Below are 108,878 nucleotides of genomic sequence, written 5' to 3'. Positions count from 1 at the left end.
ACAAAGAAGGACTGCCATTTTGTCAAAATAATGTGTTGGGAACCGGCCAGAGACTATTCCATATCTATAAAGGGTGCTGCATACGTGCCTCATCCAGGACCCCGGATGTCTCACCCCCACAGATGTCCACAGGCCGAGAAAATATAAACAAACACAACACTCCTCTGCCATGCTTTGTGTGTCTAATGATACGGATACCACAGACACTGTTAATAACCAACACATAACAATAAACATTGCATCCTGGATCCATTTCCTGTTTCCCATGCTCTTGTGTTAATAAAGTTTTATTATCACATTAATATCAACTAGTTTATTTCTTATGACAGCAATAGTGCACATTCTTTGAGTATTACATGGTCTGTACTACTATGTAAAGACTGGGGTGTAATATATCCTAATCTACAGTTTGCTATACATGGCACATCCTATTCTAGATGTTATGAATGTTCTGGGTTTAAATGCATGGCCATTTTACCATATAACCGAAGACCTTTCCAGCCTAAACATTTGTCAAAATGATTTGTAAACCTTGTCCCTTTTTTTCTCCAAAGTCAGAAAACTATCACTTGAAAGTGACAAGGTGAAAAATACATTGCCAATACTTGTTTACATTGGTGTGTATGTGTGTGAGTTGTGTGCAAGCTCCTCTGTGTGTGTGTGTGTGTGTGTGTGTGTGTGTGTGTGTGTGTGTGTGTGTGTGTGTGTGTGCGCGCGTGCCTGAAGTGCCTGTGCCAAAGTGCTCACCTCCACAGACGTACAGACAGACGTGCAGGCAGACGTTGTGTTTACACAGACACAGGCCCAGGGTATGATAATGGAGAGAGCGAACGCTCCTGCACGCCCAAACATTGCCTTTTAAGGTCCCCTCTCATTTCTCCCCATCTCCTTAAATCATCTAGACAGGAAGCGTGAGGAGGGTGGGGGAGGCCTCCCTCTCTCTCTCTCATTCCTTCTTTTCCTTCTTTTCTCTCTCTCTCTCTCTCTCTCTCTCTCTCTCTCTCTCTATCGCATGCTCTCTCTGTATACCACGGTAGATGAATCAGATGTGTAGTTGATGAAGCCCAGGCCTTTCTAGTACCTACAACACTGACTCAGCCTCTCTCTCTCTCACACTGATGTGGCGAGGCTGAAATTTCAGAAGCAAAGACCAGAGGAGACAAAGTAAGAAACTAATGTCATAGCAGAGGTTAATGAGTCGTTGTGGCAAACCTTCACGTGGGTCTTACTTTGTTAAACATACAGTGAGACATTATGGTCAGAGTAGTATTTGACAGTTCTGCGGAGGAGCAGAAATTTATGGGAGAAACTTTGCAACTTGCATCCCTGAATAACTAAGAGGCCATCCTTTCGTGCCAAAACCATCCAGAGGCTTATTAATGTATTACTGTGTAAGGAATGCACTAATGACTAAGCTACAGTCAAATAAGCTGTGAAATCAAAGGCTGTCAGTTTGTCGCTTACGTAATTGAACTTTCTACTAAAAGCTCATTTCTACCTTTGGGGCCTGGACTTGTTTGGACAGTACATGCCCCATCTTCACCAGGGTACGCCTAGATCAAAGCGTCTGTGTGCTGTGGCTCTAATCCTATCACAGATCCGGGACAGCAGAGGTCCTTGGAACCCCCTCAGGGCACCCCACGCCTGATCCCACAACGCTCCCTCCGAGATGCCTTCCATAAACATAGGATTCCCAGCACTTTTGGAATTTGGGCTGGATGTATTTCTCAAGATCAAGAGAGCGTTTCTGAGAAAGAATGCGTCTCTTATCCCAACGGGCCAAGGACGGTTGTGTGAGTTTGAGTGTGTGTGTGTGTGTTGGCATGTGTGTAGGCTAGATAGTGAACTGTACATTCTTTTTGGAATAGCCAGAAAATAAAACTAAGAGGGCCAAGAACTATAATGAATGAACCCTTAAAAAAACACTTCTAACAAATAATACATTTACTGATGTCACTGAGGGTGAATTTGCTGCTGATACTCTTTAGTCATATCATCGATGAACAAATTCAGTAATAATTGAGCAATTTCTTCTACCAGGAGTCAAAGGTTTGGATAAAAGACACACAAGGAAATAACAGAACGAAGTAACGAACAGTGAGCATGAAATTGTCAGTCTTTTTCTAAAATGAATGTTGCAGTCACAGCGGACAAGATGGATCAGAGATTTCTAAAAGACACAAATTAACATCTCTTTTTATGAGTCATATGAGACCAGCTGGAGCTTTTTCTTTACAACCCGGAGAGGAAGTGACAAAACGGCTGAAGCATTCCCAGAACGCCGAGAGAGAGAGAGATGGAATCTGGAATGTGAGGCTGTAGCTACGGAAACTTAGCTTGCACCACTATAGCAGCCAAAGGATCATGAGACAAAGTGTGGGGATAAATTCACCCATCTATAAGGACGTATAATAGATTAGAGAGCCAAACAACCTCTATGTGGTATTGTGTGTGTATCTTCGAGAGAGAGAGAGTATATGTAAGTATGTATCTATGATCAGGACCCTCAGCGGGCTGTCTGTCCTCCTTCGGCCATGTGAACAGAGGACTCTGTCAGTCTCTGAGGAGTTAACTCCCTCCCTGGCGTTCATGTGGAAGTGACCCTGGGAACGGGGGTCCCTTGGGCCCTGGGGAGGAGGAGAGTGACGCAAAGGACAGGCCAGAGAGCCAGGGCCACCAAAGGGTCATGTGAAAAGGCTTCGCGGTTTGATGGCTTCCAAACCTTTTACTCCTTTCAAAATAAATCCAGCATTTCCTCTCCCTACATCTCTGTCTCCATCCCCATAACTCTCCCTTCCATCCCTCCTCATTTAAACTATCCATACCATCCATCCAATCATCCATCCATCCACTGATATGATGTACTGCATTATTAATCCACTCGAAGGACACTGACAAGACATGGGTTTAGACATGGTCCAAAATACCAAGAGAAACATACAAGAAATTATTAACCACACACCTACAACTAAAACGAGTAGATGCCCAAATCTGAATGTGAAATGAAATTGTATCTTCAAGTTAAGATGTGAAGGAAGGTCTTGACAGCTGATGCCCTGATGATTCATGATGTATGATGACGTACATTTGTCAACTCATATGGACTGCAGGCCTTGCTGGTTTCCTCTGAATGGACACTGCCCTTGTACTAGGTACATTTATGATCTCCGGACTCATAGCGGATCATTTCCAATCAACTCTCATAAGAAAAGCACCATTTTGCAAGAGAGAGAGAGTTTCATATTAAAGGTTGGTGTGTGTGCGTGGTTGGGCACGTGCATTCCCGTGCATGAGGTAGCCAACACTGACCCTGAGGCACCCAGCAGCTGGCTACATCTGCTGCCTCTTTGTTTGTTAGAAGGCTCTGCTGTTAGTGTCAGGAAGAGGAGAGGAGAAGAAGAGGCAGGGAAGGAACACGAGACAAAGACGGAAAGTGGGTGGGGGGGGGGGGGGGGGGGGGTGGGTGTGTGTTCACATTTCCCATGTCATACCCTGATGAAATATAACTTGAAGCAGCTAGAGCATTGTATTTATTTGTGCAAACATTGTGTAGAATGTCACAATGTTAATGGCTATCATCCTTGTTTATTGAACTGCTTGGCTGCTTATGACACCTAAGTGCTGTGTGAATCTGTCGTTCTGCTGTCTATTTGCGTAATGTCTGAAAACCTAAACAACATGTTCAAATGCTACGTTTAATCAGGATCTTTCACACAATGTATCAAAGTAGAAGGAGCAACAGAGGAAAACAACAGATAAATCTTGAACCACATTTGGAATTTCTAAGCAAGCTGAGGTAATATGAAGCAGAAAACACATTATTTCTCGTTTCCATGGTGAGTTAGATTTAGGCTGTATAGCGAGCCACTTTGATGTAAAGCAATTGAGTTAAGCAACTGTCACAGCAGCAGAGAGGGACTGCCATTTGCTCACTCTCAGGTAATGGTACTTTATGACATCAGCCCTCAGCCTTGACCTCTCTCTCTCTCTCTCTCTCAAGCTGACACATATTGAAATAGCAGAGGTGAAAAGTGATTACATGTTTCCATGACCCAAGCGAAAGGAAAACCGATTCGGTAAATAATGCTTGTTAAGCCTGAAATGATTACAACAAAGAATTGCGGGACAAATCTGATCAACCACCAAAATAGCGCTGTCGCAGTAATCAGATGCAATCTATACGTATGTACACTGGCAGAATTTACACAAGATCAACCAAGAACAATATGTACAGAATATAGAAATGTCATGAATCATCGTTAGCAGTGCTTGTCTGTCTCCATTACATTCAGATGAGTTGCTGTGTCACTATATGCAAATGTGGGTGGGATGAGCTTAGAAAAGGTGGAAGAAGGTGAAGAAGCCTAACGCAATCCTGCCCCACACTAACTCAACAAACCATTGTCTTGCTGGCAGTGGCAGCAGCACCAAGGTTCAAACCACTACTAGGAGTAACACTGGAGTGACACTGCTCGGTGTCCCAGTGAGAGCCGTCATCTCACCTCCAGCCCGCCCATCAGCTCAGTGTCACCCTGGCCCGCTGTCTGTCTCTCTACCGTCAATGACACACTGACACACCAGACATATCTCCGCCGCCCCAGACGTGCTTGGCAGACAAAGACACCCTGACCCCAGGTCAGCCAGACCTCAGCCTCCAGCACAGACAGGAGAAGATGACGGATGACAATGCATTCTTTATTAGTCACCATAAACCTTGTACTCTGTCGACCGACTGCCTGCCCACCACAACAAGTCTACCTACGAGCAAATATTAGGGTTTAAAGTGACCATACTGTATGTTACATTACAGTTCACAGATGCCTGGTATAATTTCCACTTTGGGTGAGTGAACCCTGTCAATTGACAAGTGTGAAATCTCTAGCGATGTATGTAAGGGTGTGTAGCTGAGGCATACATACCTGTGTGCTGCTATCTCTGTGGCCTTGGTCCTCGGTGACTCCTGTGTTGCTGTCTGTGCTGGCCTCGGCCCCGCGGCTGGCTGCCGGCTGGCTGGGATGATGCTGACAGCGCTGAGTGGTGAGGTCTGGGTAGGGGGTGGGCAGTGGTCATGTGGGGTGGGGTGGGGTGGGGTGAGGTGGGGGGCTCCTCAACACTGCTACCATGACCGCTCTCTGTATGAGCCCTAATGTCTGAAGGGGGTTCCCGGTGCAAAGCTCCCTTTTGAAGCACAGCTGGCTTAGGAAGCAAAGTATTTTCTTTTACCTTATATGAGCCGAGGGGCCGGCCCAACGCGAGAGCGGCATGTGAGGGAAAGCCCCCCCCCCGAGCTCTGTGATTGGCTAGCATGAGGGCCCCCGTGACCTCAGCCTGTGACCTGCAGCGTCTGAGGAGGAGAATCTCTGGGGGAGGGAGGGGTCAGGGTGGAGGGGGGGCTGGGCCTGTCTCCCTTGCAAAGGAAGCCGCATTATACCATTTTCATATTTCTTCTAAATTTGGAGTTTTCTGCCCGTGCTGGAGGCTTGGCCGCCCACTCCAGAGTTCCATGTGGAAACCATTAAGTAGGAGAGAGGGCTCCTTGCCATTCCTGCCTGCTCTAACCGGGCTGGGCCTGGGAACATGGGGCCTCAGACACAGTTATTTGGAATAATTATCTTCCTCTCAAAAAGGGCTCACTGCCCCATATGGGAAAGCATTCACTGGGAATCTTATACTGAAAGGTCACGAAAAAAAGAGGAGGGAATACGAAAGAACAGAGGGGAAATACGTTTTGTTTGCTTTTATAAGAGGGAAGTGGGAGAAGAGTGGGGATGGAGATAGTGAATTTCTCAGAGATCAGACTACACTCTTACCTAGTGACTAATTCTCTCTCACACACTATCTAACCCCCCCCCACACACACACACACACACACATACACACACACAGAATAAAGCTAAGCATCAGGGTAAGATTATTGTAAAGAGAGTTAGATGAAGACAATTTATAAAACCGACCTCATGTACTGAAAAATGCAGGCAGGTTTGGCTCATGTCAAATGATGGTGGTGAGGTAAGGAGGACGTTACAGTTTATTTTTTTTATTTTTTATCTCTTTGGTACTATTTTTAAAGCTCTTAGTACACAACTCAAAATTCTTAATACAAAAATCCAAACTCCAAATTGGTAACACTTCAAAACGTTTCAGTGTGCATTCATTTTGTTTGGTCGACATCGTTCACCACACACAACCAATTGATCCAAAATATAAGTTTACTGTGAAACATAATGAGTACATTGGTTTAATTACCAAAACACAACATAATGATATCTTCTCAGTTTTAGTCATTTTAACAACCAGTTAATCCAATAAAACAACATGTAAGATACATGTTTTAACATTTCCATTTCAATGTAGTATATGCTGTAGTACTGTAAATTACAGTACACTGTTTTCACATTAGGCAATGCACTTGCACTACCAGTTTTTTAAATTGATTTGACCTTTATTTCAACAGGGGGTCCCCGTTGAGACCAAGGTCTCTTTTACAAGGGAGCTCTGCATTTTATAATTTACACATTTGATAGAACACAAGCAACAGTTCAAATACACACACAAAAAAAAATCTCAAATACAATCATAAATAACATCAACATCTCTCAGCTACTAGGTCTTCAATCGATACCCCTTTAAACTGTCAGAGCGGCACCAGAACGTCCCATTTCAATGAGATCTGCCGATTGTCCCAGAGGCGGGGCGCATCCCAAACTTAAAGCGGATGGATCGGCCCAATGTGGTGGAGATCCGAGGAACCTCGACGAGGCGTTCCGTAAACTCATGTCTTTATGCTTCAACCGCGAAGGGAGGTATGTTGGAGGCCTGTGCAGTCGAGCTTCTAATTGGCTGAACGTGACACTTCCATCCTTTCTATCCCGCGTGATGATTAGTTATGGTCATTGAAGAGATCTTTCAAGGTGTAATCAAATTAAAGAAATGAAAGTAACAATGTTTAGCGAGCACTAGATTGCATCAAGCCTGACTTGGCCATAGGTTCCCATCGAAATTGCAGTACATGTCCTCGTTGATCATGCAAAAACATTTTGGTATGGCAAATCCAAGCCTGACAGGTCTGGATTGAAATCATTGCATGCCTCATCCATGGCCTGAAGGTGGGTGGCACGCTCATGGGGATGGCAATCATACATTTCCCACCTGTATTGTAATTGTGTATTGTATTTTACAGTATTGTATTTTACAGTATTGTATTTTACAGTATTGTATTTTACGTATGTATTGTAGTGGTCCTGTATGTGGCTAAGTTCATAAGAGCATGGCAGTAGCAACACCAGAGTTGTGGGTTCAATTCCCACTGGGGTCACACAACTACATTTGTCTGCTATGTAAATGGCATGTAGTACAATATTGCTGTCCAATGGCAACAAGTTGTTTACGCTATAGGGGATGCATTTCTTTCTTGTTTTTGACTTTTTGGGTGATTTGCATATTGGTATTGTATTGTATACAAGCATTTGCACCTGGTGTAAAATCTGTGTACATGACCAACAAACATTGATTTGATTTTTTTTTAAACATACTGCAAAGTAAAATCATCATCATAGTAGTACGTAAATTCATGTACATGTACATGTCATACTTTTTATACTTTTTCAGAATCTGTAGCAGACAAACCTGTTGACATGTAAAATCTATAGGTTTACCAAACATTTAAGTGATCATCTAAAAAAAAAAGAAGGAAGAAAATCATATCAAAAGTATTTTGAGCATTGCATTTTGAAATTATTTTCTATGAAAATGTATTGCAATATGAAAAATGTATTTCTAGATGAAACACTAAGTTTGGTGAAAAATACTGGTGAAAATGGCACCAAAGCGATAAAAATAAAACGGTAAATGACAGAACGCTATGGGAGCTGCATGGGAGAGAGAGCAACAGGAAGTGTGACTGGCCAAGAGATCAGCTCATCAAGGTAATTGACTACAGAGAGTACAGCGCATATCCTGTGGCTGCTGAGAGAGAGAGACAGAGAGACAGAGAGAGACAGAGAGAGAGAGAGAGAGAGAGAGAGAGAGAGAGAGAGAGAGAGAGAGAGAGAGAGAGAGAGAGAGAGAGAGAGAGAGAGAGAGGGAGAGGGAGAGAGAGACAGACAGAGAGAGAGACAGAGAGAGAGAGCAAGAGAGAGAGACAGAGAGAGAGGAAGAGAGAGAGGGAGAGATGCCAAAGCAGCTGGTGTTACTCCGATATGAGAAGACAGAGTGAGTGGTGAGTGAGACTAGCAATCATCTTCTAACTTATGTCACTGTTTGTAGGGGAGGCCATGGTGAGGAGTTGTGGGTGCAAGTTAGGGACCTGCGGGTTACGCAAGCCCTCACCTCAGACTCCATCAGAATCCCCTTTATTAGCCAAGTTAATTTACACGTACTCAGAATTGTACTTGGTGATATGGTTCCGCTAGTGATACACAACATTTAGAGACAGAATACAGACAGCTGAGTTTAAACAAAGTTGACACGTTATACACAACTAGGTCTAGTGAACATAGGAGAATAAGCAAATATACAGTGGGTATACGGTTGATGTACAGTGGATGTACAAATTTACTGTATCAGTATGTATATCTAAATATATCAATATATCTAAATGAAGGGAGATGAACAGAGTGCAAATGCAGTATAGTGCAGTTATTTTGTGTAGAATTCAGAGAAAGTGAGTGCATAGTCCTTTATTCAGTAGTGGTAGTGGAAAAAGTACCCATTTTCATACTTGAGTAAAAGTAAGAATACCGTAATAGAAAATGACTCAAGTAAAAGTCACCCAGTAAAATCCTACTTGAGTAAAAGTCTAAAAAGTATTTGGTTTTAAATATAGTTAAGTATCAAAAGTAAATGTAATTGCTAAAATATACTTAAGTATCAAAAGTAAATATAAAAGTATGCATTATTTCAAATTCCTTATATCAAGCAAACCAGTTTTCTTGTTTTTTAAATTTATGGATAGCCAGGGGCACACTCAAACACTCAGAAATAATTGACAAACTAAGCATTTGTGTTTAGTGAGTCCGCCAGATCAATGCAGTAAGGATGACCAGGGATTTTCTCTTTAAGTGTGTGAATTAGACCATTTTCCTGTCCTGCTAAGCATTCAAAATGTAAGTACTTTTGGGTGTCAGGGAAATGTATGGAGTAGAAAGTACATTATTTTATTTAGGAATGTGGAGTAAAAGTTGTCAAAAAAATAAATAATAAATAAATAGTAAAGTACAGACCCCAAAAAACTACTTATGTAGTACTTTCAAGTATTTTTACATATAGTTGAAGTCGGAAGTTTACATACACCTTAGCCAAATACATTTAAAGTCAGTTTCTCACAATTCCTGACATTTAATCCTAGTAAAAATTCCCTGTCTTAGGTCAGTTAGGATCACCACTTTATTTTAAGAATGTGAAATGTCAGAATAATAGTAGAGAGAATTATTTATTTCAGCTTTTATTTCTTTCAGCTTTAATTTCTTTCATCACATCACATTCCCAGTGGGTCAGAAGTTTGCATACATTCAATTAGTATTTGGTAGCATTGCCTTTAGATTGTTTAACTTGGGTCGAATGTTTTGGGTAGCCTTCCACAAGCTTCCCACAATAAGTTGGTTGAATTCCTCCTGGCAGAGCTGGTGTAAATGAGTCAGGTTTGTAGGCCTCCTTGTTCGCACACACTTTTTCAGTTCTGCCCACACACTTTCTATGGGATTGAGGTCAGGGTTTTGTGATGGCCACTCCAATACCTTGACTTTGTTGTCCTTAAGCCATTTTGCCACAACTTTGGAAGTGTGCTTGGGGTCATTGTCCATTTGGAAGACCCATTTGCGACCAAGCTTTAACTTCCTGACTGATGTCTTGAGATGTTGCTTCAATATATCCACATAATTTTCCTACCTCATGATGCCATCTATTTTGTGAAGTGCACCAGTCCCTCCTGCAGCAAAGCATCCCCACAACATGATGCTGCCACCCCCGTGCTTCACGGTTGGGATGGTGTTCTTTGGCTTGCAAGCCTTCCCCTTTTTCCTCCAGTTGCAAACCGTTGTCTGGCTTTTTTTATGGCGGTTTTGGAGCAGTGGCTTCTTCCTCGTTGAGCGGCTTTTCAGGTTATGTCGATATAGGACTCGTTTTACTGTGGATAGATACTTTTGTGCCTGTTTCCTCCAGCATCTTCATAAGGTCCTTTGCTGTTGTTCTGGGATTAGTTTGCACTTTTCGCACCAAAGTACGTTCATCTCTAGGAGACCTCCTTCCTGAGTGGTATGACGGCTCCATGGTGTTTATACTTGCGTACCATTGTTTGTACAGATGAACGTGGTACCGTCAGGCGTTTGGAAATTGCCCCCAAGGATGAACCAAACTTGTGGAGGTCTTGGCTGATTAATTTTGATTTTCCCATGATGTCAAGCAAAGAGGCACTGAGTTTGAAGGTAGGCCTTGAAATACATCCACAGGTACACCTCCAATTGACTCAAATGATGTCAATTAGCCTATCAAAAGCTTCTAAAGCCATGACATCATTTAATGGAATTTTCCAAGCTGTTTAAAGGCACAGTCAACTTAGTGTATGTAGACTTCTGACCCACTGGAATTGTGATACAGTGAATTACAAGTTAAATAATCTCTGTAAACAGTTGTTGGAAAAATGAATTGTGTCATGCACAAAGTAGATGTCCTAACCGACTTGCCAAAACTATAGTTTGTTAACAAGACATTTGTGGAGTGGTTGAAAAATGAGTTTTAATGACTCCAACCTAAGTGTATGTAAACTTCTGACTTCAACTGTAAGTACTTTACACCACTGCCTTTAGTCTCTATGGACCAGATGGTTGCTGTGTTCAAAGCCACTCCCTTAGCAGCACTTCATGACAACTTCTTCAACTGATGTGTATACAAAATTGCATCCATACAGTAAATGTACACTAAATCCTACTTTCAGGAACATTTAGCTATACCTTCAACACTATATATTATATATATATATTGTGGTGACCGGACATTCTGCTCAACAAGCCGAGTCAGCCGACATCTAAGTAGACTGATCAGTGTATAGAAGAACTGGGGCACAAAGCCATGACCTTGTTGCTCACACCCTGCCAGATAAATGTTCCTCCTGGGCGCCTACAGCTTGTGGGGGTCAAATTAACAGAATAGACAGCGGTCTCGTGGGGGTGGGGGGAGTGCCCCGCCATGTCTGTGAAATGTCACTCATTCTGGGTAAACCACTACGCACCCACCCCTCGACTTCTCCAGGCCCTCCAGAACCTGGGTGCTGCTGTCGCCTCCTGAGGTACTGCCTGGCTGGAAAAGACTACATTTAGACAGAGGGGGGACTGCCCTGGAGGGGAACAAACGGAAAACAGTAAAACAAATGAGGGAATGTTGGTTGGCACCCTGGCTGGGCGGGGGCGGACCCTTCATTAGGGTAGTGAAGTGCAGAGAGCTAGGGTCACCCCCGTGCCTGCTCCCTTCCAGAGAGGCCTTAAAAAGGCAATGTTTGGAGAAGATCCTCTGTTTACATCTGGAGAAACGGGGGCCATTAAAGACGGCAGCCAACCAGTGCCTCAAGGCTTGGCAGCTCCAAACCCTAATAGCCCGGGCCGATATGGCCCTTTATTTCTTCTTGTAAATCGCATGCTTCATGTGTGTGCACTTTTTCCCTCATATGGAGAGGACCAATGACTTATGGGCTTCCCCCTAAAGAATTGTATATATGGTGTCTTGCCATATAGCGTAGTGATTTTACCCCAAGAATAGACATTACTTTTATGCTAAAATATTATATTTTTCTTATACACATCCATCTTTCTCCAGATGCCCAAATGTGTTTTTTTTATGTCCTTTTAATTTATTTATTTTTAACTGAGCTAAGTTCAAAGAATTGATGGATATGATTAAGAGAACTTTGAGGAAATTGAGACCCAAATGAATTGTGATAAACACCAAAAGGGGTGATACACAAGCTGCTTTACTCAGACCTTGACACATTCTACAGCTTGTTAAGATTTGCAGCATACATATACAGAGATATACACTTTTACAGTTTATTAGGTACACCTATCTAGTACTTGGTCTGACCCCACTTTGCCTCCAGAACAGCCTGAATTATTCGGGGAAATGACACTTTGCTCAACTGGTATCAAGGGACCTAACGTGTGCCAGGAAAACGTTCCCCACACCATTACACCACCGCGACCAGCAGGTACCATTGACACCAGGCAGGATGGGACGATGGACTGACTCATGACACAACAGGTACAGAGATACGTAGGACCAGACAATGTTTTTCCACTCCTCAATTGTCCAGTGTTGGTGATTGAGAACCCAATGAAGCCTCTTCTTCTTGTTTTTAGCTGATAGGAGTGGAACCCGGTGTGGACCTCTGATGCTATAGCCCATCCGTAACAAAGTAATGAGTTTTGCATTCTGAGATGCCATTCTGCACACCACTGTTGTACTCCACCGTTATTTGCCTGTTTGTGGCCCGCTTGTTAGCTTGCACGATTCTTGTCATTCTCTTTCGACCTCTCATCAACTAGCTGCTTTCGGCCACAGGACTGAGACTGTTGGCACCGACAATCAGACCATGCTAAAAGTCGCTTAGGTCACTCGTTTTGCCCATACTAACATTAAATCGAACAGTAACTAAATGCCTCAATGCCCGTCTGCCTGCTTTATATAGGAAGCCGAGGCCACGTGACTCCCTGTCTGTAGGAGCGAATAATTTTTGTGAATGGGGTGGTGTACCTAATAAACTGCCCACTAAGTGTATATGAGTAGCACTGTAGACAAACATTCACCTTTGTTCAAATAACCCACTGTGTGCCCAGTGGGAACCTGTGTCAAGAAACTTAGAAAATCTCTGACTTTTGATCCCATTGTCCATTCAGTACCTCTAAAACTCCGGTTTGTGGTATTTTACCTTTCTATCTCTCTCAAACTGTTATTTCACACCATTCAGGTATGTGTGTGAATTGGAGTCTGACAATTGGCATCCTGAATCCATCTTAATGGAATAGGGAGCAGAAGCACAGGATGAAACACAAGAAATACTATGTTTCTCAGTTCTCTCTATTTCATTTGAATCAAAACATTTGACCTTGAAGGGATATTTAGTAGCAGTGAGATGCTGGGTCATTAATAGGGCATTTTGTATAAGTCTAGGTCTAGGAGGCAGTGGCGGTTCTAGACCATTTCAACTGGGGGGGCCAAGCTGGGGCCAGTTATACTGTTAGAGGGGCCAGTTACATTAGACGTTATTGTTGTCATCGTCTTCTTCACTGCATTGCAGGCATTAGCAGGCAAAACACCATGTTCATAATCATCATTGTTGCCCCTGTCTAATAACGGATGTAAAAAAAATGAACGACAGCAAAAATTAGTTATGTAAAAATGATTTTAAACTCCACATTTAGGGGGGCCACAAGGGGGTCCAAAATTGTTGTCACAGGGGCACTGCCCCCCCCCCCCCCCCCCCCCGAACCGCCACTGCTAGGAGGGTGCTTGTGTTGTTAATGACAGTGGTGTAGCACAGTTTCGCAGTGCCCCCCCCACAAGGTAGAGCAACCCCTCAAAAAAAGTACTGTTTTGATTGATCTTATGTTAGAGTTAAACAACGTGGTACTGATACTCCCTGTATATACAGTAGCTCCTTTCTTGTGTATTTTATTTTATTCCTATTTTATTTGTAATAAGATGTTTTAACTCTGCATAATCAGCTTTTCACTGTAAAGTCTACACCGGTTGTATTCGGTGCATGTAACAAATACATTTTGATTTGAGATGATTTAAATATGTAATACAAATCTCCAAACTTGTTGTTTTGTTTTATAGCACTATTAATTGCTCCCGGGCTAATTTCTTTAGCATTTTGTAGTGTTTTTCTAGATTTAGAACATAAAACAACATTTATAAAGCAAACATTATTCCTTAGGTCTAGCACAGCAAATACTTCAATTGTTTAAGCATATGTTGCTGAACATAAATATTTTTTCAGAACATTGTAAAAATAAATTGGTCTTAAGGGGGTTAGCCATCAGCGACGGAGTTGACCAGCCACTGACAGAGTTGACAACAGATACTGAAAACAGACATATTTTTGACTAAAAATCTAAGTTCAGTACAAACATTTGTAAAATATGTCAAATGATTCATTTGAAAATCCCCAATAAAAACATATCCATTCTATCAGATCTTTCAGCCCTCTGGCGGAGTTGGCGTTGTATAAAAGTAATAGTTTTTGTTTTATGGAGATGACAAAAATCAAATTTTCTTCTTCATTCAAGTGCAATACACAGTAGCAATTATTTTTTCTTCTCAATTGCTTTATGAGTCTAAAATGTAATTAAATGTAACATATTGTATTTGTACCAAAATTCATATTCTATCAGGCAGATGAAGTTGACAGTTTATGGTTGTGATGGTGATTCCAACATTGTTTGTTTAAATCTATCAAAAGTAGATAACTTTACAGACCATGAATGGTCTTCTTACACTACATGTAATGAGGACATGAATAAGGGGTCCTTATGGTATAGCTGACCCTCCTCATTCCTGATTAATTTAGTATTTTAGACAAATGTGACAAAATTAACCAAATCTCCAGACATCTTTTAGGAATCACAGTTTTGAGATAAATATTCTTTAAAGTCACAGGGGGCTATTGCAAGAAATGACATAAGATAATATTTCAGTTAATATCCATTATTGCCATTAAAAAAAATAAAAATGAAACACTTTTTGGGAGAGTTTGAAATTGCAAACCTTTGCTCCGGACGAGGACATATCCAGGCACAGAGCCGACATGGAAATAATATTGAAAGTATTTTGAAAATTCCCCAAAAATATATATATTTTCTTTATAAAAATTACCCTAAAGTACATTTAAGCAAAAATATGCAAAAAGTATATTTTTGTCAAGTATAAAAAATAAGGTTTCCCTGCCGGACAAGGATTGTCCCGATGTTCAAGAATCCCTGAGCTAATTTCAGCTATTCTTTAGATTTTACCATAACGCTGAAAGAAAATGTAGCAGTTTCAAAGGTAATTTCCTGTAATTAGTCAAAATAAATTATGACGTGTTCATATGCTTTCTGGGGGGGGCCGACCCCAACCCTGCGGGGGTGTGTGCTACGGCAGTGGTAATACCGCTGGGCTTAAAGATTTCTTTTCCACATGCAACACAAATACATAAAACACACAAACCAATGGGAATTCCCACCAAGTCTGTCATTCACTCTATCAATGTATGTCACCAACCAACCCTCTCTAGACGCAATAACAGTATGCTGTTATTGGAAAGATTGAGTCATTTCAACAGAGAAGTGATCTTAAAAACACAAAGGGTTTGGGTAATGGGAGAAATACACTTGAATGACCTTGGTTACTATAGTATGGCTTGACAAGAGGCAGATTTGTGTCTCTACATTCAAAGAAATATAGCTATATATCCTAATCCTCTACCTTTATGTCCTGAGCAGGGAGGTGAGCCAATGTGCTAAAGATATAACTTTGGCCTGTCATGCCAGAATAAGTTTCTACCACAACAGGATCCACTCCGCGCACTGTCTGCCTGCCTGGGGGAGGGATGACAGAAACCATACAGCCCAGGCAGCAGGATATAGCAGCAACAGAAGATGGAGAGGAGAAAGGCACAGATCCTGTTTGGCTGACAGTCTGAACTCTGGATGTATGAGTGAGACAAGTAATGGGAAGGTGGGTGGGGGTATGGGTGGTTGTGAACTTAGTAACTATTCCTTACCCGTTGCATTTATGGAACCAAACGGGTCCTTCAATTTGGGAGTCTTGAGTCTTCACTGCTGCTGGAACAAAGAGATGGCAGGACTATATAAGGAAGTGGTTTTCAAAATCAACACTGACGGCCCTTGTTCATTTGCCTTTCTCTGAATTAGCTCTCTTACCAGCCTAGCGCTTCAGCTGTCTTGCACAACTACCAGTGTGTTCCAAAGATAAAAGAAATGGAGAAAGGAGAATTGCATCATTTCCTTCAACCAGTCAGACCAATTACAACTGAAGAATGTAGGGAGAGAAAAAGGGAGTAAAAACACAAACAGGGAGCAATAATAATGAACAGGACTGGGATTCAGCAGAAAGACAACAGGGTCTCAGCCAGGAAACGACAGTCATGGACCCTGGAATGGCCAGGGCACCTTCATCACTCTACTGGTTTGAGTCACCCCTCTTTCAACTATCTACACATCACACAGATAGTGAGCCTGTTAGCCATTCAAATTAAACATAGCCTTGCCTCCGACATAGCTTGCCTGTTTTGGTCATATTTCTTTGAAAAGCCCGAAAATATCTAGCGTCTACACTCTGCTGTGTCTACGTCTGAAAAGTATCAACAATAGGAAATTATGTTTATACATCATGAACAAAGTGAGGAGACATTTCACAACAGGGGTCAATTATAAAACAATCATTTGTTCGGGTGGATATGAATAATGGAGCTGAGCGCTAGCATAGATAACACGAATAGCCTAGGGTTGAGGAGGCAGATTCAGAAAGGGTCTTGCAAGATGTACACGTCCCAAATGGTGCCTTATTCCCTTCATAGTGGAGTACTTACAGGGAATCGGGTGCCATTTGGGATGCATACATGGTATACATGTGTGTGGATCGTCATTTTCCACAGACACAGGCAGCTTTGGACACATCAACAGGAAAGAGTCAGGATGTGAGGCTTGGTAATTAGGAAGGTGGGTGTGGGCACCAGATCCTGCTCAGGGACATACTTCACCTTGTTTTCTATATGCCAGGCCTACCCCCCCTAAAGTATTTAATATGCCATCTGGGCACAATTAAAGGAGTGTGTGTGAGGTGTTCTGTTTAAAATGTTGCTGTACCAGACTTAATACATCTTCTATTACACATCAATACTTTTTTTTTTTTACATTAGGTTGTTACTATTTCAGTGTACAACATTCTGAAACATTTTGCTAAATTGAAAGATGATTAACAAATCCTAGCTCTTTTTGGGAATGGTATATGGAGGTGATTTTCGCTGTCACACAGACATGCTGCAGGTCCAACATCCCCTCCACAGGAACCAGAGTAGATTATTACACATCTCCACAAATCTTCTCCGCTTCCTGCTTAGACAAGGGAAAAGGGGACAACTGGCCTAGAACATTACACACCTATTCTGTGTCAGAACATATAAATAGTGTGACAAAGACTTACTCCAGACCAGCCGCACAACCTTTCTTACAGTACTTGCCTTGGAGTCCACTTAAAAACTAGATGTCTTTTTACTGCAGCAAGGAAATGGATTATCCAGATGTAGGGCAGCATTTACACTTTCTAATTGAAAAGCTGGCAATCTAACTCCACTTGGATGACACCTGCTCATCTCTGCAAAACCAGGTGTTTTAGGCCTCTTAATGAAAAACACCGTAACCCCTATTTAGTGCACTACTTTTGAACAGGGCACTATATAGGGATCAGGGTGCCATTTGGGAGGCACACTCAGAATATATAGTCTCTTTTTAGATCTCACAACTTACAGTGAACTTGTCAGTTGAAATAAAATAAAGAGGCTTCAGTCCATTCTCTGTGCACCCCACACACACACACACACACACAAAAAGATGTTCACACCTGCATATGACATCACTGCCAGACAAAGCATGACACACACACTGACAGTGGTGCTCCACTTGATTCAGTTCTCCCTTTTTATTATGTGAAATAGTTTTTTTATATAAACATATAAAACAAACCTTGGAAGATCCATTAAATACAGCACATCTGTACATGGGTTTTTGTACACAGGTTTTCTGCAGAGCTTAGCGTGTTTCTAGATTAACTTCACAAGCATTAGTAGCCTGGCTTTGGAAGAGGGTGGAAGGAGTCACCCAGACAAGAGAAAAAAGGTAGAGCAGCAAGAAGGGGGTTATCACACTTTAAAAGGCTTTTTTAATTTTTTTTTTTTATCCGACTCTTAAAGTGCCCTTCAAAAATGTATTTCCTCGACTAACAGGAACACTGGGTTCTTTCACAGTTAACAGATTCAGCATTGCGTGCGTAGTTAAGACAAAATGCGTGTTTGTTTGCATACACCATCTGACTTCCTGCCGAAGAGCCTGTGTGAAACTCAAACATCCAAAGGGTAGGAGAGACTAGGGAACATCGAAGTGTCTTTTTCACTAATCCAGAGACCTAGAAAAGAAGCTTACAGAACATATGGTACATTCCTGTACTGTTCTTTCTTCTACTTCCTTCTGTGTTCCAGTGCTATGCACATACATGAACAAAACTTGGTTGTGCTTCCTAAAGAGAAGTATTATTATACCACATAAGACACACTGTGGTGCTCATGTGTAGAAGGTCATCTTGCTTGGATACGGTCTGCATGCTTGCAGTCATCTAGAGATGAATGAGACATGCTTTTACGACTCTCAAAAACAACCAGCCAGTGCCATTCTTGAAGTCTAGAAATGTGGGTTCAATTAGAGGCGGAGAGAATTCTTAAATTATTTGTATGCATGAAAGATGCTTAACAATGAATGCCATTTCTTTTTTTCCCCTTTTCTTTAGGAACAGCTTACAGGAGAATTGGCGGGGGGAATAAATTGGTAACAAAATTTATTTTGATACCGCCGCAGTTCTCTCGCTCTTGTTTTACCAAGTCGTGAGGTAAACAGAACTCCGCAAGACAGACCAGTCATAATGCACACCTAATGAACCTACCCACCCCCAACAACAGACCTCAGGAACAGAGGTGAAGGACTAAAACATAGAAAATACAAATGAAAACAAAGCATAAATAAATTAGCCAAAAAAGTATTGGGAAAACAAGTTTTTTTTTTTTTTTTATACAAACAAATCTAAGGGCACTTCTAGCATCTAGCTTGAGGGTGCTTCTCTAAAGCTTGTGTCTTTGTCAGCACCAGAGGTAGGTGAAAACACCAAACTCCCGAAAACTGATATTCGTCCATTCCAGTGGAAATCTTGCCAAAACACAAAAAGGGAATTCAAACCCTTAAGAAAAATAACATCTTGGTGAAAACAGAATACTAAGCACTGCCCTTTAAATTCTCCAAGCTCAGGTACGTGGTTCTCTCTCGGTGCAGATCTCAGATTTATACAATAACATAGGCATACACACTTCCCTGGGTGCTTTAACATATACGCCGGTCCCCACACATAGTTTCAACATCACCTATACGGCGAGGTAGTGCATGGAAAGATCAACATAGCGTATCTATGAGTACGAATGGCAGGCAAGAGCAGAGCTTTAACTCCTCTAAGGTCAAGGAGCTGTCATTCCCCCACTGAGAAAAACCCTAAACAATGGCTGTGAGAAGACAACCAACCCACTGAGCAGCCTCTCGCTCTCCCTTCATGTAAGGTCAGAAAATACAAAACAAGGCAACTTGAGACAGACACTCCAGTGCCCCCTCCCTGGAGCTCCATTGAAAAATCTGTCAAGCACTGGTTCTCAACATTGGGTGGGTGGGTGCAATGCTCACAGTAGGAGCCTGGCAGGTAGACACCAGGGGTGCTGGGTCTCCACTCAAGACCTCCTCCCCTCCCTCTCAGGTCTCTCCCCCAGTCCAGGACAAAACAGGAGGCACTAGATGTAGTCATCGTCCACAGGTTCGCCCCGTACGTCACAGTAGTGGATGAAGACCACCACCACACGCTGGAAGACCCCACGCCGCGTCTGGCGCCGCTCCGAGATCTCCTCACCGATGGTCTCCATGCAGATGTCTGCCGAGAGCTGGCCCTTCCTCCGCGGGGCGTAGATGGTGGCTGCAGGAGAGACACGGGAGAGGATGGTTGGTACCATAGCAAATGAGTAGAATGGGCTAGAAACCTTTCATCATGGCAATTTGACTGGTAAACTCATGGGTACACTCAAAACAGCTGCCAGTCCACCCATTATGGCATCATTGAATGTGGCTAGCACCTTATGATTGACAAGCAGACTCAAGAGTGCTACCGAGAAGGTATCCATTCTATTAATTTGAATGCCTCAAGAGACAGATCACAGTTCTCATATAACACAACTGACAATGATCCTAGAAATTTGGGAGCAGGTTTGCTAGTCACGGTCTCCAGGTTGAGCACATGTGTATAGCAGGTAGGTAAAGATGGTGACAACTGGACAGGGGAGACGGTCAACTCACTGCTCTCATCATCCTCAAAGTCATAGCGTGCGTAGCTGTTGGGATCAGCTGTCCGTAGGGTACGGAGCCAGGGGAAGTCTGTGATCATGGAGTAGGGCGCTTCATCTACCAGTCCTACAGACAGTAAACACACACACACACACACACGACAAGCTACATCAGACAGGGCAGAGTAGCTACCACCCCAAAATTGCAAGGGTAAAGTGAACACAATGTAGGTCTTGAATCATGAAAGCCAGAGGGGGCCAATGAATGAAGCATGGAAAACACTAGAGCCGGGTGTACACTACGCGATTTTGGCCCCGATTTAGCGGTCCCAGACAAGTTTGACATCGGAGACAAAAATCCCCATGTTGTTGTCTACTCGGGGCCGACGCACGTTTAATGCGAGTGGGCCGGAGACGCAATTTGAGGGCTACCGATCCGGTCTTCGAGCAGTCCCAGACGTCCCGGTATTTTCAAACATGTTTGATTTTATCGGCACAAAATCTGCAACGCTCTGGTAGTGGTAGATATGCAATGACAAGATTTGAAAACGGCGATCAGCAACAGCCAATAAAAGCTCTCCAGAGGAGCAGCCAGTGAGATGACGTATCGCATCACCCAGAATGTGTACTCTCGAGCAGGAGCGATGACTACTACTAGCATGCGTTTACTTGCAAGCGTGAACGTCTGACTGAAAACTTTTATGAGGCTGCTTTGAGCCATCAGCTCGTTCTAGCTATCTTATCACATCCTTGTTTTAGCGAGACAGGGTGGTATCGAGAATCCTCACGACCAAGTGAAGAATCATTTAGTGTATGACTCCACAGCTGGCCTTAATTGGACTGTAGAGATCCCAGTAGACCAGCACTATTCACATGGTTTATTAATAGAGATGATGTAGAATAGAGTGACGTAGAAGGATGTAGCTTTGCTGTGAAGATACCGAGACCCAGTCTCAAAGGGTTTTAGACAGCACTTCATCTCACCCTCCAAGGTGTATATGTCTCGGCCCCAGGGGTAGCTGGGATACTTCTTGATATCCTCTTCCGTCCGCGTAGCTTCGGGGAAGAACTCGTACTTGATGAGTTCCCTGTTGATTAAATGAAAGTGGTTATTCATGTTGTGTTTTTAGATGAAGGAAGGAAATTGGCATTGGTCCTTGATCACAAGCCCAACAGTCTAGTACAGGATGGCTGAATAGGGTCAGGAGAGAATCAACAGCGCCACCTGCTGGCCGTAGTGAGAATGACACCGGGCCATCTTATTGGAGAAAACAGACTGGCAGCAACCCACTAAATATTATACTATAATATTATTGGGGCGGCAGGGTAGCCTAGTGGTTGGACTAGTAACCGGAAGGTTGCAAGTTCAAACCCCCGAGCTGACAAGGTACAAATCTGTCGCTCTGCCCCTGAACAGGCAGTTAACCCACTGTTCCTAGGCTGTCATTGAAAATAAGAATTTGTTCTTAACTGACTTGCCTAGTTAAATAAATGTAAGAAAAACTATTGGAAATTGAAACATCTAACCAAATCCATAAACAGAAAAGAGGGATATTAAAAAAGGTATTATCAAGCAATATCTATGACTCACTGGCTGATGTTGGCGATGGTGTCCATCCAGCTGCGTACTCTGACCTTGTTCCTGACATTAGGAGGGTTGCTGAACTCGTGGATGATGGCGATGTGGTAGGGGTACGGCCCACGGAACAGCTTCCTCTCCAGGGCCAGAGAGTCAATCTAGGACAAGGTCAGGGTTTACAAACCATATCGGCCTAGTGGTTAGAGCGTTCAACTAGTAAAGGTTGCAAGATCGAATCCCCGAGCTGACAAGGCAGTCATTGAAAATAAGAATTTGTTCTTAAATAAAGGTAATGTTTTACAATTTAAACTGGGGATACTTCTGCTAGGATTTAGTCAGAAATCATGCACACATTTCCTGTGGAAGCCATATCATCTGTGGTTCTGACTGACCTGCTGCATGGGGCGCATGTAGATGATGCGGTTTCTCTCCGGGGGCATGCGGAGGATCTGATCCAGGACCTGCTCCATGTCCAGCTTCTTACACTGGGCGTAGTCAAAGCGGTTCACTATGGGGGCACTCTCCACCTTCAGGTGCTTCAGCACTCTGCAGCGCGTGGCTGGAGGGACACAGAGGGGACGGCAGAGAGCCATTTAAAATGGCCAAATGGGGCGATTTGGGATTTAGCCTTCGTATGACAGAACGGCCCACTAATTATGTTCATTATCAAGCCTTGATCATATATCGAGGGAGAATATAGAAGGGAAACCTACCATGAACAAACATCATCTTAGGGCAGTCCTTCAGCACCAGGTCAGTGATGCCACAGTTTGTAAGGGTGATTCCCACTAGGTTTTTGGACTTCAGCGTCAGCACCTGAACGGCAATAGGGATAAGCAAAGGAAGGACGCTGCATTTAATATAGATTCATTAATTTTACCATATATGGCTTCGTTCCAAAATGGCAACCTGGCCTATTTCCTATGTACTGGTAATAAGGTGTCCAATCTATTTCTGTGCCGCTTTGCTCAGGAACAGTGGGTCTCTTCCTAGTATGGGTAGTGGTCCTACCTGTACATGGTCATCCTCAGTGACCGGGTCGCTGGTGCTGGTGGACTTGTCTGCTGTGCGTTTCCTCTTTACAGTGACCCGAGGCTTGGAGTTGGACAACTCTGCATGACAAAACAATAGGAACTATGAGAAACTCATTTTTCACAGGCTTTCCTACACTATCAAAGCCTTGACAATATGGCCTACATTTCAAATGATCAGCCTCACAATACGTTTCATGCTATTACAGAGGGACTGCTTATCCCCTGTCTAACCTGACTCAGACACCAGAGGTACAGATGACAGTCTGCTGCGGGCGCGGGTGACAGGTCGCCTGGGGAAGCCATCTCTTAACCCTCTGGGCTGGGGCTCTACGCTGGCCTCCCTGGAGCTCTGACCCAACATCCTCTCACCACGGTGCCTCTCAGGCACGCCCCTCGCCAGGCTCTCTTCAGCTGGGTCCCTGGCCTCCAGCCCCTCTGCGCCTGCTCCCTCCCCCAGATCCTGCCTCCTCTCTGGGGTCCTGTCCCCTCCTCCTGCCCCTCCAGAGGCTGGGTGGTTGGGCAAACTTCGAGTCCTTCCCTCTGGGATGGGGCGAGCCCTACTGCAGGTGCAGCGAGTCCGGACTGTACCCTCGTCCCCTGCCCGGGCTCTGGACTGTTCCTCCTGGTTAGCGGAGTCTTCTCTCCAGTGGACAGAGCAGACACAGCCCCCCGTGGTACAGCCTGCCCCCCCAGCAGCCCCTGTCCCTGCAGGAGGCTCCTTGGAGTTCTTGTCTTTGTCAGGGACCTCAGTTGCAGCCTTCATGTCAGCTTTGATCTGCTCACTGGTGACCTGGCAACCCTTCTCACAGCTGGGCTCCTGCAGGGGTGGCCCTCGTCGACGCAGGGGCGTCTTCCCTTTATCTGCAACACACAAACACAGCACAGAACTCACAATAACAAAATGTAAATATAAGCCATTTTGAGTTTTATGGCAAGGATAGAAAGTTACTTTTCATCGTCAGCAACCAGGTTCTTATGATCTCTTACAATCTATCATAATTGAAAGAGCTTATTTTTGATGTGAGGAGTAGGGATGAGCATTTGAAATGATTTCACCATTCAAATAATATCCTGAAATTCTTTTGAATATCCAGATAATCCAAATAAAACAATTGCTTGATGAATCAGAATGGCGCAATTGCAGAGGAAAGAGATACCACAACAGCGGGCGGGCTGCTATTCTCCTGTATTTTTAGCTAAAAACAACAGTGAAAGAGAAGTCTGATGCTCGCCATGATAGAACAGATTCTGTTTCAAGACAGTTTTCTGGTAAGTGTTTTGCATTGATCTGTGCCATGTCTCGTGAAACCTCCCTTAGGTGCGCTTGTCATCGCTAATTGAAGAGGGGAAAATATAATATTTAACTGAGAACTTTTACATTATTATTTTTTAGGCCTATATTAACAAACCTAAAATCGAAAACTCACAAGTTAAAACAGTTCAGATATTTTGAATAACCGTGCCCATCTCTACATTTGAGAGACTCACTAATGTGTGTGGCTGCCTCCTCAGCAGTGGCAGTCTTGCCAGTGGGCTGCGGTGGTTCAGGAGGATAAGTGGTCAGTTGCTGCTGCTGCTGCTGGGGCTGGCCTGGAGCCTGGGTTCTGGCAGGGCCCTCCTCATCCTCACTGTCCGAGTCGAAAATCACCACTGGCGGTTTCTTCACCACACACTGAACACCACTGGGACCTAAGCGCGTGGGGGGGGAAATAGGGTGCGGTGGAGAAACACAGAAAAAAAAAAAGAGCGGGGAGTAAGATGGTCTGTTTATCTCTGACTGAGGAGATGAGAAATAGAGAAAATAGTGGAGAGAAAAACAAATAAAATGAGAAAAGTCCGTTCTCATGTAAACTCGCTGAAATATGTGCCACTGTAGTGGAGTTAGTTCTGTCCAGACCTGCTTGCTCCTCGTCTGCGTTGTCTGGCCGAGGGTTGGCAGCAGGCTGACTGGGACCAGGGGGTTCCATCTCATCTGCAGGCCAGGCCTGGACCACGGCCTCAGCCTCGATGTTCTCATCCTGCAGCATCCCGTTCACCTCAGGAAGCTCTGGAGGAGAGGAAAAGAAGTAAGGTCATGAGTTTGTACAATAGCGGTACATTACACAGCTAAGATCCCCCATGTCAGCAATACAAGCCATGTTGACGATGTCATTACAACTTTAACAAAAATGTAGCAATGTTATAACACTGTCAAGTAGTAATGTTGTAACAATGCGAGCAGCAGGGTACCCTCGGCCCTGTGTTGTGGTTGAGGCACGACAGCTGCACCCTCCTCGTTGTCATTGTTGTGCGGTGGGATGTTGGGTGCATCGTTGTTGTTGTTGTTCTGGTGGTTGTTGTTGTTGTTATTGTCATTGTCATTGTTAGAGTTCTGGTTGCTGACCAGGGCAGAGGAGACTCCTATCCCAGTGCCAGCACTCAGACCCACACGGGCACAGCCCTGAGGGAGAAACAGAGGGAACACACTAAATGTATTGGGTAAAGTGTTATGGAATGTCATGTAATATTTAGCATTTTATGTAACTGCCTTAATGTTGCTGGACCCCAGGAAGTGTAGTAATGGGGATACTTAATAAATACAAAAAAAGATCAAAGACCATCATGACCGATTATTTATTGAGCAGATGGTCAGGGGGCCAGAACATAATTACAAATCATTTGTAGACTGCAAATTGACCACAAGAAGCCCAAACAGATATTTCCTAAAACATAAGAATTTCAAACCTTGTTTACATTTGTATAAACTATCACATACATCGAGTATACCAAACATTACGAACACCATCCTAATATTGAGTTGCATCCCCTTTTGCCCTGAAAAAAAGCCTCAATTCTACAAGATGTCAAAAGCGTTTCACAGGGATGCTGGCCCATGTTGACTCCGATGCTTCCCACAGTTGTGTCAAGTTGGCTGGATTTTTTTTGGGGTGGTGGACCATTCTTGATACACACGGGAAACTGTTGAGCATGACAAACCCAGCAGCGATGCAGTTCTTGACACACTCAAACCGGTGTGCCTGGCACCTACTACCATACCTCGTTCAAAGGCACTTAAATATTTTGTCTTGCCCATTCACCCTCTGAATGGCACACAGACAATTGAGACATGGATTGTGTATAAAGGCCTCGTTAACCTGTCACCTCCCCTTCATCTACACCAATTGAAGTGGATTTACAAGTCACATTAATAAGGGATCATAGCTTTCACTTGGATAGTCAGTCATGGAAAGAGCAAGTGTTCCTAATATTTAGTACACTGTGTATATCGCTTTTATTATGCATGGGAATACAACATTTTCAAAATTAAATTCACATGGAGCTGATTTGCTGGTGTTCTTAATGTCTTTCATGACCAACAATACAATTAAAATAAATAATGTTTAGGGGAACCCTGACCTATGAGGTGTTAACATTTTTGTCCAGTCTGGACTAAGCATAGAACTTCATATTCAGTCACAATCCCTGTGTTGTTAGATCACTTCCAAGGTGGTTAATATTCTATATCTGGTCCTCTAGTCTATAGCTCTTTTGGTAGCGCATGGCTTGCAAAACCAGGATAGTGGGGTTTGATTTCAAACACCCGTATGAAAAAAAAGTTGCACCTTGTGTAGTAGATTTCGAAATGTTGTTTTGCATCAGCAGTTCTCTTGTTAGGTCAGTCACTTAGCCCATGTCAGCTAACATTTTTTAGATTATTAAATTAGTTTAGCGGCCAGCTATCTAAACTTGTTATCATGGTCGAATTACTGGCCTGGGGTCCCCATTGATTTTGTTAATCAGTCTCACATAGATATATTAAAAACTACAAACATTTATCTACACCCTATGGCAAAATGTATAGAATTCCAGTAAATTAGCTGTTAAACGGCTTATTTTCCTCTCCAACCCATTGCAAAATTGCACAAAACTCAAAAATGTCAACATTTTCTCTCCGCTGTCATGAGGGGGGCCCAGTGCAGTGGACTTACCTTGGGTGGCTCTCTGAACATCTGGTCCAGGGAGATGAACTCCAGGCTGGGAAGCAGTTCAATGAACTGGCTGAACGACTCCAGCTTGATGGCATGGCAACGCACCAGAGTCAGGTCCACCAAGCGACTCCACCGCGAGTGGTCTGATGACAACACAGACACAGTTCTCAGTGTCCTCTAAGCTTTCAATGTTCATGAGCCTGCCCTAGTCATTTAAGTAAAAACCCATAAAATGATCGGTTTCATCAAAGCTAAGAATGCATACTGCTTCAGGCAAGGTATTAAAAAATGTTTAAAAAATAAAAGACCCTAAAAACCACAAACAGATGATTTGGTCCATTACCTGTAATCCACTTGTGTGGGTTGTGGAGGTGGGGGCAGTTGTATATGACCAGATACTTGATGGAGGAGAACACCTCGTTGACAGCCTTCATCCCGATGTCTGTGATGATACCTGGGTTTTCAATGACGTCAGCCAGGCCATACTTCACTAGCTCAGAGTGGCTCATTTTACCTAACCAAGAAAATACATTACAATCAATACATTTTATATAATAGCATAACCATAACCTACAGTTAAAAGGCTAGACTTCTTATTTTTATGGAGCATCGTCCTACTTAGCTACATATTGTTTATTTAAATAGTTTCAGAAAGTAGATTATGGGGTAAAGGGGAGGAAAGTAGGTGTAAGGGGTGGTATTCATATCCTTTGCCCATAGACAATGTGTTTTGTAGGCAGGTTTCCGCAAGATGGGCAATCTCAAAGTCAAAATTTACTATACCTGAAAAGGTCGAGAAAAAAAAAAAAATAAGTTGCTTTTTGGTCTTAATTTAAGGTTAGGCATTAGGGTTAGCAATGTGGTTATGGTTAGGTTTAAAAAAAAATCTGATTAAGACTTTGCTGCCATACCAGCTAGTGACCACTCCGCAGAGCGTTTTGCACTTCCTAACGTTTAATCGAACAGTAACTGAATACCGATGCCTGCTTTATATCGCAAGCCATGGCCACATGACTCACTGTCTGTAGGAGCGAACCATTTTCGTGAACGGGGTGGTGTACCTAATACACTGGCCACAGTGTATAGAACTATAAAATATTCTAAGTTTTAGATAACAACTTAGGCCTTAACTGACTCACACTGCAATAGGAACTCATCGACGTATCCAAGGTGCAAAGTCTCAAACTGGGGAAATTCCAGCTCAGCCATCTTCAGTGCAGAGAACACCCCGTCTTTGGTTAGGGAAGGCTGGATTCGAACTTCATGTAATCTAGATACACAAATAAAAAAAATAAAGCTCACTATTCATCACATTTAGCCATTTGCTTAACTCAATTAGTGAGTTCTTTGCTTACCTGCGTGCAGCAGTGATGATGAGGTAGCCCAGGTCAACTTCAAGTGCATTCTTACAGGCACCAAATACAATAGTGTGCAAATTGCGAAATCCACCTGGGGCACAAAGGGTAGGTATAGCCATTTCATCTAGCATGTTCATGGAATGCAATTTGATGTGCAACATGTAAAAAAAGGATCCAGAATAATCCAATATATTTTTGGCTCTAGAGATTAATTTGCCTGCATGTTCATTTATATTTTTGCATATTGGCCTAAACTATGTTTGGGAAATCAAAACACAGTGCCTATTTTGAGGGGTGACCTAGCTAGTTAGCTACTGTTTGTACGTTAGCCGATGATGGCAGTTGCCTGAAGCACGATTCTATCATGACCAGGTTAGCTAAATAATGCTGTTTTATTGACAGTAACCTGGTAACGTTACTTGCTCATGTCTAATAGGTCCTTGGGACGTCCAACTGCCCTATTTTACTTTCAAATTTTAGTCTTTAAAAGTGTCAGAAAAACGCCACTTTCATGTACCACACGAGAAAGTGGGAACTCAAAACACATTAGCTAGATTGCTAACTCTAAATATGATTGTTGCTAGATAGCCATGGAATTGATCTAACAGTAAATGTATAATGTCCTACAAAAACTTCCATTGGTTGGCCTGCATAGGCTACTTGATATAATCGTCGCAAATGGCGCATCATCTCAATTACATACTCAGTTTGTAAAGTGGTGTTATTTCCTCTATTGACAGTTGAGAAATAATTGTTATGCTTGCAAAGCTGAGACTCCAATTTTTCTAAACAGTAGCGGTAGTTGTTTTAATTGTTTACTGCAATTAGCCTACATTTTCGAAATGTTGCTCAACTGTCAGTATGCTTGCGCTTATCAAAATGCATCTTTCCCTTCACTCCGTGTGCAAAAGGGAGGCGCAGGAGTGCGAGCCAGCAGCGAAACAGCAACAGGGCAAATACTTTCATTGCAGGAAGCAGGTTAATGCAGATTACTGTTGACGAAATAATGGTTTTAGAACACAAACATCTGCAGGGACGTTGTATAGCCTAATCACTGACAAAAGCAAAATTGCGTCGGTAAGAGGAGGGCAATGTCGGTGTCTGTAATTTTCGGTTTATTGTCCCAGGTCTAGTTAGTGCTGTTGTCTATCAAATTGTATAAGCTATCTACCTTGCTCTATCCTCTGGCAACCGCATGAATCGCACTGGCACACGCAGAGAGCCACACATGCGGTTGGATAACTAACATCTTGAAAGTGCACGTTGAGTATTATTTGATGTTTTTTTTTTTTTTTTTATTTAGCCGCAGTGGCAACAATTAGGCAGTGGCACAATAGAATGCAAAAACTGTAGTCATGGTCACATTTAAGACCTTTGAGAACTGAATTTAAGACATTTTAAGACTCGGGGCCTTTTTTCCCCCTTTTTTAAAAAAAAAACCTTTATTTAACTAGTCAGTTAAGAACAAATTCATATTTTCAATGACGCCTAGGAACAGTGGGTTAACTGCCTGTTCAGGGGCAGAAAGACAGATTTGTACCTTGTCAGCTCAGGGATTTGAACTTGCAACCTTTCAGTTACTTGGCAATGCTCTAACCACTAGGCTACCCTGCCGCCCCTTTAAAATCAGATACATTAATGTAAGACGTTAAGGAACCGTGGACACCCTGATACTTATTGGACTGGTTTCCCAGACACAGATGTAGCCTAGTGCTGGACTAAAAATACCTGCTATTAAGGTTCCCTGTTGACCATGTTTTTAGTCCTGACTAGTCTTAATCTGGGTCAGGGAAACTGGCCCATTATTGAGCATGACACACAACACACCTCCAGATGTACTGAATTAAATATAATTACGATGGTCCATCCTTCCTTACCTGACCTCCAGCTGTCCTCCACCACATGCTGGATGAGCCCCCCCAGGAAGGGCACTCTGACCAACTCCAGCTGCTCCAGGTTGCGGGCCGAGGCAAGGCCCGTCACCAGGGGCACGTACTTCAGAGAGTTGGTGGGGCCAGCGCAGTTCCTCATCACAAAGGTCCGCAGGCTGACACACAGGAAGTCTTTGAAGGGCTGGGGCTTGGTGAGGCGAACCCACTTCAGGTACAGGTGTCTTAGCATGGAGACGCACGGGATCTCTGGCACATTCACCCCTGGGATGTAAGAGAGGAGTACATTGAGTTAGTACACTGGTGAGTGTCGTTAGTCTGGTAATTATTCATTATGCCATTGAGCACAACAGAGTTGGCGAAAGCCCACACAGATCTGCTACCAGTCTAGGGTGCCATGACCTAAACAGATTAGGAGATATATGCCTAGTCCTTGATACACTCACCGACAAGATGCAGGGTTTGTATTTTGGCTGCGATTGGGATGGTGAGCTTGTTTTCAGGGGGAATGGGGAACGCCCCGTTGCGGTTGCGGAACTTCCCCAGGATGTGGACCTGAGGCATGTAGTTCCAGATTGCCTCCACCAACTCCAGATGAGACGTCTCCACTCCCTGCAGATAGACAAAGACATCTTAGTGTAGACAAACCTAGCAAAACATATTTAGGAGTAATACAGTATCATAGCAATGGTATAACTCAAAATGGATCACATCAATATAAAGATATTTATGTCAACCTAAAAAGGCTTTCAAGATCACCTCACCTATTTTCTGAATTGAAAAACATGACAGTCACAATTGTTCCAGGCCCGGTCTGTTAGACCCAGACTCACCAGCAGGTTGGGGCAGGCCTGAAGTGCCTCCAGTACTCCTGGGATACTGAAGGCCTCGTATCCCCGGACTCTGCGGCGCTCCAGGTAGCGGGGATGAAGCCCATACAGCTGCTCCAGGTCTGGCATCTTCTTCAGCAGCATGAGGAAACTGCAGTCTGTGAATCCTGCTCCATGGCACCAGGCCAAAACAGTTTCAGAGGGTTAACTGAAGAGTGCATTGACACTTTTTTTGTAAGCCCACAATCATTCAATATCACAGAGTATGTATATATTACCTACAATCTTAGCTGCTTTAGACTTTAAGGTAGATTTATGTTTGACAGTGCTTCAAAATCAATTATCAACTATTCTGTTACCCTAAAGGATGATATGCATCATCAATATACTCCTGCTACTTTCCAAACATGCCATGTACCTCTCTGCCTACCTGAGGGCATGTACTCCCACCAACGGCTAGCACACAGGTCCACCACCTTCACCACCCGCAGGTACAGTGTCACCGCTTCCCGAAGCTTCCGAGAAAGGCACTCCATACACATGATGTCCTGCATGGGCAGATACCTGCATGGAGGGGGATAAAGGCGGGAAATATTTACAGCTACCCTATCCTGGTCATTGTGGCAGAGTATCACCTTTGAGGGTCAAAAAAATAAAAAGTTAAATGGTAAAATAATCAGATTTTGTAAAAGCACATTAAGATTTTCAGTCCAAGCAAGGACCAATGATGACATCACATTGTCATGTCAGAGGGTGAACAGTATCAAATAACGCTTATGTTCCAAATCGCACTGTATTCCCTATATAGTGCTCTACTTTTGACCATAGGGGTCCTGGTCACGGTGAGTGCACTATATAGGGAATGGGGTGCCTTTTGGGGGACACCCCCATTGAATTCTGTTTTTTGACACTCACTGACCGGAATATGTGGCAGAGGACCTCATGGGAGAGTTCATTGATGTAGTCCTTGGGCTCCTCCAGTCTGTAAGGATTGGCAGCTCCCCCACTGGCGAGCTGTGTCTTGGTCGACTTCCGCCTCGGGCCCATCATGTCCAGGGCAGTGAGATATTCACCCAGAGAAGGTAACAAACTCACTCCCTCTCACGCGGGCCCTGTTATTCAGGCATGCACACAAGGACACGCAAACTCTCACTGATGACACTTCTGCAAGAGAACATTGTTTTCCCTCAGTCTGGGATAAAGATGCCGTACTTTGTGGACCAAAAGTGAAAGATACTTAAGCCACCAAGCATTACTTGAACAAAAAGATAGTAATAAGTAAATATGACCACGTTTGCAGACTCAACGATTTACGATGGAGTTGATCAGCGACTAGTGTGGGTTGACTGGAGCACTGACATCACATAAAAGTTTGTATAAACGCGGGCTATTCTTTGGATGCTGAAATACGGAGTTTAAGATAAAAAATAAATTTCACATCGGAACTACAGTCCACCCACACTAGTCACTGCCATCTTAAATCATGGAGTTAAGTTTAGGTGGCTATAGCAGCCTGGTTTCATAGACTAGACGTAAATCTGAGACACTCAAAATAGTATGATGTGTTACATTTGGTATGGTTGGTCGGGGTGGATGGATGGGCATATAATGTGAAGACTAGCAAGCCAAAGCTTTTGAGTTTAAATCATCACGGACAACTTTAGCAAATTTTCAACTACTTTCCACTTTTTAGCTATTTTGCATGTTAGTTAACCCTTCCCCTAACTCCTAAACTTAACCCTAAACCCTAGCCTAGCTAACGAAATGGGTGATGGACATCCATAAAATTAATACACACCATTAATACATATCATACTAAATGGAGTGTCTTGGATTTACGTGCCGAATAATACGAAATGCTCCGAGACCAGGTTGGCTATAGAGACCCATGACTGACAAGCTATCTGTCAGGAATTGGCTCATACTAACTTTTTCATGTCAAATGCTAGCTACATATAGCTCACATACAATAAGCTTTTCACTTAGCCACATGCCATCTATTGAAGAGTTATTGTAATTTCATAATGAGATCGTCACTACAGCAATACAACTAGCCAATCAGTGAACCAGAATCTGGCCTTACAGGAGATGTTGCATATGGCGATTCTCCTTTATTAAGCCCAGTAAGGTTGTTATTCAATCTGGCTAGTTGAATGGCTGCTTCATGGGCTTAAAGGAGAGTCGCCATATTCAACGTCTCATGTAAAGCCAGGTTCTGGTTCAGACAATCAGTAGCTTAACTATTGAGTTCATTCAACAGAGTACCACAGTATGAGTCACGTACCCATAAAAGCTAGAGGTCAAACAGGGAGATAGCGTCAATCATTTTTTCCACCATTCACTTACCCCCATAGGGGATTTTAGAAAAACTTTAAAATAAGTGCTGTTTCTCATGTACATTGCATGACGTTTTGATAACCCTGTAAATATCTCTAGGACAAAGTGACTTATCAATATATTTGCCTACAATTAGCTGCTAATGTGGCTATCACAAAGAACTACAAATGATATCAGGCTCTGGGCGAGACTGCAGAGGCAAAGGTGTTAAGAATCTCTGGATTAACAATCCAATGTTAGCAAAATGTAATAAACTGGCTACATTTATTTAAAATTGACAATTCTGTGAACTGTCTTGTGTAAGTTTTAAATTGACACAATACCTGGTAGCAAAGGTGTCCACTAGAGATGACATGCAGGAGCTTGCAGGGATTTGTAGTTTTGCATTTGTCTACTTTGATGCTTATTAGCATTTTAGAATCAGTAAATAGAGCAGGATATACTGACAAAAGTCACCTTGTCCTAGAGAGATTTACATGGTTATCAAAAAGTCATGCCAGGGTAAGCCTACACGAAACACAGCCCTTATTTTAAGTGTTTCTAAAAAAAAAAAAAAACTATGGGAAAAATGAATGATGGAAAAACGGCTGGAACCATTTCCCTGTTGGACAGGTTTTATGGGTATTATGACACCTCCACTGTGGTGCTCTATAGGCTGCTTAACACACCAATTAACACAATAGCCAGGTAGCTAATGCTAACTTAACTAGCTAGCAAGCTACTGTGTTCATTACAGTATTTCTGCATAAACTGAAAGCCATAAAAAGCCACCAAGGCTTCCTATTACATGACAGCATTTTAGAAGACTAAATACATCTCCAGCAAACGAACGAAACCCACTAAAAAGTGAGACAATGGACATAAATAACGCAAAGTAACAATTAACAAGCACGGGCCACCCCAAAACACAAACAGTTAGCAATGACTAGCTATTACCAGCTAGCTTTGTAGCATGTTTTGCTAAGCAACATTCACCTTTCAGGCTAGTGAGAATTCACGAAGAGAGGGCTGAGGAACATTTGATTCTTTCCAAGTTCTATACAGGTTCTCGTCAGTTGGCTTGCAAGCAAGTTGACTCTTCTTCGAAGCTTTCAATCGCTCAATACAGGTTGACTCAGACAGCTGGCTGGCTAGCTAGCTGGCTGGCTAACAACATCCCCACCCGACACCCGTGGAAGTAACTTAAAGCCTTTTGCGGCAGTGGCAAGCACTGAAAAACAGTTTTAGTTATCCGGTGGTTCTATCTGAACTAATCCTTGTCTGAGGACTTGGACCGGGCCTCTCTGTCTGTCTCCAGGAGGTCCGATAAACACAGCATATGAAAGATGAACTCGCACCTCGATATCTGCGCTCAGATCAGAGACGTACTTCCGCCATACACGCGTACCTCGATTTCTGCGCTCAGATCAGAGACGTGCTTCCGCCATACAAACGCTCCGCCCTACGGTGAATGTATATTAGATAGCGGTAAATGCCGCGTGCCGCTTAGGCCGCCCATTGTGACTCGCTTGTGGGCGTGCTGGCAGCATGTTCGATTGTGCGTCAAGAATTCAGCATAGCAAGTTTGTATGAAGGTCTAGTGATTAATTAGTACATAGTTCAATAGTAATATCCTCTAAAACGCTCTGGTGACAAACACACTTTGCTTCCCTGTTTCCAATTGTCCACATGGCTGGGATAACCTATTCAAGTAAGTAAATACATTTCGAAAATGTAAAAAAAACAACGATATATTATTAGCTAACTAACTACAGTGCAGGCTAACTCAAATGAGCTGCTAAATGAGCTAACTTCACATACTGTATAGATATCTAGCTAAGTGAATGAAATATCACCATCTACCTAACTTCATATTAGCTAGCTATCTTGATGCATTTATCACTGTAAAAAAACAAACTCCAAATTAATTTGTAGGTAGCCAGCTAACAGCCATGGAGGAGGGTGATAGGATAGCAGCCCCAACTGTGAGTAGGCTATTCTGGTTAGGGCAGGTACTTTTGCGTTCCTGTCTCTAGAAGTGAGGATGGAGATAATAGTAACATGATATTCAGTGCGGTGTAATTTGACTATAATGAAGTCTGTTTCTTGTGATGTTTTCTGTCCTCAGATAAAGAGGGCTATGAAAGCATGTCTACATATGAAGTGCAGTGGTTCTCAGTCCTGGTCCTGAGGACTCAAAGGGGTGCACATTGTTGTTTTTGCCTTAACACTGCGCAGCTGATTCAAACGATCAACTTATCATCAAGCTTCAAGTGGTATTTCTGTATTCATTTGTGATGCTATTCTTGATATGATCCTGTTATTGTCACATGCACATGTGCCCATGTATCTATCAATCCAATCTTATCATAATTTATTTGGGATATTATACTTTTGTAATCCACAATGACCTGGTGATGTAAAAGTCTAATAATTACATTGTCTTCCATATTCCTACAGATACCTTGTAACTGGAGATTCTTTCAAAATGAGTGCCTACAGTTAAGGTGTAGGGCACTGCAAGGTTGGGTGACCAGGAGGGCCATCTGGTACTGCCTCCTGGAGGAATTCAGGTGTGTGAAGACTACCTGTGTCCTGCATAACTTCATGAGGATGGACACGAGGACCAGGAGGGGATCTGCAGCTTGCTGCCATCTGCCAGAGGAGAAGTCTGCTGCTCTGCAGGATGTTTCAAGGATGGGGTCCAACAATGCAGCAAGAGGCAATCCTTGTGCGGGAGATCTTCACCTCCTACTTCTTCAAAGAGGGTGCTGTTCCCTGGCAATACCATAGACTACACGATGCACAAAGGCTCTTTTAAGAGTCATTCACATTGCAATAAGAATATTCTTCCATTTACTATTCTTCCATGTCAACTGCAGTTATTCAATTCCCAGTTTCTCTCCCTTTGATTTCTACTTCTCAGGTGAGGGTGCTGTTAAGGTAAGGGTGTGATGTCTGTACAAAAACAGGCTATTTTAAATCACCCATATTGAAAGACACCCTATAACCCACACACTCGTATCAATCTGATTAATGGATTGTGTTGTGCAGTAAGCAGGCTCAGGTGTATAACTGTGGCTCCTTGCACCTTCAAAAAATAGGCAAGAGGGCCAACCATGGAGAATAGTAAGACACTTCATTATTTCTATAACTACACTATATTGTTTGTTCATGTTTTTCAGCAAAAGTACTCTGCAGCCACTTAGTGTGGTGTGGACACCAGGTGAGGCCACACACACAGATTCCTGTTGAACACGGTCTTTAACTACCTTAATTTCTCAATAAGTCTCTCTCCTTCACTTCATCCCTCTCTCATCTTCTCCCTAAATCCTCTAGGTTATATCAGCTGTGTCGGTGAACCCCTCCCTTATCAGAACTGGCTACATGGAGGGCACAGCATGATCAGAGATGAGGTCACTTAGTCAGGTCAACAGGAAGTATTATTAAAGAGATGCTTAACGTTGAAATACAGATATAGATGCAGTAGTCCCAGAGTTAATGATCCAAGGTCAGTTTTGCATTTCACCTCCTGATTATTATGACTAACAAGGTTAGAATAAAAAATTAAAACACAAGGCTTAAACATGCTATCTGTCTCTAGTCTGCAGATATGTTTTGACGTGGGAGAGGATGCCAACCCCCAGTCCCATCATTGCCACCTCACCCGCTTTTAAGATAACCTTCGGACTGTCTAGTTTCACTACTATGTAATTGTGATGAACTGAGAGAATATTTGGGTTGCACTGTGATTCATTAATCATATGCTGCCTTCCCTGCCCCTCTTTCCCTTTCTGTCTTTTACACCTCTCTCACCACCTCTCTTCCTGTTTTTATAATGCACAACAGATGTGCATTGAAGTACAGATTGAACTTGTATTTATAATATGACAATTATATTTATAATGCATGTATTTATAACACTTGGATAATTAACTTCTTTCAATAAAGCGTTTCACATTCTCTGCTGGTTGAAATTAAGTCTCATTTAATTTCTATCCTGTATATCAGGTCAATGCAGATGAAGGGCATTAGATATTGAGATTAACCAGTTTTAGAGTATTTACATGATGCATAGGAAGTGTAGTGTACTGTTTTAAAAAATAAAATAATTACAAATCAATCTTTAACTAGTTAAATCCTGTTTCTAGTCTTAGTTACCAGTTGTGTAACCATTGATGTCCCAGGACCAAGATTAGTAAACACTGTTGAAGTGTATAATTGTAATACATGCATGCAGATACAGCATCTTTCAAAGACTGGAATTTGATACTCTTGGTATTGGATATGACTGGGATTGGGGTTACAAAGGCACTTTGCGGAGGTTGCATTGCTTTGCAGTAAAACTGTGTAATAGTGTAAAAACAACACAGCATATCACGTTATGACACTTTAGATTAGAACTCGTGCATTCATTACACTGCAATCATATCAGGGAATGTACATGTATTATCATGTACATTTGAAGTGTTGGATGTTTTTCTGTTCAATCTATGGCGCTAGTATTCCACTAGATGGCGGGAAAAAACAACACAATTTGAGGATTTTATGCATGGTGTGAAACAGCCAAACTCCCTGGCCTTTTCATTGTAGCTATATAGATAGATACGTTGATTTAATTGGTAATCCTAATATGTTAATTCATTAAAAGAATGTTTTGTGACCATTTCGTTATCTCAGAGAGAGAAAAAAATACAACCAACAAACTAATTGGGCAGGTAGCCTAGCGGTTAAGTGCATTGGACAGGTAACCAAATGGTTGCTAGTTTAAATCCCCAAAATGACTATTTAAAAAAATCATGTTCCTGTTCCCTTGAACACGGCACTTAACCCTAAATGTTCCTTTCAATCTCGCTGGATTAGAGTGTCTGCTAAATTATAAAAAAAATATAGTGGAAGGAAGTGACATCAGGTTACTAACTGGGTTTGACCAGTGGTGTAAAAATACTTTAAATGACTACTTAAGTTGTTTTTTGGGGTATCTGTACATTACATCACTATTTATATTTTTAACAACTTTTACTATTACTTCACTACATTCCTAAAAAAAATAATGTAATTTTTACTCCCTCGCACATATCAAGAGAACATCCCTGGTCATCCCTACTGTTTCTGATCTGGCTGACTAACTAAACACAAATGCTTCATTTGTAAATTATGTCTGAGTGTTGCTCCTGGCAGCTGTAATATATATATATATATATATATTTTTTTTTAAGAACATATTTGTGCAGTCTGGTTTGCTTTTAATAAGGAATTTGAAATGATTTATACTTTTACTTTTGATGCTTAAGTATATTTTAGCAATTACATTTTCTTTTGATACTTTCACTTTAACTTGAGTCATTTTCTATACTTTTACTCAAGTATGACAATTGAGTACTTTTCCAACACTGGGTTTCACAAATATCTGTTGTTCCAGTGATGATTTGCAGTTACTGTCTTCCAGCGAGAAACGGGGGAAGTAGCCCTGTGCACTGTGTCTGTGTAACCCTACCCTCATATTAATAGGTATCAAATCCTATTAGAAATATTTATTTCCTTGCCTGGTGTTGAACGCACAACTTGATTTTCCCAGAGCATTCCAGAGGATGTTAAACTAACAGTGGATGGAGGCCTTTCTGGGGAGTGTAAAGTAGCAAGTCAACATGGACCAGAATGGCACTCTATTTTTTAAATTTTTTATAAAAACACATTTCGTATGTAAACGTCCTCATCGAAATAGATTTTGCAAACACTACACAAAAAGTATAGAAACCATTTTTATTACAAAAATATTATTGTACAGTACTAAATTTACATGAGCACCAGAGTGAGTTTGCATCATGTAATGTTTCAGAGTAATTGCACAAGATTAACGTGACAATTTTAAAACACTTGGGTACTAGATTTATGGCTACTTGAGAGTAGGGTGAATGACTCTTTATTAAATTATCTTTGTAATGGTTGCCATGTTTTTCAACAAATAAAAAAGTGAAATATATAAAGATATGGTCAGGTTCTTAATAAAATATGAGACAACTAGGCCAGTAGAATCAGTAGAATCTGTAATTCAACTTAACAATACAATCAACACTTGTCACTTGTCTAAATCCAATCTGGAATAAGAATATAAGCCATTTAGAAGACACTTTTATCCAAAGCAACTTACAGTCATGCGTGCATACATTTTTACATATGGGTAGTCCCGAGAATCAAACCCATTGACGTTACAAGTGTCATGTTCTACCAACTGAGCTACAGAAGAATAATGTAGGTTACAAATAAATATAGAACAATAAAATAAAAACACAGCTAAATAGCTTTTTTGTGAGTTTTTAAACCATTAGACAAAAGGTACAGTACAATACTTGTCCTACCTTATACAACAATATACCTCACAAGAATTGTAAGTAATATACACATCTATAGCGCTGCAAAAGAACTTGGCATCTGACAGACACTGTACAGAGTAAATAATAGTATTACTGCATTTTTCAGGCACAGTTGGATACATATTATACAATATCTGAATAAAAAAAATACTTTTTTTTCACCTCATCCATTCATCCATCCATCTAATTTCCCTGATGAGCTGTACTTTCCTACATGAAACACACACATTACAAAACCTCTTTAAAAAAAAATTATACCACCTATTTCAAAACAGAGGACACCACAGTTTGTGTTACTATTAGGAGAATATAAAAGCTCGGAACACATTGTAAACATCTTGGCTAGATTTTGATTTGTCACAGTTACATTTTAATTTTTTTTTAAAGCTTATAAATCTTGAATTTTCCAATTTAGACAAGCTTAAAGTTCCTCATATTACTTTATGCTTTGAAAGTTTGGACACAGGTACATGTTTAGATGAGTGTTCATTTTTTTTTTAATAGGGTTGGGGTCAATTCTATTAGAAACACTAATTTGTGTAAATTGGATGTCCTTTACCTAAATTGAACCTAACTCTGACACTTCTCCCATTATCTAATTAATGATTTCTCCAGGGCTACGTGCATCCAAACACATATCTAAATATTTATGTTTTAAATTGAGTGCCCTGCATTTTGTTGTTTATATAGACATTCTATCCATTTCTTTCCATCCTTTAAAATACAATTCACGTTTAATCTTAGTTGTCTGATATTAAAAAAACATAAATTACTCAATAGCAAACATGGGAGGATTTCCCTGCCCTGAGACATCTCAATGAAGCGGTATTAGCTGGCAGCTTAGTAACATTTGTCCATGCCTATCCCAGGATCCAACCTGGTAGGGCTTCTGCCACCGAATGGTGTGTTAACACTGCTTATCATGGGAGGTGTAGTTCATATGAACTACAAGCCTTTCCTTGGTTCCATCTACCCGGCTCATTGTCCCTTGCTCATAGTCCATTGTTGGGTCAGAATAGCAGCAGTGGCTAGGAGACAAGGCCGTAGGTATGGGGTGGGATGAGAAGGGGCTGGTTAGCACTGGTAGTGGAAGTGCTGGTGTTGATGGACCTTACCATCCACATGGGCATGTGTGTGTGTGTGCGTGTGCATGTCTGTGTAAACCTTGGAGTAGATCTTAGGGGGCCCACTGAGGCCGGGGGTTCCCAGGCCCACCAGTCTCTGGCTGGGGTAGTCAGGGCTAGTCAGGGCACTACAGGGGGTGGTGGTGCTGGGCTCTTTGTCCGAGATGTGGTGGTCTCTGTGGACTACAGGTATGTGCCGGGGAGCCAGGGTGTTGTGGAGCCGACGGCTGTGGCACAGCCAGAGTACGATAGTGCCTACGATGAGGAGGGCTGCTGCAGGGATGCCGATGATCAGAGGCCAGGGCAGGCCGGAGCTCAGGTGGGGAGGCGTCACTGTGTTCTCCACCTGAGGGTCTGGACAGAGAGACAAATCACAGTGATATGAGAGACAGCTCTACAGATGTAAGCCTCCATCCCATCCCGTGAATGGCTGTACTCACCTGGCAGCACAGTAAGGTAAGCACTGCGAAAGCTGTAGCCCATAGTGTTGGCTCCCAGGCAGATGTACATGCCAGCATCCTCATCGCGGGCCTTGACAATAGCCAACTTGTTGAGGTAGGAGCCGTCAGGCCGGGACCACACATCCCCTGTGGGAAGAACCACAAAATGCTGCCCGCCGACCTCCAGGGTGGAGTTATAGCGGTCCTGTGTGCCTGGGTCCACCCTCTTCAGCCACTGGACCACGGGCTTCACGTCACTGTGGACCTTACACTGGAAGGAGGCGGTGCCACCATACTCCACGGTGGTGTTGACCGGGTGTGTGCCGGTCAGAACAGGCTTGCAATGCGAGCGCTCTGTAGGGAGAAGGACAGGAGTTTATAAGCATGTGAATCATAATGACAATAACACAATTAATTTGGCAACATATGGGAGGTCTGGGTATAAATGAAATTGGAGTGTGATGGAGGAAACAGAAAATTATTTGTTGTGGTGTCGGTGGTGTTACCGATGACATCCAGCTTGTAGGTGGCATTGATGTGCCCTGCTGGGTTAGAGACGTGGCAAGTGTACTTGGCACTGTCCTGGGGCTGCAGGTTCTTCAGGGTGAGGGTCCACTGCGGGCGCTTGCCCTGGCGCGGGGGTGGCAGAGGGGTCTGGTCTTTCCACCAGGTAAAGACGGGGGGAGGGGTGCCCGTGGCCTGGCACTTGAGCCTCACCGAGCTGCCCACCGGCTTGTACAGCACCCGCCTTCGCATCTTAGTGGGCTGGCTGAACCGAGGCTTTACTGCAGAGATAATACATCATGGAGGTTTGGTAACACAGATGTCAACAGCATTTAGATGACAACGTGTACGAGTATTATAATGTAGTGAAGTGAAGCAGTGTGCTGCTCACCCCAGGGCTCTCCTGTAGGGTCAGGCTGGGTGAGCTCAGCGTTGGGTTCCAATACGGCAGGTGGAGCGTCAGTCTGGGTCGCTGCAGTGTCATCTGAAAAACACAAAAGTCATTGACTGAGGGTTATTCCTCTGTCACTCACACACACACCCATGCAGGGAGTATGAAGATTGTTTCATAGCGATCCGACCCGTTTCATTTTCACCCAACTTTTCACCCAAATCCAACGAAATTGTGATATTTTTTGTTGATTTCACATTGAAGTCAACCAAATGTAAATCCAAACTAGACGTTGAACTGACGTCTGTGCCCAGTGAGAAGTCTGAATAAATCTGATTGTAGGACTGTGAAAGACGATGCATTAAATTAAAGTATCTAAAAAAAACACCAAAGCAAAAAAAGTTAGGGTTTAGGTAGTCTTTCAAAAAACGGAATATTGCAGAAAGATTATGTACTCTCACGCTACAGAGCAAAGAAAGGCAATATAAAACCAATGGGTTAAAGAAAAGGGAGTTCTCCTACCCCCTGCCATTACCACAAAGTATCGTTTAGATATTGCCACATAAATCTAGCGGTCAGTTATCGTTTCAGTGATGTGAGGTATTTCACCCAAGACCCAAGTCTTAACGTCTGAAAATGGCGTCATGTAAATGGCACGGGGGTCTAGGGATGAGTGCAAACTGCTGAAGGATCTCTCAGATTTATTTGCCTTGCTTTGAGCTCCAACAAGGACCCCTCTGTGTGACGCAGGATGAATGATTCTGCTTGGAGATCAGTGGACTGTGAGGTGTGTAAAATGACTGCGTGTTTGGCTTTCAGAGCGTATGAAGTTTTACAACTCTATGGGAACGATAAGCAGGCAAAGCGCTGGTATTATTCTAACTGGCTCTGTGAGGCAGGGGTGAGCAAACAGTGCCATATTATTGTTGCTTCTCTCAAGTTTCCACACTGTTTTAAACAAGACGGCGTGTTGACTTAACCCTGAGCTGGAAACCAATTAGCTGCCTTTAACCTAAACTGTGCAGGCAGGTCAGCAGGCAGTCAGACAGGCTGGCAAACAGGCAGACGGACAGGGCTGAAAGAAAGTGCTGCTTTGTTTGGGCCCGACCCACAGGAATGCACAGAGAACCTATTCTAACCCTGAGTCCACTGCTGACTGAGCTCACACACACACACACACACACACACACACACACACACACACACACAGTACCAGTCAAAATTTTGGACACATACTCATTCAAGGGTTTTTCTTTATTTTTACTCTTTTCTACATTGTAGAATAAATGTGAAGATATCAAAACTATGAAATAACACATATGGAATCATGTAGTAACCAAAAAAGTGTTATTCAAAGTAGCCACCCTTGATGACAGCTTTGCACACGCTTGGCATTCTTTCAACCAGCTTCACCTGGAATGCTTTCCCAACAGTCTTGAAGGAGTTCCCACATATGCTGAGCCCTTGTTGGCTGCTTTTCCTTCACTCTGCGGTCCAACTCATCCCAAACCATCTCAATTAGGTTGAGGTCAGGTGATTGTGGAGGCCAGGTCATCTGATGCAGCACTCAATCACCCTCCTCATTGGTCAAATAGCCCTTACACAGCCTGGAGGTGGTTTTGGGTCATTGTCCTGTTGAAAAACAAATGATAGTACCACTAAGTGCAAACCAGATGGGATTGCGTATCTCTGCAGAATGCTGTGGTAGTCATGCTGGTTAAGTGTGCCTTGAATTCTAGAGTTCCTCTGTGGAGATGAGAGAACCTTCCAGAAGGACAATCATCCCTGCAGCACTCCACCAATCAGGCCTTTATGGTAGAGTGGCCAGACGGAAGCCACTCCTCAGTAAAAGGCACACGACAGACCACTTGGAGTTTGCCAAAAGGCACCTAAAGGACTCGCAGACCATAAGAAACAAGATTCTCTGGTCAGTGTACTAAGCTGATTGTCCACAATGTCTGCTCTGCCTAGCCATGTCTTATGCCAACATCACTGTTGCCTGATGGAACCAGGTATGAAGGGTCAAAATCATGTGTGTGTGCGCTTGTGTGTGTGCGCTTATGTGCGTGTGGATACTGTTCTTTGTCCTGATTTAATCCTGGTGTTCTGGTCCAGGGGGCCATACGACAGCCAGAGGGCCGCACCCTGCTTAACACTGCGTAGTGAGGTACAGGAGAGTCAGGAGAGCCCAAAGCCAGCACCAAGTGTTTTTTGCTAGCCCCCATTGTTGCTATTGGCCCAGGGTTCTGGGAGAGTAAGCCTGGGTGTAGCAACGGTTCCACTGGCACGGGAGAGGTGGCTATTCAGCAACACCGAGGTGGAATTAGGGGGGCATTATCTTGTCGAAAGAGGTCTTAGCTAGGGCTCATATCTTTACTCTCTGTGTGCTGATGTTCTCTCGAAACAGGTGCAGAGGGACAGAACAGAGGTTTTCCCTTATGCAGCATTATTAGGAGAACATTGGACCATTTCCTATGTATTGGATATGACATTTTTCAGATACTCTATTTATACATTAAATACACATGATGCAATCTGTGACCGGTTTAAATTATTGGTTGGAAAAAGTGACTGGTTGATAAAGATTATCCAGTTCAAGAAAGTACGTCATACTTTCAGGCAGTGGTCAGTGGAATGGCCTGATGTGATGACTGAGGTAAAGCACGGCTTTACCTTACGGCTGGGCAGACTGTGCCAGCTCTGGCTCCTGTGTGTAGTGGAGCAGTGGAAAGGAAAGTGGTGCTGGACTGGTGTAGCGCTAGGCTGAAGGACAGGGGACCCCTTTTCCTCTGCTCCAGTCCAGGCCCACAGAAACACACACAGAGGGGCAGTGAGGGAGGGTGGAGGTGGAAACGGCGGGTCTGGGCGAGAGAGAGGGCGAAGGAGGGCAGCCCAAGTCCCAGTCCCTGAAGCTCCTCTTACCCTAACGCTCCTCATGTGGAAGGAGTGTTTATAAGGTCACATATTATTCTTTCCTACTGGAAGAACTTTAAAGGGTCACCCCTCAAAAAGGCCCATTCTTCATTCCTACCGGGTACCCGTGTTCAAACATACGTGCCACTGTGTCTCATGAAGCACTCTCCATCTGAACATGGGCCCATATTGAATGCAAAACAAACATGGTTTCACAGTGATTTTCATTAGTGACGGCACAGCTGACGTTTGAAGATAACGGAACAGTTGGTCGTTCAATTTATCTTAGAAATTGAAAGAATAGAGTATTAAGTGGCAGTTCCATTCCACACACCATGGTGGTGGTGAACTATTACCAGAACAATAATGTTAATGAAGAGAAAATGAAGCAGAGATGTTTTACCTTCCTTTCACAGGTCATAAGATTTAAGCAGTGATATGGACCCGAATGACATCTACATTAGTTCAACTTGAGCAAAGCAATTCACAGACTAGAAAATAGTCATAGAACTTGTCAAGAACATTAAAAGCAGTTCAGAAGTTCAGAAGATTTGAGGTTCAGATTTGAATTATAACAAAGCTTATTGTTCGATGTACAGGGCATTCGGAAAGTATTCAGACCCCTTGACTTTTTCCACATTTTGTTACGTTACAGCCTTATTTTAAAATTGATCGAAATAAAAATTTTCCTCATCAATCTACACACAATACCACAATAGAATGACACAGCAAAAAATGGTTTATAGAAATTCGAGCAAATTAATTAAACATAAAAAACATACCTTATTTACATAAGCATTCAGACCCTTTGCTATGAGACTCAAAATTGAGCTCAAGTGCATCCTGTTTCCCGTGGTCATCCTTGAGATGTTACTACAACTTGATTGAAGTCCACCTGTGGTAAATTCAATTGATTGGACATGATTTGAAAAGGCACACACCTGTCTACATAAGGTCCCACAGTTGACGGCACATGTCAGAGCAAATACCAAGCCATGAGGTTGGGTCAGTCTGTTATATCTGGAGTATTTCGTCTGTCTTATCCGGTGTCCTGTGTGAATTTAATTATGCTCTCACTAATCCTCTCTCTCTCTTTCTTTCCCTTTCTTTCTTTCTTTCTTTCTTTCTTTCTTTCTTTCTTTCTTTCTTTCTTTCTTTCTCTCTCTCTCTCTCGGAGGACCTGAGGCCTAGGACCATGCCTCAGGAATACCTGACTGCTTGTTGTCCCCAGTCCACCTGGTCGTGCTGCTGCTCCAGTTTCAACAGTTCTGCCTGCGGCTATGGAACCCTGACCTATTCACCGGGCGTGCTACCTGTCCCAGACCTGCTGTTTTCAACTATCTAGAGACAGCAGGAGTGGTAGAGATACTCTGAATGATCGGCTATGAAAAGCCAACTGACATTTACTCCTGAGGTGCTGACCTGTTGCACCATCTAATCAAATCAAATGTATTTATATAGCCCTTCTTACATCAGTTGATATCTCAAAGTGCTGTACAGAAACCCAGCCTAAAACCCCAAACAGCAAGCAATGCAAGTGTAGAAGCACTGTGTCTAGGAAAAACTCCCTAGAAAGGCCAAAACCTAGGAAGAAACCTAGAGAGAAACCAGACTATGAGGGGTGGCCAGTCCTCTTCTGGCTGTGCCGGGTGGAGATTATAACAGAACATGGCCAAGATGTTCAAATGTTCATAAATGACCAGCATGGTTATTATTATTTGACCCTGCTGGTCATCTATGAACATTTGAACATCTGACCATGTTCTGTTATAATCACCCGGCACAACCAGAAGAGGACTGGCCACCCCTGGCCTTCTAGGGAGTTTTTCCTAGCCACCGTGCTTCTACACCTGCATTGCTTGCTGTTTGGGATTTTAGGCTGGGTTTCTATACAGCACTTTGTGACATCAGCTGATATAAGAAGGGCTTTATAAATAAATCTGATTGAAATTTGATGAGGTTGATGGAATTGTCCGTAGAGCTCCAACACACGATTGTGTTGAGGCACAGATCTAGGGAAGTATACCAAAAAATATCTGCAGCATTGAAGGTCCTCAAAAACACAGTGGACTCCATCCTTCTTAAATGGAAGAAGTTTGGAACCACCAAGACTCTTCCTAGAGCTGGCCACCTGGCAAAACTGAGCAATTGGGGGAGAAGGGCCTTGGTCAGGGAGGTGACCAAGAACCCGATGGTCACTCTGACAGAGCTCTAGAGTTCCTCTGTGGAGATGGGAGAACCTTCCAGAAGGACAACCCTCTCTGCAGCACTCCACCAACCAGGCCTTTATGGTGGAGTGGCCAGATAAAAGCCACTCCGCAGTAAAAAAGCACATGACAGCCTGCTTGAAGTTTGCCAAAAGGCATCTAAAGACTCTCAGACCATGACAAACAAGATTCTCTGGTCTGATGAAACCAAGATTGAACTCTTTGGCCTGAATGCCAAGCGTCACGTGTGGAGGAAACCTGGCACCATCCTTACTGTGAAGCATGGTGGTGGCAGCATCATGCTGTGGGGATGTTTTTCAGAGGCAGGGACTGGGAGAATAGTCAGGATCGAGGGAAAGATGTACAGAGCAAAGTACAGAGAGATCCTTGATGAGATCCTCCCTGCTTTATAGCACTCAGGACCTCAGACTGGGGTGAAGGTTCAACTTCCAACAGGACAACGACCCTAAGCACACGGCCAAGACAACGCCGGAGTGGATTTGGGACAAGTCTCTGAATGTCCTGTAGTGGCCCACCCAGAGCCCGGACGTGAACCCGATCGAACATCTCTAGAGAGACCTGAAAATAGCTGTACAGCGACGCTCCCCATCCAACCTGACAGAGCTTGAGAGGATCTGCAGAGAAGAATGGGAGAAATTCCCCAAAGACAGGTGTGCCAAGCTTGTAGCGTCATACCCAAGAAGACTTGAGGCTGTAATCAAAGGTGCTTCAACAAAGTACTGAGTAAAGGGTCTGAATATTTCACATTTACATTTTTTATAAATTGGCAAACATTTCTAAAACCTGTTTTTGCTTGGTCATTTATGGGGTATTCTGCGTAGACTTATGAGGAGAAAACAACAACAATTGAATCCATTTTAGAAAAAGGCTGTAACAAAATGTGGAAAGAGGTCTGAATACTCTCAAGTTCATCAATTATCAAGACTCAATTACAAATCTCATTGAGCCATGTTTCTTTCAATGTGAAATTGACACACAGTATTTAGGTGCCGATACCTATTTCCAGCAGGACACATCTGACTGAGTGTCTGTTCTGGCTCACGTCAATTGAAACCAGAGAGTTAGAGAGGCAGGCAGGACGGCAGTCAGGCAAATTAGAAAGCGTCGTCAGCGTCCCTCCACACAGCATGAGAGGAAAGGCTAATTAGAAGTCTCCTGGTATCTTTTATAGAGCTATAAGCGTATTGCAGCAGCAGGCGCATGGCGACTCCATAGGAAATTACCCACCTAATGTGCCTTTTCTTTTCTTCTCTGTTGTGCCTGGCTGAGGGGCGAGGTGGGGCATGGAGGGGGAGAAGGGGCGGGCCCCGGTGCATCCTGCCTGTTAAGGTCCCAGCCCAGGCCCCCAGTGAGTCAACCACCATGAAAATCTGGATGAAAGCTGCTTTAATGTGGCGACCCCGTCAAGGTGGCTAATTTGCATCCTTCCAGTTTAATTAAACCCTTGGATCAAACCCTTGGATCTAACAGTAGAGAAGCAGAGGCTGGCAGGGTTCTGTTGGGTCATGGAGGGCCTAGCTAGCCACCCAGGGCCTGGGGTGTGTGGGGGAGGCTTAAGGCCCACTGGTTAGAGATTGGGGGACAGGGGTCTCAAAGTGAGGGGTTATATTGGAGTAATGTTGACTTTAAGCTGAAACGCTACACTTGTAAGTAGAATTATTATGGATCTGGACAGCATCTGTTCTGAGCTGTTCTCACTAACATTAAATGAAAACAGATAAGAGTGTAAGGGTGTCTTTGGTACAGAGAGCATATTTATGGTCGCACAATGATAAGTGCACCATATTACGTATTGTACTGGATCTAAAAAAAAAAGAAGTAACTTTTACATTATCGTGCAGTTATCAATTAAATGGTCCGACGGTAAAGTGGACATACTTCATATAAAGTGGACATACTTCGCATTCATATTCTGAAAGAAAGAAATTATCTCACTACAATACATTTTAATAGAAAGTTAGCCAAATAAAATAAGATTGTGCTAACATGGAAAGGACAACACCGATCTATTTGTGGAAAAATCACCATGATTCATTATTTTGTCATATCCCTGTTTATTTACTCATGGCCCCGCCTACACTTAACGACTAGTTTTTTTTTTAATTATATGAGCAAAAAATATTCCACTTTATTTGGAAAGGCAAGGCAAACAAAATTAAATGAGCCTGTTTATATGATGAATATAAATTTGGAGGGCAGAAATGATTAAATATTAAAGCATTGGACCTCTCACTAAAGGCTTCAATCATACAAAAAAATATACTTAAATCCGAACGGGTTCTCCAGTAGATTAGTAAAAATGGCTCACCAAGGGTTAAAAAAATTGCCCTTTTCCCTTCATTCAGATTACAACCTCTCACTTTCGGTTACTTGAAAATGAAATAATCTCCAAAACATCGCCATTTTTAAAACAAGCAATAGAAAGCTGGTTGCAATTTCAATTTAATCCACCAGAAAAGACAGAACAAATATTTCAACAAATATTATGCGTTACCGCAAAGATAGAGGAGGCAAGTGGAAAGAGACCATTAAAGACCAAAATTGGCTAAAGAAAATTGTGATAAATAAAAAAGTATACCAGTTTCATTTAAGGACTCAAAAAATGACAGCTGCACAGTACAGGTTGCAAAATAGTTGGGAGGAGATTTTCGATGTACCGATTAGAGGTCGACCGATTAATCGGAATGGTCGATTAATTAGGCCAGATTTCAAGTTTTTATAACAATCGGAAATCTGTATTTTTGGACACCGATTTGGCCGATAATTTTTTTTTTTACACCTTTATTTAATCTTTGTTTAACTAGGCAAGTCAGTTAAGAACACATTCTTGTTTTCAATGACGGCCTAGGAACGGTGGGTTAACTGCCTCGCTCAGGGGCAGAATGACAGAATTTGACCTTGTCAGCTCGGGGGATTCAACCTTACAGTTAACTAGTGCAACGCTCTAACCACCTGCCTCTCATTGCACTCCACGAGGAGACTGCCTGTTACACGAATGCAGTAAGCCAAGGTAAGTTGCTAGCTAACATTAAACTTATCTTATCGGCCTCTTGGGGGGCGCAGTGGTTACTGCAGGGTATATAACAAAGTATTAAGATAAACTTTTGTTATTGACCAAATACTTATTTTCCACCATCATTTGCAAATAAATTCATAAAAAATTCTACAATGTGATTTTCTGGATTTTTTTTTCTAATTTTGTCTGTCATAGTTGAAGTGTACCAATGATGAAAATTACAGGCCTCTCTCATCTTTTTAAGTGGGAGAACTTGCACAATTGGTGGCTGACTAAATACTTTTTTGCCCCACTGTAGGGTGATTTGATAAATCATAGTCAATCGATCAATAATCTAATAATACACCAAGCAAAGTTATTTATCTTTAATTTACAAGCTGTAGGAGCTATGAGAATAGAAAGGTTCAGAATTTTTGTGAAACATCACAGCACAGTGGGAAAATATATGGCAGCTAGAAATTAAAACTGGGTGGTCTTCAGAGATAGATTGGAGGGAATCTGAATACTGGGACAAAAACAAATAAAAAGATAACTCATGTAAAATATACTGTCTGTGAAATGTATGTAGTAGCCTAATTATTGTTTGATCACTCCAATAAGGGGAGTAAAAAAAACAACTTTATTTAACTAGGCAAGTCAGTTAAGAACAAATTCTTATTTAGGAACAGTGGGTTAACTGCCTTGTTCAGGGGCAGAATTACAGATATTTTCCTTGTTAGCTCAGGGATTTGATCTTGCAACCTTTTGGTTACTAGTCCAATGCTCTAGGCTACCTGCCACCCTGGGTTAGTAGGGTTAGTAGGGTTAGTGGACAATAATAAAGAAGGAAAATATATATATATATATATTTCAAATATTATATATGAGAGATTGGAAATGATGCAGACAATTACATTGATAGAAGCCACAATCTGCAATATTAAAGCTGATCTTTTTAAATGATTGCACAATGAAAATTCCTTGTATTGCAAATTGCAATTAAAATGTGGTATTGTTTTGACCAATACTAATGTTAACCTTGACCATGAACCCTTCTGGCTCTCAGCCAAACCCTCTCCTAGCCTTACTATTAACCTTTAATGTATTTACATACTTAACCTAAACCTCACCCACATCCTGGCACTATCTTTAACCCTAACCTCCCTATAGCATTTGCCCTTGCCCTAGGTCTCAAAGTCTAGACAGAACTGACTCCCTTACTGCTTGTCCTGCTACCCACACTTATTTACAACGGAGAACTCTTTCTCTGTCTCTCTCTTTGTTCAGCTTAATTTCATATGAGACCGAATGGTTTCAATTTCATCAAACATCCTTTAATCTTTCCCCCTTTCCCCCCCAACACAGGCCTTTCTTCCACTACTCACAAGCATGGATTCATTTGTGTCCATATGTGTTTGTGCTTTGAACTTGCCTCAACTTCCCTACAATGAATGAGGAAAAAAACAAACATGTTCTAGGAGGCCCGGGTGGGTCGGGTTGTCGTGGGGTTCGGTGTTACACGAGCAGTAATCACAATTAGAAATTAGATCATTGTCACGTCGGTGGAAACATGATCAAAGGGGCGACTCAATCCCTCACACGCATATTTCACTGTTCGGATGAGTTAATGTAACGCCTCCAGTTTCAACTGTATCACTGAAACCACTACTCACTGTCAAGAGCTTTTTATCTCTCAACATGTTAACAACTCACAAATCTTACCTCACCGATAGTTCACGGGCTGTTAAGAGAGAGAAGAAACAGGGAGCTGCCTGGAAAAATACGTGTAAATCATTCTCGCTCCAAATATTGCCTGGCTTGGAAAGAACAGAGAGGGAAAAGAGAGAAAAGACGTGGATTTAAAAGCCAACGGATAGGGGTTTGTGGTGGTAATTGTTGAGTCACTCTATTTCCAGGAGTATGGTCAGTTAGGTGGAGGGAGGAAACTGGTGGAGGGTGTGTTCAGTTTTAACCACACAGAGTAATTTATTAACACTGGTGGCTGTGACTCCTGGCAACTAACCCCCCCCCCTTTTCCCTTTAACATGGCACAACCCAAAGTGTGCCTGCATTTCTGACAAACTCCACTGAGGCCGCAGCAGGCTGAACCCCCCGCCCCAGCCTGGCTGCCCCCCCTGCTGTCCGTCCGTCTCGTACAGCATTCTAGAGCTGGGCCTGCCAGTATAATTTCGATACAATTATCCATTTAGGTGAGGGAGGCGTGGGCTAAACTGCAACACATGTACCTCACCGCCTGCAAACAAAGAACAAAAGGTCTGGGGCTGGAGCTGCTCCACCAGGCCCTCTAGAAAACCTTCAGCCCTAACTCACTGACCGACTGTCAGACCGCACTCGCCTCCCGTCTGACCAGAATCCACAGTCTCATAGTCATAGAATAGAATGCCTCTCTCTCTCCTACCATGTGTGGTTGTTTAGAGTCAACATTTACACAGGGCATATATAGAACAGCAAGGTCATGCAAGCCAAATAGACTAATCTGCCTAGTATCGAACTATACATGACTGCTCTTCCATTTCTGTTTCAGTGGGTCTGGTAGACTTCCGTTGCCTCTTGTATTGGTATGGTACGTGACCCAGAACTGGGGCAACAACTGTTACTGACTCCATCCCTTATTTACAACTGTCGAGGGAGAGCTTCAGTCCTTTCCTGCAGAATGCCCAAGCGAGGCACTAGTGCTGAGCATTAACAATGTTGGCTGCGTGAGGCCTGGCCCTAAAACAACAGGGTTACACAGCAGGGGACTGTATTCCTGCAGACAAAGGGACCACCAAGGCTACAGCCAGGGGTGCAGCCAGTGGTAGGCTACAGCTAGGAATAGGGGTACAGCCAGTGATAGGGGTACAGCCAGTGATAGGGGTACAGCCAGCCAGGCCCTGGGGGAGATGGAGGGGCTATGGGGCCTGGGTGCTGTGAGTGGGACACTGGAGACTAGGGAGGGAAATAGAGTGATGAAGGATTTGTCCCCCTGCCGGACAGGATATCCAGAGTGAGTGGTGGGAAGGTCACAAGAGGTCAGGGTCAAGCTTTACCTCTCCTGAACTCTGACAGCTTCCAAATGTTTCAAACATCCCCTGACAAAATAACACTTTTACTACCATGGAGGTAAAGAGGGAGACATTGTAAATCCTTGTTTTTGCAAAGGAGCAGCACATTACACAGCAGCAACAACCCAGCAGTACTTACCCAGCAGTGTGAGATTGGACCTGTGTTTATGATGTCATTAAAACATATCATGCAGCTGCAAAAATGCAAGTCAAGAGCACAACTAATACCTATGGGGTAATTTCCTGCTGCCACTATTGTGGGAAAAACATGTTTCTATTTACACTTGTGTGCAGAAAGGCACAAAGAAAAAGTACTTCAGTGAGAACTGTGGTCTATGTGTTAAAAAATAGTTTTAAAATTACTGTTACCTCACTCGGGTTTACAGCCAAATTACCACACCGAGGCATCAAGAGCCAAGAACAGAATATCAGCTACAGGGATAAAATTACATTTTTATGACAAGTATGCTCTACTCAGTGTGTTGCAGGATTGCAGCAGTCATTAAAAAAAAAAGGATCGGAACTTGAGGTTAGACTTGCCTCTCTGCCCGTGCTTGCTATGAGGAGGAGTTGATAAGATTGGAGACATGTTGACAACAAGTGCTATTGAATGTCACCAAATACACTATATACACAAATGTATGAAGACATCCCTTCAAATTAGTGGATTCGGCTATTTCAGCCACACCCGTTGCTGATAAGTGCATAGAATTGAGCACACAGCCATTCAATCTCCATAGACAAACATTGGCAATAGAATGGCCTTACTGAAGAGCTCAGTGACTTTCAACATGGCACTGTCATAGGTTTCCAACAAGTCAGTTCATAAAATTTCTGCCCAGCTAGAGCTGCCCTGGTCAACTGTAAATGACATTATTGTGAAGTGACAACGTCTAGGAGCAACAACGGCTCAGCCGCAAACTGCCTGGAAGCAATGTCAGCACAATAACTGCTTGTCGGGAGCTTCATTAAATGGGTTTCCAAGGCTGAGCAGCTGCACACAAGCCTAAGATCACCACGTCAGCTGGAGTGGTGTAAAGCTAGCCGCCATTGGACTCTGGAGCAGTGGAAATAACGGTCTGGGGCTGTTTTTCATGGTTCAGGCTAGGCCCCTTAGTTCCAGTGAAGGGAAATCTTAACGCTACAGCATACAATAACATTCTAGACGATTCTGTGCTTCCATCTTTTTGGCAACAGTTTGGGGAAGGACCTTTCCTGTTTCAGCAGAACAATGATCCCCATGCACAAAGCGAGGTCCATACAGAAATGGTTTGTCGAGATTGGTGGAAGAACTTGACTGGCCTGCACAGAGCCCTAACCTCAACCATAAGACTCCTGAACAGGTGTCCCGCCACCAGCCAAGCCCCTCTTTTACACTGCTGCTACTCCCTGTTTATCGTCTATGCATAGCCACTTTAACTATACCTACATGTACATTTTACCCCAATTAGCCCGACTAACCGGTGCCCCCGCACATTGACTCTGTACCACCTGTATATAGCCTCGCTACTGTTATTTTCACTGTCATTTTACTGTTCTTTTTATTTCGTATTTCTTTACTTATCTATTGTTTACCTAACGCCTACTTTTTACTTAACAATTGCAATGTTGGTTAGTGTTTGTAAGTAAGCATTTCACTGTAAGGTCTACACCCGTTGTATTTGGGGCACGTGACAAACTTTGATTTGAACCCCATCAAACACCTTTGGGATGAATTGGAACGCCGACAGCGAGCCAGGCCTAATCGCCCAACATCAGTGCCCGACCTCACTAATGCTCGTGGCTAAATGGAAGCAAGTCCCCACAGCAACATCTAGTGGAAAGCCTTCCTAGAAGAGTGGAGGCTGTTAAAGCAGCAAAGGGGGAACCAACTCCATATAATTGCCCATGATTTTTTACTTTTGGTCATGTAGTGTACCTCTCTGTTGAATACTTAAATGGGAAGTGCACACACTGATTTAGACTCGTTCTTTGGCTTGCTCCTCAAGAAATACTGGCGGCCATGACAGAAGTCAAACATGAGTTGGCTTAGAGGTGTGGCTTGATGTGGTTGTTTCTTGGGTGTGCCCTTGTCACCACCAAGACACACCTATCTGTCAGAACCTTGCCTACAGCCATTTCCCCTTCTTCGATGAGGTTTAACAGCGGTTGGCATCCAATAAATGTTGCATTGCTGCCACCAACTATACTGAAATAGAACTCCCTTATGCCTTGCTTGAAAAAGTTAATCAACAAATACCCTACCATCTAACCCTACACTCATTAAAAACCCACCACCCTACTCCACTATTTAAACCTATCTAGTCCTACCTCAGGCCAACAGTCTGAAAGGACGGGGCACCACCACTCAACACACCCTGTAAGTCTTCTGATGTCAAATCTTGTACACCCAAATATTTATCTGCAGTTGCCACCACTACCTCTATTTTCTGCAACTTAAGATTCATCCCTGCAATACAGTTGATACCCATTGCTATGAATGCTAAATAGCCAATCACATATCACTCTTTGGCCTTTCCATCTGTACTGATACAGATCTGGTAACCTCAACCTGCCTCTCTCGCAGCGGACAGTTCAGATTCCCAACCCTACGGGCACGCACCCCTGCAATTAACACATACCGCTTCTTTCCCCAATGCTACACATTCGTTTGTCTCCCTTCTGCACACTTCTCACACCTTGGAACCTCCCTCCTGCACACTGCTGCCACATTCCCATAAGCTTGACACCTGTAACAACGTAATGTATTTGGCACATAAGCTCGTACGGGATAACTGAAATATCCTAACATGAATTTGTCGGGCAGGGACTCAACATCAAAACTCAAAAGAACAGACAATGACTCTTCTGTTTCACCACTCACGCCACCCTTTCTGTGTCACACCAAATTACAAGCATCACAAACACTGGGAATCTTCCCCTTCAGTTGGTCCACTCTTTTCAATTTGCTCGAGAGCAAAACAAGTCACATCTCTTGTCCCAATTAACACAAAACCACTTCAGTTTACCTTCACTGATTCCATAGCACCCAATTGTTTTCACCCACCCTGAAATCACAAAAGGCAGGCGTCCACCTTCTACAAAAATGTCACACTCACCTCTATCCTCTGAGGATTTCACCACACCTGCTACCTCCGATAATTCGCCCTCAATTCCATTCCTCCTCCAGACCTCAATCCGGAATTCGACTCATTCTGCTTACACTTTCTACCATTCTTCTTCGACAAACCATCTTCCTTTTTTCCAAAATGTTTACCCGACTCAAGCTCACCCTCTTCCTCCCTCTCTTCGACTTCCTCTGCCTATATATGTCTCCTTATGATAATATTGAACTTCTCCTAACATATATTTTATTTTTGCACTCTCAAGGGACACCATTTCAGCTGTTTTCCCCCACTCAACCAAAACAAACAAACCTCCTGCACATTGAGTTCAATAACTAAAGGCAGATAGATGTATGGTGAGATGTCAGAGGAAGCTTTGAATAGGTCAGTAGCCCACAGAGTAATATGAGAATGCAATTGCTGAATAAACAACCCTTTACATAATACAATAGTAGCAGTGTTCAGCTAATATAACAATACCATTCAATTCAATAATACAAAAGACAATACAAGTCAAAGTTGAGTCTAGTAAAAATGTTATGCCAAGTGCCAGGTTTCTCTACATTTACAGACATCAGTTTCAAGCCTGTCTGTCAGTCTGGACATCACATCATCTTGCAAGCCTCCATGTGTTGGCTCCATACATGTTTCTGTGAACACAGTCACTGTTCTATTAACAGTGGTAGTTAGGATAGGTAATATCTGACACACAAACAGGTACTGCGTTGAAGTTTGAACAGGTCAGACTAAACCTACCTAATTATGGTCTCCCCATCACAATGGTTGGTGAGCAGGCAAGAGGTGAGGCCTTTGCCAGTGCTCCATTGATGGGCATGGCAGTGCAGATCAGCTCCTGGCCCCTCAAAGATACTGGTCGGTCACACACACAGAGCACTGATTACGTTATTAATGGTTGTTATGGTTAGCCTGTTGGAACCAACCTGATCACTGCATTCACCTTTCTATTTCATATTATGATATCGGAAGTGAAATAGAATGGTAAACGCAGTGATCAGGTTGGTTCCAACAGGCTAGATTATGAAGGTGAATTGGGACAAAACTCGAAACTGTTTTGACCTTCGACCAGGTCAAATTTCACCAACCTGTTTCCATTTATAGGAAAGCTCACAGCGGGGGCATATCTACATGATGCTGAGAGTTCCCTTGCTGGTCTTTTCTATGTTGCATGTTCGGCTGCAAACTGGACATCTCTCGAACAACTGCAGCAGGCAATCCTTATAAACACCACCTCATCTTATGAGGTGGTGTTGACTGGGAGGGCCTGTGACATGGGGACAGCCAAGTACAAAGGTTTTCGATAATGTACTTCACAACCAAAATGACTCTACTACCTGTATCTGCTTGGCTGGGCAATTAACCTACTAGTTCATCAAACCGGGTATTTTTTTCACACAACACACATTAACATTGTTGATGAAGCCGTCTGTGTCATCAGGCAGTATCTCGGGTCAAGCTAATTCTAGGTCGTCCGTAATCTTAAATTAGGGGTGTCAAACATACGAGGGGGTCCAATCCAGCCTGCGGGTGGTTTGAATATAAAATATTATAAAAAATGACAATGTAGAATAATAGTGGAGATAAAAAAACTATGAAATAATACACCCATCTCATATGTACAGTGCCTTGCGAAAGTATTTGGCCCCCTTGAACTTTGCGACCTTTTGCCACATTTCAGGCTTCAAACATAAAGATATAAAACTGTATTTTTTTGTGAAGAATCAACAACAAGTGGGACACAATCATGAAGTGGAACGACAGTTCAATTTTGGTTTCATCTGACCAGAGCACCTTCTTCCACATGTTTGGTGTGTCTCCCAGGTGGCTTGTGGCAAACTTTAAACAACACTTTTTATGGATATCTTTAAGAAATGGCTTTCTTCTTGCCACTCTTCCATAAAGGCCAGATTTGTGCAATATACGACTGTTTGTTGTCCTATGGACAGAGTCTCCCACCTCAGCTGTAGATCTCTGCAGTTCATCCAGAGTGATCATGGGCCTCTTGGCTGCATCTCTGATCAGTCTTCTCCTTGTATGAGCTGAAAGTTTAGAGGGACGGCCAGGTCTTGGTAGATTTGCAGTGGTCTGATACTCCTTCCATTTCAATATTATCGCTTGCACAGTGCTCCTTGGGATGTTTAAAGCTTGGGAAATCTTTTTGTATCCAAATCCGGCTTTAAACTTCTTCACAACAGTATCTCGGACCTGCCTGGTGCGTTCCTTGTTCTTCATGATGCTCTCTGCGCTTTTAACGGACCTCTGAGACTATCACAGTGCAGGTGCATTTATACGGAGACTTGATTACACACAGGTGGATTGTATTTATCATCATTAGTCATTTAGGTCAACATTGGATCATTCAGAGATCCTCACTGAACTTCTGGAGAGAGTTTGTTGCACTGAAAGTAAAGGGGCTGAATCATTTTGCACGCCCAATTTTTCAGTTTTTGATTTGTTAAAAAAGTTTGAAATATCCAATAAATGTCGTTCCACTTCATGATTGTGTCCCACTTGTTGTTGATTCTTCACAAAAAAATACAGTTTTATATCTTTATGTTTGAAGCCTGAAATGTGGCAAAAGGTTGCAAAGTTCAAGGGGGCCGAATACTTTCGCAAGGCACTGTATATACTGTACTCTATACTATGCCACTGTATCTCAGTGCAATGCCGCTCTGACATACATGTATATATATTCTTAATCCATTCTTAGATGTACGTGTATTTGGGGTATATGTTGTAAAACCGTTAGATATTGCTGCACTGTCGGTGCTAGAAACACAAGCATTTCGCTACACCCGCAATAACATCTGCTAAACACGTGTACGTGACCAATAAAATGTGATTTGAAGTTCAAGTTGAGGAGTGATTTGAAAGAGTAAGAACATTTCAGCGAGACAAAATCCAATAACGGTAAGATAGTGGAATTTATTGTCCTACTTGCTATGGGCGTCACGCCTGACATTTGGACCAGCAATGTCAGCCCCGAGAGCATGCCGAGTCAGACAGCACAGTGGGTTCCACGAGGATTTGGTACTGAGGAAAGCCGTATTGCTCAAGAATGTGCTGGTTTTCATACCAATGCTGCCATTTGAGAACATGAACACACTCCTAGCGCCATTCGAACAACTGACTCGAGAAATAAGCTAATCAACTGTGTCTGCAGCAGATGTGATACCATCTGTCATGGCATTGAAACGCCTGCTCAACAAAACTGCCGACACAGACCGTGGGGTTAACTTACAAAAGTACTCGAGGCTGTGAACAAGCGAGTCGGTGGTATTCTCTCTGAGCCTCTTTGCGGTGTTGCCACCATGCTCGATGCTAAGTACAATGCCTTCGATGCAGACAAGAAACAGGGTTTACGTGAAATGTTACACACACAGCTGGACAAGGAGGAAATGGACACAGTGACAATGCGCACAGAGGAAGAGAGGCCACGGACAGACAGAGCTGAAACTTCACTGCTTGACATGATGAAATCCTGGTTGAGAATGAAACGACTGAACAACGAAAAAGCACAGCAAGTAAGTGAAAGAAATAGGTTTTGATTATGTTTTACTGGTAATGGGGACATTTGTAAATGCCAACAAAATAACTTTTTATTCAGTGTGGTGTGGTGTGTGTGTAACCTTTATTTAACAAATTCTTATTTACAATGACGGCCAACCCCGGCCAAACCCAGACGATGAAGGGCCAATTGTGCACCGCCCTATGGGACTCCCAATCACGACCAGATGTGATACAGCCTGGATTCGAACCAGGGACTGTAGTGACGCCTCTTGCACTGAGATGCAGTGCCTTAGACCCCTGCGTCAAAGTGTGTGTGTTAACTATTTAACTGTACTAGAATGCTTAAAAGGCCGCTAAAATGTAAAATATCGGTTATTGGTCTAAAAAAAATTTGGCAAGGAAAATATTGGATATCGGTGTCGGCCAAAAATGTCTCATCAGTGCATCCCTAGTTACTACATGACTCCATTGTGTTATTTCATAGGTTGTTAAAACTTATTTTGTCTTCAGCGAGGTCCGGAGGGCCACACTGAAAACGTGTTATATTTCCTTGCCATCAACATTTTATGAAAATAGAATCCATTGTTTTGGGGGTTTTCGATGCTTCCTGACTGTCCTAGCTTTCATTCTGGTTGTTTTAGTGAGCTGGACACAGTCAAGAAACTGTTTGAATGTAGGCCCATTATCATTTCTACACAGTTTCGATTTGGTTTGAGTAATTTTCAAGTATATTGAGTTCGTTTTCCCCAGCGACGGGATCCAATCCAGCCTGCGGGTGGTTTGAGTAATTATATTTTATTTTTTTATACACTACCGTTCAAAAGTTTGGGGTCACTCAGAAATGTCCTTGTTTTTGAAAGAAAAGCACATTTTTTATCCATTCAAATAACATCAAATTGATCAGATATACAGTGTAGACATTGTTATATTGTAAATGACTATTGTAACTGGAAACAACTGATTTTTTTATGGAATATCTACATAGGCGTAAAGAGGCCCATTATCAGCAACCATCACTCCTGTGTTCCAATGGCACACTGTGTTAGCTAATCCAAGTTTATCAGTTTAAAAGGCTAATAGTACCCGCAAAACACCAGTCTCAACGTCAACAGTGAAGAGGCGACTCCGGGATGCTTGCCTTCTAGGCAGAGTTCCTCTGTCCAGTGTCTGTGTTCTTTCGCCCATCTTAATGTTTTCTTTTTATTGGCCATTCTGAGATATGGCTTTTTCTTTGCAACTCTGCCTAGAAGGCCAGCATCCCGGAGTTGCCTCTTCACTGTTGAAATTGAGACTGGTGTTTTGTGGGTACTATTTAATGAATCTGCCAGTTAAGGACTTGTGAGGCGTCTGTTTCTCAAAATAGACACTAATGTACTTCTCCTCTTGCTCAGTTGTGCACCGGGGCCTCCCACTCCTCTTTCTATTCTGGTTAGAGCCCGTTTCCGCTGTTCTGTGAAGGGAGTACAAGTACTGAGTACAAGTACTGTGAAGGGAGTATCTTCAGTTTCTTGGCAATTTCTCACATGGAATAGCCTTCATTACTCAGAACAAGAATAGACTGACGAGTTTCAGAAGAAAGGTCTTTGTTTCTGGCCATTTTTAGCCTGTAATCGAACCTACAAATGCTGATGCTCCAGATATTCAACTAGTCTAAAGAAGGCCAGTTTTATTGCTTCTTTAATCAGAATGGGGCATAATTGATTCATCACCCCCAACGTTTTCAAATGATTACGGAACCTATACGGATTGAACATGCCTCCACAGCCAAAGTTTTATGGTATGCATGCTCTGCCGAAGAACCCTAGTATGTGGAATAGGTGCTTGGAGTTCGTCGGTCCCCAAGTCTGCACCAGTAACGCTAGTTTGGTGTGCAAAGACCGGTGGTAGTGAGTATAGCCAGAGATACTGGAATATAATGACCTCTCTGGTATAATTTTGCTAACGTTATTGCAGATTTATGTAAGTAGCTATCTTTTAATAAAGCGAGAATGAGTAGCTAACGTTAGCGTACTCATTACAACTTAATTAGGTCGTAGCTCATAAGTTTGTGTAGATACTGCTGGTTATGTGACGTTAAAATTTGATAATGATGGCTAACGTTATCCTACAAGTCGGATTTGCAAGTTAATTGTCTACATACTTTTTTTATATACATTTGAGTCAATCAGTTGTGTTGTGACAAGGTAGGTGTGATATACAGAAGATAGCCCTATTTGGTAAAAGACCAAGTCCATATCATGGCAAGAACAGCTCAAGTAACAGACACATCTCCACATCAACTGTTCAGAGGAGACTGCGTGAATCAGGCCTTCATGGTCAAATTACTACAAAGAACCCACTACTAAAGGACATCAATAATAAGAAGAGACTTGCTTGGGCCAAGAAACATGAGGAATGGACATTAGACCGGTGGAGTCCAAATTTGAGATTTTTGGTTGCAACTGCCACTCTGAGACGCAGAGTAGGTGAACGGATGATCTTTGCATGTGTGGTTCCCACCGTGAAGCATGGAGGAGGAGGTGTGATGGTGTGGGGGTGCTTTGCTGGTGACACTGTCAGTGATTTATTTAGAATTCAAGGCACACTTAACCAGCATGGCTTCCACTGCATTCTGCAGCGATACGCCATCCCGTCTGGTTTGGGCTTCGTGGGACTATCATTTGTTTTTCAACAGGACAATGACACAACACACCTCCAGGCTGTGTAAGGGCTATTTGACCAAGAAGAAGAGTGAAGGAGTGCTGCATCAGATGACCTGGCCTCATAATCAACCGACCTCAACCGAGCTTGAAATGGTTTGGGATGAGTTGGACTGCAGAGTGAAGGAAAAGCAGCCATCAAGTGCTCAGCATATGTGGGAACTCCTTTAAGAAAAGCATTCCAGATGAAGCTGGTTGAGAGAATGCCAAGAGTGTGCAAAGTTGTCATCAAGGCAAAGGGCGGCTACTTTTAAGAATCTAAAATCTAAAATATATTTTGATTTGTTTAACACGTTTTTGGTTACTACACGATTCCAGATATGCTATTTTGTAGTTTTGATGTCTTCACTATTATTCTACAATGTAGGAAATAGTAAAAATAAAGAAAAACCCTTGATGAATGAATAGGTGTCCAAACTTTTGACTGATACTGTATATCTGCATCAGTGGAGTCTTCTCAGAGGAGGAAAGGGAGGACCATTCTCCTCAGTGAATTTCATAAAAATACAAATAGTAAAACATTTAAAAAGTTGTCATTGTTAGATAAAACTATACTAAACATATTCACGTGACCAAATAATTTATTTAAACACACTGTTTTACAATGAAGGTCTAGAGTAGTCTCAACAGCACTCTGTAGGATAGCACCATGGTGTAGCCGGAGAACAGCTAGCTTCCGTCCCCCTCTGGGAATATTGACTTCAATACAAAATGGTTCTCACTCCCCTTCCAATGACTTACACAGTAATTACGACAACTTCCGGAGGACGTCCTCCAACCTATCAGAGATCTTGCAGCATGAACTGACATGTTATCCACCCAATCAAAGGATCAGAGAATTAATCTAGTACTGAAAGCACAAGCTACAGCTATATAGCACTGCAGTGCATACAATGCGGTGAGTAGTTGACTCAAAGAGAGAGAAAGACAGTAGTTTAACAGTTTTGAACAAATTAACTTCTTCAAAAATGAAGGAAAAGCAAGAGAGAGATAGCTATATTTCATACTTTTTTTCTTTGCTACCAAATGCAACTAGCTAGTTTAGCCTACTCAAACACCCGGCTCAAACAGAGGGAAGTTATGTTAGCTAGCTGGCTATGACTATCCAACACAACACTGGAACTCTTCCAAGTCAAGGTAAGCTTTTGTTTTACTAATTTTACTGCCCCCGGAGCCTGCCGGTGTAACTGCTAAAGTGCTTACTGAACTGCTTACTGATTGTACACTGTAACGTTACTCCATAATTGTAGCGGGTTTACTAACGCGTTAGTTCTATTAGCTATGAATATGTGGATGTCACTTAAGGCATAAGGCAGCCCTCCGCACCTTTCTGATTCAGAGGGGTTGGGTTAAATGCGGAAGACACATTTCAGTTGAATGCAGTTGTACAATTGACTAGGTAGCCCTCTCTTTCTTTCTTTCTTTCTTTCTTTCTTTCTTTCTTTCTTTCTTTCTTTCGGCTATGACATTACTTTAGCTAATATGGTGACAACGATATAGGCTGTGTGTAGTAGTTATCATATGATTTGGCATGGATTTTTTTTTCTTTGCCTGCTCACACACAGCCGATGTGTTGTTCATTGAAGTCCACAAGTGGAGGGAAAAGGTGAGAGGAGGAGAGTGCATAGATGCGAGAAGGAATGCAATGTGGCTGTTATGAAAGTGAACTGTGTTTACGTGTGATCAGGGGTGTAATCAATCCGTCGATTCTGTTGAAAAATCTTTCTTAAACGGAAGCAAACGAAACGGGAATAAACATACCTGAATTTGTCCAATAGACAATAGACACTTGCCTGCATCAGCTAGATGCAGGCAAGAGTGTGCAAGGCAGTACTGAATGTGTGACTGTCTGTTTCCTCATATTTTTCTCTCAACCTATGTGCACCTACGTAAACTTTGATTCGTAGGCTAGTTGTAGTAACCTCATGATGGGTATAGCCTAAACCTATCAATGTTACATTGAACTGGGTGAATGGAATATGAATGACAGTCATTCAATATGATGTAATAGAAATAAAGCCATGCTCATGAAAAAATAATGTGGGTTCTCCCTCATCTTAAACGGCAGCGAACGCCACTGATCTGATCAGTGTTTTTTGTTGAAGGGGAGGCCCTGAGTGGAACCAGTCAGGGGCCTAGGAGGGGTCACTCAAGTTTTTTCATACTCCGTTTAAACTTAATTCAACAGATCGAATTTGGCAAAGTCACATCCCTTGCTTTGTGTCACAAACTTACAACAATCATAAACCATCAGCCCATATCCTTCACAAATTGCCCTGAGCCTCTGTGCTAAACACATACTGAAACTACACATTTTAGCCCGTTTTGTTCCAGGGCTGTTCTAGGGCTATTGTTAGTTAATGACTTCAGTAAGACTTCAGCACAGTGAGTCCCAGAGAGAGCAAGGCCACTATAACTCACAGTTCCACATTACTCCAGGGGACCAAACAGGAAAGCAGCAGGCTACCTTCACTCCCCACGCAGGGAGGCTGGAGGGAGGGGAGGCCCTATTCAGAGTTCCAACAAGACGAGGAGGACACAGAGGACGAGGTCCGTGGAGGTCGATCAGGGCCAGTTCAGCCACCTCAGTCATCAACCGAGTAATTACCCTCCCTCCCTCCTCCTCTATATCCTCCACACACACACACACACACACACACACACACACACACACACACACACACACACACACACACACACACACACACACACACACACACACACACACACACACACACACACACACACACACACACACACACACACACACACACACACACACACACACACACACACACACACACACACACACACACACACACACACACACACACACACACACACACACACAGTGCAGCTGCTCTCCTCACCCGCCCCATGGATCAGGCCGACCAAGGCCAGCACAGGAAGGGCTGGGGGCTCCGTCCCGCTCAGCGCTCCTCACAACTTCTCAGTCTTTCAGCATCACTGGACCGGAGCAGATTTATAGTGGTGCAGGCGGCAGGACGTCTATTTCAGCGGCCTCCTTGACGAGTGCTTTGGCAGAGAATGCCCGGTCTACAGTCCCCCAGCAGCCATCCCTCCTCAATCTCAACCAGAAGTATTTCGCAAAAGCTACACTGCCAAAACCCTCTACCCCCCTCTCCAACCACCTTCCAGACAGAGTTCATTCTTTTACCACACAACCTCACACACTGACACACACACGCAACATTAATTTCTCATTGTGTCAGAGGGGGGTGAAACCCCCGACAGTGTGTGTAAAATAATTGAACACTGGATTAAATTACCGGCACTATAAACAAGCACCAGGGTGTAGTGTGACAGGAGCAGCCGGTAAAGAATCCTCCCTTTGTTCTCCTGAGGTTTGATATGAAACCTGACAGAAGAGCTGCTGGGGTTCTGTAATGCTAACAAGTCATAAATTGGCATTGTTACAATGCTCACTTGTACATTTTCATTTTGCATCGGTTACGTAAATGAAACCATATTCTTTTAATAACGCCAGGGCTGCCAGTCATGTCGGTTCTGTCAAATATAATCACATCTAGGGGCTAACGTGGGGCCAGTAGGCCTCCTGCATTACAATCCCTCTTAATGTGCACTGTGAGTGTAGAATCAAGGCTAGGTCACACTACTAGACCAAGGTACCGGGGAAATGTTGTCGTCATTTTATATGGACATGTCTTAGTAACATTTCAGGGAGTACGTCTGATATGGGACAGGTTTGGAGTTATTCAGTTAACTGGCTAAGGTATGAAAGAATATAGAGAGCTACGTATTCATTAAAGGAGTCACAGAGAATTGGAGCATAAGGCATGTGTGTATGTAATGTGTGTTTACATGATGTGTATGAAATGTAAGTGTGTGGACATTGACTAGGGATGAGATCAGACGCTCCTTGGCCCTACCGATGACGATGAGGGTGTAGTTGAGGGCGATGCTTCCGAAGCCATTGGTGACACGGCACATGTACACCCCCGCATCCCCCAGCTCCACCTCTTTGATCTTCAGGCTCTGTTTCAGCACCCGGTAGCGGCTCCAGCCCGGGTGGACGTTACGCCCGTCCTTCACCCACAGAATCAGGGGAGGAGGGTCACCCTCTACGGGGCACGCCAGCCGCACTGTCTGCCCCAACCTCGCTGTCTGGCGCTCCTCCACCTGACGACTCACCCACGGGGGACCTGAGAGAGAGGCAGACAATGATCACATAATTTTTTTCTCTACAGCTTTTTTATTTAAAAAATATCCGAATCAGAATAATCTTTATTCGCCAAGTTCATTTACACATACTCGGTGATACGGTGCTGCTAGTGACAGGCGGGGTACGGTGAACATAGAGTTGTAAGAGAATGAGCAGTGGATAAACAAATATACAGTTTTAGCTACAGTATCAATATACGTCTATCTAAATGCAGAGAGGGGAACAGAGTGCAAATGGAGCATAGTGCAGTTATTTTGTGTGCAGTACACCCTTTGTCACATTGGATCATGATGTCATGGTGTATAATCACAGACACAAATGATAGTTTCTCCTACAGGTACATTGTTTTGTGGATTACTTATTCAGAGGAGTTAGTCGCCAGACCTGGGCATCTGGTAAGACATACTAACGTTCTGCTAATGAAAATAGCTTGCAGTGGACAAGGGCCCATGTTTGAATCATGCTCCAATGGCCTTGATGCTGGACAAGCAGTTCAATTCATACAGCAAAGATTGTCATTGGAATCATAGCATAGTTTCCTTTCATAATTCCCTCGATTTTTCATGACATTTCCAAGTTATTCTATCAATGGGCCTTGCATAGCCTATTTGCTGGTTAAATCATTTAAATTAACTGACTATAATTCCACCATTCAAGAATATTCAGTACTGTATGTTTCATTTGCAGTTTAATTCAAACACGTTGATGTTTTAATGCACCTTGTAAATAAAACACCTTCGTTAATCATATAAAACATTCTATTCATTCTGTTGCTGCTGGCGACACAGGGTCTAATGACTTTGGGCAGGTGTGCCAGATGAACCATGGAAAATAAAATGGAATTAGAGAGGCAGACCAGAGATCTGCTTCCCCCTAACTAACACTAAGCCTGTCTCTGAGTCAACTGCTGTCTGACTCGGTGAGGGGGGCTCTGTGTCAACTTCACTCCACACACATGCAAGCACGCACCCACACGCACACTGTACGTGCCCAGGCCCCCAGACACAGATGTGTAAGAAGGTGTGTATAGAACCGGGTTAGGCTACCCCAAGGGATCTTTCCTATCAGCAAAACAAACCAACTTGGGTACGCCTAAAGTCCACTCAAAAACATAAACCTTCTCAAGAAGAGCGAGGGGCAACTTTGGGGTCTTTTACTCAACTATTTGAGGGGGAATCTCTTTTTTTTAATACGGTCCTTGCGTGCACAAGGTTCTTTTCATCCTGTTCATTCAGAACTCCGAGACTCCCATGAGAGCTCCCTTTCCATTTCCTCTGGCCCTCCTGAGCTGCCTCAGCACTGGGGCCCGGGTGTGTGTGTGTTGGACGGCAGTGGGCCGGGGTGTGTGTGTGTGTGTGTGTTGGACGGCAGTTAGGTGGTGTGTGTGCGTGTTTGTGTGTATGTAAGTGTGTGTGTGTGTGTGTGTGGCGTTGGATGGCACCGCTCATTCATGCCTGGTACTGTCACATCCTGTAGCAGTACCAGCAGCTGCTGTGAGAACTGCCAAGATTATAGGAATCTAAAAACAAACTCCCTCCTCTAAAAAAAGTATCTCTCTCTTTCTCTCTTTTCTCTCTCTTTCTCTCTCTCTCCTCTTTCTCTCTCTGCGCTACACATCTCTGTGGAGGAGTGAAGTGTTTTCACCTGGTGTCTACTGGTTGCCATCCAGGAAAGTGGCAGAAAAAGTAAAGATTGTTTTGGTGCTGGAGTTAAATTACAGCACATTCCATAACGTTAGGCCGAGAGGGTTTCACTGACTGCACCAAGTATGGAATACAATTCCTCCGTCTCCATGAATAGAACATAAAGGTAGACATTAAAGACCTATTCCAGCAGGTTTGAATGTTAACACAGCATTCTCTCGTAAACTGATCCTTACATTGACCATCGCTAATTCACCTCACTGGGAAAAAGGTTGGCTTGAAGACATTCAGACTGTATGTAAGATTTGGCTTAGTATTTGCTGGTTGGTTGGTGTCTGGTTGTCACACAAGTTGGCTCAGAGACTGGCGGATCGGCGTTGAAGTGGCCTGGGGAGCTGAGAGAACGGTGGAGAGGGGCGTTGGGCCGCTCTTGGGTGCTAACAGACACTACACCCCACTGTAGACACACTGAGGCTGGGGAATGGATGGGGGATGGAGGGGTGGACAGACAGAGACTCCTACTACCACTCTGTGAGCCTGACGCACGCACGCACGCACACACACACACAGCTGGGTGCTGAGAGAGATCAGAGACAAGTGCTCTAATGTAACAGGCCTGGGGGGATCGTAGGGCAGGGTGGGAGTGATATGACTGTCTGAGACTTGGTCATGGCCCCCCTAATGTATAGAGAGTGTGTGTGTGTGTGTGTGTGTGTGTGAGAGAAAGAGAGAACCTCCACTAATACACCCACCCAAGACCCATCCTGCAACCTAAGAGGCATTCACCAGATGCTCCGCATGCTCTGCTGAAACCTAATGGTCTGAGCCTAAACCACACGGATAACAACAGTGAACACTATGGAACACAAAGCTTTGACTATCTCATGCTGGAATATACAAGGTCTGAAGTCATTTGTCTTTGGCCTGAAGAGCAGAAACCCAGATCACCAAAATACAGACATTGTCATCCTACAAGAATGACAATGTCTGTATGGTATAGAGGTTTCCCTCTAGGTTACAGGGAGTAGGTAGTCCCATCCACCAAACTACCAGGTGTGAAACAGGGAAGAGACTCAGACTGTTCATTTGGTATAGAGCAGACCTAACCCACTCTATTAAATTAATCAAAAGAGGAGCATTTTACATCTGGTTAGAAATAAATAAGGAAATTGTAAAAAATGTAGCCATGTGTGCTACCTACATCCCCCCAATAGAATCCCCATACATTAACGATGACAGCTTCTCCATCCAAGAGGGGGAGATCAACCACTTCCAGGCCCAGGGACATGTACTAGTCTGTGGCGACCTAAATGCCAGAACTAGACAAGAAACTGACACTGTCATGCCCTCAGACAAACCATCAAACAGGCAAAGTGTCAATACACTAAGATTGAATCGTACTACATAGGTTCTGACTCTCATTAGATGGGGTAGGGCTTGCAAACTATTATGGACTATTATGGACTACAAAGGGAAACCCAGCTGCGAGTTGCCCAGTGACGCGAGCCTACCAGACGAGCTAAATGCCTTTTATGCTCACTTCGAGGCAAGCAAAACTGAAGCATGTATCAGAGCACCGGCTGTTCCGGAAGTTTACGTACACTAAGTTGACTGTGCCTTTAAATAGCTTGGAAAATTCCAGAAAATTATGTCATGGCTTTAGAAGCTTCTGATAGGCTAATTGACATAATTTGAGTCAATTGGAGGTGTAACTGTGGATGTATTTCAAGGCCTACCTTTAAACTCAGTGCCTCTGTTTGACATCATGGGAAAATCAAAAGAAATCAGCCAAGACCTCAGAAACCTCCACAAGTCAGGTTCATCCTTGGGAGCAATTTCCAAATGCCTGAAGGTACCATGTTCATCTGTACAAATAATAGTACGCAAGTATAAATACCGCTCAGGAAAGAGACGTGTTCTGTCTCCTAGAGATGAACATACTTTGGTGCGAAAAGTGCAAATCAATCCCAGAACAACATCAAAGGACCTTGTGAAGATGCTAGAGGAAACAGGTCCAAAAGTATCTATATCCACAGTAAAATGGGTCATTTATCAACATAACCTGAAAGGCCGCTCAGCAAGGATGAAGACACTGCTCCAAAACCGCCATAAAAAAGCCTAACTACGGTTTGCAACTGCACATGGGGACAAAGATCGTATTTTTTGGAGAAATGTCCTCTGGTCTGATGAAACAAAAATAAAACTGTTTGGCCATAATGACCATTGCCATGTTTGGAGGAATGAGGGGGAGGCTTGCAAGCTGAAGAACACCATCCCAACCGTGAATCACGGGGGTGACAGCATCATGTTGTGGGGGTGCTTTGCTGCATGAGGGACTGGTGCACTTCACAAAATAGATGGCATCATGAGGGAGGAAAATTCTGTGGATATATTGAAGCAACATCTCAAGACGCAAATGGGTCTTCCAAATGGACAATGACCCCTAGCGTACTTCCAAAGTTGTGGAAAAATGGCTTAAGGACAAAAAAGTCAAGGTATTGGAGTGTCCATAACAAAGCCCTGACCTCAAGCCTATAGAAAATTTGTGGGCAGAACTGAAAAAGTGTGTGTGAGCAAGGAGGCCTACAAACCTGACTCAGTTACACCAGCTCTGTCAGGAGGAATGGGCCAAAATTCACCCAAATAATTGTGGGAAGCTTGTGAAAGGCTACCCGAATAGTTTGACCCAAGTTAAACAATTTAAAGGCAATGCTACCAAATACTAATTGAGTGTATGTAAACTTCTGACCCACTGGGAATGTGATGAAAGAAATAAAAGCTGAAATAAATAATTCTCTCTACTATTCATCTGACATTTCACATTCTTAAAATAAAGTGGTGATCCTAACTGACCTAAGACAGGGATTTTTTTACTAGGATTAAATGTCAGGAATTGTGCAAAACTGAGTTTAAATGTATTTGGCTATGGTGCACGTAAACTTCCGACTTCAACTGTATATACTAGGCGGTGTCAGAGGAAGGCCCAAAAAATGGTCATACTCCAGTCACCCAAGTCATAGTAAGCATTTCACACCTGTTCTATTCAGTGCAGTGTGGTGTGTGAGAGGAGGGAATGTTGTCTTTTTTTACACATATACATATTTGCCATACTTTTTAAAATGATGTTTCACATAAATTCTGAACCTGTCTAATCACATAGTATCTACAGTTGTAAGTTAAATGTTTTTTTACTGAACGTATTTTTATATTGTTGATTGATTGACTATGGTTTTCCAAATCTCCAGTGCTATATTTATGGCATTTTTTGGGGATAAATGTTGTGATTTTTCAGCCATTCCTGAACCTGTGACCAGGAAGAAGCTCCATAGAGGCAATACCAAAATAATTGATCTAATGATTCTGTCTCTTCATAGCAAAATCTGCAGAGCTGACATGGTTGTTTGCCCCATCCACATAATGTTCTGTTTGCGGCACCAATTTTGTATAATCATTTAAATTGAAAAACTCTTAAGTTTTGAATCAAGTGTTGTTTTGCTTATCAGTTCATAAACCACGTGCCAAGGAATCGGCACATCGAAAATCTCGTCCCAACTATTTTGCAACCTGTATTGTGCCGCGGTCAACATTTTGGTTCTCAAGTAAAACTGATTAAAAAAATGATTTAGGAAAATAATATTGTTGTCAATTTTGATCTTTAATAAAGGGGAAACAAACAATTTTCCTACCTTCTCCCTTCTCCCCTTTCCACTTTTCTCCTCCATTTTTACAGTAAACCTGCAATCAGTTGGTTGTAATTTTGGATAGAGCAAACATTTCCATATACTATATGTTTGGTAACTGCACGTGACATTACTCCACCTATTCTATTCAAAATATCATTAACAAAGATAATTCCTTAAGAAAAATAATCCATAAAGATTTTTTTTCTTTTATCAATTAGTATATTTGAATTGAACCATATTATTTGTTCGGTCTTTTCTGGAGGATGAAACTGCAACCAGCTTTGTATGTGTCACGCCCTGACCTTAGTTATCTATGTTTTCTGTATTATTTTGGTCAGGTCAGGGTGTGACGAGGGTGGGTATACATGTATGTGTTTTTGCCATGTCTAGGGTTTTTGTACGTTTATGGGTTTTTCCTGGTCTAGGGGTTTATATGTCTATGGTTGCCTAGATTGGTTCTAAATCGGAGGCAGCTGTTTATTGTTGTCTCTGATTGGGGACCATATTTAGGTAGCCATATTCCTTGGACAGTTTGTGGGTTATTGTCTATGTGTAGTTGCCTGTTTCAGCACTCGTTGTGTATAGTGTCACGCTCGTTTTTGGTTATTTTGTTTAAGTGTTCTTCGGTAATAAAAGAAGAATGTATTCTAATCACGCTGCGCCTTGGACTCCTCTCTACGACGAACGTGACAGAATAACCCACCAAAAAGGACCAAGCAGCGTGCCAAAGAGGAGTGGACATCTTGGACCTGGAAGAAAGAGGAGTGAGGACATCCTGGACCTGGGAGGTAATGGCAGGGACAAGACCCTGCCAAGGAAGCAGCTGGAGAAAGCACAGGAGGAACGGTGACGATATGAGGGTACACGGCTAGCATGAAATATTTTTACGGGGGGGACACCTGAGGAGATTGGCTGAGTCAGGTAGGAGACCTGAGCCACTCCTCGTACTTACCGTGGGGAGCGTGTAACTGGTCAGGCACCGTGTTATGCAGAGATGCGCATGCTGTCTCCAGTGCGCTATTCTAGCCCGGTGCGCTCTATTCCAGCTCCTCGCATTGGCCGGGCTAGAATGGGCATCCAGACAGGAAGGAGGATGCCTGCACAGCAATCCTGGTCTCCAGTATACCTCTGGACCAGGATAGCCTGCGCCGGCTCTGCGTGCTGTGTCTCCGGTGAGTCAGCACAGCCCAGTGCATCCTGTGCCAGTACCCTGCATTTGGGGCGAAAATAAACATCCAGCCGGGACAGGTTGTGTCAGCTCTACACTCCAGACATCCAGTGCGCCTTCACAGTCCAGTACGTCCTGTGCCTGCTCCCCGCACTCGCCCTGAGGTGTGTGTCCCCAGTCCGGTACCACCAGTGCCGGCACCATGCACCAGGCCTACAGTGCGCCTCGGCAGTCCAGAGCGTCCGGCGACGGTTCACAGACCGGAACCTCCGGCGACGGTTCACAGACCGGAACCTCCGGCGACGGTTCACAGACCGGAACCTCCGGCGACGGTCCACAGACCGGAACATCTGGTGATGATCCACGCAGCGAGGGTCCCCAGACGGGGGCCTACGGCGATGATCCACGGGTCAGTGCTACAAGAGCGGATGGTAGATGCCCACCCGGACCTTCCCCTATAAGTTCAGGTTTGCGGTCGGGAGTCCGCACCTTTGGGGGGGGGGGTATAGTCACGCCCTGACCTTAGTTATCTATGTTTTCTGTATTATTTTGGTCAGGTCAGGGTGTGACGAGGGTTGGTATATTGGTTTTTGTATGTTTTATTTTTTTTGTAGTCTAGGGGTTTGTCTATGGTTGCCTAGATTGGTTCTCAATCATAGGCAGCTGTTTATCGTTGTCTCTGATTGGGGACCATATTTAGGTAGCCATATTCCTTGGATAGTTTGTGGGTTATTGTCTATGTGTAGTTGCCTGTTTCAGCACTCGTTGTTTATAGCTTCACGTTCGTTTTGTTGTTTTTGGTTAGTTTGTTTTAAGTGTTCTTCGTTAATAAAATAATGTATTCTAATCACCCTGCGCCTTGGTCTCTATGACGAACGTGACAGTATGGCTTGTTTTATAAAAGGGCGATATTTTGAAAAGGTTTTCAATTAACTGAAAGTGAGAGGTTGTAATCTGGATAAAGGGGAAAAAGGCCATTTTTGAACAAGGGTTGAGCAATTCTGATTAACCTACTGGAGAACCAGTTTGGGTTTAAGTATAACTTTTGTATGACTGATGCTTTTAGTGAGGTTTAATGCTTTAATATTTAATAATTTTAGCCCCTCGAACTCATATTCATTATATAAATAAGCACATTTTATTTTGTCTGGCTTGCCATTTCAAATAAAGTTACATTTGTTTTTGCACAAATAATTTAAAATACAAATAGTTCTGCATGGCAGGGCAATAAGTAAATAGGTAAACTGGAATATGACTAAAGAATTAATCAGGGTGATTTTTCCACGAATAGTATTTACCTTTCCATGGTGGCAAGATTCTATCTATTTTTGCTAACTTTCTGTATAAAAAAAATTGTAGGTTCTTTTATAGCTCCAGCTGGACTGGGACTCAGCGAGTGACCTGACTGACCACTGGCTCCACAAAGGCAGCTCCTTCCTTCTATAGAGCCCTGCTCCTAGACGCCTGCTTATAGACTCCTGCTCCTAGACCACTTCTCCAGCTCCAAATGATATAAACAGCCTCCCTCCTTATTGAAATCTAAAACAGGGGCTCTGACTGCTGCATCCCACCAAGTCCACTGCTTGCTTTCTGAACTTAAACACACTGCAGGGTGTTCTCTGTCCAATAGCGACAGGGCGGTGTAAGCGTGGAAGGAGCATGGAGTGACGCACACAAACACACACACACAGATGTGTAGTGGCATTGATTTGAAATTAATCTCCTTTCCTCATTTGTCTTGTTAAATGTCATCAAAGTCTTCCCCAGTTGCTTTAATCTAAGTTTAAGGGATCCAGAGACAGACATGTATATGTTGGTTGTTGAGCTGGCGAGCTGAGAACCCTAACTCCAACCATAGATGGGCTTTTGAATGGCAAATACCCTGACAGGCAGACCTCCCAGTACCACGACCTACAGCATACAACAGCATATTATTCCAGACGTAACGGCATCAATAAAAACAAAGGCAATTTCAAATTTATATTTTACATTTACATTTTAGTCATTTAGCATACGCTCTTATCCAGAGCGACTTGCAGTTAGTGCATTAATCTTAAGATAGCTAGGTGGGACAACCACATATCACAGGCATAGAAAGTAAATTTTTCCTCTAGAAAGTAGCTATCAGTAGAGTCAGAGCTAGGGGGGGGATCAAGTGCAATTTTTTGGGGGGGTTGGGGAGTCGAGGTGAGGAGGATTATTTAAAAATACTCTGGAGAGGTAGGGTTTTAGATGTTTTCAGAAGATGGGCAGGGACCCTGCTGTCCTAGCTTCTGGGGGAATCTGGTTCCAACATTGGAGTACCAGGACAGAGAAGAGCTTAGACTGGGTGGGCGGCAGCTGCCCTCCCATAGGGGTGGGAGGGCCAAGGGACCTGAGTTGGCAGAATGGAGTGCTCTGGTTGGGGTGTAGGGTTTGAGCATAGACTAAAGGTAGGGAGGGGAAGTTCCTCTTGCTGTTCCGTAGGTAAGCACCATGGTCTTGTAGTGCAGTTCAGGGGAATCTAATCACAACAGCTGGAACCATCCAAGACATTTAATCTGTGTAAGACAGAGGGAGGACCCCTAACCTATGGATAACCAGGGATCACTGTAAAGCGTCACTGTGCTTGTCCGCTCGTGGCCCACTCTGTTTTAGACATCTTGATAGAGGTTTTTGATTTCAAGGAGGATTTATGGGGAAGGGAGGCCTCCCCAGAACCGCAGCCCCAGAAGAGCTTTGAAGCCGAGGCAGCCGAGGCAGAGTCACGAGGAACAGTGCTGGGCTGGTGTTGTACGGAGAGCTTCAAACAGACCTCGACAGCGCTCTGCCTAGATAAATTATTATGGTAAAATAAGTAGCAGAGCTTTGAGATGAGGGGGAGAGAGAGAGAGAGAGAGAGAGAGAGAGGAAACACTAAAACAGAAATACACTAAGAAAAAAGAAGGAACAGCATGTCAGAAAACAGCTCAATGTGATTGAAGAATCCATAGAATCAAGTCACTTCTGGGAAAATTGGAACACACTAAACAACAAGGCGGTCGTCAGTGAACAGGGAGTAGAGGAGGGGACTAAGCACACACCCCTGAGGGGCCCCAGTGTTGATAGTCAGCGTGGCGGATGTGTTGTTGCCTACCCTCACCACCTGGGGCCGGCCCATCAGGAAGTCCAGGATCCAGTTGCAAAGGGAGGTGTTCAGTCCAAGGGTCCTGAGCTTGGTGATGAGCTTGGAGGGAACAATGTTGTTGAATGCTGAGCTGTAGTCAATGAACAGCATTCTTACATACGTATTCCCTTTGTCCAGGTGGGTGAGGGCAGTGAGTGCAATACAGATTACATCAGCTGTGGATTTGTTGGGACGGTATGCCAATTGGAGTGGGTCCAGGGTGTCTGGGAGAATGGTGTTGATGAAAGCATTTCATGGCTATAGATGTGTGTGCGACTGGGCGATAGTCATTTAGGCAGGTTAACCTGGCATTCTTGGGCACAGGGACTATGGTGGTCTGCTTGAAACAAGTTGGTATTACAGAACGGGTCAAGGATAGGTTGAAAATATCAGTGAAGGCTGGGCCTCCCGAGAGGCGCAGCAGTCTAAGGCACTGCACCGCAATGCTAGAGGTGTCACTACAGACCCGGGTTCGATCCCGGGCTGTATCACAACCGGCCGTGTTCGGGAGTCCACATATGGCCAAGCGTTGTCCGGGTTAAGGGAAGGTTTGGCCGGGGGGCTTTACTTGGCTCATGGCGCTCTAGCGACACCTTGTGGCGGGCCGGGCACCTGCGGGCTGAACTTGGTCGTCAGGTGAACAGTGTTTCCTCCGACATATTGGTGCGGCTTACTTCCGGGTTTAGCGGTCGGATGTTAAGAAGCGCGGTTTTGGTGGGTCATGTTTCAGAGGACGAATGACTCGACCTTAGCCTCCCGAGGCCATTGGGGAGTTGCAGAAATGAGACAATATTGAAATTGGCGAGGAAAAGGGGGTAAATAAATAAAAATAAATACATAATGTCAGTGAAGACACTTGCCAGCTGGTCAGTGAATGCTCTGAGCACTCATCATGGTATTCCGTCTTGAACTGAAATAAGTTCCTGCCAAGGTGCCCTCCATCTTGAGTTTGATCTGTAGCTATTAACTCATTCAGAGAGCAACCCTGCTTATCTCTGTACTCATATCCTGGCATGGCATTGGGGGGCATTAGACCAAACAATGACAGATCTCAGTCTAGTGTGTGGAATTCAGGTTCCTTATCACCGATGAGAGATTACGCAGTTGGAGTCAGAGGAGACAAGAGGAGGGCTTGGTAAACAGAGCTAAGTAAACAATCCCCCTGTTTACCTCTGGTTTACCCCAGTGTTTCTCACTCCCACTCCTCTCAATCAAACACCAACCCAGTCACTCCTCACTAGTAGTAATCAGGCTATTTGTGACGTTAAGGTCCCATATCCACTTCCCATGGGTCTTCTTCAGTCACTCTGATACCTTTCTCATCTCTATTGAGTGACATCTACTTGAATACTTCTTCGATCCTACACTTGGCGAAAAGGGTCAATATCAGGGGATCTATATATTTCCGGATATCTGACATTTTATTTGATAAAATGAGTAGACATGCTCCAGATACGCATGCTCTTAATTTCATATATGGAGCCAGGATATTCTCTGTAATGGGACAGTTTCTACATCTACACATCCGGCTTCTTCACCTGTGGGATGGTCTGAGGCCAGACCAGACAGCTGATTAAAATGTGGTTTTGCACAACCGAAAAATGTCTGCACAACTGTCAGAAACCGTCTCGGGGAAGCTCATCTGCATGCTCGTCGTCCTCAGCAAGGTCTTGACCTGACTGCAGTTTGGCTATTAATCGACTTCAGTGGGCAAATGCTCACCTTTGATGGCTACTGGCATGCTGGAGAAGTGTGCTCTTCACAGATGAATCCCAGTTTCAACTGTACCGGGCAGATGTCAGACACTATGGCGTCGTGTGCACAAGCGGTTTGCTGATGTCAACATTGTGAACAGAGTGCCCCATGGTGACAGTGGGGTTATGGTATAGGCAGGCATAAGCTACCATCAACAAACACAATTAAATTTAATCTATGGCAATTTGAATGCACAGAGATACAGTGACAAGATCCTGAAGCACATTGTCATAACATACATCCGCTGCAATCACCTCATGTTTCAGCATGATAATGCACGGCCCCATGTCGCAAGGATCTGTATGCAATTCCTGGAAGCTGAAAATGTCCCAGTTCTTCCAAGGCCTGCATACTCACCAGACATGTCACCCATTGAGCATGTTTGGGATGCTCTGGTTTGACGTGTACGACAGCGTGTACCAGTTCCCGCTAATGTCCAGCAACTTTGCACAGCCATTCCACAATCTACAGCTTGATTAACTGTCGCACTGCATGAGCCAAATGGTTGTGACTGCTTTTTTTATCCACGCCCCTACCTTATTTTATAAGGTAACATATGACCAACATATGCATATATGTATTCCCAGTAATATGAAATCCATAGGGCCTAAGTCATTTTTTTCAATTGACTGATTTCATAATATCAAGTGTAACTCAGTAAAATCTTTGAAATTGTTGCATGTTGCGTTTATATTTTTGTTCAATGTATATGAAAGCAAGCTTTACTTGAATACTTCCAACACCATCAGGCTTGATTGAGTGAGCTGTTTCGTGTTGCCCGCCTGTATATCTATAAACCTTAATATATTTCATAACATCTTTCTTGGTCAGTAGGTACTGTACCTAACATAACAAAAGGAGGAGGTGTTTTCGACAGTCACTCATATAGATATAGAGGTCTATAGAGCATCCCTGTGGAATGCCTTCAACACCTTGTAGAGTCCATTCCCTGATGAATTGAGACTGTTCTGAGAGAAAAAGGGGGGGGGGGGGTATGCAACTCAATATTAGGATGGTGAATATATATTATTTTAATAGCAGGACACTGTAAAGTCCATTATCCCTCCGAAGAGTATGAATTAGGCTGTTTGAGAAGGTTTGAATCCTAAGCAAGCTGCCTACACATTGTTGGAAGACAGTGGAGGCTGCTGAGGGGAGGACGGATCATTATAATGGCTGGTATATTTGATACCATTCCACCAATTCCGCTCCAGCCATTACCACGAGCCCATCCTCCCCAATTAAGGTGCACACCAACCTCCTGTGTTGGAAGTACATAAGACCAACATAGCTACTGTAGTAGGTCAAAGCTGTGTGCTGGAAAACCTTGGTAGAGTATGGGTGAAATTCCTTTCTTTTTGTCTTCAAACCAATGCTGCCTTTTTAAGTTTTCATGGTTTTTACCCCAGAAGGTGATTATACAACTATCACGTTTCAGGAGAAGACCCAGATGCAGACAGTGTCGAAGTAACAAACGTTTATTACTAGAACGGGGGGCAGGCAAAACGACAGGTCAAGGGCAGGCAGAGGTCAGTAATCCAGATCAGATTCCATAAGGTACAGACATCAGGCAGTCTCGGGATCAGGGCAGGCAGAGGTCAATAATCCAGGGTGGTGTGACAAGGTACAGAACGGCAGGCAGGCTCAGGGTCAGGGCAGGCAGAATGGTCAAAACCGGGAAAACTAGAATACAGGAACTAGAAAAAGACAGGAGCAAGGGGGGAAATGCTAGGCTTGACAAACTAAACAAGCAACAGACAGAACAAAATGTATAAATACACTGGGGGTGGAAGATAGGCGACACCTGGAGAGGGGTGGAGACAAGCACAAAGACAGATGAAACATATCAGGGTGTGACAGTACACCGGGCGTCCTACCTGAACGCATACCTGGTTGACCGGGGTGCCGGCGTTGGAAATCAGCAATGAGGCTTGGGTCCAGGATGTCCCTGGCGGGGACCCAGAACCTCTCCTCCAGGCCATAACTCTCCCAGTAAACAGGTACTGGAATCCCCTGCCCCAAGGTCGAACCTTCAGGAGACGCCTCACCGTGTACTCCGGTTGGACGTCAATGAAACAGGGGAGAGGGGTGGGCGTGGAAACAGGAGAGAAAGGGCTGTGAGACATTAGTTTGATCCTAGACACATGAAAAGTGGGATGTATACAGAGGGTACGGGGCAACAAAAGACGAACAGCAGAGGGGCTAATGATCTTGTAGATGGGGAAAGGGCCGATAAACCGGGGGGAAAGTTTGCGGGATTCCACCCGGAGGGGCAGATCTTGGGTGGACAGCCATATCCTCTGCCCAAGACGATACCGGGGAGCCGGGGTCCGGTGGCGGTCCGCTTGTCGTTGATACCTGGAGGTGGTCTTGAGAAGAGCCGACCGGACTGTCTTCCAGGTACGACAACAGCAGTGGGCAAACATCTGGGCTGAGGGTATGCCGACCTCTTCCTCTTTCTTCAGAAAGAACGGGGGCTGATAACCTAGGGAACACTCAAAGGGTGAGAGACCCATGGCAGAGCAAGGAAGGGTGTTGAAGGGCATATTCGACCCACCCTAGTTGCTGGCTCCATGTGGTGGGGTTGGAGGAGACCAGGTAGCGAAGAGTCATCTCCAGGTCTTGGTTGGCTCGCTCCGACTGGCCATTGGACTGGGGGTGGAACCCGGAGGATAGGCTGGCCGACAACCCAATGAGTGTGAAGAACACCTTCCAGAACAGGGGCGACAACTGAGGACCCCGGTCGGAGACTTTGTCCACTGGGAGTCCATGGATCTGGAAGACATGCTTCACCATGAGATGGTCCATCTCTTCAGCAGAGGGTAGCTTACGTAGAGGATTGAAGTTGGAAGTCCACTACTGTCAGGATGGCGGTGTTGCCATCAGACGGGGGGAGACCCGTGACAAAGTCCAGAGATATGTGAGACCAGGGATGGTGAGGAACAGGCAGAGGTTGAAGGAGACCAGCCGGAGCTTGCCGGGGAGTCTTGTTCTGCGCACAGATCGTGCATGCTGAGATGAATGTGGAGATGTCAGGAACCATGGTAGGCCACCAAAAGCATTGTCACACAAATGCCAGTGTCTGACGGGAGCCTGGACCGAGGAGCGGACAGTGCCAGGAGCAAACATCCGGTTATCTGGGTCCCCCTTGGGTTTGGCTGGGAACTCTGCACCTCACGAACATGCTTCCCTATTCCCCAGCTGAGTGCCGTCAGCAGGCACGAGGTGGGAAGGATGGCCTCTGGTTCCGTGCGTGTAGCCGCGGGGCTATAACGGCGTGACAGCGCATCCAGCTTGACATTCTTGGATCTCGGTCAGTATGAGAGGGAGAAGTTGAACCAGGTGAAAAGCAGGGCCCACCTAGCTTCACTGGAATTGAGACGCTTGGCGGTGCAGAGATATTCCAGGTTCTTGTGGTCTGTCCCCACAATGAACAGATGTTCTGCCCCCTCCAGCCAATACCCTCCACTCCTCCAATGCCATCTTCACCGTGAGAAGCTCACGTTTCCCCACATCGTAGTTCCTCTCCGTGGCGTTGAGGTGATGGCAGAAGAAGGCGCAGGGATGTAACTGGAGGTCCAGGTAAGAACATTGGGACAGTACAGCCCCCTCTCTGACATCCAAAGCATCGGCCTGTGCAGGGAAGCCAGGGTGCTGTAACCCCGGGATAAAGCGGCGATAAAAGTTGACAAATCTCAGGAAATGTTGCAGTTGCATTCTGGACATATGCTGGGGCCAATCCACCACCGCTCTCACCTTCCCGGGATCCATCTGTACACTCCCTGCAGCAATGATGTAACCTAGGAAGGGGATGGTGGAGCAATGGAATTCGTACTTCTCTGCTTGCACAAAAAGCTGGTTCTCCAGGAGGCATTGGGAGAACCTGTCGGATGTGGAGCACGTGTTCTTGGGCAGAGCGGGAGCAAACAAGGAAGTCATCGAAGTAGACAAAGATGAACCGGTTCAACATGTCGCGGAGAACATCATTCAACAGAGCCTAGAATACAGCAGGGGCATTGGTAAGACCAAATGGCATGCCAGATACTCGTAGTGGCCGCTGGCCGTGTTGAAGGCAGTCTTCCACTCGTCCCCTTCCCGTATCCACACCAGGTGGTAGGCATTCTGTAGGTTCAGCTTGGAGAACATGGTGGTCCCCTGGAGCGGCTCGAAGGCCAAGGAGAGGAGTAGTAGCGGGTAGCGGTTCTTCCCTGTGATGTCGTTGTGGCCCAGGTAGTTTATGCACGGGCGCAGGGGAAGCAGAAGGAGGGATGAACCCTGCAGCTAGGGAGTCCTCAGAGAGTACAGTCGTTCCCAGGGTAGAGTGGTGCCTGAGAGAAGGTTGATCCCGCAATCATAGGGTCAGTGTGGCGGAAGCGAAGTGTCCCGGGCCTTACTAAACACCTCCTGGAGGTCCTGGTATTCAGCGATAATGGCGGAGAAGTCATGGGAAACTTTCGAGCCCCCAGGAAGACATCCTGGGGCAGGCTATGCTGACTTCAAGCAATGAGCATGGCAGAATGGGCTCCAGCCCATGATGGCACCAGAAGACCAGTTAATAAGGGGATTGTGTCGCTGGAGCCAAGATAATCCCAATACCACAGGAACCTGAGGAGACTTAATAAGCAGGAATTAGAACATCTCACTGTGGTTCCCTGACACACGTAGGTTGATGGGGGTGGTATTGTGGGTGAACCGGCCTATGAGCGCCTGTCCAGCATTCTAACGTCCATGGAAATGGACGGGCTGAGTGGGGATGTCCAGATCGGATGCCAGGGTAGTGTCCATAAAGCTCTCATCGGCCCCAGAGTTGATGAGTACCCGGAGAGATTGTGACAGGTTCCCCCACAGCAAGATGGCATGAAAAGGAATGCCAGTAAGGAGAGAGGAAAAGTTATCCGTGTGACCCACCAGAGTACTCGCTACTACCGGTGAGCCTGGTCTTTTAGTGGACAGGTGGCCACGAAATGCAATACAGGCAACTCTTCGTGTGAAGCCTGTATAGCCGTTCGGCTGGGGACAGCCTAGCTCTGCCTAATTGCATCGGTTCGGGGAAGAGGTGAATTGGCAGACTTCTGAGACTCTCGGGGGAACTCGGGTAGCCTCAGGTTCTCTCGGCAATAGAGCCGTCGGGGACTTCCAGGATGTCGAGGCGAGGTGGACGCCTTGGGCAGGCGAGTGAAATCGAACCTCCTCTCCTTCCCTTGCTCCCGTAGTCGCCCATCGTTCTGAATGGTCAAGGCGATGAGTGAGTGGAGATCAGTCGGTAGTTTCCGAGCTGCAAACTCGTCCTTTACTTTGTCCGATACTCCGTGCAGGAACATGTCGAACAGCGCTACCGGGTTCCAGGCACTGTCAGCTGCCAACGTGCGGAAATCCACTGCATAGTCTGCCACACTGCGGGAGTCTTGCCGAAGCTGGAGTAACTTCCGGGCAGCCTCTCTCCCGGACAATGGAGCATTGAAAACTTTCTTCACCTCCACGATGAACTCCTCCAGTCTGAAATATACGGCCAACTGCTGTTCCCATAATACTGCCGTAGCCCAGGCGAGAGCACTCCCGGACATCAGCGTGATGAGGTATGCTATCATCTTACAGCGGTCTGAGGGGAAGGAGGAGGGCTGCAGCTCGATGATGAGGGAACACTGAGCGAGAAACGTCCGACACAGGTGCCCGACTCTCCATCGAAGCGTTCCGGGGAGGTAAGCAGGGTTCACGAGAAACCGGGGTGGCGGTGCTGCTAACAGCCGTGTTACTGAGGGGCTGGGAGGGTACCTTCGTGGTAGGCTGACTAACAGGCAACCCGCGGAATTGCTCCAGCAATGTGTCCAACGCTTGGTCATGGCATTCGGCCAAGGTCTGGAACCCTTCCACAAGACCATGAAGCAACTCTTCATGCCTTCCGTTGGTGGCTCCCCCGAGGAGATGGTGTTGCGGAGCTGGTCCGAGTCTGCTGGGTCAGTCATGGCCAGTTCGTACTATCACGTTTAGGGAAGACACAGATGCAGACAGTGTCGAAGTAACAAAAGTTTATTACTAGAACAGGGGCAGGCAAACGACAGGTCAATGGCAGGCAGAGGTCAGATCAGAGTCCATAAGGTACAGAACGGCAGGCAGGCTCAGGGTCAGGGCAGGCAGAATGGTCAAAACCGGGAAAACTAGAAAACAGGAGCAAGGGGAAACCCGTTGGTAGGCTTGAAAAACAAAACAAACAGGCAACAGACAAACAGAGAACACAGGTATAAATACACTGGGGTTAATGGGGGAGATGGTGCGACACCTGGAGGGGGGTGGAAACGAGCACAAAGACAGATGAAACAGATCAGGGTGTGACAACAACATTATAATACAGCAAAACAAAGCAATACATGTAAAGTAAAAGTACACAATAATGACAAATGGCAACAGAAATAATGTTGTTATTAGTATTTATTTAATATTAACAGCTGATTTTCCAGAGGGAATCAAAAAACCAGAAACCCATTTAAGCTAATATGAAGTAAACAGGATTGTTTTTCTCTACCCATGTTCTTAACTGACTTGCCTAGTTAAATAAATAAATACATGTATATATATATATATATATATATATATATATATATAACTATTTACATGAAAATACACTTTAAAGTTTACTGAGGAAAGGCCTTCTACTATATTACATGTAAACAACAGTGAGTTATTACAAAATATACAATTTAGAATCAAACATACATTCATCAGATATAGTAAACTTTGTACATACAATTCAGGGAAAGCCACACTTGCTTTTGAAGAGCCACAGGGTTCTGCAGGCTTTCTTGTTGAAGCCCAGTTCTACCACACCTGATTTTACTATTCAAGGTCTCGATGAACAGCTGAGTAGTAGAATCAGGTTTGGTAGCACTGGGCTTGAACAAAAAAGCCTGCCTAACCCTGTGGCTCAACTTGTCATTAGCCATTTTGGTAACTCCTGATACGTGACAAATGACAAACTGCTGAGAAACATCTGTAAAATACAAAGTCCTTAGACAAGTACAAAACACTTTTAAGAATAATTATTTACAAATCTGACATTGGATAGGTGCTCTAAATCCTTAAGATATAAGTGTCCTTAGAAATGCTCTACACGCTTGTTCAACTCCAGTAAAAGAGCACACATTCCCACATTTATAAATGGCAGTATAAATATGAAAGCAGATGGGAGTACTCACAGATTTGGAACAGAACATACATAAGTGCTACTGATAGTGTGCGATGTACTGTGTGCATACGAATAAGCGTAAGTCGTTTGTCAGCTCCACGTAGGCCGGTTTAACAGATTTCTTAGCTTCTGATAGGAAGCAATGTTTACAACCTGCCAACTTATCGTGTACCGTAGGGATGGCGTGCATGTGACAGATGAGTGCAACGACGTTGTCCTTGAAAGTTTGAGAGATGGTCTCTCCACGTTCTCTCCTCTGTAGTAGCAAGATGAGTGCACTAGTACTAATTGCCACTCAATGAACCCAAAGGTGCTTTTAAGAGACAACTAATACAATAAAATAAGCACACATCGTGCGTGTGCGCATCAGCATGTGTGTCAGGAAAGAGATGTCAAAAACTATACATGACAGAGAATGGTCAAAATATCCCCTCCGCAGACCTTCAAATCTTAGGGCGGTAACTCTAACTATTGCGCTACAAACCCTGTTATAGATATAGCAACTTGACATTTTTTAAATTAACAGTCTGATAACGACAGCACACGTTAGTTCCAAAATGTTTTGTTCATTCACTCAGTACTGATTGATTACTGATTACATAGCTAACCAAGTTAGCAAGCATGGTGTTTTCATTTGACTGGCACAGGTTGCGCAAAACAAGCAATGATTATTATGATCCACACACCTGTTCTGGTGTGTGCATTTATTATAAATTAGCAGAGTGACAGTTTTCCCCAAGTTTGGTGTATCTAACTGGCTATAAAAGCAGCCAAGGACATTTCCTAGCTTATTTGTTTGTGCTCTGGTTACACACAAGTGTCCAGATCAGCAGTTTACACAGATGACTTCAGCCATATGAAAAACATTCCATAGAAAATGATATCTACCTACTAGCTAGCTACCTTCCTTTCCCATCTACTAGGTAGCTGTTACTGTTGAGCAGCAACTGAGTTGCACCTGGTTTAAGAACTCTTTAAAAAAAAAAAATGTTTTATTAATTTTATTTCACTTTATTTAACCAGGTAGGCAAGTTGAGAGCAAGTTCTCATTTCTAATTGCGACCTGGCCAAGATAAAGCAAAGCAGTTCGACACATACAACAACACAGAGTTACACATGGAGTAAAACAAACATACAATCAATAATACAGTAGAAAAAAAGTCGATATACAATGTGAGCAAATGAGGTGAGAAAAGGGAGGTAAAGACAAAAAAAACGCCATGATGGCGAGGTAAATACAATATAGCAAGTAAAACACTGGAATGGTTGATTTGCAGTGGAAGAATGTGCAAAGTAGAAATAATGGGGTGCAAAGGAGCAAAATAAATAAATAAATACAGTTGGTGAAGAGGTAGTTGTTTGGGCTAAATTATAGATGGGCTATGTACAGGTGCAGTAATCTGTGAGCTGCTCTTACAGCTTGTGCTTAAAGCTAGTGAGGGAGATAAGTGTTTCTAGTTTCAGAGAGTTTTGTAGTTCGTTCCAGTCATTGGCAGCAGATAACTGGAAGGAGAGGCGGCCAAAGGAGGAATTGGCTTCGGGGGTGACCAGAGAGATATACCTGCTGGAGCGCGTGCTACAGGTGGGTGCTGCTATGGTGACCAGTGAGCTGAGATAAGGGGAGACTTTAGCTAGAACTTTTAAGAACTCTTGAGATTCTGCAGAAAATATTTTAGCATAGTCAGAAATGCTACAAAAAGGTAGGACATTGTTGGTTTATATTGGGCAGAAATGTGCACGTGAGAGCGGTAAAATTGTGAATTTAATAAAAACCAGGGCATAAAATTTACTTTTTGGTCCAGCAGCCAAAATATTTTATTTTTGCAAAAACACACCAAAAAAAGCGATTAGCATGATTGGTAATGTTTCTAAAACAATACATGTATTACTAATAAGAAGTAATATGGTATATTGTTTCATTTCAAAATATCAAAAATGTCACATGCCCTTTAACGGTGGGAGGTTACGACTGTGGTAATGCAAATCGAGTCACATTTGTGCCTGTGAGACTGTGTCTGACTAGTACTTAGAGGAGTTGTCTTCTCTTCCCTAGCAGTTGAAACTCAAACATAGAAAAATAACCTAGCTTGTGAACCAAAGATTCAGCCGAAGAACATGGCTGACGTTTTACATTCTCCCAACCAATTGTGCAATTTAGATATTCTTTTTGCGTTTTGTGTAACTTATTTTTTAAAACTTATTGTTTACATAATGTTGCTGCTACCGTCTCTTATGACCGAAAATAACTTCTGGACATCAGAAAAGCAATTACTCACTGCAGACTAGAATAAACTTTTTCCTTTAACGAGTCTGACGAGAAGGATATCCTGCTTTCACTGGAACAGGCCCAGATCCATGCCTTTTGCGTGAAGAAAAGACGCCGGAAAAGGGGACACAGATCGGAGATCCTTCTGAGAAGCCGGAGGCTAGCGAGTAAACTCCCAATGCCTTCCATTCTCCTTGCTAATATGCAATCGTTAGAAAATAAAATTGATTACTTACTATTAAGATTATCCTACCAACAGTACATTAAAAACTGTAACATCTTATGTTTCACCGAGACGTGGCTGAAAGAAGAAACAGACAATATAGAGCTGGCGGGATTTTCCATGCACCGGCAGAACAGAGACGCTACCTCTGGTAAGACGAGGGGTGGGGGTGTGTGTCTTTTGTTAATAACGGCTGGTATGCAATGTCCAATATTAAAGAAGTCTTGAGGCAATGCTCGCCTGAGGTAGAGTTCTTCACGATAAACTGTCGAACACACTATCTACCAAGAGAGTTCTCATCTGTATTATTCGTAGCCATCTATTTACCACCACAAAGTGATGCTGGTAAATAAATCCTAGACCACCTTTACTCCACACACAGAGATGTATACATTTGGCAAATCTTACCACAATTCTATCCTCCTGATTCCTGCTTACAAGCAAAAACTAAAGCAGGAAGTACCAGTGACTCGCTCAATACGGAAGTGGTCAGATGACGCAGATTCTACACTACAGGACGGTTTTGCTTGCACAGACTGGAATATGTTCCGGGATTCAATGGCATTGAGGAATACACCACCTCAGTCATCGGCTTCATCAATAAGTGCATTGATGATGTCGTCCCCACAGTGACTGTACATACATATCCCAACCAGAAGCCATGGATTACAGGCAACATCCACATCGAGCTAAAGGCTAGAGCTGCCGCTTTCAAGGAGCGGGAGACTAATCTGGACACTTATAAGAAATCCCTCTATGCCCTCAGACGAACCATCAAACAAGCAAAGCGTCAATACAGGATTAAGATTAAATCCTACTACACCGGCTCTGACCCTCATTGGATGTGGTATGGCTTGAAACTGAAATTTGAAACCTAGCCACAAGCTGCCCAGTGATGCGAGCCTACCAGACAAGCTAAATGCCTTTTATGCTCGCTTCAAGGCAAGCAACACTGAAGCATGCACGAGAGCACCAGCTGTTCTGGATGACTGTGTGATAACGCTCTCGGTAGCCGATTTGAACAAAACCTTTAAACAGGTCAACATTCACAAAGCCGCTGGGCCAGACGGATTACCAGGATGTGTACTCAAAACATGCACGGACCAACGTGCCAAAGGAAGCGAAGGTAACCTGCCTAAATGATTACCGCCCCATGGCACTCACGTTGGTAGCCATGAAGTACTTTGAAAGGCTGGTCGTGGCTCACATCAACAGCATTCTCCCAGACACTCTAGACCCACTTCAATTCGCATACCGCCTGTAACGGTCGTCGTATGAAGGAGAAGAGGAGGACCAATGCGCAGCGTGGTAAGTGTCCATATTTAATAGAACAAACTGAACACGACAAAATACAAAAATAACAAAGTGAAATAACAAACCGAAACAGTTCCATGTGGAGCACACACAGACACAGGAAACAATCACCCACAACTCAAAGGTGAAACCAGGCTACCTAAGTATGGTTCTCAATCAGGGACAACGATTGACAGCTGCCTCTGATTGAGAACCATTCCAGACCAAACACAAAAATCCCAAATTAAGAAAAATGAACATAAACGACCCACCCAACTCACGCCCTGACCATACTAAAACAAAGACATAACAAAAGAACTAAGGTCAGACCGTACCCCCCCCCCCCCCCCCCCCCCCCCCCCAAAGGTGTGGACTCCGGCCGCAAAACCTGAACCTATAGGGGAGGGTCTGGGTGGGTGTCTGTCCGCGTTGGCGGCTCTGGCGCGGGACGTGGACCCCACTCCACCATAGTCTTTGTCTTCCTTTTAACCCGCCTCCGTGGCCTCTTTAAAGCGGCGACCCTCGCCACCGACCTCGGACTGGGGACCCTAGCAATGGGTGCCAAATGGACGGGAGATTCCGGCAGCACCAGACAGGCGGAAGACTCCGGCAGCTCCGGAGTGAAGGGCGGTAACGGCGGCTCTGGCAGCTCCTGACAGACCTGCAGCTCTGGCAGCTCCTGACTGACCGGCAACCCACCCAACTCACGCCCTGACCATACTAAAACAAAGACATAACAAAATAACTAAGATCAGAACGCGACACCGCCCTAACAGATCCACAGATGACGCAATCTCAATCGCACTCCATGCTGCCCTTTCTCACCTGGACTAAAGGAACACCTATGTGAGAATGCCATTCCATACAGCTCAGCGTTCAACACCATAGTGCCCACGAAGCTCATCACAAAGCTAATGACTCTGGGACTAAACACCTCCCTCTGCAACTGGATCCTGGACTTCCTGACAGGCCACCCCCAGGTGGTAAGAGTAGGTAACAACAAGTCTGCCACGCTGATCCTTAACACTGGGCCCCCTCAGGAGTGTGTACCTAGTCCCCTCCTGTATTCCCTGTTCACCCACGACTGAGTGGCCAAACACGACTCCAACACCATCATTAGGTTTGCTGACGACACAACAGTCTGATCATCGACAACGATGAGACGACCTATAGGGAGGAGGTCAGAGAACTGGCAGTGAGGTGCCAGGACAACAACCTCTCCCTCAATGTGAGCAAGACAAAGGAGCTAATTGTGGACTACAGGAAAAGGCGGGACGAACAGGCTGTAGTGGAACGGGTCGAAAGTTTCAAGTTCCTTGGTGTCCATGTAACGGATGTGAAACGGCTAGCTTAGTTAGCGGTGGTGCACGCTAAATAACGTTTAAATCGGTGACGTCACTTGCTCTGAGACCTTGAAGTAGTAGTTCCCCTTGCTCTGCAAGGGCCGCGGCTTTTGTGGAGCGATGGGTAACGATGCTTTGTGGGTGACTGTTGTTGATGTGTGCAGAGGGTCCCTGGTTCGCACCCGGGTATGGGCGAGGGGACGGTCTAAAGTTATACTGTTACATCCACATCACCAATGAACTATCATGGTCCAAACATACCAAGACAGTTGTGAAGAGGGCACGACAAAATATTTTCCCCCTCAGGAGACTGAAAAGATTTGGCATGGGCCCACAGATCCTCAAATGGTTCTACAGCTGCACCATCGAGAGCATCCTGACCGGTTGCATCACCGCCTGGTATGGCAACTGCTCAGCATCTAAGTAAGGCGCTACAGAGGGTAGTGGGAACGGCCCAGTACATCACTGGGGCCAAGCTTCCTGCCATCCAGGACCTATATAATAGGCGGTGTCAGAGGAAAGCCCATAAAATTGTCAGAGACTCCAGTCACCCAAGTTATAGACTGTTTTCTTTGTTACCGCACGGCAAGCGGTACTGGAGCGCCAAGTCTAGGACCAAAAGGCTCCTCAACAGCTTCTACCCCCAAGCCATTAGACTGCTGAACAATTCATAAAACAATTTACATTGAAACCCCCCTCACCCCCACCCTCCTGTACACTGCTGCTACTCTCTGTTTGTTTGTTACCTATGCATAGTCATTTCGCCCCCACCAACATGTACAGATCACCTCAACTAGCCTGTACCTCTGCACACTGACTCAGTAACGGTTCCCCCTGTATATAGCCTCGTTATTGTTATTCTTATTGTGTTACTTTTTATTATTACTTTTTACTTTAGCCTACTTGGTAAATATTTTGTTCTTCTTGAACTGCACTGTTGGTTAAGGGCTTGTAAGTAAGCATTTCACGGTAAAGTCTACACTTGTTGTATTCGGCGCATGTGGCAAATAAAGTTTGATTTAATTTGAAACCATGTAAATAGTCTGTTGGAACAAAATATCAACATTTCACTTCAGTAGACTTTCGTTTCAAGTAAACTAGACCAAGTTTTGTGCCTGTGCGCAGCGCTTCTAAAAATGAATCTTTCACTCAGCTTTTCACAGCCTCCAGCCAGGTAATTTTGCAGCACGAGGTGGAATAGGCTATATAGGATTCGTAGTTCTTTGACTTTGTGCGATTCATTTACCAGCTATGAAACAAAACAACAGAAATACTTTGAAAACAGCTACCGCAGCATTTATTTTACTATGTGCTCATACTTGACTATTTTTATTCACAGATGCGAGTGAAATGCTCGCACTGTGGAGTCCTGACCAAAAATAGAAATACATATCTTACACTGCCTAAATCTACCCGCATCCGGCAGGTGACAGTGTTCATTTTAGGCCCTGATAAAAAACTGTTGTACCTACAAACTTGCGTAGAGGGCAGGTCACTGTTTTCTGGGCTTCCAGCTTCATTTCACTCACTCACTCTTCTTCTTCTACTCCACCGTGTGGATGTAGCTGTGGATGTAAATGCCTAGCAGAGTGTGTGTCTGTCATTCTTTCATTGGCTCCATGTCCATCCATCCACCTCACCCCGCTAGAGCTCATCCAAGCCCCCAGCTGTCTCTCAGACAGACATCATAGAACATCGTCTTGGAATCTTGGAAGAACACTCTCCCCTACCTTAGAAAAGAATACAGAAACCTGGTCATTCCTCAAAAGCAAACCATTTAACATTTCTGGAGGGTGGCCTCGAGTGTCTGCCTCTTTTTAGCTCTGGCATGTTGTTGGAGCAAAGGCTATGCCCGCTCCACCTCCGCTGGTGCAGAAGCTGGAGAGGGCACAAGGCCTGACTGTTGGCCCTGACGCCAGGCCTATGTGGGTAGCTGGGTGTTTGGGTTGGTGTGGGGGCAATGATGTACCCACCTCTGACTCTCCTTTCCATACCACTGGCCCTAACACACTCTCACTGGAGCAGATATAAATGTTAATCTCTTATTTCAGTGTGAATGGAATTCATGTGAGTCACAGGAGGGAGTTTTGGGCACTGGGCGCTCTATGTACACACTATCTGAATCATAGAGGCTCAGATTCCCTAGTTGTGTTGTTTCCCATCAGATTTGGGAACACTGCTCTCCTCTGCTGTGAGGGTAAGACAACCCAACCAACAGCCTTGGCCTGAAGTTACCCAGTGGTGGTGGTATGGGACCCCCATGTATCTGTTCACACACAGGTTGGACCACCAGCAGCTCAGACCACACAAACAGAGCCACAGCTCCACAGGGATTCTGGGTAATGTTGTAGAACGCCGGCCCCGTCACAAATAACGAGCACCTGCTTATTAAGCACAACCCTTTGTGTCAACAGTCCACACCGACAGACAGCTATTATCTCACGCATGGTTCCTAATTCTGGTTTGGCTCTCGCTATACACAGTATGTAATGTTTACATGTTCGGCTGTGGCTCACACTCACAGACCCAGCAAGCTACTGCTGCGGCTGCTGGTCTGTCTGTCACTGCTGAATGTGAGTGCCAGAGCAGAGCAGACTAGGCAGGGAGGGCAGGGCAGCTTGCATAAGAATCACCCAGACAAGACCGTGCAGCACAGGTCCAAGGAGGAACATGCCAGGTGGTGATACTGATCAGTTGCTCTCCCTCACTCTCACCACTGTTTTACCCAAACCTGCTGCTGCTGTCGGCTCAGAGTAGGGCCGGGTGGGCGCTCCCTCTCTCTCTTTCATCGGGGTACACTTTAAGATCTATGTATGGCCACTTATTGGTAGCAGACTGAAGAGAGGCCCGTCTTCCTTGTTGTAGAGCATGTTTTCTTTGCTGCTTAGTCCCAGAACATTGTGTAACCTATGGCGCTGAACCAGGGCCAGGCAGAAGTGGGCCTTGCCATTGAATGGGTGAAGCAGCAGCAGAGCCGGGGATGAAAGCCATTAAGGAGGCCCTTCCGTTGAGCCACAGGTTCTAAATGCCTGGAATGTCGGTGTTCTGAGAAAACCACAGGATTCTAAAGAGAAGCCGTCCACTGCCCTGAGTCAATGGGACAAATGCACGGAATGGGCATATTCCCTGCTTCTTTTCTGTGACATTTTAAAATGCCCAGAGTGTAGGGCTATGAGGAGTGGTGATGGTTGGAAGGGTTCTGCAATCCCCCTAGTTAAAGGCTGTGTAATCCCACCTTTACCCAGGGACAAAGAGACTGCAACAAAGCAAGCTTCCATTAGGAAGAGGGGCCCCACATCAAGAACAAATTGCTCGTGACGAACACTCAGCCTCACTGGTCTTGTGCAAGCACACTGCTCCGACAAGTTAAGTCCACGGGAATGGAGAGAACAATTCACTCCAAGGTGCCCTCTTCCACCTGTGCAAACAGTGCAGTTCCGGGCTCAAGTAGGTAAAGAGCACACAAACAGGGTCCACGCAAGATGACATCTCGCTGACCTCCAGCGGAGTGGGGCCTTTATCTAAACCAGGGTGAGGAATGTTTGAACACCCGCCACTAACCTTTGTGTTTTTTATGCCTCCACTATAAATACCAAACACTTCTCTAATAGCCGTGCTCAAGCAATACGTTTCAAACCAAATGCAGCTCATTAACTGCCTTGTTTACGTAAAGTTCCATTCCCCTCACGCGAAACACCACAGACTTGTTTTAAGTGTACACGTTTAACAGAGATCACAGCTACAAAGAAGACTGGGACCTACTTCAAAACAAACATTAAAAAAATATGGAGTGAGAGATACAAAATGAGGTTTGGCAAGCTGTGTTCATGTGGACTTGTAAGAGCCGGATGTTAACACATTGGTTTGTGCACCACACACTCTGAGATCTGCCACAATGAAAATCATGTTCAAATCTAATAACGAAGCTTTATGGAGCCAGAGAACACACACAGTCAGGAGCATCAGCCAAGCTGTCGGTTCCCAGGCCAAAAAATAAGTACATTAAAATACAATCGCAAACGAGGTGGGCTTGTGTTAACTTTGAATGGGAGCATGTGTGTTGTAAAATGTAACCGTGTAACACCTGACAAATCCTTTAGCAGTGTCATCATGGTGGACAACATGCTTGTATAGGCCAGGCCCACAGTAATGGTTTGAGTTCCCTCCATCTACAAAATTGACAACAACAAAAAACAGTTTTCTTCTATGCTTGACCCATGAAACATAATTTAAAACATCAGCCACATTAGCATTATATTATATCCTTGCTGACATCAGTCGCTGTAGGGTTGCAATGCTACCAGTAATTTACCAAAGTTACCGGAATCTTCAGTAATTTTTGTAATTAAATGTCACGTCCTGACCATAGAAAGCTTTTATTTTCTATGGTAGAGTAGGTCAGGGCGTGACTGGGGTGTTGTTCTAGTTTATATTTTCTATGTGGGGTTATAGGTTTATTTTCTATGTTGGTGATTTGTATGATTCCCAATTAGAGGCAGCTGATTATCATTGTCTCTAATTGGGGATCATACTTAAGTAGAATTTTTTCCACCTGTGGGTTATGGGATATTGTTTATGTTTAGTTGCCTGTTAGCACTGCATTGTCGTTACGTTTAGTTTATTCTTTATTTGTTTTCTCTTGGCTAAAGTTTCACTTTAGTCTTTAATAAATATGTGGAACTCTACATACGCTGCGCCTTGTTCCGACCATTATTACAAAAGATGTGACATTAAAAGAAAATTAAACTTTGGAAATGTATACTTGAATAACTTAAAATAACATTGATTAATATACAGTATTAATTTATTATATCGGTGTCCAAATTGTCCATGAGTTTCTAGTAGATAGACCATATGGTTCAAGAGAAAATAGCCAAATTAATGAAAAAAGCATTTAATCAACAATGGAATTATTTTCATTTAACTCTGCAACTTCCAACTATTGGAACTACTTCCAACTGACACCAGTTTGACGCCAAAACATTCCCAACAAATACATATTGAAATAGTCAAATAAATCTTAGTTTGTAAAAAAAATATATAGAAAGGATATTTCATGCTGAAACCCTCATATTAAACACCAATGGTATTCACTGTTTATGGTTTATATTTAGGACAGTGTTTTACAGCTTTGTACTTCTATTTCTTATTTTAAAATCATGTTATTTAATTATTTCATATATTTTATATGTGATAAATCCACATAGAGGGCCAGAGATTATAACAGTGATAACTGTGATAATCTGAAGTAACCAAAAGGGCCACTAGGTCTTGTGATAGATTACATCTGGTAAATTTGAACGTTTCCATTAATATACTCTCCCTTTGCAACCCTAATCGTTCTTCTGGAACAGTCAAGTCCTCGGTGTGAAGACTGGACGGGCATCTGATACTGTTTAACTGTGTGCACACATTCAAAGCAGGACCCTGCACCGAATCAGACATCCAGCTGGAAGAGGTACTAGCAAATAGCACTCAGATGGATCAGGGAAAGAGATGAGCACTGATGATGTTCTGAAGATAAGGGAGCTACAGAGGAAAACTGACAGAACACTGTGGACTCATCACAGATATAATTGGAATGTTACTCAACAAGTGGAATTGTGTCAGACTGAGCTGCTGTCCATCAAAGGCTGCTGAGGCCAACCCAGTCTCCAGTCTCCAGTTAGTCCCCATTGCTCCAGCAGAGGCTGTGTATAATCAGCCGCCAGGCTTTGTGATAAGCAGGAGGCCTGCAGTGCCACATTATCCACCATTATCTGCCTAATGAGCTGGAGGAGCATGACACCTGGTGAGAGAGGCCCACAGCAGTGATAGGGAGCTCTGTTTAGTACTACTACAGCCCCAGAAGACTTCATCACTGAGTGTACTAAGTAGTAGACTACTGCTTATTGCAGCATTGACAGGATGGATGACCTGAACTGGAAATAAACAGCCACAAGCAAGGCTTAATTTCCTGGCCTATCAGTTGAATCCAATAATCTCATATTTATTAAGTTGTTACAAGGTTGTTTAGGGATATTGAGTGGCCAGAAGGCCTTTCTGTGCTGTGAGGTCTCTGAGAGGAGAGGCCATGGGCCATGACACAAAAACTCCCTCACCGTGCAGTATGCAGCATGTTACTATGTCTCATTTAACACCAAATAGACTCCTCAAAACCATTTTCAGATTGAAAGGCTTAAGCGCAAGGCAGATTCTTTGATGGATGTCCAAGAAAGAAAAAAGGAAAAAGAAGAAGCATGTGGCTGTCGCTGAGTCTGAGATAGAGACACTGTTTCTTCAGAGAGTTTTGTACTGCTGAGTGGAAGTACATAAATCAAACGGCTTCCTACTTATTAGCTTTTGATACGGTCTGCTTGACTTGGTCCTTCAAATCGGCTCAGAGCCAAGCCTGCAATCACCAGGCCCATCTGAGCATGCACATCCGGCAGACGGCTGGCTGGTCCTGGAGCTGTGATAGCCAGGCACAGAGCCATGACGCTGGGTGAGAAAACAGGTGAGCACCGGGCTGAACTGCATTGGGTTGGCAGCTAGGCTAGCTAGAGCCTTAGCACCTGTGGGAGGCTCACTCACAGTCAATGTGGGCCACTTCTCTCCAATCCAAATGTCAAAACGAGCCAGTGAGGAACAGGAACTATGTGACGGCATGAGGGAGAGAGAGAAGCCAGAACATTCCGCAAACTGTCTGTGTTCGCACTTTATCTCCGTTGGCGGGTGTGTGGAGCGTATCTATGTTATCCCATCCAAGGATGTGCCTAGCTCCTGATGTGCCTAGCTCCCTCTCTTCATTCATTGAGGGCCAGCCAGCATGAACTTGTTTTTTATCAGCGGCAAATCGCATGCATGGTGCCTGGACTTTCTCTCGCGAGCCCTGCTTATAGCACTCTTGGGAGTCATAACTTTGAATAGTTGAGTATTCCTACCGTGAAAATGGGAAAACTGAACTTTGGATTAAACCTTCATTGCGAAACTGGAAACGCTGTATGATAACAGTTATGTCAAGCACACTCATGCAGATAAGTGGAAGCCCTTCAAAAAATGACTTTCTCTGCTGGGAGAAAAAAAATCTCAATGAAATTAGGATTGTCAATTTTTGATCTGACCCACCGGAGTAACAAGAGATATTTGTGTATCAGGCTAGCCCAGAACAATCCCTAAAACCGAGAAGAAACCCAATAATAGGCTGCATCTCTCACCTGGATCACAAGCAACACTTTACAATGCACCCATTCCAGACTCAGACCTCCCGCATGACACCTTTTATCTACATTGCCAGAGAGAGAGACACACTGCATAACGTCCTGGGCTCTGAACGGGCATTCCTAGGATAACTCCGACAAGGCAGAAAGGAAAGGAGCAATCCAAGGACAACACAGATTGTGTGTGTGTATTTCCTTCTACCACCCACCCACTCCAGCACACGTACACACACACAGCCACACAATGTGAAAGAAGTGCAGTGAGCAGATACCAGGGTCAACAGAGAAAACAATGGACTGATTACTCCACAGAGTATGGTCAAGATCTATCTGATTTGCCCAGCAGTCTTGAGGTGGTGGTGGCCTCTCTGAATGTGATCAGGTAGCTTTAGTTACAGCCCACCTGGATGATGATAGACTAAAACCATGAGACACAATAGTTTGAGAATTCTACAGTAGGGGCCAACTTTTGAAACATATCACAGGTGTCATACTGAACTGAATAAAATGTTTTTTTTTAAACGATCAAGAAATCCTTGAACCTGATTTCGAAACATTTGCATCACACTCAAATCCACATAGTCAATTAATTTCCATATTAACATCAAAAGGGAATTCCAGTAGAATATATATTACAATACAAAATAAAATGTTGTTTCAAATCAAACAAACAATAGCCATTCCCCTTGGACTGGGCTCGTTGCATGTTGAACGCAGTTTCTATTTCCTGCCACTATGGGGACATGGGACATACTCTTTTCATGCCACTTCGATTCAAAGTGATTTTCGAAGCAGGTTAGGAGAGCCTTTTCGCTAACCCTAACCCATTTCCTAACCTTAACCTCAGTCTCCTAACCTGCTAAAAAAAACTAACTTCGATATCGAAGTGGTGTGAAAAGAATGTTTCCCATGGGGACATTGCAATGCCAGTGACCCTGAGTCTAGTACAGTCAGCAGGGTATAATAGAGGACCAGAGGCCTGGCAAACAGCTCCTCGCTGCATAAAGCAAGACTTCTTCCCCTGGTTTACGCACACAGCCCAGTAGGTGTCATCAACCCTGCTTTGATGTACGCCAACTGCTCTTCAACTTGGCAGGAGATACAAACTTATGCACCTCTAAATTCCTGCAACGATTCCAAGAAAAGGCATGCTTGTTTGGTTTCTGACGGCCTCCCTCCGCTGATGCAAACTGGGCTTCTTCAAAAGCCACATTTATGTGCAGCCCCATGGTCTGTGTTTTGTCTGTAAACACGGCACAGGGCCACTCTCTCTGGGTGCGCAGTTAATCATTAAACACATTACCACTGAGAGGATTTTTTTGTTTCTGTTGACCTTAGGGCAAATTTGAATGTGGGGTTGGAAGCCAAGTAGAGTTCACAGAATTGTTAAATAAATTCCTGTGAATTAAACATGTGATAGAAGAGGTCACTCTAGGTGGAGTGTAGACTCTGTCTCTCAGTGTTGCAGACACAAACATTCTCAAACAAATTCACTGACAATAGTCTGTGGAAACAGACTATGGTGCCAAAAAATAATGTTTAAAAGATTATATTATCTGTCAAAAATGTGAGACACACATGTATTATTCAGATTTTCATCTGGATATCCATTTTCATAAGTATTTGTACATCAATGAGGACAGACGAAACATAATTCTTTCCACATTTCATTGGGTTATTTGCGGGACAATGTTACAATGTAGGAACACTACAGTAAGATAATAAGCAGTTTATCTTACCTCTAGCCTCGCTTGATGTTTGAATCATTAATATCACTGTACACACAGCCAGACATCCGTCTTTAGAGAACATTTTCAGCAAACTGCAGTTTGTGTCTGTTCTGAAGAAAATCGGCAAAATAGAGAATTCAATGACAAAAGTACCGCAAGAGACTTGATTGACTTGACCCAATGACGTTTAAATTACATAGCCACACTGACATAATTTAATGATCAAACACACGGAATTTGAGTGAAGAGCGCAGATTAGTGGGCATACTCACGTGTTGTCCTCTGCCAAGCAGATGCTTTCCACAAAATGTTTGTAAACACAATGGTTCACTGTAAAGTCTGACGTATTAATCAAATGTCTTGTACAATAAAGTATACTGGTATTCAGGTTATCCTCCACGCGGGAAATGTAAATAAAATGTACTTCAATATCATATCAATGACATCTCGGCAAAATACTGTCTAATAAAACGTTTAACAAAAAAATCTGTTCTCGCAAAAAAAGGTAAATAACAGGTAGGCCTAATGGTGAAGTTTTCGGGTTTACTTCTTTTTCGGGCTTACTTCTCTCACCTCATCCCTGGTGTGCCCTTCTGCATCCTTTTGCCATGAGGAGCAGTATAGAAGTTTCCAAGAACAGATGTGGAATTCCATTGGCCAATCGTGGACCGGATCGAGCTCTGCTCCTCATGGACAACGTTGCGCTGCAGCAAAGCACGGGCGCCCCCTCCGGGTCGGGTCGATTCATGTGCAGCACACATGACCTCTACAGTCCTGGACGAAAGTTTTGAGAATGACACAAATATACATTTTCACAAAGCATATACTCCAGAATGAATTGTGATCAGATGAATTGCAATTAATTGCAATGTCCCTCTTTGCCATGCAAATGAACTGAATCCCCCAAAAACATTTCCACTGCATTTCAGCCCTGCCACAAAAGGACCAGCTGACATCATGTCAGTGATTCTCTCGTTAACACAGGTGTGAGTGTTGACGGGGACAAGGCTGGAGATCACTCTGTCATGCTGATTGAGTTCAAATAACAGACTGGAAGCTTTAAAAGGAGGGTGGTGCTTGGAATCATTGTTCTTCCTCTGTCAATCATGGTTACCTGCAAGGAAACACATGCCGTCATCATTGCTTTGCACAAAAAGGGCTTCACAGGCAAGGATATTGCTGCCAGTAAGATTGCACCTAAAGGGGCCTCCCAGATGGTGCAGTGGTCTAGGGCACTGCATTGCAATGTTAGCTGTGCCACCAGAGACTCTGGTTGCAGCTGGCTCTGTCGCAGCCGGCCTCGACCGGGAGGTCCATGGGGCGACGCACAATTGGCCTAGCGTCGTCCGGGTTAGGGAGGGTTTGGCCGGTAGGGATATCCTTGTCTCATCGCGCACTAGCGACTCCTGTGGCGGGCCGGGCGCAGTGCACGCTAACCAGGTCTCCAGTGCACCGTGTTTCCACATTGGTGCGTCTGGCTTCCGGGTTGGATGCGCCCTGTATTAAGAAGCAGTGCGGCTTGGTTGGGTTGTGATTCGGAGGACGCATGGCGGGAGTTGTAGCGATGAGAAAAGATAGTAACTACTAACAATAGGATACTTGTCATTCTCAAAACTTTTGGCCACGACCGTACACACTGTATCAAATCAAAATGTATTGGTCGTGTATACACATATGTTATCGCAGGTGTAGCGAAATGTTTATGTTTCTAGCTCCAACAGTGCAGTAACACCTAACAATACAAGACAATACACAAAAATGAAAAGAATTGAAGAAATATCAGAACAAGCAATGTCAGAGTCCAGAATATAAATATATACAGTATATATGTAAATAATGGTGTATATAGACAGTATATGAATAGAAAAGGCGTGTACGAGGGCCTCCCGGGTGGCGCAGTGGTTAAGGGCGCTGTACTGCAGCGCCAGCTGTGCCATCAGAGTCCTGGGTTCGTGCCCAGGCTCTGTCGTAACCGGCCGCGACCGGGAGGGCTTGGTCGGTAGGGGTGTCCTTGTCTCATCGCGCACCAGCGACTCCTGTGGCGGGCTGGGCGCAGTGTACGCTAGCCAAGGTGGCCAGGTGCACGGTGTTTCCTCCGGCGCAATGCGGCTGGCTTCCGGGTTGGATGTGCGCTGTGTTAAAGAAGCAGCGGCTTGGTTGGTTGTGTATCGGAGGACGCATGACTTTCAACCTTCGTCTCTCCCGAGCCCGTACGGGAGTTGTAGCGATGAGACAAGATAGTAGCTACTACAACAATTGGATACTACGAAATTGGGGAGAAAAAGGGGTAAAATAAAAAAAATAAAAAAGAAAGCTGTTGCCAGATAATTTAATGTTAATTTCTCTACCATAAGCCACCTCAACATTTCAGAGAATTTGCCAGTACCTTCAACCAGCCTCACAACCGCAGACCACGTGAAACCACACTGCCCAGGACCTCCACATCTGGCTTCTTCACCTGCGAGATCGTCTGAGGAAGGGGTGTGCTGCTGAGGAGTATTTGCCCTTTCGTGGGGGAGAAAAACTAATTGACTGGCTGGGTCTGGCTCCTCAGTGGGTGGGCCTGGAACCCAAGTGGATGGGCCTATTCCCTCCCAGGACCACCCATGGTTGCACCACTGCCCAGTCTTGTTAAATACATAGATTAGGGCCTAATGATTTTATGTCAGTCAACTGATTTCCTATGAAATTGTTGCATTTATATTTTTGTTCAGTATACATAGGAAGTGGGTAAACTATGTAAACAAAGTAACCAGTGTTCAATGATATGCACACATATAGGGCAGCAGTTAAAGGTGCAGGGTAGAGTACCGGGTGGCAGCTAGCTAGTAACAATGATTAAGTCCAGGGCAGGCTAGCGGCGACTAACATTCTGATGGCCTAGAGAGGGCGTTTCCCTCCCGTCTCTTGGTTCCAGCTTTGATGCACCTGTACGGTTTCCGCCTTCTAGATAGTTGCGGGGTGAACAAGCCGCCAGCGATGCGTTGGGCTGACCACACCACCCTCTAGAGAGCCCTGCAGTTGCAGACGGTGCAAATGCTGTACTAGGCGGCAACACAGCCTAACAGGATGCCCTCGACTGCGCATCTGTAGAAGTCCCGAAGGGTTTGAGGGGGCAAAGCCTCAATTTCTGCCTCCTGAGTTGACTGTTGTACCTTCACACCATCTGTGTGGACGGATGATTTCAGGTTGTCAGGGCTGTGCACACCTAGGAACATGAAGCTCTTCACCCAGCTCTTTTGTTTGATATTAAGGTTATTTCCTGACACCACTCCTTCCTGTAAGTAGTATCGTTGGTGTTCAGGCCTACCAGTTTAACGTCCACAAAGTGGACAATGTGTATATGAGCAGTAGATTCTCCCTCCCCTAGATAGGGATACAAGGCGGGCAATTTAGATTGACTGGGGGGGCGGGTGCGCGTCAGAACAGTCATTTCTAGCTGAACAAGCCCATGTAGAAAACATGCAGAATAGGCAATTAATTACATCAGCATCGCCCATCACAATTATCTGCAGCAGTCAGTTACTCAACATGGCCCTGGTTTGGTTATGTAACAAACTGCCATCAATGTAAGAACTACAGTTCTTCACTATATCAGTCAAATCCCCACAGCCTGTTTGAAAAGATCATTTGGTTATTATTTCAATAAAAACCTCAATGCTATTAACCAAAATCAATTATAATTAAAAACAAAATGTACAAAGGTCAATTTTATTGTTCACCGCTTGACACTGTTCCACTGTCTATGCAGTTGGGACCATACATTCAATTCATTATGTGGTACATTTGTTCAGAAAACACTGACATTGCAAGACAAGAGGATTATGCAGTGACACTCCAGGGTTAGATGTATCAAAGGGCCATGTGAACAAAGCTGGTGGCGGCTGAGCCAAACAGTCTGGCCTGGAGTTTCGTGAATCTGCAGGGTGTAACATTCTGTTCCCCACCCAAGTCCAGAAAGAAACAATCCTGTGGCATCCTGTTGACACATCAATATACATTCAACATATTGCAAATGCAAGCATCTCAGCTCTACTAGTCAGATTGTTGTAGATCAACTACATGAACTGAAGTCCTGTTCTATTCTCCCTGAATTTTTTAAAAATATAAACTGCCTGAAGATCTTATAGGTATATTAACTTGAATAAAGTTCAAGCATGTCTGTCCAAGCAACCTCCTGCCTTTTCTGTCTTTGGAAGACAAACACGAGAATGTACACATGGAGAAATTCAGGAAAGAACTGTGCTCAGGGTTACATAGATTCTGCACTAAGCAATAAGTAGGCGATAATTGATTTAGCTGAACAAAATCTGATCCAGCCTCACCTTCAATGGAGTTGTCGCATTCCATACAATCTGCATGTCTACCAGAAATACAGGAATCGAATTAGTCCCAAGTAAATACCATGTAGCCAGAAACTGACATTTTGAAATTGTGCTCAGTTAGAACATAGTGTCTTCACCAACAGAAAGAAGACTGGGTTAAAGCTACTAAGCCCTCAATGCATAGTACAATATAATATACTACTTGCGTTCACAAATTCAATTCAGATTTTTGTGCATTACCTTGTATCGACTCAACGAAACATCAATCCAGTCCAAGCAGGGCCATGTTGTCTGCCTTATCCCAGTGGAGGACGAAAAATGCATATGAGCAATGTATACATAACATAGAGCCATTAAGAACTGTGCTCAATGTTCTTCACTATACAATAAGTAGGCGATAAACTCACTGCAAGTACATGTTTATTTTGTTAGGATACAATTCTTAACCATCCTCACCTATGCTTCAACTCGATTGAATGTCAAACGCACATGTATTCCTGAAATGCAAAGACAGGAAGTTATGAATAATCTTAGACTAATATACAAATACAATTTATATATAGTATACAAATACAATTGAGGCCATAGGAGCCATTACAAATTGTGCTCAGAGTGAGAACATAGTGTCTTCACCAACAGTAAGAAGACTGGGTTAAAGCTACAAAGCTCTCATCATCGCAGTGAATTTTCATGATAGCACTAGGGTTTCAAAATCAATGTAGACATTATAGTACACTACCTTCACATATAATGTATACAGTAACAGACATGGGGATGTGCACATAATCTCAGTTTCAAAGTCAACAGTAAAGCTGGGTTAAAGCGATAAAGCTCTGTGCACAGTACATGTTTTTGTAGCTATAATAATTCAGAATCAGCTATGGAGTTTACCTGGATAATTTCCTGCTGAAATGCAAGCAGTCCACCAAATTTCATTTTTCCTGAAATGCAAATGAATAAAATGACTAAAGCCCCAACAGTGAGTCATGTAGGACTACAATGTAAATATTAACCATTTTACATTGTGCTCAGAGTTGAAAAGTCTTCACCAACAGTAAGAAAGCTGGGTTAAAGCTGTAAAGCTCTCATCAGTGCACAGTACATGTTTAGCTATAACAATTCCCATCCTCACCTTTAATACCCTTTCCATTTAACCATCAATCCAGTCCCAGCAGTTCCATGCTTAGTCTACATTAGAGGAATAAGAAACCTAGTGAGCAGTAGATAAATACAGTGTAGACAATACCAGCCATTAGAAATTGTGCTCAGAGTTAGAACATAGTGTCTTCACCAACAGTAAGAAGACTGGGTTAAAGCTATAAAGCTCTCATCACCGCACAGTGCATTTTCATGATAGCACTAGGGTTTCAAAATCAATGTAGACATTATAGTACACTACCTTCACATATAATGTATACAGTAACAGACATGGGGATGTGCACATAATCTCAGTTTCAAAATCAACAGTAAAGCTGGGTTAAAGCGATAAAGCTCTGTGCACAGTACATGTTTTTGTAGCTATAATAATTCAGAATCAGCTATGGAGTTTACCTGGATAATTTCCTGCTGAAATGCAAGCAGTCCACCAAATTTCATTTTTCCTGAAATGCAAATGAATAAAATGACTAAAGCCCCAACAGTGAGTCATGTAGGACTACAATGTAAATATTAACCATTTTACATTGTGCTCAGAGTTGAAAAGTCTTCACCAACAGTAAGAAAGCTGGGTTAAAGCTGTAAAGCTCTCATCAGTGCACAGTACATGTTTAGCTATAACAATTCCCATCCTCACCTTTAATACCCTTTCCATTTAACCATCAATCCAGTCCCAGCAGTTCCATGCTTAATCTACATTAGAGGAATAAGAAACCTAGTGAGCAGTAGATAAATACAGTGTAGACAATACCAGCCATTAGAAATTGTGCTCAGAGTTAGAACATAGTGTCTTCACCAACAGTAAGAAAGCTGGGTTAAAGCTGTAAAGCTCTCATCAATGCACAGTACATGTTCATGGTGTTCAGCTATAACTACTGAGCCATCCTCACCGTCAAAACGCATTGACTAGAGTTGAATCACCTTCAATGGAGTTGACGGCGCATGCTTTCCTGGAATGCAAAGGAAATGCTCAACTTACAATACCCGAAACGATGTAAAACATTTGATAAACAGTAACAGGCCTTAAATATAGTGCTCAGTTTTTTTTAATGAATTCTCTTCACCATACAATAAGAATGATGTGTTAAATAAGCATCATGGCACAGTACATCACATTTGTATAAACAAAATTGTTATTTATGCTCACCTTAAGAGTTGATGCAATTCATTCAGTCCGCATGCTTGCATGAAATGCAAAGGAAAGGATGAGGTCATTAATGTCAGGACTTAAAATAAAGTATCTACACATATGGATTGCTTTAATTGTATATTTGTTAACCCTTCTACTAGGGCTGCCCCCGTGTGTAGGTGCAGACCACTCTCAGAAGGGCACAGTTCTGCTACAGCTCAGCACCAACAGCCACTAAAACAGCGTCTGCTGGACCAGGCCACTTTAGCAGAGCCTTCCTCTTCCAGCAGTGTAACACTAGTTCAGGCATTGGCTGGCCTGTACAGCTGACTACCGCTGGATTACTGAAACAACCCAATCACGAAAACCTAATTAACCTTTCATTTTTAATGTAAGGATGTGAGAGACAACTACCTTGAAGGGGGATCGTGTTATTCCCATTTGCAGCCCTCCCATGTCTGAAGACCTGAATGGTGGCACAACCTGTGAGGGTAAAGACATGGTATGCATGAGTTGCGACAACGTTATCGCGTTATAACAAATGGTATCCATCTCGGTTTTACACACTGGCTAGCCAGCTTGGCTACAGTATTTAACTAGGCCCATCTTTTGCACGCCACCACGTGTCATCTAGGCCTTGCATGTGAAACTTGCCATTCATTTTACAGGCTAGTTCGCCTTGGATACCTATCGCCAAAACTACTAAATGGATGCCAATGCAACACAACTGTTAGCTAACAGAGTTAGCTGGACGTCATTTTAAATTACTTACCTAGATATATTTTAGCCAGTGCTAGAGGCAGCATTGGTTTTGCATTTTTGTGTTTATTGTTTAGCTAGGAGCTTCCTTACCACTTAATGCTTTAGCAATTTGTCTTACCTGACGACTGAAACTTAATTATTCCGATCTGTTCACTTGGTAACGTTAAATAGCTACTTCTTTGCGGAAAGAAACTAACCGCCGCAGCGTTTGGCCGGAGCAAGGCTAGCCAGCCAACAACAGGCTCCATTCCAAGTTCCATAAAAGCAAGCAACTATTGCCATAAACGAAAACTGACCTCCTTTCCTTCTCATGTCTGCAAAAAAAAAGACCGCTGGTCGGGCACTTGCACATTTATAGTCCTCCTCGGCACCATAGAATACATGTTCCGGAGTGAATTGTGGGATAGGTCTGTACCTCCCAGAAATGTGGGCTATTACTGCGTTCATATAGTAATCTGAACAAGGAAACTCGGAAATGTCAAACTTTCTAACTGGTCCATTTTTCCGTGGACTATTGGTACATTCAAGACAACTGGGATTTGGGAAAATAAGAGGTAAAATCATGACGTCGGTGATCTTCAAGTCTGAAAATTGGAGTTCTAAAGAGAGTCTTGAGTTCCCGAGTTGGAGCTCGTTTCTTCCCGTGTTCCCAGTTGTCATGAACGCACTGAAATCAGAGATTTCCGCGTACAAAACAACTGGGAACTAAGGAAAAAACGAGTTCCCGAATGGGAAACATATTTTGAACGGACATCCAACCCTGAACGCACCATAGCATATAGGCCTACCTCCAATAAAAGTAACCAGCTGTAGCTAGGTTTCGATCCAATTGCCAATAGATTTTCATGCAAATATTCTAAAATCCACATAAAAATAATATGCTGCAGAGTTGTTTCCATCAAATGACTTGTTGCAGATTAACGGCTGTGTGTGATGTACCAAAGGCAAAAAACATTCGCATTTTCAACTCTACTGATGGTTTTATCACAAAAAAATATGGTATTATATACAATGAACCAAAACATAAACTCAACATGTAAAGTGTTGGTCCCTTGTTTCATGAACTGAAATAAAAGATCCCGGAAATGTTCCATACTCACAAAAAGCCTATTTATCTTAAATGTTGTGCACAGATTTGTTAACATCCCTGTTAGTGCGTATTTCTCCAAGATAATCCATCCACCAGACAGGTGTGGCATATCAACAAGCTGATTCAACAAATGCACCTTGTGCTGGGGACAATAAAAGCCCACTAAAATGTGTCAAACAGCACAATGCCAAAGGTGTCTCAAATTGAGGGAGCGTGCAATTGTGCCCCATGGTGGTGGGGTTATGGTATGGGCAGGCATAAACTACAGACAACGAACACAATTACATTTTATTGAAGGAAATTTTAATGCACAGAGATACAGTGACGAGATCCTGATGCCCATTGTCGTGTTATTCATCCCCTGCCATCCCCTCATGGTTCAGCATGATAATGCAAGGTCCCATGTCGCAACGATTTGTGCACAATTCCTGGATTGCATGAGGAAAGTAGAGACCCACAGTGGAGGTGTCATAATACCCATGAAACCTAGCGGTCAAACGGAAATGGTTCCAATTGTTTTTCCACCATTCATTTTTCCAATAAGGGATTTTAGAAACACTTAAAATAAGGGCTGTTTCGTGTAGGCTTACTGTGACGTTTTGATAACCATGTATATCTCTCTCGACGGGCCTCCCGAGTGGCGCAGTGGTTAAGGCACTGCATCGCAGTGCTAGCTGTGCCACTAGAGATTCTGGGTTTGAGTCCAGGCTCTGTCGCAGCCGGCCACGACTGAGAGACCCATGGGGCACAATTGGCCCAGTGTCGTCTGGATTAGGCGAGGGTTTGGCCGGCAGGGACATCCTTGTCCCATCGCACACTAGCAACTCCTACGCTGACACTTCGCCTGGTGTTGTGTTTCCACCAACACATTGGTGGGGCTGGCTTCTGGGTTAAGTGGGTATTGTGTCAAGAAGCAGTGCGGCTTGGTTGGGTTGTGTTTCGGAGGACGCACCTCCTTCGCCTCTCCTGAGTCCGTACGGGAGTTGCAGCAATGAGACAAGACTGTAACGTGGATACCATGAATTTGGGGAGAAAAAGGGGTAAAAAATAAAATAACAATCTCTCTCGGACAAGGTGACTTTTATCAACATACACATCTCTATTTACTGTCAGAT

General features: G+C 43.8%; 2 protein-coding genes, 2 long non-coding RNA genes and 1 other non-coding gene across 11 annotated transcripts; 1 reads left to right on the top strand and 4 right to left on the bottom strand.

The window, feature by feature from the left end:
- Positions 1–17,676: 17,676 nt before the first annotated feature.
- Positions 17,677–34,504, bottom strand: LOC139366128 (F-box protein 38). 7 transcript variants are annotated; one of them, XM_071103262.1, is made up of 21 exons: positions 34,102–34,484; positions 31,709–31,953; positions 31,220–31,353; positions 30,793–30,956; positions 30,406–30,571; positions 29,948–30,223; positions 28,068–28,161; positions 27,852–27,982; positions 27,056–27,226; positions 26,713–26,855; positions 24,974–25,184; positions 24,642–24,791; positions 24,233–24,433; positions 22,976–23,605; positions 22,722–22,822; positions 22,424–22,526; positions 22,103–22,269; positions 21,723–21,868; positions 21,116–21,219; positions 20,145–20,258; positions 17,677–19,767 (listed from the first exon to the last, which is right to left on the bottom strand). In XM_071103262.1, exons 2-21 carry the CDS (start codon positions 31,837–31,839, stop codon positions 19,589–19,591), a joined length of 3,516 nt encoding a protein of 1,171 aa, XP_070959363.1. In that variant the 5' UTR covers positions 31,840–31,953; positions 34,102–34,484; the 3' UTR covers positions 17,677–19,588. The 7 variants fall into 7 exon arrangements, with proteins under 7 accessions (XP_070959363.1, XP_070959362.1, XP_070959361.1 ...); XM_071103261.1 differs by having other exon boundaries at positions 31,709–31,901; XM_071103260.1 differs by having other exon boundaries at positions 18,812–19,767; positions 30,793–30,959; positions 31,709–31,901; positions 34,102–34,504.
- A 155-nt stretch (positions 34,505–34,659) lies between these two features.
- LOC139366129 (uncharacterized) lies at positions 34,660–37,068 on the top strand. The gene is made up of 6 exons (XR_011626723.1): positions 34,660–34,816; positions 35,041–35,090; positions 35,234–35,381; positions 35,566–36,331; positions 36,445–36,534; positions 36,710–37,068. It is a non-coding gene; the product is annotated as an uncharacterized lncRNA (long non-coding RNA).
- Positions 37,069–39,464: 2,396 nt separating this feature from the next.
- On the bottom strand, positions 39,465–80,026 carry LOC139365908 (fibroblast growth factor receptor-like 1). The gene is made up of 6 exons (XM_071102968.1): positions 79,946–80,026; positions 66,382–66,654; positions 41,939–42,031; positions 41,550–41,828; positions 41,044–41,397; positions 39,465–40,957 (listed from the first exon to the last, which is right to left on the bottom strand). The coding sequence occupies exons 1-6, from the start codon at positions 79,953–79,955 to the stop codon at positions 40,554–40,556; spliced, it is 1,413 nt and encodes a 470-aa protein (XP_070959069.1). The 5' UTR covers positions 79,956–80,026; the 3' UTR covers positions 39,465–40,553.
- Positions 80,027–102,994: 22,968 nt separating this feature from the next.
- LOC139365907 (uncharacterized) lies at positions 102,995–106,992 on the bottom strand. Its single transcript, XR_011626705.1, has 10 exons — positions 106,684–106,992; positions 106,326–106,394; positions 105,930–105,963; positions 105,673–105,732; positions 104,760–104,815; positions 104,519–104,568; positions 104,084–104,124; positions 103,868–103,922; positions 103,628–103,665; positions 102,995–103,281 (listed from the first exon to the last, which is right to left on the bottom strand). It is a non-coding gene; the product is annotated as an uncharacterized lncRNA (long non-coding RNA).
- On the bottom strand, positions 106,053–106,252 carry LOC139366620 (small nucleolar RNA SNORA74). Its single transcript, XR_011626788.1, has one exon. It is a non-coding gene; the product is annotated as a small nucleolar RNA SNORA74 (small nucleolar RNA).
- Positions 106,993–108,878: the final 1,886 nt, after the last annotated feature.

The sequence above is a fragment of the Oncorhynchus clarkii genome, chromosome 14 (genome assembly GCF_045791955.1).
Source record: "Oncorhynchus clarkii lewisi isolate Uvic-CL-2024 chromosome 14, UVic_Ocla_1.0, whole genome shotgun sequence".
NCBI classification, from domain to species: Eukaryota; Metazoa; Chordata; class Actinopteri; order Salmoniformes; family Salmonidae; genus Oncorhynchus; species Oncorhynchus clarkii.
The sequence above is the reverse complement of the archived record's forward strand: the minus strand, read 5'-3'. Positions and strand labels throughout refer to the sequence as shown.

What these genes read in the sequence shown, in the direction of transcription:
- LOC139366128 (XM_071103257.1), bottom strand. Translation starts at nt 31,839, where the DNA reads ATGATGGGCCCGAGGCGGAAGTCGACCAAGACACAGCTCGCCAGTGGG. An exon ending in ACAAACCCTGCATCTTGTCG is followed by an intron (nt 30,224 to 30,405) that starts GTGAGTGTATCA and finishes CTTACATCCCAG; the next exon opens with GGGTGAATGTGCCAGAGATC. An exon ending in CCCACACAAGTGGATTACAG is followed by an intron (nt 26,856 to 27,055) that starts GTAATGGACCAA and finishes TGTTGTCATCAG; the next exon opens with ACCACTCGCGGTGGAGTCGC.
- LOC139365908 (XM_071102968.1), bottom strand. An exon ending in CTACACCCTCATCGTCATCG is followed by an intron (nt 42,032 to 66,381) that starts GTAGGGCCAAGG and finishes TGTGTTTTTCAG; the next exon opens with ATGACACTGCAGCGACCCAG. An exon ending in CTACAAGCTGGATGTCATCG is followed by an intron (nt 41,398 to 41,549) that starts GTAACACCACCG and finishes TTCTCCCTACAG; the next exon opens with AGCGCTCGCATTGCAAGCCT.